Source organism: Myxine glutinosa, chromosome 10, assembly GCF_964187855.1.
Source record: "Myxine glutinosa chromosome 10, kmMyxGlut1.1, whole genome shotgun sequence".
Classification (NCBI taxonomy): Eukaryota; Metazoa; Chordata; class Myxini; order Myxiniformes; family Myxinidae; genus Myxine; species Myxine glutinosa.
This window is the reverse complement of record NC_136270.1, coordinates 82742446-82886624: the sequence shown is the minus strand read 5'-3', so window position 1 is coordinate 82886624 and position 144179 is coordinate 82742446. Positions and strand designations below refer to the sequence as shown.

General features: G+C 44.8%; 1 protein-coding gene and 1 long non-coding RNA gene across 2 annotated transcripts; both read left to right on the top strand.

The window, feature by feature from the left end:
• Window positions 1-39756: 39756 nt before the first annotated feature.
• LOC137434043 (vesicle-associated membrane protein-associated protein A) lies at window positions 39757-110601 on the top strand. Its single transcript, XM_068126654.2, has 6 exons — window positions 39757-39884; window positions 51184-51336; window positions 51569-51672; window positions 54177-54257; window positions 90570-90755; window positions 109484-110601. Exons 1-6 carry the CDS (start codon window positions 39827-39829, stop codon window positions 109652-109654), a joined length of 753 nt encoding a protein of 250 aa, XP_067982755.1. The 5' UTR covers window positions 39757-39826; the 3' UTR covers window positions 109655-110601.
• Window positions 110602-122481: 11880 nt separating this feature from the next.
• LOC144894062 (uncharacterized) lies at window positions 122482-128896 on the top strand. Its single transcript, XR_013624757.1, has 2 exons — window positions 122482-122570; window positions 127135-128896. It is a non-coding gene; the product is annotated as an uncharacterized LOC144894062 (long non-coding RNA).
• The last annotated feature ends 15283 nt before the right edge of the window (window positions 128897-144179 follow it).

The following is a 144179-nucleotide window of genomic DNA, read 5'->3' as shown; positions in this document are numbered from 1 at the left end:
AGGGTAATTCTAATCAGTTCTAAAGGGTAATTCTAATCGGTTATAAAGGGTAATTCTAATCAGTTCTGAAGGGTAATTCTAATCGGTTATAAAGGGTAATTCTAATCAGTTCTGAAGGGTAATTCTAATCAGTTCTAAAGGGTAATTCTAATCAGTTCTAAAGGGTAATTCTAATCGGTTATAAAGGGTAATTCTAATCAGTTCTGAAGGGTAATTCTAATCGGTTATAAAGGGTAATTCTAATCAGTTATAAAGGGTAATTCTAATCAGTTCTGAAGGGTAATTCTAATCAGTTCCAAAGGGTAATTCTAATCAGTTCTAAAGGGTAATTCTAATCAGTTCCAAAGGGTAATTCTAATCAGTTCTAAAGGGTAATTCTAATCAGTTCTAAAGGGTAATTCTAATCAGTTCTAAAGGGTAATTCTAATCGGTTATAAAGGGTAATTCTAATCAGTTCTAAAGGGTAATTCTAATCAGTTCTAAAGGGTAATTCTAATCAGTTCTAAAGGGTAATTCTAATCAGTTCCAAAGGGTAATTCTAATCAGTTCTAAAGGGTAATTCTAATCAGTTCTAAAGGGTAATTCTAATCAGTTCTAAAGGGTACTTCTCATAAGTTCAAAGGGGTAATTCTAAAGAGTAATTTTAAATGGTAATTGTAATGGGTACTAACTACTAAAGGGTAATTGTAATGGGTAATTATAAAGGGTAATTATAATAAGTTCGAAAGAGTAATTCTAAATGGTACATGTGATGGGTAATTGTAATGGGTCCTAAGGGGTAATTCTAATGGGTAATTCTAAAGGGTAATTCTAATCAGTTCCAAAGGGTAATTCTAATCAGTTCTAAAGGGTAATTCTAATCAGTTCTGAAGGGTAATTCTAATCAGTTCTAAAGGGTAATTCCAATCAGTTATAAAGGGTAATTCTAATCAGTTCTAAAGGGTAATTCTAATCAGTTCTAAAGGGTAATTCTAATCAGTTCTAAAGGGTACTTCTCATAAGTTCAAAGGGGTAATTCTAAAGAGTAATTTTAAATGGTAATTGTAATGGGTACTAACTACTAAAGGGTAATTCTAATGGGTAATTATAAAGGGTAATTATAATAAGTTCGAAAGAGTAATTCTAAATGGTAAATGTGATGGGTAATTGTAATGGGTCCTAAGGGGTAATTCTAATGGGTAATTCTAAAGGGTAATTATAATAAGTTCTAAAGAGTAATTCTAAATGGTAATTGTAATGGGTAATTGTAATGGGTCCTAAGGGGTAATTCTAATGGGTAATTCTAAAGGGTAATTATAATAAGTTCTAAAGAGTAATTCTAAATGGTAATTGTAATGGGTAATTGTAATGGGTCCCAAGGGGTAATTCTAATGGGTAATTCTAAAGGGTAATTATAATAAGTTCTAAAGAGTAATTCTAAATGGTAATTGTAATGGGTAATTGTAATGGGTCCCAAGGGGTAATTCTAATGGGTAATTCTAAAGGGTAATTATAATAAGTTCCAAAGAGTAATTCTAAATGGTAATTCTAAAGGGTAATTTTAACGGATAATTCTCATGGGTTCTATGGGGTAATTCTAATGGGTAATTATAAAGGGGAATTCTAATAAGTTCAAAAGAGTAATTCTAAATGGCAATTGTAATGGGTACGAACTACTAAATGGTAATTCTAATGGGTAATTCTAAAGGGTAATTCTAAAGGGTGGTGGGGGAGGGAAATTCTGCAGAAACCTAGGGGGACAAATCATGGAAAGAGCAGAGGGCACAAGACCAGAAAGGAGGTGATAAAAGACAGAGACCACCGACCTGTCGACAATAGCGAAGTGATAAGCCCATCATCTTAGCTTCATCACGGGGGTTTCCGATAATGTGAAAGGCCTTTTTCACCTTTCAAAGTCAAAAAAAGATTAGAACACTTCCTGGATCTCCATCCACCTGGTGATGCCACCCACATATGTATCTAAGATGTAGTAATAATTAACATTTTCTCACATACTAAGTTGTTAAACTCCTTAATGAAGCCTATTTTTTGCCTATTGCCCCCTCTAAATTAAGCCAACACCAGGTTAGTCCTTTATAGATGTTGCAATTTGTTTTGCAAATCTTGTGGCAATATATAAGCAAGAAGGAGGTAGACATAGGAGTGGAAGAGCATACAGTAGCGTGGAAATTTGAAACGAGTATGTGGAAGATTGATTGAGCATGTACTGCACACGGAAATGAAACATCACAGAAAGACCGATTATGTTGGAAGCCTGAAGGTCGAAGGAGAGTTTAGGCGACCAAGAGAGACCTGGCAGTGTATGGTATAAAATGAGCTGAGGAAGCTAGAAAGCACCAAGATGGCGATCGGTCAGCACCAAGTTTTTAAAATGCAGACACATACGTAGTATGCACGCACTCGATCGCTTAACCCCGCTTTTTGCTTCGCGAGCGCAGGGTAAATATCCACTCAAATCTAGTTACTCACCAATTCATGGCACCACATATATGTGAACATTGCCATTGATATGCAGCACACAAACACCCGAGAACCAAATCACTGCTTTCATTTATCAGAATTCGCTCAGCTACATCAGTTAGTTCAATCATCATTTTCTCAATCCAAACATTCATTGGTCCGCGGTACCGTTTACCTTTGGCATCAATGGCTCAAGCCACACGTCCGTACAGCGATCTACCAGTTGCACACATCTGCACGTCTACGTACGCCTACTCACCGTTTGTGATCTCTCTTATAAACCACAGGAATGGTTCATCAAAAAAATCCCATCTCATAAAACGAGGAGCGCAGCAATCGGCACAGAGTCCTCACTCGGTCGACATCAAGGTCGAGGTCGAGGTCGGCCACGCCCATTTCGGGTCACCGAATGACGTCACATGCAAGTGGGAGCTCGCTCGCGATACTTATATCTATCTGCACCCCTTTTTGTAAGGTCTAGTTATAATACACCGGTTACACTCGAGTCTAGACAACAGAAGAGTATTACAACAGGGATGCATACATCAGCGAGAGGGATAAACGTGGTCAATGGGGATGGTGCAAAACATCTCTAACTGCCTGTAATTATGATGTCATGAAAAGATGAATCATTTTTTTTAAATCCCATTAATGTTGGGATAAAATTTAGTCAAATGTGTTGTAAATAAATAAATAAAAGAGAATGCACAGAACAATTAGCAGAGTATTATTGTTACAGGTCATTGAATTATTATTTTTTAACGTCAGGCCACAGACTTATTGATCAACCCCAGCAGGCTGCTCATACAAAATGGTGACCTTGATAAAACGCCTGTTTTGTCAGATTTAGTAGGTCATATTGTCTGAGAGCTCTTGTTGTGGCATCGACAGTGCCTTCAGAAAGTATTCACACCCCTTCACTTTTTTCACATTTTGTTGTTACGGCCTGAATTTAAAATGGATTGAATCGAGATTTTTTTTTATCACTGAACTACACAAGATACCCCATAATTAACAGTGGATTTTTTTTTAATTGTTACAGAACAATGACAAATTAAACACAGAAATAGCTAATTTACATAAGTGTCACCCCGCCCCCTCCCCCTCCCTGCCCTGAGTGAATACTTCGTAGAAGCGTCTTTGGCAGCGATTACAGCTTCGAATCTTCTTGCGTATGTTTGTATCAGCTTTACACATCTGAATTTGGGGAGATTCTCCCATTCTTCCTTACAGATTTGCTCAAGCTCTGTCAGGTTGGATGGGGAGCGTCAGTGAACAGCAATCTTGCAAAAGTCCCTGCCATTGAAAACCATCCCCATAGCATGATGTTGCCACCACCTTACTTCACGATAGGGATGGTGTTTGATGTGTGATGAGCTGTGCTCGGATTCCCCCAGACGTAGCACTTTGCATTCAGGCCAAAGAGTTCAATTTTCGTCTTATCAGACGATCTAATATTTTACCTCATGCTCTCAGTCTTTCACATGCCTTTTTGGAAACTCCAGGTGTGCCGTCATGTGTCTTTTTCTCAGAGTCACTCTCTCACTCTCAGTCACTTCCATCTGGTCACTCTCCCATAAAGCCTAGATTTGTGAAGTGCTGCAGAGATTGATGTCCTTCTGGCAGGTTCTCCCATCTCAACCAAGGAACTCTGTAGTTCTGTCAGAGGTGTTATTGGGTTCTTGGTCACCTCCCTGACCAAGGTCCTTTTTTCATAGTTGATCAGTTTTTTCGGATGGCCAGTTCAAAGCAGTGTCTGGGTAGTTCCATTTCCTTTCCATTTCCTCATGATGGAGCTCACTGTGCTCTTGGGAACTTTCAACACTATAAATTGTTTTATACCTTTTCCCAGATGTATGCCTCCTCATAATTATATCTCGGAGTTCTATGGACAGTTCCTCGGAGTCCTCGGAGTTCTCGGAGGTCTGCTCTGCCATGCACCGTCAACTGTGAGACCTTATATAGAAAGGTGAATTTCTTTCTAAATCATGGTCAGTCAATTGAATTGGGCACAGGTGGACTCCAATGAAGTTGCAGAGACATCTCAAGGATGACGAAAATAAATTGGATGCACCTGAGCTCAATTTGAAGTGTCATAGCAAAAGGGCTGAATACTTACTGACTCAAGCATTTTCAGATTTTCATTTTAAATTATTTCGTAAAAACTTCTAAAAACAAAATTTCACTTTAACATTATGGGGTATTATGTGTAGCTGAGTGACAAAAATATTAATTTCATCAAGTTTAAATTGAGGCCGTCACAAAACAAAATGTGAAAACCGTTAAGGGTGTGAAAACTTTCTGAAGGCACTGTCGGATATGTGAACCATGTGCAGTAGCAGACATTGGTACTGGGGGGGGACATCAAATAGAAATCAAACCTGCGTTGCAAGCACCACGAGCTACTATTACTACTACTACTACTACTACTACTACTACTTCTACTACTACTACTACTACTACATCAGCTTTTACTCGTGGCCGTAGAAGATTGATTACTATAATTTAGCTCAGCTTTAAATTGCGAAATGGGCCCAGCCAGGGCGAGGTGGGCCTCGACCGGCCTCGCCACCTAGCCTAAAACCTTCCCGGGGCCCGTGCCGACATTTTTTGTTTCAGACGTTTCCTCCTATCTTTCACCGTTCAGGAGATTAGCGCGTGCAGACAAACAAACAAACAAACAAACAAACAAAAACTTTCTTTTATATATACAGATTATATATTTAACCTACAGTAACATTGCAGTCACTACAAAGGGATTAGTGTTACGATTAGATTTACTATAATAATAACGTTACATTATTATTACTAAAATTATAGGCCTATTTTTTTTTTTTTACCGCTTCAATCCATCAACAATTCACGACATTGGGATTAAAGTGTTATGGTTATATTTACTATAATATTATTATTACTACGAAAACGATACTACTGATACACTACTGTATAAAGAAACCTGGGCTTAATTTGTCGGAAGCGGTCCGAAGATGAGGCATAACGCCTGAGGCCTATACGTACCGTATTGTTGGAAGAGACGTAACGCTGATGCTTTCGATATTTCATGGTCATTTAAACAATCGGTTTGTTTGTGTTTCACACTGAATGAAAAACGTAAAGGTAGAGCATGGTGATTGTGATATATGACAGGTTTGACGATATGTTCGGCATGAACGGCCTATAAATCAAAATGGCGGCGTGTGGAGAGTCAGCCGCAGCACAAGTGTAATGACATCAGACGTAATCACATCATCATGTCATGTGACCAGATTCTCAGCTCTGATTGGTATACGTTTGAGAGGACATACATACATACATACATACATACATACATACATACATCTATCTATCTATCTATAATTCCAGTAATCTGTGTGTGTGTGTGTGTCTGTGTGTGTGTGTGTGTGTGTGTGTTTGTCTGTGACCGCTGTTTCTCGACAACTACCGGTCCGATATACTTGAAACTTGCCAGGTATATTGCTGGGGACCCGAGGATGTGCCTTTTCAAGGTTTCATATTAATCGGAGAAGTAGTTACCGAGCTATGGCGATTTAGCCGTTCGCCGTTCGCTTTGGCTTTGCGAATGGACCAAACCATTTCATGTAAATAGAGGGGGGGGGGGGGGGGGTTCTGTGGTCGTTCGCTTTGGCTTTGCGAATGGACCAAACCATTTCATGTAAATAGAGGGGGGGGGGGGTTCTGTGGTCGTTCGCTTTGGCTTTGCGAATGGACCAAACCATTTCATGTAAATAGAGGGGGGGGTTCTGTGGTCGTTACTGCCACGCGGTTTGGAATGTTTTTCCTTTTCATTTTTTTTTTTTTTGGCAAGGAACGGGCACCCACGTACGGGCACGTCCTAGTACATACAAACACTGTTCTAGACGGCTCTGCCCGATGGGCTACACCGAAAAAAAATTATGGGAGAGAAAGTACAGTGCAGTATACGATTGTATATGATTTTGGTAACTATTATTTATTACATACACAGATACATTTTACCATCTCCACCATTAACACATAATGTTAAAATATTTATTGATTTACATACACTTTACTCCACTACCAACACAAAATGTTAAATTATTTATTGATTTACATACATTTTACTCCACTACCAACACAAAATGTTAAATTATTTATTGATTTACATACATTTTACTCCACTACCAACACAAAATGTTAAATTATTTATTGATTTACATACATTTTACTCCACTACCAACACAAAATGTTAAATTATTTATTGATTTACATACACTTTACTCCACTACCAACACAAAATGTTAAATTATTTATTGATTTACATACATTTTACTCCACTACCAACACAAAATGTTAAATTATTTATTGATTTACATACATTTTACTCCACTACCAACACAAAATGTTAAATTATTTATTGCTTGACATACACTTTACTCCACTACCAACACAAAATGTTAAATTATTTATTGATTTACATACATTTTACTCCACCACCAACACAAAATGTTAAATTATTTATTGATTTACATACACTTTACTCCACTACCAACACAAAATGTTGAATTATTTATTGATTTACATACATTTTACTCCACTACCAACACAAAATGTTAAATTATTTATTGCTTGACATACACTTTACTCCACTACCAACACAAAATGTTAAATTATTTATTGATTTACATACATTTTACTCCACCACCAACACAAAATGTTAAATTATTTATTGATTTACATACATTTTACTCCACTACCAACACAAAATGTTAAATTATTTATTGCTCGACATACACTTTACTCCACTACCAACACAAAATGTTAAATTATTTATTGATTTACATACATTTTACTCCACTACCAACACAAAATGTTAAATTATTTATTGCTTGACATACACTTTACTCCACTACCAACACAAAATGTTAAATTATTTATTGATTTACATACATTTTACTCCACCACCAACACAAAATGTTAAATTATTTATTGATTTACATACATTTTACTCCACTACCAACACAAAATGTTAAATTATTTATTGCTTGACATACACTTTACTCCACTACCAACACAAAATGTTGAATTATTTATTGATTTACATACATTTTACTCCACCACCAACACAAAATGTTAAATTATTTATTGATTTACATACATTTTACTCCACCACCAACACAAAATGTTAAATTATTTATTGCTTTACATACACTTTACTCCACTACCAACACAAAATGTTAAATTATTTATTGATTTACATACATTTTACTCCACTACCAACACAAAATGTTAAATTATTTATTGCTTTACATACACTTTACTCCACTACCAACACAAAATGTTAAATTATTTATTGATTTACATACATTTTACTCCACCACCAACACAAAATGTTAAATTATTTATTGACTTACATACATTTTACTCCACCACCAACACAAAATGTTAAATTATTTATTGCTTTACATACACTTTACTCCACTACCAACACAAAATGTTAAATTATTTATTGATTTACATACATTTTACTCCACTACCAACACAAAATGTTAAATTATTTATTGCTTTACATACACTTTACTCCACTACCAACACAAAATGTTAAATTATTTATTGATTTACATACACTTTACTCCACTACCAACACAAAATGTTAAATTATTTATTGCTTTACATACACTTGACTCGACTACCAACACAAAATGTTAAATTATTTATTGATTTACATACACTTTACTCCACTACCAACACAAAATGTTAAATTATTTATTGATTTACATACACTTTACTCCACTACCAACACAAATTGTTAAATTATTTATTGATTTACATACACTTTACTCCACTACCAACACAAATTGTTAAATTATTTATTGATTTACATACACTTTACTCCACTACCAACACAAAATGTTAAATTATTTATTGCTTTACATACACTTGACTCCACTACCAACACAAAATATTAAATTACTTATCTATATACTCCTACTACTACTACTACTACTACTACTACTACTACTACTACTACTACTACTACAATTAGGCACCCACAAAAAATATATAACTAGAACGGCACTCTTAGATGTCACGATGTCACGACGTCGACTGATATGCCTCCACCCACATGATTATCCTCGCCAGAGGAGAGGGTATTGCATTTGAGTCCGTTTGTTTGTCTGTTTGTCTGTCTGTTTGTCCACACAGAATAAATATTTTAGATACAAAACATAGACTGTTCAGCCTGGCGGAGGTATGCGCTCTACCAAGTGCTGTTCTAGTTACCCTCGCCAGAGGAGAGGGTATTGCATTTGAGTCCGTTTGTCTGTCTGTTTGTTTGTCTGTTTGTCCGCACAGAATAAATATGATTTTCTCTGCAACCGTTGGTCCGATTGACAGGAAATTTTCACCATAGGTGCAACTCCACCTGTGGAATTTTTTAATGATAACTATGACGTCATAGGTCATGTGGTTCGGCTGCCATTTGGAAAAACCGAAAAAACTTTGCACCTCTATATCTCCAAAAGCGCTGAATAGAAAAAGATTGAGACTGGCTCATTGGAAAGAACTCTCCATGGGGAATACAATATCTATCTATAATTCCAGTAATCTCTGTGTGTATGTGTGTGTGTATGTGTGTGTGTATGTGTGTGTGTCTGTGTGTTTGTCTGTGACCGCTGTTTCTCGACAACCACGGGTCCGATATACTTGAAACTTGCCAGGTATATTGCTGGGGACCCGAGGATGTGCCTTTTCAAGGTTTGAAATTAATCGGACAAGTGGTTCCCAAGGTATGGTCACCGTACTCGCAAGCCGTTCGCTTTGGCTTTGCGAATGGACCAAACCATTTCATGTAAATAGAGGGGGGGGTTCTACCGTACTCGCAAGCCGTTCGCTTTGGCTTTGCGAATGGACCAAACCATTTCATGTAAATAGAGGGGGGGGGGGGGTTCTGTGGTCGTTACTGCCACGTGGTTTCAAAGTTTTTTTTTGTTGTTGTTGTTTGCACGCATGTTTTTTTGCACCCACGTACGGGCACGCCCTAGTATTAATGATGATGTTATAGGTGCCTTCATTACGACGTCATAATTCGACAAGTACAAAACTTCATCCAATTAAGATTAAATTTCTAGAGCGCCATGTCGGCATAAACTGGTGCAGAAAAAAAGAATGATGACGTCATCGGTCACGTGGTTTGGCCGCCATCTTGGAAAAACCGAAAAACGTTGCACCTCTATATCTCCGAAAGGGCTGAATAGAAAAAATTGAGACATGGCTCATTATAAAGAACTCTCCATGGGGAATAAAATATGTTAATGATGATGTTATAGGTTCCTCCATTATGATGCCATAATTCGACAAGTATAAAACTTCATCCGATCAAGATTAAATTTCTTGAGCATAATCTGGGAATAAATTAGTTTAGAAAAAAAAAATGATGACGTCATCGGTCACATGGTTCGTCCGCCATATTTGTTTTAACACAAAAGCCTTAAAAAACCACTGAAAATACATCCTGGTGAGGGTTTGCAATCTCTGATTGCTCTTTTTCTTGTTACATCATTGTAATACATGTATCAAGTTTGACTTAAATCCATTCAGCTGTGCTCAGGTTAGCACATTTTTACCTGACATGACCTCTGACCTTTGGCCCTTGACCTCAGGACCCCAAATATCTAATCATTGAATCTTTACATCATTATACATACAGTCGTGGCCAAAAATATTGGCACCCTTGCACTTTTTTCAAATAATGCATCATTTCTTTCAGAGAATTGTTGAAATGAAAAAAATCTTTTGGTATCCACATATGTATTTCTTTGGTTTGCAGTGGAACAAAACAAAAAAAGCTGAAAAAATTACGAAATCTTAGCTTATTCCACACAGAAATCCTAAAATAGACCAGACAATATTATTGGCACGATTTAGAAGTTGGTAGAAATAAATATATTTCAAGCAGGTGATTCTCCTTTACTTTGGAATTGAACTCACCTGTCGTGAGTTGCAGGTGCCTGCAATATAAAAATCACTCATTCATCCAGTTTGAATAGTGAAAAGGAGTCATTCTGCTGATTTGTGTCACTGTGTGTTCCGCAATGAGCATGGAGAAAAGAAAGAAAACCAGAGAATTGTCTGAGGAGGTCAGACACAAGATTGTACTCAAGCATGGACAATCTCAAGGCTACAAGTCCATCTCCAGAGACCTTCATGTTCCTGTGTCCACCGTACGCAATGTTATCAGGAAGGTTAAGGCCCATGACACTGTAGCCAACCTCCCTGGACGTAGCCACTAGAGAAAACTTGCAGCGAAGATTAAAGATTGTAGCGAAGGATTGTTCCACTGGTGGAGAAAGCACCTCAATCAACTGCCAAACAGATTCATGCTGACCTTCAGACACAAGGTACGACAGTTTCAACTCGCACCATCCGTCGCCAACTCAATTAAAGGGGGTTCTACGGTTGGAGCCTGCTGCTGAGAGAGAGAGAGAGAGAGAGAGAGAGAGAGAGAGAGAGAGACAGAGAGAGAGAGAGAGAGAGACATAAGAAACCATGATTGGAGTTTTCCCAAAACACACCTGAACAAGCCAAAATCCTTCTGGGGGAATGTCCTGTGGACAGATGAGACCAAATTAGAACTTTTTAATAAAGCACATCATCTCTATGTTTACAGAAAACAAAATTAGGCCTTCAAAGAAAAGAACACCTTCCGTAGAGACAAACGTGGAGGAAGTTCATTGATGTTTTGGGGTTGCTGTGCTGTCTCTGGCACTGCGTGCCTTGAATGTGTGAATGGCATCATGAAATCAGGAGATTACCACAACATTTTGGAGTGCAATGTTGAACCCAGTGTCAGAAAGCTGGGTCTACGTCGAAGGTCATGGGTCTTGCTCTTGCAGCAGGACAATGACCCCAAACACCCTTGAAAAAGTACCCAGGAATGGTTCAAGACGAAACGCTGGATTGTTCTGAAGTGGCCAACAATGAGTCCCGATCTATATCCCATTGAAATCCTGTGGGGAGATCTGAAAACAGCAGTTGGGAGAAGGCACCCTAGAAGCAGGTCAGGTCTAAGAATCATGCTGTTTTAGGTTTTTGCCTATGAGAGGGTAAACTATGCAAGGTACGGATCTGCCTACTTTCTGTAAATGTGTGCAGTGGAAGCAACGCACCCAGATGTATGCTCTCAGGTCATGATGGATGGCTTGGCTGTTCAACTGTTAGACAAGTATGGTTTAGCCCAGTTGCCCTGTGATCAACCAATAGAGTAGACTTGTAACCACGATTCTAAGTCGAAGGGAGGCCTGATGGGCTTTACTAGAAAGAAATGAGCAGGTCAGCAATGGCACCTCTGGCAACAGCAGTGCTCTGGTAGCACAAACAAATGTTGAGAAATGGCTGGAAAATACCTGAACGAGGAAGACTGCGCAAAGATTTGTATACATCCTATACTCGACAGTGCCACACAGGGCTAAGGATACCATTGGTAACGTGATTAATCCTGTGGAAAATGAAGAAAAGGATGTGGAGAATCTCATTTGGTACCCTTGCATTGGACAAAGTTAGTGCTCTCTTAAGGTTTGGCAAATTGGAGATGTGGCTTACCTTGAATACACAAGGTGGAGGTTGCAGGCTGACCAGACAGAGTTCTTTGACCCATTGATAAAGAAGAATTTCCTTTCATTTACCAACCAGGGTAAAGGTGTATCCCCCACAGTAAGGGAATGAAGCAAGTGAGTTTGGGGAACATTTTTGACCTTTTGGCTCCACAAATCGTTCAGTAAAGTGAGGAATGCAGACATGATGGGCATTCTGTTTTACTGCCTTGGACCTCTACACCTTCCATTAGAAATGAATATATACAGACTTGGCATTTAATATGGAATATTTTTTTTGTGGGGGTGAACTTACTTTTCAGGATGTCTTAGAACCAAAAGTTCATTGGAATTATGTTGAAATTATTACCTTCGCAAAAGCGGAAGGTTATGTTTTGATCGCTGTGTATTTATTTGTATGTCTGTGTGTGTGTGTGTATGTTATTCGCATAACTCAAAAAGTATTCAACCGAATTGCATGAAATTTGGTGGGATGATTGGTTATTATACGGGACACATTTGATTAGATTTGGGAGCAATCGGGTCAAAGGTCAAGGTCAAGGTCACGAAAAGGTCAAAATCGTATTTTTACCATAGCTGCGGCGAAGGTATGCGCTCTACCGAGTGCCCGTTCTAGTTCTAGATTTTGTTAATGTGACCTTTAAAAGAAACAAAAACCACATTTGACATTTCAAAACAAATAAATTGATCCTTGAAAATGATGTGAACTGATATCGAACTCAATTAATGGACAGTACTGTGTTAAACTTCTGTACGTTTTCCAGAAGTATCTCTTTATTTTGCACATTAGCCCAATTTTTTTTTAACAAAAACAAAAGTGAAATTACGACTGGGATTACGGACAGTAAAATTACAGTTCAGTACTTCGTGTAACCCCCAGGATCATTCAGGAGAGCACGTACACATTGAGGCATGCTGTTCACGAGATTTGCCAAGGTTTGTACAGGAATCGCTTGCCATGCAGTGACAATAGCCTGCTGCAATTCACGCACAGAGGTCGGCTGCTGGTCCAAGTGGTCGATTTGACGCGTTAATTCTGCCCACAAGTTCTCTGTCGGATTCATATCCGGGGACATGGCAGGCCACTCCATATGCTCAACACCACGGTCAGCAAGAAAGTGTTGGATCATGCGAGCACGATGAGGCCGTGCATTGTCATCTTGGAAGACAAAGTTTCCTCAAAGGCTGCACGAGCAAATGGAAGCAATGGGGGAATGTCCTGTGGACAGATGAGACCAAATTAGAACTTTTTGGTAAAGCACATCATCTCTATGTTTACAGAAAACAAAATGAAGTCTTCAAAGAAAAGAACACCTCCCCTACAGTCAAACATGGAGGAGGTTCAGTGATGTTTTGGGGTTGCTGTGCTGCCTCTGGCAAAGTGTGCATGGCATCATGAAATCAGGAGTTTGCCGAGGCATTTTGGAGTGCAATATTGAACCCAGTGTCAGAAAGCTGGGTCTCCATCGAAGGTCATGGGTCTTGCTGCAGGACAATGACCCCAAACACACTTCAAAAAGCACCCAGGAATGGTTCAAGCCAAAATGCTGGACTGTTCTGAAGTGGCCAGCAATGAGTCCAGATCTAAATCCTATTGAACACCTGTGGGGAGATCTGAAAACAGCAGTTGGGAGAAGGCACCCTTTAAATCTGGGAGAACTGCAGCATTTTGCACAAGAAGAGTGGACCAAACTGCCAATAAAGAGGTGTAGGAAGCCCATTCAAGGCTATAGGAAGCGCTTGACTGAAGTTATTTTGTCCAAAGGATGTGCTACCAAATATTCAGTCGAGGGTGTCAATAATTTTGTCAATGGCATTTATTTTTATTTTCTGATTTAAAAGGATATATTAAGTTCTGAATAAAAAACAAAGGTTCTGTAATATTAACAGTGAAATAAAAAATTGTGGAGACCAAATACTTTTGCCAATTTCAACTTGTTTTTAGTGAAAATTGTGTTATTTGAAAAAAGTGCAAGGGTGCTAATATTTTTGGACACGACTGTATCTGTACCTTGGTACAGACTTGTTTGAATTAGATCCCTTTAGCCATTCTCAAGTTATAGACCGATTACAGACTTTGAACTTTAACCTTTGACCTATTGAACCCAAATTCAAATCATTTAATCTTTACGTCATTATACATACTCGTACCAAGTTTGAATTAGATCACTTCAGCCGTTCTCAAGTTATAGACCTATTACAGATTTGACCTTTGAACTATGACCCCAAAATTGAATCACTTAATCTTTGCAATATCAAACATACCTGCACCAAGTTTGAATTAGATCACTTCAGCCATTCTCAAGTTTTAGACCTACTACTGATTTGACCTCTGACCTTTGACCCCAAAATCTAATAAGTTAAACTTTACAACATTATACTTACCTGTACCAAGTTTGAATTAGATCACTTCAGCCGTTCTCAAGTTATAGACCTATTACAGATTTGATCTTTGACCTTTGACCCCAATATCTATTAAGTTAATATTTACATCATTATACATACCTGTACTAAGTTTGAATTGGATCACTTCAGCCGTTCTCAAGTTATATATCTATTACAGATTTGACCTTTGACCCCAAAATGTAAACACTTAATCTTTACATCATTCTACATAAGTGTACCACATTTGGTCAGAATTCCATCACTCATTCACAAGTTATTGCGGTAACAGTATTTTTACCGAACATGACCTCTGACCTTTGACCTTTGACTTTGTGACCCCAAAATCTAATCAGTTAATCTTTACCTCATTATACATACCTGTGCCATGTTTAACTAAGATCCCTTTAGCTATTCTCAAGTTATCGCGGTAACAAAAACCTATCATGGATGGATGGACGGACGGACGGACAGACGGACGGGCGGGCAGACAGCCGAACGGACAACGTGAAAACAATATGCCTCTGGCGACTTAGTCGGCTGAGGCATCAAAAACAAATTGATTTATTCAAAATGCCAACAGGGTTTGAACATCACAGGGCAATGCCGGATACTCATCCGTTGCCAACTCAATGAAAGGGGGTTATATGGTAGGAGACCCAGGAGGACCCCACTGCTAAGAAAGCCCGACTGGAGTTTGCCAAAACACAACTGAACAAGCTAAAATCCTTCTGGGAGAATGTCCTGTGGACAGATGAGACCAAATTAGAGCTTTTTGGTAAAGCACATCATCTCTATGTTTACAGAAAACAAAATGAAGTCTTCAAAGAAAAGAACACCTCCCCTACAGTCAAACATGGAGGAGGTTCAGTGATGTTTTGGGGTTGCTGTGCTGCCTCTGGCAAAGTGTGCATGGCATCATGAAATCAGGAGTTTGCCGAGGCATTTTGGAGTGCAATATTGAACCCAGTGTCAGAAAGCTGGGTCTCCATCGAAGGTCATGGGTCTTGCAGCAGGAAAATGACCCCAAACACACTTCAAAAAGCACCCAGGAATGGTTCAAGACAAAACGCTGGAATGTTCTGAAGTGGCCAGCAGTGACTCCAGATCTAAATCCCATTGAACATCTGTGGGGAGATCTGAAAACAGCAGTTGGGAGAAGGTACCCTTCAAATCTGGGAGAACTGGAGCAGTTTGCACAAGAAGAATGGGCCAAACTGCCAGTAGAGAGGTGTAGGAATCTCATTCATGGCTACAGGAAGCGCTTGACTGCAGTTATTTTGTCCAAAGGCTGTGCGACCAAATATTAAGTCAAGAGTGTCAATAATTTTGTCAATGCTATTTTTTTTCTTATTTAAAAGGATATATTAAGTTCTGAATCAAAAACAAAGGTTCTGTAATATTAACAATGAAATAAAGAATTGTGTAGACCAAATACTTTTGTCAATTTCAACTTATTTTTAGAGAAAATTGTGAGTTATTTGAAAAAAGCGCAAGGGTGCCAATATTTTTGGCCACGACTGTATGTATGTATGTATATATATATATATATATATATATATATATATATATATATATATATATATATATATATATATATATATATATATATATATATATTGTTACGGACACGACTTATTAAGATGTTATGCTGGGCCGAGCGGAATGGCCGCCGTGTTCGCACAAGTTACCCGATTATACTCGAACGTTGGCCGAATCGCGCTACGCTAGATCAATGAAGGAAAGGACACAACGGCTGGGTTAAATGACACGACACCAGGGGTACAGTTCTCAAGACCTCCGGAGGAGGTTATAATATGGGTTTGCAGAATGTTTAGATTACACGGCACAGAGGTACAGCACAGAAAGATAAGCACTTATACACGGTCTTATCTTATTCCCGACAGACCACAGACAAACGGGACAAGACTGACTCACACAGGGATTGATGGCTGGGAAGGACAGGCAGTCGGTAGCTCAAGGTGCACCTTGGCTCAGGGGCAGAATCGACCCGGTCCGGTCTAGAGATGCGGGGAGGTATCGTCGCGCTGGAGGTGGCGTCCTTTTCTCTCCAAGCTCAGGCGCATCTGACGTCACCTCCGGTAAGTGGCTGCGTATATCCAGCGGGGAGTGACACGCCCTCGGCCCGTTAGCTCCGCCCCAGATGGAATCGGTCCGCCGCTTCTTATTGGGTGCGGGGGGGTTACCGGGCTCCGCCCTTGACGAGGAGCTGACAGTCAGCCCCTGTGTGGTAACCCCGTCGGAGCACATGGTCAATGGCGGCTAACCAAGCCGGAGTGAGGACGCGCACTCCCCGCGCTGCTGTTGTTGTTGTTGGTGTTGTTGTTTCATGAGATGATGGGAGGATGCGGAGATGAGATTGTGGGGAGGTATTGGGAGGTCCTAAACTTACTACTGGTGCCATACAATCACATTCTGGTGCAACGAAGAGTCAGAATTAATGGAAACGAGTCCTTAACTGACATAGACTAAGAATAACTAGCAAGATGTCCTATAGTTGTCTACGTGAGATGCGGTGAACCTGGGCACGACATTTAATGGGAGAAAAAGGGGAAGGTCGGGGCTACAGAGTGTTGTTTACAGACAATGGGACTAAGGAATGGGGGATTGGGGATAGTTGGGGAGTATTGGGGAAATAGGGGAATATTTACAAGCGGATATGGATGGAGGCCAAATCCCATATCCGCAACAATATATATATATATATATACAGACTTGGCATTTAATATGGAATATTTTATTTGTGGGGGTGAACTTACTTTTCAAGATGACTTAGAACCAAAAGTTCATTAGAATTATGTTGAAATTATTCTAGATTTTGTTAATGTGACATTTAAAAGAAACAAAAACCACATTTGACATTTTGAAGTAAATAAATTGATCCTTGAAAGTGATGTAAAGTGATATCGAACTCAATTCACGGACAGTACTGTGTCAAACTTCTGTACGTTTTCCAGAAGTATCTCTTTATTTTGCACATTAGCCAAAAAAAATTTCAACAAAAACAAAAGTTAAATTATGACTGGGATTACGGACAGTAAAATTACTGTTCAGTACTTCGTGTAACCCCCACGAGCATTCAGGAGAGCACGTACACGTTGAGGCATGCTGTTCACGAGATTTGCCAAGGTTTGGACAGGAATCGCTTGCCATGCAGTGAAAATAGCGTGCTACAATTCACGCACAGAGGTCGGCTGCTGGTCCAAGTTGTCGATTTGACGCGTTAATTCTGCCCACAAGTTCTCTATCGGATTCATATCCGGGGACATGGCAGGCCACTCCATATGCTCGACACCACGGTCAGCAAGAAAATGCTGGATCATGCGAGCACGATGAGGCCATGCATTGTCATCTTGGAAACCAAAGTTTCCTTGAAAGGCTGCACGAGCAAATGGAAGCAATGTTTCTTCCAGAATGGCCCTGTACTTGAACTGGTTCAGGTTTCCATTCAGAACAACCAGGTCAGTTTTGCCCCTTGCATGAAAAGCAGCCCAAACGGTCACCCCACCACCTCCAGCTTGGACTCTTGGCACAATACAATCTTCGTTGTAGGCTTCATGCACTTGTCTGCACACTCGGTTGCGGCCATCTTGACGATAGACCAGAAATCTAGACTCATCACTGAAGGTCACATGATTCCAGTGTCCTGGCTGCCATTGACGGTGCTCTCTGGCCCACTGCAATCGACGCTGGTGGTGTTGTCTGGTCAGGCGTGGCTTTCTCAGGGGACGCCTGGCACGATAGCCTGCTTGAACCAGTCGTTGGTTGACTAGCCTTCTGGATACAGGCACATTTGTCAGTTGCTGCCACTCAGCCCGACGCCAATTAGCTGACTTGGTACGGCCATTGCAGACTAACCGGTGCAGCTGGCGATCATCTCTCCTTGTGGTTCTGCGGGGATGTCCTGGCCTCGGTATTGGAGTAGGGACACCCCTCTGAGCATTTCGTTTCAGGATCTTTTACACCTGACCTTGAGTGATGCCATACTGCCGAGAAATAGCACGCTGTTTCATGCCAGAATTTCGTAAAGCCACCACTCCATGACAAACAGCATTGTCGAGTTGACGGACCATCTCCAGAGGAAGCGGCAATAACTTTTGTAGATGTGCAGCAGTTGTTTTCCACTAATACGGAACGCAACAACCCTTATGCCTAAGTCACACATAGGCGGATATTTTGGCGACTACCGGCGACTGCCGGCGATCAAGATTTTTCGGCGACTACTGGCGATTTCGGGCGGTCAAATATGGTCAGGCGGCAGTATGGCGACTGCAGGCGGCCACATTGCGACTGCATTGCGACGACGCCCCGAGTGGGATGGTGACTGTTGAAGATCGACGACGACTGCATTGCGGATGCACGGCGGCAGCGTGGCGACAGTCTGGCGGCTAGATTACGACCGATGGCGGGTCGCGGCGACTGCATTGGGGCCGGGTGGCGGTTTACTCCGACGTCCGCAAGACTGCAATAAGACCGCCGGCGATTGGAGACGATTCACACAACTTTTTAAATCTTTATTTCTCTATTTTACATTTCACTTTATTCATTTCAATGATGTATGACATGAAGCATAAAGATGTTTGATGTACAATAAGAAAGTTAATAAAGATGTATCATTGTAATGTAATAATCAAACTTTTCTGCAGGGAGAGAGAATGGAAATAAAGTCCAACAAATTATTTCCACTGGTCCCAAGTCCCATAAATAAAGTTTCCAAAGGACCAAAGTCCCAAAAATAAAGTTCCCAAAAGTCCCAAGTCCAAACAATAAAGCCATATCCTTGTCGGCACCACAGGACCTCACTCCACGGAGACCCTCACACCATCCTGTCTTGCCATGCAATCGTGGTATGTCGTAATGCAGTCACCAGGCAGTCGTATCTCTGTCGCCAGTGGCCGTAACTCGGCCGCCACTAGTCCTACTGCTGTCGTCGTCAGTCTCCCATAGCCGCAGGGGAGACGTGGCAGTTCTTCTGTAGTCGATATGCAGCCGCAACAGTGTTGGCCCGTAGTCGGGAAGATGCCGCAGGAAGGCCGTATGGCATTCGCATCGCTGCCGTGCTAGCTGGTGGGGCGATGCTGGGGCGATTGCGGAAGACTATGAGCGACTGGGTTGCGGCCGCTTTACGCTCTTATTACGGATACCGACGACAGCATGGCGGTTCCATCACGACAGCATGGCGGATTTTTTTCGAGTGCGACTGAGCGCGCCGTTTTTAAACATTTAAAAAAATATTTGGCCCCTTTGCAGCTCTTGCCGACTGCAGCCGACCTGGGGAGGAAAACCACGACTACAGGCGACCGTCCATTACGGTTTCATTACGATTGTCGGCGGGTGGTGGCGATTTTTCCAGTCGCCAGTAGTCGCCGACAAATCCGCCTATGTGTGACTAATTAGTCACATTGAATTATATACACGATTAGGCATTAGGCATTAGGCATTATTAGGCATAATTTAATTAATACAATTAATTAGGCATAATTAGGCATTATATACACGATTGTGAAGCCAATCGTCAAATGTACCTGTCCTTACATTTTGTCACGCCACCTGTGATATTATCCTGTTATTGACTTCTTGCTGCGAAAGACAATCAGTGACATGGTTATTTTAACAAAGAAATCACCGAAGCGTAAAAGAAACTCACCAGATTGATATACTGAGTTCAGAAAGTAAACCCAAGTCAAGAAAAAAAAAATTCCGTATTAAATGCCATGTCTGTATATATATATATATATATATATATAGACCACCAACGGAAAGACCACCAACCTGCCTGCGGTGAGTGAGTGAGAGGCCCTTGGAGATAGCTTCATCGCGGGAGATTCCAATGATTCTGAATGCTTTAGTTTCAACAGCGTGAAGACGAGCTAGGTGTGAGGCAGGAGCACCAGCCCAGAGGGGAGAGCAGTATTCCATTGAGCTGAGGATGAAAGCCTTGTATGTGGTGAGGAGCTCAGGTGTGCCAAGGAAGGACTTCGCATGACGGAGGATGCCCAGTCGGCGACTGGCTTTGGAGGCCAGATTTGAAATGTGGTTTTCCCAGGAAAGATCATGGCAGATAGTGAGACCCAAAAGCTTGAGTGACAGAACTTATTGGAGAGGATTATTCAGAAAGTGGATGGGAGGGTTGTCCAGTCGGTCTTTTCGGAGAGACATCGTAAGAGTGTGAGATTTGTCAGGATTGAAAGACATGTTCCACTTGTTTGCCCAGTCTGTGATTTTGTCCAGGTCTGCAGAGAGTGAGGAGGCTACAGACTGCCGATCTGAGGGATGAAGAATGGAGCGACAGAGAGTAGAGTCATCAGCAAAGAGATAGAGAGGATTTTCAAGAGGGTCAGAGAGATCATTGATGAAGACCAGAAAAAGCACAGGGCCCAGAACACTGCCTTGGGGAACTAAAGCCTGAACAGGAAAAGGAGATGAGAGAAACCCATTCAGGGCCACACGTTGACTACGACTAGAAGGAAGTCCGCCAGCCATGTGTGGAGATTTCCATGGATACCAACAGAGGAGAGTTTGGTGAGCAGAGCGGGGTGCCAGACCGTATCGAAGGCACGTGATATGTCAAGGGAGACAGCTCTAATTTCCTGTTTGGCATTGAGGACCTCCATTCATTGTTGAGAAAGCAGAAGCAGCATGTCCAGAGTAGAGTGACCAGGTCTGAAACGAAATTGATGATCAGAGATCAAGCCATTGGAGAAGAGGAAAGATTTCATATCTGAAGCAATGATGGATTCCATGACTTTGCTGATAATTGGGAGAAGGCTGATTGGTCTGTAGTTGCTGGGATTTGTTTTTGCACCTTTTTTGTGCAAAGCGGTGATGTTGGCAGATTTCCAAGCAGATGGCAGATGACCTTGAGCAAAAGAGAGGGTGAAGAGAACAGAGAGAGGGAGTGAAAGAGCGGAAGAACAGGATTTTAGGACCTGTGGGCTGATGCCGTCAGGTCCAGTTGCAGAATCAGAGTCGAGGGTTGACAGAAACTTTTCCACCTTGTCAGGAGGAAAGGACACGGAGTCCAGGAGCAGCTGGGTACGACTGGGTACGGTGGGTACAGAGAGGGATGGGTTTGGGACACAAGATTTAGAGGCAAACACAGAGTTGAGGCATTCAACTTTTTCACGTGCGGAGTCAGCCATGTGGATTTACTGGTATGCTTAGGGTCATTGTCATGTTGCAAGGTCCACCGTCGGTTGAGCTTCAACTTTCCAACAGATGGCCTCACATTATCCTCAAGCACCCTCTGGTACAATGAAGAATTCATAGTGGATTCTATGATGGTGAGCTGCCCAGGTCCTGATGCAGCAAAGCTGCCCCAAACCATAATATTTCCAACCACCATGCTTTACAGTTGGTATCAGGTACTTGTGCTCAAATGCTTTCTTTGGTTTTCGCCAAACATGTCTTGTGGTACTGTGGCCAAATAGCTCTACCTTTGACTCATCTGTCCAGAGCACATTGTTCCAAAACTGCTGGTCTTTGCCTCGGTGTTCACTGGCAAACTTCAGTCTTGCCCTGATGTTCTTTCTGGACAGCAAAGGTTTCCTCCTGGCACACCTCCCATGTAGATCAAATTTGTGCAGCCTCTTTCTAATGGTAGACTCGTGCACTTTGACATCAACAGTGGCAAGAGGTACCTGTAGGTCCCGTGATGACATTCTGGGGTTCTTAGAGACTTCTTTCAGCATCTTCCGGTCTGCTCTCGGGCTGAACTTGCTGGGGCGGCCTGGCCTGAACAAGTTGGCAGTCGTTTGGAATCTTCTCCACTTGTAGATGATCTTCCAGACAGTCGAATGATTGATTTCAAATTGTTTGGAGGTCTTTTTAAATCCTTTCCCAGACTCATTGGCATCTCTAACCTTCTTTCTGAAGGCCTCAGAGAGCTCTTTTGATCTCGGCATGGTGACGCTGCACACTTCAACAACAAAGAGCAAACCAAACTAAATGTCTGAGGTTTAAATAAGACAGGTTCCTCCAAGATCCTCTCGAACGATGTTCTAATCATTTGCACCTGAGCTGGTGCACCTGATTCTAATTTTAGGTATTTGAAGTAGTGATAAATGTAGGGGTGTACTTACTTTTTCCACATGCGAAATTTGCATTTATGTTTATTTGAATTATACAATGGACTCCAAATGGAAATGTTTCATGATATTTGTTATATTATATCACCTTTATCTATCAATATTATTGAAATGAAGATCAAATAGCTGTACGTTGAAATATGTTGAAAAAGTCAAAACTTTACATGGGGTGTACTTACTTTTTCGCGTGACTATATATATATTTATATATACACACACATGTTATACCCTTTACCTTCTTCAGTCAACAACTTGGATGTGTTTATTTATTACCAACACACAACTTTGGATTCTTTATGTATATCCACTTTGCCATTCATGCTGGCTGTACTTCCGTCCTGATTTATTTATTTATACATAAAATCGACACGTCGCAATTTTTAAGATGCATGTCCTCGGTGGCCCGCACAATCGACATACAAGACAATGGCTCGGAATTTTTCAATTCGAGATCATGGGAGCTTCAAGCGGTGGGTCCCCCCCAAATCAGCCGAGGTCTGACCTGAACCTCAAGAGATGCCGTCAGCCCACTCGAGGCTATTTATTAACACACGAAATCGAACACTCGTCGAGCCAAATGGACAATAAAATAGATACACGGCCGAAAGATGTTGTTACCTAGTTTTAAAAGTCGATACGTTTGATCTCAGCAGCAATAACGCAACACAATGAGTATCGCATTGCAAGATACATACCGCGGTTGCTGGGAAGCACTGTGTATGTATTACGTGGTTGTCAAAGAGGTGACGTAAGCATGACGAAATGAGTCAGCGCAAAACGCATGATTCAGCCATTCCTTTACGAATGCTTTTCATCATCCACTCGGTAAACTCTTTCGAAGTACTTGCTGTACCGGTGATTATAACTGCGTTTTGAAACCCATGGACGAGTTTCCAGAAATGTACACCGATTGCAAAGGGAATTTGATGATGGCATCGGCAAAGCATTCACCATCGTCTCCATTTGCTCACCTAATCACATGTTCAACTAGATGGGCATTCGGTAGAGTGCAAACCTCCGCCAGGTGAACATTTTATGTTTTGCATCCCACTGATAGGCCGGGTTTGGATTCGGACCTGAAGCAAAATCTAATCGGCTTGTTCTCGTCACCAAACCAACTCGTCCACCAAGTTTAGTCATAACTCGTCCCTAACTTTTTCAAACATCATGTTAGTTATCGCTTTTTGCCCGATCTCTCAATGGTGAAGAATCACTGAAAAACTTCTAGTAGCCGGATCCGAATCTGGATCTTCACCAAAATCTAATCATTTGGTCCTTTCGTCCCATACGCGACATCTCTGCCAAATTTCTTGCGAATCCGTCCACAACTTTTTGAGATATCTTGTTCACAAGCAAACAGACAGATAGACAGACAGGGGTGAAAACATAACCTCCATCCACCTATCAGACTTGGTGAGGTAATGATCAGACTTGGTGACGTAATGCTGAGAGCGTATGGTCTGAGACTGGAACGTCACGTGCTTCGAACCCGGTAGAGTCATGCCAAAGACTTTTTTATATATCAATCTCCAGTATGTGTTGCATTCCTATATGCTTGATATATATATATATACAGTATATGTATGTGTGTATATATATATATATAAGTGTTTAAAAGGATGAAATATGGGAAAAACAACCATAGGTTGACAACCATTGCACAGGTTTGATGGACCTAATGGTAATGGCCTCCTCCTGCATTGAAGATCCCTGTAAGGGAGCAAGTATGTACTTGCTTACTTACTTATTTATTTATTGAACCATTCATTCATTTATTCATTCATTGCGGTTGCCTTCCTACCTGGCAATAAGGACAGGACTTTGTAATTTGTAAAGTTAAGCCTTAGTAGCCTCCCATTTGAGCGTGGTGTTGGCTTAACGGTTAAGTTGGCTGGCTTAAGACACTAGCTAAGGTCTTGAGTGGTCTGAAGTTTATGAACCACCTGTCGTGCTGCTAAATTAACACCAGGCAGGTGGACTTTGCCTGTCATCCTTCCGAGGTTGGCAAAATGAGTACCAGCTAGCTGGTAAAGGGTCACTGCATCAGCAACATAGCTGCGCTCCCCGAAAATGATGCAGCCAATCAGCCACAGGATGCATTACGAATAGATAAACACAAACCTCGCATTATAGGATAGGGGGAGGCTTATACCTGTTGTTATTTAAAAAAAAAACATTTCTGTACACCGCCCTTGAGGCTAGGTTTGCAGGCCACCGTCTACAATTCTAATCGAAGAGACATAATTACTCTTTTATGGAAAATGTTTTTCGAGTTTGTTTTATCCTCAAAAATAGACCGTAGTGAACACACATTTGTGTTAAAAAAAATTGCTTTTAAAACCTACACTTATGAAGGTGGACAGACATCTGTAAAAAACACACAAACTGACTGTGGTTTATATGGTCGATTCGGCCTATGTAGAGTCCCTGTATATAGAGAGTTGTGTCAACTCAAATTTGGACGCCATTTTGTGTCTAAGTGTGTCGGATTAGATATACATGTACATTCGCGATATGGGGTGATATATTCTAAACCTGCTAAAAAAAATTTTACTACACATATTTAGTCTTATTATTACATACAGGTGATATTTGTTTTGTCAAAAACTCAGCTATTGCCGTGAAAAAGAGCTGTGTGGTGATATTAAAAGTGGTATGGCAATGCATATTACAAGCCAACACTGCATATAAGAGCTAACATTATAAGTAAGACAAACCAATGCTGTCGTTCTCTGAATTTTAATAACTTTTAGAAAGGAGTGTGGGCATATCCAATATTTTTAAAGGGTGCCGAGAGCAATTCCGGTGTAGGACTTCCAGCCGACATATAGTCTAACACACTTAAAACAAATTCTGTACGTGGTATTGCCATATTTCTATAGTGTACAACCTTAGTTTTATCTAAGGGATAACAGCTTTTGAAAGTTGAGCCAGTTTTAAATGTGGGTGCACAAATACACCTGTTTTACTGCATTAATCACCTAGAAATATTGTATGTTTTGGGAACGATCGCTGTCACCAGGTTAAATATATAGGGATTGTCCAATGTGCAAAATCTTCCATCACTACAATTTGGCCATAAATCCCGGGGTGGGAAATATTTGAGCAAATATGCCACAAGACGCATGAGCACTGTACAAAGCAAACAATAACTCGTCAAATTTTGGACGTATGGATGGCTGCACAACCCGCAAAAAAATTGAGCAGGGTTCTTCCCACGGAAATGCATTTTTGGTCAGCTCCTTGAAGATTATAAACAAACACAAATCACTTCCCTTTAAAAGGGTTTTCAACGGACAGACAACCAAAAAAAAACTGAGCAGATAGAATTGCTTTTGAACATCGATCATCAAGCGGCGTGGGCCTACCTGGCAGAGTCTCGAGGAGTCGATCGCTTTCCAGCTCTTTCGTCTGACTTTCGCTTCCCAAATTTGTCTTCTGACTTTATCACTTGGAAATCTATACATCTTATATTTCCCAGATTGGTTTGAACAACCAAAAGCAGAACAACCAGTCATTTTGTTTGGCAATAAACAACATTCCCGTACCAAGCTGACGTTCACGCACGGTGAAGTTAGACACAAAATGGCGCCACGAAATCACGTGACCAGAAATCTCGGGTCAGCGCATGGCGCAACTCTCTTTATACAGGGACTCTAGGCCTATGTAGCAAGTAAAATGCTTAAGAAACAGATGACTCAACAAGTAGTGTGGCAGTACAACCATCCTGTAAATAATCATTAAATAATCTATATTATACTGATGTAACCTTCCCTTAATATCAAAACAATGTATAACTTTTTGATTAACACTTTAAATGACACTGAGAACGTGAGCACAGGCCATCGTGATTTATAACGATATTCGTGTTTGTGCGTAGAATTGTCAACGTTGTGTTCGTATGACGCTCTCTACTGGTAAAAACTGTAAGAGCAACAGTTAGGAAAGACTAGGTAAGGAGATGGATTCAGCAAAAGGGAGAAATTGGCTTATCCATGAACCTATGAAAAATGTTCCAGGTGTCATCCTTGAATTTTATGTATATTTGCTAACCTAATCTAAACACATGCAGCCACGTCTTTATATCAATCTCCAGTTGTCTATCGACCAGAGGATGATCACCAAACTCAAAAAGTTGTCTATGGACCAGAGGATGATCAGCAAACTGCAAAAGTTGTCTATCGACCGACCACAAGATGATCAGCAAACACCAAAAGTTGTCTATCCACCACAAGATGATCAACAAACTCCAGAAGTTGTCTATCGACCACAGCATGATCAGCAAACGCCAAAACTTGTCTATCCACCAGAGGATGATCAGCAAACTGCAAAAGTTGTCTATGGACCAGAGGATGATCAGCAAACTACAAAAGTTGTCTGTCGACCACAGGATGACCAGCAAACACCAAAAGTTGTCTATCCACCACAGGATGATCAGCAAACTCCAGAAGTTGTCTATCGACCACAGCATGATCAGCAAACGCCAAAACTTGTCTATCCACCAGAGGATGATCAGCAAACTGCAAAAGTTGTCTATGGACCAGAGGATGATCAGCAAATTACAAAAGTTGTCTGTCGACCACAGGATGACCAGCAAACACCAAAAGTTGTCTATCCACCACAGGATGATCAGCAAACTCCAGAAGTTGTCTATCGACCCAAAGATGCTCAGCAAACTCCAGAAGCTGTCTATCGACCACAGCATGATCAGCAAATGCCAAAAGTTGTCTATCCACCAGAGGATGATCAGCAAACTGCAAAAGTTGTCTATAGACCAGAGGATGATCAGCAAACTACAAAAGTTGTCTGTCGACCACAGGATGATCAGCAAACACCAAATGTTGTCTATCCACCACAGGATGATCAACAAACTCCCGAAGTTGTCTATCGACCCTATGATGATCAGCAAACTCCAGAAGCTGTCTATCAACCACAGCATGACCATGTTACGGATTCGTCACTTCCGTTGTTGTGGTTCTCATCCACTGTAAACATTGTTGGTTCCATGTACTATTATTGTTGTCGTTTAAGGGAAATAGAGATTACTATTTTCAAAAGGTAAAAAAAGTTAATGTTTTAAAAGAAACCGGAACCGGACGACGACGAAGAGGAAGAAGAAGAGAAGAGAGGGCGGAGAGAGTGAGTTCAACAAGAAAGCCGAGCTGCTTTGAGGTCTGGAGCGAACGTTGGCGAACGAGAGTCACGAGTGAACTTTGGGTTTCCCGGGAAAGGGATTCCTGCGACAGAGTTGTCGTCGCTGTGACGGGTGGGCCTGCGTGACAGGTTTTGCGGTTGATTCCGAAGAGAATCATTTGAGTGCCGTTACGTCTCGAGAACGGACCATTGGCCATTTTGACTCGCGCCCGATTTTCGCATCGCTCCAGGTTTTTCAACTCGCTTCAACCATTTTCACCGCATCCAGACGTTAATCTGGTGTGTGTGTGTGTGTGTGTGTAACGTGGCTTTTGAGTGGGAAATCTGCGGTTCGCCGATTGGGAGCCGTGGAACATCCATACCCGAGGGTGTGATTTCGCGGTCGCCTTGAGGGCGCCTTTGCGCAGCTTTGGCAGCGTGACTGTGACTGTCATCCAAACGGGATTCTGGTCTCGATTAGACATCATTCTGACGATCACTGGAGCGGATCGACTTTGGCTTGATGCCAGAATAGAGACATTGGGAATGTTCTTCTTTTCGCTCACTTGGAGCACAGTGAGTTATATTGTACGAACCTGATGGTACGATCATAGGAAATATATATTGGTTGTACAATTGATTACTATTGTTGTTGTACTGTTATTCTTGTGTGATCCTAATACAATACTTGTTTGTTGGTAACAATTGATGTGGTTTCACCATTGATCTTTGACATACAGAATAACACATCTTTCTGCCGTGACTCCTCTCGGGGCTCGGAGGTACACCGTGACCGGGGTTTGGGGAGGAGTACGTAACAATCAGCAAACGTCAAAAGTTGTCTATCGACCATAGGATGATCAGCAAACTCAAAAAGTTGTCGATGGAGCAGAGGATGATCAGCAAACTACAAAAGTTGTCTATGGTCCAGAGGATGATCAGCAAAACACCAAAAGTCCATTGTCAGCTGGTCAAAAGCCAGTATTCATGTTTGTTGAGCAGGAAGTCCTATGTAGAAGGGATGAGTAAGGTCTAGAAGGCACATGAGTACGCTTGCATCATAACTATGATCAGCCATTGATCTGTGCAGTCAGGTGTATGATCTAAATGAACAAACCAGGACGTGGTTTAATCCAAAGACAGCATGTACTTCACAAACACTGGAACAATTTGTAGGGTGATTGCGTAACCCCAATACATACACACATACACACACACACACACACACACACACACACACACACACACACACACACACACACACCCACACACACACACAAACACCCACACACATGCACATGCACACACACACACACATGCACACACACACATACACATACATACACACACACACATACACACACCCACACACACACACATACATGCACACACACACATATGCACATACCCACACACACACACACACATACACACACACCCACACACACATGCACACACACGCACATGCGCACACACGTGCTACACACACACCCACACACACATGCACACACACACACACACATGCACACACATGCGCATACACACACACCCACACCCACACACACCCACACACACACGCACATGCACACACACACACACACACACACACACACACACACACACACACACACACATGCGCGCGCACACACACACACGCACACACACACACACACACACACACACACACACACACACAAACACACGCACATTTTTACTGTGAGTAAACTCACATATGCAATTCTGACAACTCAACTAAGGCTGAGGCCTCCCTCTCCCAACCCTGTCTCATCTTTACTCTTACTCTTATAAAAGCAAATGGACATTCCCACGTTGAAAAGGCAGCTTTTAAAAACAGGCATCTTTAGTTTTAAATGTACACAAATTTTTGTTCCAAGTAAATTGATTATCAGATTTCCAACCAGGTAAATAGATTATTAGCTTTCCAACGGTAGCATTTTTATTATTCTACTTGCAAGGTACCCGTGGTACAGACGGGTGGGAGGCTATAAGCAAACAGAGAATGCGGAAATGGCGAATGGCAAACCATGAACCAATAAATTCCACATTCCTGTGCCACCTTAAATCAAACGTTAGGCATGGACAGCCGGTTTGTGAATAACTTGGGTAAAAAACAAACCAAAAAAAAAAAACTTACTGCAACTGAATGTTTCGATCATTCATCAATGATCATGAATGTTTCAAAAGGAATGCAATGACGAAACTGCAAATGCCGAATCTGCGAATGGCATAAGTGGAAACCCTTCATCATTCTCCTTTAAACTCAATCTCTTTATATTTTCATTCCAAACAGCATCATTCCAATCACAAATTAATACTAGTAGGACGTGCCCGTACGTGGGTGCCCGTACGTGCGTGCAAAAAAACATGCGTGCAAACAACAACAACAAAAAAAAACTTTGAAACCACGTGGCAGTAACGACCACAGAACCCCCCCCTCTATTTACATGAAATGGTTTGGTCCATTCGCAACGACCACAGAACCCCCCCCCCCCCTCTATTTACATGAAATGGTTTGGTCCATTCGCAAAGCCAAAGCGAACGGCGAACGGCTAAATCGCCATAGCTCGGTAACTACTTGTCCGATTAATATGAAACCTTGAAAAGGCACATCCTCGGGTCCCCAGCAATATACCTGGCAAGTTTCAAGTATATCGGACCCGTGGTTGTCGAGAAACAGCGGTCACAGACACACAGAGATTAGTGGAATTATAGATAGATACTGAAGGAGCTGTGCTCCCACGTAATCGGAAGAATGGACGCGACAAAAAGCTGGAATTCGTCCGAGTTTCTTTATTGTCACAAAACAACTCGGGTACTCTGAAAAGCCCGTTTATCGGGCAGCAATATATATACACACATTATCCCGGAGCGTTTGCCCGGGAAAGGCGAGAGGGGGCGTGGCCGGGCGTCCTGGCCGCGGCCTGGCAAGTCGAGGGCGGGCATGGCCGGGCGTCCCGGCCGAGGCCTGGCAAGTTGAGCGCGGGCCTGCCCGGGCGTCCTGGACGAGCCCGACATGGTGATCGCTCCGCGTCCTTGGTAGGTGCAAGGCGATTGTGTAAACCCAGCGGTAGCCGCTACACACGTCCCCCCAGAATCGACTTGCACCGGCAGGGTCAATTTGAGGGGGGTCCTGATGACCCGGCCGAAGCGACTCCTGGCGGGTCATGGGGGGGGGGGGGGTCCGGTGTGGTGGTGGGCAGTCGAGTGGGGGGTACCGTGGACGGGGGGCGGCCTCGCCGCGGCGGAAGGGCCAACCGTGGCGGTTGGTCGATGTCCACGTGCGCCGGCTTGAGGCGGTCCACCGCAATCCGGTCCGACCTGCCGCCGATGTCGATGACGAACGACTTGTTGTCCCGTCGCAGGACCCGGAAGGGACCGTCGTACGGCGGCCGGAGTGGCCCCCGATGTGCGTCATAACGCACAAAAACGTACTCCGCTGTGCAAAGCGCTGGGGGGACGTAGGACTGGGGGTCACCGTGGTGGGATGTTGGCACGGGGGCAAACCGTCGGGCGGCCTCCTGGAGGTCCGAGCGCTGGTGAGCTGCGGACCAGGGACTGGTAGCATCGGGCACAAATTCGCCCGGGACGCGTAGCGCCTGGCCGTAGACAAGCTCGGCGGTGGATGCCCGGAGGTCCTCCTTGGGGGCCGTGCGGAGGCCCAAAAGGACCCACGGCAGCCGGTCGGCCCAACCGCCGTCTTGAAGGCCGGCCATGAGCGCGGCCTTCATGGAGCGGTGGAATCGCTCGCACAACCCGTTGGCTTGGGGGTGGTAGGCCGTAGTACGGTGGAGCTTGACCCCCAGGTTGCGGGCGACCGCGCCCCACAGCTCGGAGGTGAACTGCGGTCCGCGGTCCGATGAGATGTCCGCCGGTGCGCCGAAGCGGGCGACCCAGGTGGCGATGAAAGCCTGCGCCACGTCGGCGGTGGTGGTGGAGACGAGGGGAACGGCCTCCGGCCACCTGGTGGTCCTGTCCACCATGGTGAGCAGGTGTGTGAACCCCCGTGATGGGGGTAGGGGGCCCACCAGATCCACGTTGACGTGGTCGAAACGTCGTTCGGGCACGGTGAAAGGTGCCAGCGGGGCCTGGGTGTGTCGGTGGACCTTGCCCTGTTGGCAGGCTGTGCAGGTGCTGGTTCAATCGCGGACGTCCCGCCGAAGGCCGTGCCAGACGAATCGCGCCGACACCAGCTTCTGGGAAGCTTTCCGGCCCGGGTGGGAAAGGCCGTGGAGGGAGGCGAAGATGCGGCGTTGCCAGGTAACGGGCACGATGGGGCGAGGCTGGCCTTTGGAGACGTCGCAGAGCAGGACAGTGTCCGCGAAGGGGATGTCGGCCAGGCGGAGGCCCGTGTCCGCCGCCCGGAGGGCTTGCACCGTGGTGTCAGTGGTTTGGTCCGCCGCCATAGGTGCGAAGTCCACGCCGAGGTGGACCGCGTTCGTGCTGGCCCGAGAAAGACAGTCGGCCATGGCGTTGTTTTTGCCGGCGACGTGCCGGATGTCCGTGGTAAACTCCGACACGGCGGAGAAGTGGCGCTGTTGGCGGGCCGACCACGGCTCCGTGACCTTGGCCATTGCGTAAACCAACGGCTTGTGGTCGACGAACGCCGTGAAGGGTCGGCCCTCCAGGAGGTGGCGGAAATGGCGAACGGCCAGGTGTAGACCGAGGAGCTCACGGTCAAACGTGCTATATTTGAGCTCGTTCGGCCGGAGCTGCCGGCTGAAAAAAGCGAGTGGCTGCCAAACCCCGTTCACCCATTGCTCATGTACGGCGCCCACTGCGTAGTCGGAGGCATCCGTGGTGAGGGCGATGGGAGCGTTGAGCACCGGGTGAGTGAGCAGTGTTGCGTCGGCGAGGGCCCGCTTTGAGCTTTGGAAGGCCGCGTCCATTGCTGCGGACCAGACGATGTCGTGCTTGGCCGGCTTGCCCCGGAGGGCTTCGTAGAGGGGCCGCATGAGTTGAGCAGCGCGGGGCACGAAGCGGTGATAGAAATTCACCATTCCCAGGAATTCCTGCAGGGCCTTTATGGAGTGGGGACGCGGAAACGTGGTGATGGCCTCGACCTTGGTTGGCAGCGGCACGGCCCCGTTCTTGGTGATGTGGTGGCCCAGAAAATCAATGGCCGTCGTGCCGAAGTGGCATTTGGCTGGGTTGACGATGAGGCCGTGCTCGCTGATGCGCCCGAACAGTGTTCGGAGGTGGAGGAGGTGCTCGGCCCGGGACGTGCTGGCGACGAGGATGTCGTCCAGGTAAACGAAGAGGAACGGCAGGTCACGCAGCACGCCGTCCATCAAGCGCTGGAACGCCTGAGCCGCGTTCTTGAGGCCAAACGGCATCCGTAGGAATTCGAATAAGCCGAACGGCGTGATGACGGCCGTTTTAGGGATGTCGGCCGCCCTGATAGGTACCTGGTGATATCCCCGTATGAGATCGATTTTTGAAAAAATGACCCGTCCTGCCAGACGGGCGGAGAAGTCTTGGATGTGCGGGATCGGATACCTGTTGGGGGTGGCAGCGTCGTTAAGGCGGCGGTAGTCGCCACATGGGCGCCAGCCGCCCCCTGGTTTTGGGACGATGTGTAGTGGCGAAGCCCACACGCTATCGGAGCGCCGCACGATGCCGAGGTGTTCCAAAGCGTCGAACTCGGCTTTGGCCATGGCGAGCTTGGCTGGGTCGAGGCGGCGGGCTCTGGCATAGACCGGCGGGCCCGTGGTTGGTATGTGGTGCTCGATCCCATGTCGTACTGCGACGGCCGAAAACGTCGGCCGCGTGAGGGCCGGGAACTCCGTGAGCAGGCGAGCAAACTCGTTCGCCGCCGGGAGGGCGCATGCCAGCTCGGTCAGAGCGGAGCTGCTCAATGTGCATACCAGGGAGCTGAAGGTCTCGCCGTTGATGAGGCGACGCCGTTGGATGTCCACCAGCAGTCCGTGTGCGCAGAGGAAGTCGGCGCCTAGCAGAGCCATGGGCACGCTGGCGGTTACAAAAGTCCAAGTAAAGCGTTGGCCGCCGAAGCAGAGGGTGACGTTGCGCGGGCCGAAGGTGCGGATGGCCGATCCGTTGGCCGCAACCAAGGAGGGACCGCAAACCGCGGACTGCCTGTCCTGATCGGAGGCGGGTATGACGCTCAGTTGGGCGCCGGTGTCGCACAGGAAGCACCGTCCGGACGCTTTGTCCGTAATGAAAAGTAAGTTGCCCGTGTGGCTGGCGCTCATGGCTGGTAATGAACGCCGGCCCGGCCGTTTCCCGGCCTGCCGAAGGTGCACGGGGTCGGCATGTCCGGGCCTTCTGTCCGAACCTGGCATGATGGTAACACCACGCTTGGTCAGGTGGAGGCCCCGGTCGTCGTGCTGGAGGTGGTCGGCTCGACGTTGCGGCCGCCAATTGCGTCGGCAGTTCGGTCGTCGACCGTGCCGGGTGCTCGGGCGCCATGGGCATTGCGTCGGACGGCAGTGGGCCCCAGGTCGCTGCTGCAATGCGTTGGCCTGCTGCGGAGATCTTGTCGGCTTCCCTGGCGAGGGCGCGGGGATCCGTGATCGTCGTGCTCGCCAGGGCGAGGCGTACCGGGCTAGGCAGCTGACGGAGGAACAGCTCCCGGAACAGGAATGCCGGAGAGTGCTCGCCGAGCAGCGAAAGCATGTAGTCCATTCGCTCGGACGGGCGTGTGTCGCCGAGCTCGGGCAGGTCGAGCAGGCGCCGTGCGCGTTCCGCCGATGGGAGGGCAAAAGCGTCGAGGAGGAGCTTTTTAATCGCGCCGTATTTGTCAGCGGCTGGCGGGCTGTTGAGGAGGCTCAGGGGGCGGGCCGCGGTGGCTGAACCGAGCGCTGCTACCACATGGTGGAAGCGGGTGTCGTCGGCCGTGATGCCTCGCAGGGCGAACAGGGAGTCCGCCTGGGCGAACCAAACCGCCGCGTGAGCCTCCCAGAAGGTAGGCAGTTTAAGGGCAACTGCCGTGTCCATGTCGGTAGGTCACCAATGAAGGAGCTGTGCTCCCACGTAATCAGAAGAATGGACGCGACAAAAAGCTGGAATTCGTCTGAGTTTCTTTATTGTCACAAAACAACTCGGGTACTCTGAAAAGCCCGTTTATCGGGCAGCAATATATATACACACATTATCCCGGAGCGTTTGCCCGGGAAAGGCGAGAGGGGGCGTGGCCGGGTGTCCTGGCCGCGGCCTGGCAAGTCGAGGGCGGGCATGCCCGGGCGTCCCGGACGCGGCCTGGCAAGTCGAGAGCGGGCGTGGCCGGGCGTGCCCGGGCATGCCCGGGCGTCCCGACCGAGGCCTGGCAAGTCGAGAGCGGGCCTGCCCGGGCGTCCTGGACGAGCCCGGCATGGTGATCGCTCCGCGTCCTTGGTAGGTGCAAGGCGATTGTGTAAACCCAGCGGTAGCCGCTACAATACCATTAATCTTACCTTAATTCACCAAATGTCCGTCAGTCTGTCTGTCAGTCAGTCTGTCTGTCTGTCCGTCCGTCCGTCCATTCAAAGGTACCGCAAAAACGGCTGAACTGATCGCAACGATATTTTGGGTGGGTAATCCTGGGATCCGCTGGAGTAAAATAGGCTATATTATTTGTCCAATTTCAGCTTTGGTCTCCAGCATTCTCAGGTTTGGACTCCCGCATAACGTTCGCTTCGCATCGCAGTGATGGCGAGCACCAACATGGCAGCTGTACCAGAGAAAACAAATCGTTTGGGAAATGGGCTCTCCAATATTCGATGTGATCACGGTTTGAATTACGTAACGTTTGTGACGAAGTTTTCATTGTGACGATGTTTGTGTTCACGGTGGTGTTTGACGTGACGGTGTGAACGTAATTTCGTAATGTTTTTCGTTTTTATTTTCGTAATCGTTTAATGAACGTTTAATGAACGTTTAATGAGCGTAAGAATAATGTTTAATGATCATTAAATGAATGAATGAATGAATGAATTGAATAATGCCATGGCATCGCGTTGGCAGCAGTGACAATATAAAAATGTTTACCATGATCTTCAAAGAGAGAAAAGGAACTTTTATCAGCAATGTCGTCTATCCTGAAGTTCTAAGCTGAAGAAGAGGTACAAAATCATTCCATTTTTTTTTCTTAAGAAAAGCGTACAGTTGATATCACGATTTGACACACAATGGAATAATATTTACCGATATGAACAGTGATGTGGTATTTTTAATTGAAATTCTAAAAATACTGTTTAGATTTTGATGATTTGCGTGTGATATGATTTAACGGATGTTTAATATACTAGGGCATGCCCGTACTATATATATATCTAAAATTATATCCCCCCCCTCTATTTACATGAAATGGTTTGGTCCATTCGCAAAGCCAAAGCGAACGGCTTGCGAGTACGGTGACAATCCCCCCCCCTCTATTTACATGAAATGGTTTGGTCCATTCGCAAAGCCAAAGCGAACGGCTTGCGGAGTTTGGTAAATAAATCGCCATAGCTCGGTAACTACTTCTCCGATTAATTTCAAACCTTGAAAAGGCACATCCTCGGGTCCCCAGCAATATACCTGGCAAGTTTCAAGTATATCGGACCCGTGGTTGTCGAGAAACAGCGGTCACAGACAAACACACACACACACAGACACACACACACACAGAGATTACTGGAATTATAGATAGACTAGGGCATGCCCGTACGTGGGTGCCCGTTCCTTGCCAAAAAAAAAAAAAAACGCTACCCGTACGCTCTACCCCGCCCGTACGCCCGTAAACAAAAAAAACAACGCTCTTCGCTTCCGCCCTTCGCTCTGGGAGAAATAATGCGCATAAGAAATCGAGAAATTATTATTTTCTCCGGAAGAAATCGAATTACGAACCGTAAACCGTAATGGCGCACGCGCTCGGCTCGGCTCGCAACAACGCGTTCTGTGATTGGCTGCCGGAAGTGAAGTCTTCACTGTCCGGAAGGTCGCAAATCGCAGTTACGATGAATCGCAAATTAGTTTTAATTAGTTTTAAAACATAGTTTAACGCCAACATAGTTTGCCAACGTGAAATAAATGAATACGCTCTCAAATGTGCCGTCCGAGGCAGAGTCTGTTCGCCACGTTCGGCACACGTGATAGCTCGCTGCTCTCTGATTGGTTGAATCGTTTTTTGGACATAGCTCGGTAACTACTTGTCCGATTAATTTCAAACCTTGAAAAGGCACATCCTCGGGTCCCCAGCAATATACCTGGCAAGTTGCAAGTATATCGGACCCGTGGTTGTCGAGAAACAGCGGTCACAGACAAACAAACACACACACAGACATACACACACACACACACACACAGAGATTAGTGGAATTATAGATAGATGACTCTTTTTCAAAAAAAAGTTTTAAAAACTGCCTGATCGAGCAAGGAAAAATTCTGGGGAAGCAATTAATTTCATTCAATTCACCCAACTTATTTGTCTAATTTATTTTAATGTAAGATGAAATTTTTAATGGGTGAATTTCATGTAATTTCAGTTGAATTGAATTGCACACCTGGCAAGTTTAAAGTATATCGGACCCGTGGTTGTCGAGAAACAGCGGTCACAGACACACAGACAAACACACACACACACAGAGATTACTGGAATTATAGATAGATGAATAGAAACAGTTTCCTTATTACTAGTCACCAGTTTTCGCTTCTTTTCAGTACGATGTGAGGACAATTTGCCATTGATTTATCTATCAGCTGATAAGGGAGACTTGAGGGTTACAGTACTGTATGTGCAATTGTGCATTGTATACTATTATGAATGACTTTCAAATAACAATTTTCAATAACTCGTGGGCCGTTGGTCCATTGGACCAAATTTTCACTGGTCTTCACAGCCTTGTATCATACTGGCCCTGCCGCAGTGCTTGAGCATTAATTAGCTTGCCTTTCACCAATCACAGATGTGCTTGGGCCAGAGCAGGGATAGAGAGAGAGGGGGATTATACATTCGTTATTATTGTTGCCAAATTATAGTATTATTGTTAATATTATTATTATTATAATTAATTAATATATGCTTTGTTACAATGTTATTATTGTTTTTGTTATTACCTTTGCCACCGAAAGTGGATGGAGGTTATGTTTTCACCCCTGTCTGTCTGTCAATGGACAGGTTGGGTGTGTGACCAGGATCAATTGAATCAATGGTTAAGATTCAAATCCAGATACGGAAAAGAGAATTTTTAAGTGATTCTCCACCATGGAGTGATCGGGCCAAAAACGATATATAGCACGATATCTCAAAAAGTTGTGGATGACTTATGACAAAACTAGGTGGATGAGTGAAAATACAAGAACAAGTAAATTAAATTTTGGTTCAGGTCTGAATCCAGATCCAAGCTATCAGTGGGATACAAAACGTAAACTGTTCAGCCTGGCAGAGGTATGCTCTCCACTGAGTGACATTCTAATTACCCTCACCAGAGGAGAGGGTATTGCATTTGAGTCCGTTTGTCTGTCTGTTTGTTTGTTTGTTTGTTTGTTTGTTTGTCCGCACAGAATAAATATGATTTTCTCTGCAACCGTTGGTCCGATTGACAGGAAATTTTCACCATAGGTGCAACCCCACCTGAAGAATTTTTTTATGATACGTGGTTCAGGTTCAGGTCACGTGGTTCAGCCGCCATCTTGGAAAAATCGAAAAACTTTGCGCCTCTATATCTCCGAAAGCACTGAATACAAAAAATTGAGACATGGCTCATTGTAAAGAACTCTCCATGGGGAATAAAATATGTTAATGATGTCATAGTTGCCTCCAATATGACATCATAATTCGACAAGTACAAAACGTCATCCGATCAAGATGAAATTTCTTGAGCATAATCTCGGAGTAAATTTGTTTAGGAAAAAAATGATGATGACGTCATCGGTCACGTGGTTTGGCCGCCATATTTGTTTTAACACAAAAGACTTAAAAACCAGTGCCCCTGTTTCCAGTAAGCTGGTACGTATTTTGTCGACCTCTGAAGGATGACAGGCTGAGTCAACCCACCTGGTGTTCGTTAACATCCGGCATGGGCTCAAACTCAAGACCCTAAGATCTTAAGACAGCCACTTTAACCGTCAAGCCAACACCAGGCCAGGCTTACGTTGGTGAGGATATAAGAGTAAGGAGGCACGTAAAATAACATACCGACGAGGTGTACTATATTTGCCAATGTAATAAATAGATGAGCCACCTGTTTTCAGAAAGAGAACGTATTGATTCAAAATTAAATGGCAAACACTCCATTGCAGTGAGTAGAATATGTGTTTGTCCATTGTCTACTAATGTCCTTGTAAGTTGTAAGTCATGTACACTGATGTCTACGACTGTCTTTGTCCGGCATGCAATTTATGTACAAGCTCCATGAGTCTTTGATCGCTGACATTAGATGTAGAAGTAGAAGTAGAAGAAGAAGAAGAGGGAGAAGAAGAAGTAGAGGTACAAGGTAAGATGGAGAAGAAATAAACATGAAGAAGAAGATAAGGAAGAGGAAGATAAGGAATACGAAGATTAAGAAGAAAAATAAGAAGAGGAAGAAGCGGAATAGGAGGAAGAAGAAGCAGGTATATCCACAGTATTTGCAAGGTAAAGGCCATTTGGTCCATCGTGCTTGCATCATATCCACATCCCAACTCAACACCACCCACCTGGTCTAGTCAGAACCTGGAAATTGATTTCAAGCACGTCATAGTAGCAGCACACAACGTCTTTTATGTTTTTGAAACACATCGTGGGATCTTTAACCCTAAATGTGTGCGGGACAACCAGAACCAGTTTGCGACCCCACCCGAAGGACGGCGTGCTCCGCGATGCAGCACCACTCCTCCAAAAACGACTGTTCACTCCGTTTTCCATTTCGAACCTACATTCCACGTGTGCGACTCATTTATATGATATTATGGGACAATTAATGTACTCTGAAGATCGTTAATTAAAAATTCATTGGAATTAATTGCGAGTGCGTCCATTATTAAAGAAACTGTGTTTGTGACGATACAGAGAGTGTGTGATTATTTAATTTCTCATTAAACTGACAAGTGCGCCCCTAATCGAGGGGGTAAAAGGCACTCGTGGAGCAGCCCGCGGCCCTCCCTTCTCCTAGTAGATGATCCATCCCATTGTGCCCCTCCCTCATCGCCCGCCGCCTCCCGCCCAGCTCCACCATGTCGAAGTGCGATCAGGTACTGCAGCTGGATCCTCCCCAAGAACTCAAGTTTCGAGGTGAGAGAATGGGGCTTCGTGGAAGGAGAGAGAGTCCGAGGGAACGGGAGGGACGGACCGACACCGAGAGGATAAAGGACGACGGGACGATGAGAGAGACGGGGGAGAAATAATATGGCAGGGGATACGGACGTGGTCGGGCCTTTCTCGCCATTTTCGAGTCGTGGCCTGTTTGCCTGGTTTCCTCGGCTTTCTGAGGGGATTTTTAACCTTCACCGGCGGAGTCGTAGCATGCTGGACTAGGAGGAATGGACGAGTCACAACGATGGGAGATAGGTAGGCCCTCGTGGGCCTCTTCTTCTTCAGGGGCCATTCAAGGTTTTCACCTCGGACTGGAATAGATAGACGGACTTTCCCGGGTACCAAGCGAGTCGTTGCAGCGTCATGAGAAGGACCTGACGTAATACGTGCCATTGCTAAAGATTTCGCCGAATCGCGACGGCATTGCGTGTGAGGAACAGCCAGAGGAGAGCGTTCGGATTGAATGGATGGATAATGGGAAAGGCCATTTCGGATGGTTTTTGGAGGAAAAGTTGGAAATTTGGCCTTTGGTGGTTGTCATTGGAAGGAACTGAGGGGTCGTGGGGTATTTTGGAGGGCGGGGGAAGGAGGCGGGGGAAGAGGAAGAAGAAGAAGAGGAGAAGAAGAAGAAGAATAGGAGGAGGGATTGGCATCCATTGATTGGGTTCCGCCCTTGCAGAAAACCCGCAGCGCCACGCGGAGTGGACGACTTGGACCCACTTGACTTAATAACTTTCCTACCTGCGATCCCTCCGCGGACCTGTCTGTCCATTTCGTTAACACCACCTCGCTTGCAATCCACACCTGTGCCTGTTACCTGAACTGCAGGTTTATTGTTCCCTGCTGTATGTAGGCTGACACGTGACCCCTTGACCTCACTCACCCCATACTGTATCAGCAGAAATAGTTTGATCAAGATTTACATATCCTTCAAACCATTAATTTATTTATTTATCTCCCCCCTCCCTCTATTCTTTACGTTGGTCGTCTTAAGTTGCTGTTTCAAGAAGATGATTTAATGTTGTAAATGAGCGATGGATCTGAAAATAAGGTCAAAATATTTGTGACAACCACAGCGAAGATTAAATTGTACGAAATTAAAGCCACGTGCTTGTTTTTCAATGGATGCACCATACTTACCTTTGGGGATAGAGGGGCGTGTAGACATTGGCAGGACTGCTCAGGTAGCTTGACTGATTGTGCACAGGTGTAGTGATTGTCATATCAGTAAGGGGCTTTCATCAATAGCTAAATATGCTGTGGATGTTTTTGTTCATTCCTTAACCGAAGACCCTCTTCATCCCCAAATAAATAAATAAATAAATCCCACTCTGGTGATGCCACTTTGCCTGCCCTACTGTTGTCCTCCTCTTCTGCCTTTCCCCAAAACCATGAGGTTGAGTAAATCTAGTGATAGATCAAATGAATGCGGTGTTGGTAAAGAACGGCCATGATGGGCCAAATTATCCTGTATTTGTTTCCTCGTAGTTGTGCGGCTTTATTAATTGGGCCTTGTAGTTGCTGTGCTGCAAACTACAAAATGATATTTTTCTCTGAGCAGCTCTTTTTCTAATATTGCATTTGGCAACGTGGACGCGTTGTGGACGCGACATAATGCATTCCAACTGGCAACGTGGACGAAGTGTTTGTGAACAGATAAAGGGCATGAAGATGGCTTTTCGAGGCCTGTGCGGTGGGTTCAAACCCGAGCTGCTCGCTTGCAGCTTCCTTGGTTTGCATACTGATAGTTAATTCCATGGCAGTCGTCTCTGCTCAGGGCTTTGGATGCTTTCCAGCACAACTCCATGGGTTGCTAAGCACATGGATGTGACTGACCCAGTGTCAATGTGACTGACCAGCTGATGTGACTGGTTGGCTGGACGAGATGCCGACAATATTCCGAGAACCCCCCTCGCATCGCAGCACACAAGTATAGGTGATTGGAATATTTCCAATTGTATGTACTTTGTATTGGAAAAATAAGTTTCTTCTCGGCCACGATTATTCCCACGTTCTTGTGGGATTTTTCGGGGGAAGGTTTTGGCCCAAGTCTTTCACGAACCGGTTGGCCAGCCATGATGCTTGATTAAGTGGTTTGGGCAGAAATTTGGAATTTCTTCCAGGCTACCGGCAATAGCTCGCCTTCTCTTTACGATGGACACCTTGGGATCTTTCATGTTTGCCAACTGATGGAGGCAGATGGGACGCCCAGTTTAACGTCCGTCCGAGGGACATCACTAACATTGATGAAAGGCCAGGATGGCAGGTTTATAGCTGGGTCGGGATTTGAACCCAGGCTTGACCGCTCGGAGGCGAGCGTGCATATCTTTGGGCCATCCTGCCAGCCCCAGAAAAATAAAAGGCTGATTGGCGTTTACTCACCTGGGAGAGTACGAGCATGTGCAGGATTGCGTATCGTTGCATCCCCACATTCCATTCCAACGGGTGATTTGCCAAACACCCCATGTGAGAGAAGGACTGTCGGATAGGCGATCATCGAGACCACCCTGGTCTGTTGGGTTTGGACCTCCTCGGACTATTGCCTCACGAGTGCTGAAACTGGGCCTGGGATCTTGCAACTAAAATTAGGCCTGCCCTTCCATTCCTACCATGACCCCTCCCTGCTCCTGAGGACCGCTGTATCTTTGGCACGGTGTTCCCGGCGAGGCAAATGTCCTAAGGATGATGGTTTGGTTAGTTTGGCAGACTGAGCTTTTACCCTGCAATCCAAAATGCTTGTGCCTTGGAAAGGCTTCTTGAATGGCGATTTGCAAACGCATTACCGATGCATTGTGGGTATTTGCCAAAACCTCTTCACCGCATTGCTGCCACGTCAAGTAAAGTGTGTCAACTAAGCTGTAATGATGTTGTCCCTCAAACCAATTTTGACATGTGCACATGATACATGTTTGCGAAGATGAAATAATGCATTTACATTTGTATGACCGTTAATATTGAGTTTTATTTGTTTAATTCACCCCAAATGTTACCGATACCTTTGCACCATTAAGTGCAGGTACTTGTTTGAATAAAAAATAGAAACAAAGATATGGACATTAAGGGTTGTGGGTTTATTTATTTTTCACCAAAACCTTCAGTCGCGAATTTACTCCTTTCTTGTGCTGGCCCGAGTCTTTCACGGACCGACTGGCCAGGCCCTGACGTTTGACCGAAGGTGACACAAATTTGTAATTTCTTCAGGGTGCCGGCTATAACTAATCTACTCTTCGTTAAAGACACTGTGGGATTATTAACATCTGTTGACTATTGCCCAGCATGCCGTTCACTGATGGATGGCAAACTAACTGATCCACCACCCTGACTTGCGAGTGCCAATCAGATTACAGTCTGGTTTGGAACTGAACCCAGACCAGACACCAAGTGTAAGTGCTCTCCACTTGCACCTTCCTGTCGGGACTAAAAGCTCGGAGCTCTTTGAGAAAGTATAATTAAAAAAAAAAATTCTTGCCCTTTACATGATTGTGATCAGTTTTAAAATAGTGAGCGTTTTAGTATTTTACTGATTTATTACTTTCCGGTTTTGAAGCGAAGTAACTCGTACTCTTGTACTCGTACTCTTGTACTCGTACTCTTGTACTCGTACTCTTGTACTCGTACTCTTGTACTCTCGTACTTGTACTCTCGTACTTGTACTCTCACTTGTACTCGTACTTGTACTCGTACTTGTACTCGTACTCGTACTTGTACTCGATGTAACTCGCATTTGCCATATAATTTCAACCAAAAAAGTCCGTGTTTATTTTTGCATCTTCCAACTAGAACGGCACTCGGTGGAGAGCAAACCACCACCTTGGTTGGCCATATCACTCAATGGTGAAGAATCGCTTTTTTAAAAATGATACTAGCTGGATCCGGATCCGGATCTTCACCAAAATTGAATTGATTCTTCCTTGTCACACACACAACCTATCCAACAAGTTCTGTTCAAATCCATCCATAACTTTTTGAGATATCCTGCTATATCTCGTTTTGGCCCTATCTCCCAATGGTGCAGAATCACTTTAAAAATTCTAGTAGCCGGATCCGAATCCTGATCTTCACCAAAATCTAATCATTTCGTCCTTTTCACATACGCTACATCTCTGCCAAATTTTGTCTGAATCCGTCTGCAACTTTTTGAGATATATTGTTCACAAATGGACAGACAGACAGACAAACAGACTGGGGTGAAAACATAACCTCCATCCACCTTTGGTAGCGGAGGGAATTACGCTAATGAGATTGGCTTAATGAAATTGGCCCGAGCCAAGTTATTTTTATTTTTTATTTTTTATTTTTCCTCATTTTTTGTGTTATTGAGATTCCGTCACGTGATGGGGCAGCTTGAGATAGGATCGGATGAGAATCGGCAAAGATGCAAATAATTACTGAATAATGATAGTTTTGAGTTTGATTGTTAATGTTCCCTTCTGAAAATTTGGCTTGTGTTCTATGGAACCCAGGTTGAAATCCCACATACCATATGTTTGTCCATTATCTACGAACATCTTTGTTATTCATGGAAAGGTACATGGAAGTCTATTAATTAATGTCTTTGTTCTGTTTGTGTTTTGGGCAAGCTCTACTTTGTGCCTTTGATTAATACTAGGGCATTGCCCGTACGTGGGTGCCCGTTCCGTGGCCAAAAAAAAAAAAAAACGCTACCCGTACGCTCTACCCCGCCCGTACGCCCGTAAACAAAAAAAGCAACGCTCTTCGCTTCCGCCCTTCGCTCTGACTGAATTGGGAGAAATAATGCGCATAAGAAATCGAATTACGTACCGTAATGGCGGTCAGCTCGTAACGCGCTCAGCTCCGCTCGTCTCACATCGGCCACGCCTACGCAACAGAGCGTTCTGTGATTGGCTGCCGGAAGATAAGTCGTCACTGTCCGGAAGTTCGCAAATCGCAGTTAGGATGAATCGTTTTAATTTAATCGCAGTTTGAAAAGAGGGGAAAAAAGAAAAGCCTTGCCTTGCTGCAAACAGCTGCTGCAAACAACAACAACATGGAAGGCTGCACTGTCCGGAAGTTGGCATATCGCAGTTACGATTATTTTAGTGTTAATGGCCAATTATTCAATTAGCGCCAACGTATTTTGGCTGTTTGCAATTTAATCGCAAGGAAAAGTAGAAAGAGAAGAGGGAAAAAAAGAAAAGCCTTGCATTAACGCATTAACGCTTGCATTGCATTAACGGTTCGGCACACGTGATAGCTCGCTGCTCTCTGATTGGTTGAAGCGTTTTTTGGACATATCTCGGTAGGTACTTGTCCGATTAATTACAAACCTTGAAAAGGCACATCCTCGGGTCCCCAGCAATATACCTGGCAAGTTTCAAGTATATCGGACCCGTGGTTGTCGAGAAACAGCGGTCACAGACACACAGACAGACACACAGAGATTGCTGGAATTATAGATAGATAAATAAATATAAGAAGCAAGAGAACAAAGATTGTAAAAGTAAACAAACAAGGCTAAACTAATTAAAGTGAGCTCACTTGAGTGAAAAGTTGTGGCCAAATGGACCAATAAAATAGCCATGTGACATATTCCATGCTTCTTGTTTTGTTTGAATGTTCCATGCAAGTACATTTGTGACTGATCGGTGTCGAGTTGTATAGTAATGCCATTTATAACGTGAAATCTAATGACTGCATGAGATGCAAGTTGAGGCGACTTGTCACAGACTCCATGTATGAGGATCTACAATTGTATGTACGAGCAAGTCGAAGGCATTTTGGGTTTTGCCAATTATGAAATATTTGTATCTATATAATAATAGCGTAAGGACTCGACTTTGTTATCCCTTTTACGCCGCACCCAGTGACCCGATGCCCACGGCACTAATGGATTTACGATCTACGAACCACGCTCTTTGTTTATCACGTACAGCCATACTCGAAAAATCTGAATTAGCCGACGTTGGGGCCCAAAAGCATCCGATTAACTGCCGATACGGCGCCATCTTACGACGCCATCGTATTGGCATCTGCTGGGCGAAGGCGAAAGCAAGCCGTCCGCTGATTGGACAATCCAGAGCATGCATTTGTGCCGGTGTCGGCGATCGTTGTTCATATACGCACTCTTCATTCTCATCTTTCTTTCTAACTCTTACTCGGACAAGCAAATCCCCTATGCCATCCATAATGGTACACTCTATCCATACACCACATCCTCCCTTCCGTGGATGTTCCACGGGTTTCGGCTAGTACTAGAATAAAGCCCGTCAAAAATGACGGTATTTTGGGTCTTCGGGGTCTTTATGGGTCTTTGGGGAATTTTCAGTCTTCAGGGTCTTTTGGATATTTGAGGTATTTTGGGTCTTTGTGGTCTTTTCAGTCTTTAACAGTCTTCAGGGTCTTTTGGGTTTTCGGTGTCTTTTGGGTCTTTGGGTGTTTTGGATCTATTGGGTCTTCAGGGTATTTTGGGTCTTCAGGGTATTTTCGGTCTTTGGGATCATTTGGGTCTTCAGGGTCTGTTAGGTCATCAGTCCTTGGGGTCTTCTCGGCCCTTGGGGTCTTTTGTGTGCTTGGGTAGTCGTGTTCAAAGATTGCCCATTAAAAACCCCCACTAAAATCCCTCCTGAAGCGCTACTCAAAGCCTTTAAAAGCTACCTTTATGAAGGAGGACAGGCGCACACAAATACATAAACACACATTGTGTTTTATATGGTAGATACAATGTACAATGCCTACATGGGAGACATTTATCAACAGCTAGCAGGGTACCCAGAGTTGTCCATTGCTGTTCTAATCCTGTGGCCATTTTGAAGGAATCAAAGTTTGCTTTTGGTCTATTTTATTGTTGTAGGGCCTAAAACACCTCCCTACACCCACTAATGAATGGAGTCAGGGATCATTTAATATTACATTTCACATAGCTAAAAAGGCTTAGGCACCACATTGATTTAAATAAAAAAAACACTTATTTTCAATTTTCTTTTTGCCTAAAACACTCACTAATGAAACAAAGTTTGAATATCTGCTCGGCCATATGAGAAAAATGCACACACACACACACACACACACACACACACACACACACACACACACACACACACACACACACACACGGCTGGATATAGTACTTTGGTTAAAAAAATTTTTTTTTTTAAAACAAGCATTGCTAATCGGGGTGTTTTAAAAAAAAAAAAAATTTTTTTTGTATACAAGATCGAGGCAGTTCCTAGCGATTTTGGCCTAAACAACGCAGATCTCAAGAAAGTCACCAAATACCATGACCTAAAAATTAAGTGAAAAGATCTGAAATCTGAAGAGCGCCAAAATTGTACAAATGATTATATTGGAGCAACGGGAATGATAAAGAACCCCACAAAGATCTTTTTTAAAAATACCATCCCTGGAAAAAATTATGCTGTACAAACAAACTGCAGTGTGAAGCTGTCCAGGGTCCGTGATGATCCTGAAAAGAGCCCTTGGAACAAAACTTTGAGAACAGAAAAACCTCCCAGCCTGACCCATGAATCATGCCCCCCCCCCCCCCTCTTACCGAAACAGAGGTGGATACTTCGAAACCTAGGAGGACGCGGTTCCACCTTTTTTTTTTTTTTTTTTTTTAAATTTTGTACACAAGGTCGAGGCTCGTTGTACAAGAGCTAACATTAATCACAAAAAAAAAACCGACACAAAATATACAATAAAGGGAGCAGGAGACAAGATGGGGAGAGAGGGAAGCACACAAGTACAACAGCAGAGAACAGGGATATCGGCGATCTGTGGGAGGGAGAGAGCTTGGGGGGGGGGGGGGGGGGGAGGGGGGGAGGCACGGGGAAGGGGGGAGGGGGGGGAGGTATAAAACACATGGACACTGCTAGGACTTCCAGGAAAGAAGTCGGTAAAGTGGATCTGGGGTGAATTAACGGGGTAGAAAAGATCAAGGTTTTGGATGTGGGAAGATAAGAGATGGTGGTGAACAGCTGTTTTAAAGACCTGGAGGGAGAAGTGGGATTGAAGAGAGTGGGAGAGTTTGTTCCAGAGGTGGGAGAAAAGAGGAATGAAGGTGAGCAGAGAGTCTTGATTTTGGCAAATTCACCAGAAGAGGGTTGCTGGCAGATCTTGTGCGATCTGTAGGAATATTTGGTGGATAGAGCTGGGGGAGCTAGGCCGGATAGGAGTCAGTAGAAGACAGAAAGACCACCTACCTACCTGCCTGCGGTGAGTGAGTGAAAGGCCCTCACAATCGGCTTCATCGCGGGAGATTCCAATGATTCTGAAAGCTTTGGTTTCAACAGCGTGAAGCCGAGCTAGGTGTGAGGCAGGAGCACCAGCCGAGAGGGGAGAACAGTATTCCATTGAGCTGCGGATGAAAGCCTTGCATGTGGCGGAGGAGCTCAGGTGTGCCAAGGAAGGACTTCGCACGACGGACGATGCCCAGTCGGGGACTGGCTTTGGAGGCCAGCTTGGAAATGTGGTTTTCCCAGGAAAGATCATGGCAAATAATGAGACCCAAAAGCTTGAGTGACAGAACTTCTTGGAGAGGATTGTTGAGAAAGTAGATGGGAGGGTTGTCCAGTTGGTCTTTTTGGAGAGACATAGTGAGAGTGTGAGATTTGTCAGGATTGAAAGACATGTTCCACTTGTGACCAGTCTGTGATTTTGTCCAGGTCTGCAGAGAGTGAGGAGGCAAAAAAAACCTGCTTACGGAGATGACAACAAACACATACAGACAGACAAACATCTCTTGTCTAGAGATCATCATCTTGTCATCTTGTTATCTCTTGTGATATAGATTGTGAGTTGGAACTTATTTGTACATTTATTAACTCAACTAGACTATGTCCAGCTGAGTTTTTGTCGACACCCAGTGTCCGTCGTCCGTCCTCCGTCTGTCTGTCTGTCTGTCTGTCTGTCTGTCTGTCTGTCCGTCCGTCTGTCTGTCGTCTGTAAACAATTCAACGTCTACGCTCTAAAAGTCACGAATATTGATTAAATTTTTGTCAATCTTGTACTTCCTAATGTAGCTAGAAGGCTGAAACTTGGGGTGTAGACAGTATGTAACAAACCTCAACACATATTACGGGTTTTGACGATGTCCGAAAAATGACCTCGGCATGACCTATGACATGACTTGACACATAGACATCAGTTTGGACGACGTCCAAGCTCTAAAAGTCACACATACTGATCAAATTTGATGAAACTTGTGACTTTTGCCACTTAAAGGTATTTGAGAATTTTCATTTTTCTGGTTTCCATGGAAACAAGTTGGACACAGTGCATTTTGTTATACATTTCGTTTCCTGAGCAGAACTCAAAAACCGATCAATATATCTTAACCTGTTTAAACATGAGATACCTTCAACGTTACTGTACCTCTTTAGCACATATAAACTATATAGTTTGTGGTTCTATTATGCATATTCTAACCATATTGATATAGACCAGTTGAATTCAGGTTCCCTGGAACCTCTAGTTTTGTTTTTCATTCAAGTGAGCTCACTTAATTAATTTGGTCTTGTTTGTTTACCTTTGCAGGCTTGTTTTCTTGTACCATTGCCCGAGGAATTTTTTGCCCTTGTATACTTCTGTTAAACATGTCGACAGACATAATCTAAGCGGGCTTACTTGTATGTACAACTAAACACCAGTGATTTTCTTTATTTTTATTTTTATTTTTACCCAAAAACTATAAATAATATATATTTATATATTTTGAAAATATCTGCATTATCAATCTGCAATTTATATGAATATTAATTTAAACTCTGTTTAACACATGGCCATGTAAAGTAGTATCCCTTTAATTACAAGGTATTGCATGATCCTTTCAAGAATAAACACCAGTGCTGAGTGACATCATGTACAGCGCTAATAATAATAAAAAATTGTCATCTTCAGTTTGAGTGACATTGCTAAAGGGAACATTTGTATCTATTTTGCATCTTTTATGAGGAAACCACTTAGGAGGGACCATTTTGCATGACAACAGGGGCTCCGTCTTAAATGAAGGAGAGACGGACTGAGGAGAGGGGAGGAGAGGAGAGACCGATGGGAGAGATAGTGGAGACACAGACCGACGGGGGAGATACAGGAGCGACAGACCGACAGGGGGGGGGGGGGGGGGATAGAGGAGACACAGACCGACGGGAGGGACAGAGGAGATCCAACCTGCAAGTAAGACGGTTAGTTTAGGAAGGGCCAATGGAAGGGGGGGGGAGTGGGGAAGGAGGGGTTTGTACGAGATGGTGGTGCACTGGCTGCTTTTGAAGCCCCGGAAAGAACTGTCATAGACCAACCTCTTGAAGGTGGTTCCACAGATGGGAGATGGGAGATGGGCGAAGTGAGGTGTGCAGTCAATCTGAATTTTGGAAGATTAACCAGGGGGTGGTTATGAGAACAACACATATACCATGGATTTTCTGGGTAGGGCTGGAGGGCTAAAGCAGTGGAGAGATAGCGATAGAGATAGCAGAGGGCTAGACCTGAGGCTACACAGTAACAAAACATCGAGGCCTGCGATGAGAGATCAACAGAACTTGTGCTTCAACTTCATTGTCGGAGATTCCAATAATGTTGAGAGCTTTAGATTCTACAGAATCTAGGAGAGACGGATTCGATACTCTGGTGCCAGCCTCCCCAGAGCGGAGAACAGTACTCCATTGAGCTACGGACACATACTTCCAGAAACAAAGTTTTATACGTGGCAGAACTAACATGCCATTATCAATAAAACCCCAGCTGGCTCACTAATGCCCCTAACTAACAGCTTGGTATTTCGCAATGGGTAGGTGGGTTATCTCTGGCATCCTGAACGACGACAAAATCCCTCATTGATTAGAAAGGCAATGGCAAACCACACCGCATAACCTCAGCCCAGGAACTTTTGACACCACTGACGCTTTGTCAAAAGTATGGTATATTTGATTGATTGTCATTTAGGACATTCAATAGGTTCTACAAACAAGATGCTCACAATATTCAGCCACACCGTCATTTATTTTTATTTTTATATTTCCATACACAAGGAAATATACAGTAATTGGTAAGAAAATATATCAATATTCTATTCTTATTTGTATGTACGCTTAGCCATACTTTATGGCGTTTGTATCTCCTTTATATTCTTTTTTGGAACCCCCCCCCCCCCCCCCAAGTAATTTTGTGGCAAATGAAAAATACTAATTTCACAACGAAATGATATTTGAAACAAATGTTTATAATCGAGAGGTTTGAAATTTTTATTTTTTTCCTTTGCTTCTTTGGTGCAGTTTGGTTTACTGTGCTGATGAAAACCGTTTGTAACACCCTGGTTTGACAGGTCCTTTCACAGATGTGGTCACCACCAATCTGAAGTTGTCGAATCCATCTGATAAACGAGTATGTTTCAAGGTAAAGACGACAGCGCCACGCCGATACTGCGTGCGTCCCAACAGTGGCACACTGGATGCTGCTTCTTCTATCAACGTTTCTGGTAAGAGTTGGGACTGTATCGATAAGTGCAGGGTGGTAGAAAACATGCATCGTATTGGAATGAGAAATTGGGAGAGGGGTGGGTGGTAGGAATAGTCAGAAAATGGAGAATGGAGTGTTTTGGAGAGGAAACATTGGGATGGTTTTGATTTGGGTGGTTATGGAAGAGCTGTTGAAAACCATGGTGGTTATAAATGACTCGTGCGTTTTGCATACTACCTCCGATTATACAGTCATGCTCCAGCCATTTGATTATGACCCCAATGAAAAAAGTCGGCACAAGTTTATGGTGCAGACGATGTTCGCTCCACAGGACATCTCGGACATGGATGCTGTGGTAAGTGCAACATATGCACTTATTTGTACATATTAGACACGGCCTAACCGCACAAGAGAAATACAAGATGACTCGCTTTGGCACTTGCTTGGAAATACCGCAAGTTATTGTCCAGACTAGCAGCAGAATTCCAGCTTTTCAATCAACCCCAAACTCCTATCATGTTGGCCACTAAAATGCAGTCAAAAATCATTGCTGCCTACAATCCAATTGGTGAAGAAAGGTGTGAATACTTTACATATATTTAACAGGATCATTTTAAGTACAATACTTAGGACATTCGGCCATGTAACTATCCAATGAATCTTCCAGTAGCCAATGACAAAGAAAACCTCTTGCATACTTCTTGTTTCTTCTCTTAGGCCTTTACATCCCACATTTCTCCCTCCTTTGCCCCGTTGGTGTCTCAATGGCGACCATGCCACGTCTTGGAGCCAACCTTTTTGTTCCTCTTGCACTCCTGGTGAATGCACTCTTCCCCCGTTCCCAACGCCCCTCCTCCCCTCTTCCCCCTCTACTGCTCACCTTTAGTTTAACTCCTTCACCTTTATCCTTTTCTGTCCTTGTCACAGCCTTACCACACCCCTAGCACTTTTCATTGCTCAACCCTCAATCTTTTCCCCAAATTTCCCATGTACCAGTCTTTTATTCTCCCCCTCCTTTGGTGCATGCCCCTACTTTTACTCCCCACGCCCTCCTCCAAAATAGTCACTTCTTCAGTGAGACATTCTAAAATGTAAAAACTATAGCCATTGTGCTCAGAGTCAACATGCCCCAAATATAATCCTTTAATACCCTAGCTTAAATTCGTACCACCTGAGTGGTTCCACCTTTAAATATAGTCGTTTTGCCTGAAGATAGTCGTTCCGCTTTTGAATAGTCGTTCCGCTTTTAAATAGTCGTTCCGCTTTTAAATAGTCGTTCCGCTTTTAAATAGTCGTTCCGCTTTTAAATAGTCGTTCCGCTTTTAAATGGTCGTTCCGCTTTTAAATGGTCGTTCCGCTTTTAAATGGTCGTTCCGCTTTTAAATGGTCGTTCCGCTTTTAAATGGTCGTTCCGCTTTTAAATGGTCGTTCCGCTTTTAAATGGTCGTTCCGCTTTTAAATGGTCGTTCCGCTTTTAAATGGTCGTTCCGCTTTTAAATGGTCGTTCCGCTTTTAAATAGTCGGTCCGCTTTAAATAGTCGTTCCGCTTTAAATGTAGGTTTTATAAACTACATGCCATTTAGACTTGTCGATTGTATCTGTTATTTGTTTTGTAATTCTTACTTATTTTCTCCCCTAATTTTTGTGGAATAAATGCAAAACCCTTTCCTAAGGGTCTAAACAGAAATAGGTCTAAATTATTTAATCACTTTTTCCTAAAAAAAAAGCCATTTTGCAAGGTCGTTCAAAGGGCAGTCAGGAGAAGGTTACAGGCGGTGAGTAAGGAATACTTATTGGTGTAAATATTTTTTCTCACCTGGTTGGTTACTTTTAATTTATTACTGCAATTTATTTTACTTTTAATTTTTTTTTTTTTCAAATCCCATTAATATGTTATTAAAGCCAGTAGATAAGGTATCTCGACACCAGCCATGGGTTTTATTGTCTTTTCTTTATTAAATCAAAACTTGTCTTGCTGCATCTACTCTATCTTTGTCGTTCTATATAACTGTCGAGTTTACTTTCCATTCCCTGTATGTTCGTCTTCATCATCAAGTACTATTTCCTATGCAGAGTGTTAGTGCAGCTAAAGCAGCTACTAGGCTACAATCTTGGTCGGGTTGCCATTCCAACTCGGTAAGTTGGGGCAGGAATTTGGAATTTGTTCATGGTGCCGACGATAGCTCGCCTACTTTTCTCGAAGGACACTGGGATCTTTAATGTCCACCAACGAATGCTGGCATACGGAATGCCGAGTGTAATATCCATCCGAGGGATGGCGCAATGATGAATCATCCTGCCTGTGAAACACCTGGATGACAGTTTATATGTGGGTCAGGTTTCAAACCCAGGGTAGACAGCTTAGAGGCGAGTGTGCGTACCTCTAGGTGATCCTGCCAGCCCATATTCACCCTACTAATTTTATTGGTCACCAATCTGTCTCAGTGCAGACACAGTTTGATTTTAGATACCTTGTATTAATTACTAAAGTGGTTACAAAGTAGTTTTCATTTTCTGTATATTTTTCCTGCTCAGGAAAGTTGACACACACCTTCTCCAACCTTTTAATGCAGCATCCTGACTAACTTGAAAATTCAAGCAATCCAATGGTATTGATTCATATAATGAGCCAATATTGCCATCATCATTGTGCTTCAACCTGAGCACATTTAAAGTTGTGGATGCTCAAATTTAAGAGTCGTTCTCAAATTTACAATGCACAAGTTATAATATGTTCGTAAGTAAAACACTGAACCAGATGATTCATTCACACCCCTTTCGGTATCTTCATCTTCATGCCATTATGATCCTCCTTTTAGCCTGCATGTCCTCATCTTTGTTCTATATTGTCCTTGGCAGTGGAAAGATGCAAAACCAGATGACCTTATGGATTCGAAGCTACGCTGCGTCTTCGAGTTGCCAGCAGAGCTGGAAAAGCCGGTGAGTTTAACGTCCATTAAAGGTTAAATATAATATCTATGATCACCCTGTTATGGTGACATCATGAATGGCCTTGTTTCACCAGGCAATAACAGGCATCCAACCTAGAAGGGAATGTTTACTTTATCCTGGCCTCTAATAACCAGGTTTTTACTTGGAGAAGGAGGAGTGGGTGTGAGCTTGGGGTTGGAGGGTGCATTTAATATGTGAATTCACTGCAGTTTGATGTTCCTACTCGACTTTTATGTTTGTACTTTGCTTATTATTTGTTTGCTTGTAATTAAGGGATGGTTCGTATTTCATTCCGTTCGAAATGTTGTACCTTATGTTTGTGGTTATCATTGTTTTGCTTGAAAATAATGTTTTGAGATTTGAAAGTGCCATGTACAGTAGCGTGTTTTATTCCAAGGGAATAAAGACACGTCTTTTAAGTGGTGCAAGGCTTCCGATGAATCGTATACGTGAGGATGCTGGTGTGACACCAACTTTTTAATATTTCCATTATTACTGTTTTGTCTTTCTTTTATATAATCAGATCAGTTTTGTTATTAAATTAAATTTAAATGTACTACGCACATGCAGTAATCTCTTTGGTATGTTCTCTTACCCTGATTCTCAATCCAATGAATGATTTGTAATGTTCAAAAACAAAACCTAGCTGTATTTAATTGGATTTTGACTTTCGCTGTGTTGTAATCCCCACGCTAAAAAAACAACAAAAAAACAATGGGGGGAAGGTGAGGGGGTGGGGGGAGGCGTGGATGTTGTAATCTGTTCCGTTTGCCGGTGTCCGTCGTCTTTCCTGTCCATCTGTCATGCTATGTAATCTCTTCAAACGCTTGTGCAGAAATTCACCAAACTTGGTAGTTATGATCACCACATGGCAAGAAGGTGCAAGAGCAGCATCATATTTGGCCCCACCTCCTGTGGTGGGGTCAAAAGCTCAAATACGAAAAAATGCAATTGCGAGCACATTTTAAAACATTTCTAACGAACCTTTGTATATGCAATCAACATTGGGGGATGTGTTGGGCTAGCGGCTAGGGTGCCGGCTTAGGATCCCAGGATCCTGGGTTCGAATCCCGGTCGATCGCTGAATTAACGCCAGGGGGGTTGACTCAGCCTGTCATCCTTCCGCGGTCGGCTAATTGAGTACCAGTTCACTGGTAATTCCCTGTTTGTCGTTAAAGGCGGCAAAAAGGGTTGGCGTCAGGAAGGGCATCCGGCCGTAAAACATTGCTTCAAAAAGGGGACCAAAAAACAACAACAACCACGGTTCCCGAAAAAGGCCAACCCCCGCTTTGCGGGGAAAAATGGCCTCTAAAGGTGGTTATTTATTATTTTTTATTGGGGGATGTATGAAATATTGTAACAATTTTTTGGGATTTGACCCACAGTTCACGCCCCCAGGGGGTGGAGACTTTTCGGGGTCATGGGTCAAAAGTTTTGTTTTGTTTTTAACTCAAAATTTGATTTTAGATCATTCCTGGTGGAACTTCTTTGCCATCTTTAAATCTTGCTTTAGGTGGGAGGCGTGGAGATTTGCAATGTGCCACCGACTTCGCTCTAGTTCTTTTTGTGCATTGTTTAAACAATCTGGTGAACTAATGTCTCCTAAAGTTGTCCTTCTACTCATTGCCTTTGTTATTGTTGGTTATTTGACTAAATGCATCAAGGTCTTGTGTCCCAAACCCATCCCTCTCTGTACCCACCGTACCCAGTCGTACCCAGCTGCTCCTGGACTCTGTGTCCTTTCCTCCTGACAAGGTGGAAAAGTTTCTGTCAACCCTCGACTCTGAGTCTGCAACTGGACCTGACGGCATCAGCCCACGGGTCCTAAAATCCTGTTCTTCTGCTCTTTCACTCACTCTCTCTGTTCTCTTCACCCTCTCTTTTGCTCAAGGTCATCTGCCATCTGCTTGGAAATCAGCCAACATCACCGCTTTACACAAAAAAGGTGCAAAAACAGATCCTAGCAACTACAGACCAATCAGCCTTCTCCCAATTATCAGCAAAGTCATGGAATCCATCATTGCTTCGGATATGAAATCTTTCCTCTTCTCAAATGGCTTGATCTCTGATCATCAATTTGGTTTCAGACCAGGTCACTCCACTCTGGACATGCTGCTTCTGCTGGCTCAATAATGGATGGAGGTCCTCAATGCCAAACAGGAAATTAGAGCCGTCTCCCTTGACATATCACGTGCCTTCGATACGGTCTGGCACCCCGCTCTGCTCACCAAACTCTCCTCCTTTGGTATCCATGGAAATCTCAACGCGTGGCTGGCGGACTTCCTCTCTAGTCGTAGTCAACGTGTGGCCCTGAATGGGTTTCTCTCATCTCCTTTTCCTGTTCAGGCTGGAGTTCCCCAAGGCAGTGTTCTGGGCCCTGTGCTTTTTCTGGTCTTCATCAATGATCTCTCCGACTCTCTTGAAAATCCTCTCTATCTCTTTGCTGATGACTCCACTCTCTGCCGCTCCATTCCTCATCCCTCAGATCGGCAGTCTGCAGCCTCCTCACTCTCTGCAGACCTGGCCAAAATCACAGACTGGGCAAACAAGTGGAACATGTCTTTCAATCCTGACAAATGTCACACTCTTACGATGTCTCTCCGAAACAACCGACTGGACAACCCTCCCATCCACTTTCTGAATAATCCTCTACAAGAAGTTCTGTCATTCAAGCTTTTGCGTCTCACTATCTGCCATGATCTTTCCTGGGAAAACCACATTTCAAATCTGGCCTCCAAAGCCAGTCGCCGATTGGGCATCCTCCGTCGTGCGAAGTCCTTCCTTGGCACACCTGAGCTCCTCACCACATACAAGGCTTTCATCCGCAGCTCAATGGAATACTGCTCTCCCCTCTGGGCTGGTGCTCCTGCCTCACACGTAGCTCGTCTTCACGCTGTTGAAACCAAAGCGTTCAGAATCATTGGAATCTCCCGCGATGAAGCTACCTCCGAGGGCCTTTCACTTACTCACCGCTGGCAGGCTGGTGGTCTTTCTGTCTTCTACCGACTCCTCTCCGGCCTTGCTCCTCCAGCTCTCTGGGCTCTGTCCCCCAAATATTCCTACAGGTCGCACAAGATCTGCCTGCAACCCTCTTATGGTTAAACTGCCAAAATCAAGACTCTCTGCTCACCTTCACTCCTTCATTCCTCTTCTCTCCCGCCTCTGGAACAAACTCCCTCACTCTCTTCAATCCCACTCCTCCCTCTAGGTCTTTAAAACAGCTGTTCACCACCATCTCTTATCTTCCCCCATCCAAAACCTTGATCTTTTCAACCCCCACTAATTTCACCCCAAATCCACTTTTTTGAAATACCAACTTCTTTCCTGGAAGTCCTTGGTGTCCTTGTGTTTATACTTCTCCCACCCCCACCCCCCCCTTCCCACACTGCCTCCCCCCAAGCCCTCTCCCTCCCACACATTCCCGATGTCCCTGCTCTCAAATGTTGTGTTTATGCGCTTCCCCTTCTCTCCCCATCTTGTCTACCGCTCCCCTTTTTATATACTTTGTTTGTTTGTCTGATTTGTTTGTGTGATAAATGTTAGCTCTTTCACGAGCCTCGATTCTGTATACAAAAAAAAAGAAAAAGCTGAATCATTGAAGGCACACACCAAGCACAATCGATGTGAATGACAAATATAGAAAAAAAAGAAATGCTGCAACACAAAATTCTGTCATTTTTGTTTGCATTATAAATAGATGGTCCTTTCATGGTTGTAATTTTGCAAGTATTTGGGCAGTTCATTGTTAACCTGCAATTGAGAAAATCTGAAAGTGAAGTTGGTAAATTAAACCTTATTTTGAAGCTATTCCTCAACTGTGTCCCATTACTCTGGCACCAATTTAAAGTTAGGAGAGACATCTTTGCCAGGCAGGTGTGCAGTCGTTGCAAGAAATTTGCTTCCCCATTCTCATCACTTTGGAACTTGATGCAACTTGAATGCTTCTTTAAGGGTCCACAGAAATGAAATAGCTGGACCGTTGGGGTAAGAGTTGTGGCGAGCGGTTAAACCCTTCCCATCGCAATCGATCAAATGAGAGTTTTTGAGAACGCGCCACCACACTTGCTTTAATTAATCTTGAATGATGGTTTCTAAATGCACTTGCATTGCTAAAATGTCACATGCATCAATGTGAAGATCGCCCAAAATCATCTATCTATAATTCCAGTAATCTCTGTGTGTATGTTTGTATGTATGTATGTATGTATGTATGTATGTTTGTCTGTGACCGCTGTTTCTCGACAACTACCGGTCCGATATACTTGAAACTTGCCAGGTATATTGCTGGGGACCCGAGGATGTGCCTTTTCAAGGTTTCATATTAATCGGAGAAGTAGTTACCGAGCTATGTCCAAAAAACGATTCAACCAATCAGAGAGCAGCGAGCTATCACGTGTGCCGAACGTGGCGAACAGACTCTGCCTCGGACGGCACATTTGAGAGCGTATTCATTTATTTCACGTTGGCAAACTATGTTGGCGTTCAACTATGTTTTAAAACTAATTAAAACTAATTTGCGATTCATCGTAACTGCGATATGCGACCTTCCGGACAGTGAAGACTGCACTTCCGGCAGCCAATCACAGAACGCGTTGTTGCGTAGGCGTGGCCGATGTGAGAGCGAGCCGAGCCGAGCGCGTGCGCCATTACGGTTCGTAATTCGATTTCTTCCGGAGAAAATAATAATTTCTCGATTTCTTATGCGCATTATTTCTCCCAATTCAGTCAGAGCGAAGGGCGGAAGCGAAGAGCGTTGTTTTTTTTGTTTACGGGCGTACGGGCGGGGTAGAGCGTACGGGTAGCGTTTTTTTTTTTTTTTGGCAAGGAACGGGCACCCACGTACGGGCATGCCCTAGTTTGTTCAATACTCGGAATGCTTACGCAAAACAACATTTAGTTGCACGTGAGCGTGTTTGTCGTCTATTACCGATTCGCATCCATTTTGAAACATTTTGCACCACTCAAACACACTCTTGGATGTGAGATGCATATTGCTGAACAGCATAGCTCATCTCAAAATTTGTTTGTTTGACATTTTCAGTCACCAAAAACTCCATTGCACAGTTCTGTCATGAGCACATGACACGCTGTTCACGACCCACTTGAAATTGCCCAGAATACTTTGCGGTTTTGAACATTTTCATAGCTGAGGCATTTAACCTGGGCAGGTCACTGACACCACTGCAGAATGCCTCAAATGTCTCAACTGGAAAGCTTGCAAAATGTTTTTGTAGTAGTGGCATGTTGTTGTTATTATTGATTATTTATTTTGATTCTTTAGCCTTGTCATCTTGCTCAACACTATCCTCTTCCTGACCATTGTATCAGTGTTTAAAATGTCCCTGCCACCCTCATCTCTTCCCCTATACCTCCCCCATTTTCCCATACATGCCTTTATTAGGCCAGTGGGATGCCTATTTTTTGTGCAGTTTCTTGATGCACCTCTTTGGTCAATTTTATGTTCACATTAGAGGAAGTGAAAATTTATGTCTAATGTACAGTCGTGGCCAAAAATATTGGCACCCTTGCACTTTTTTCAAATAATGTACCATTTCTTCCAGAAAATTGTTGAATATAAAAAATCTTTTGGTACCCACATATGTATTTTTTTGGTTTTCAGTGCAACAAAACCAAAAAATCTGGAAAAAACGACTAAATCTTAGCTTATTCCACACAGAAATCCTAAAATGGCACAGACAATATTATTGGCACCTTTTATAAGTTGTTAGAAATAATTACATTTCAAGCAGGTGATTCTCCTTTACTTTGGAATTGAACTCACCTGTGGTGAGTTGCAGGTGCCTGCAATATAAAAATCACTCATTCAACCAGTTTGAATAGAGAAAAGGAGTCATTTTGCTGTTTTGTGTCACTGTGTGTGTTTACAATGACCATGGAGAAAGGGAAGAAAACCAGAGAATTGTCTGAGGAGGTCAGACACAAGATTGTAGCCAAGTATGGACAATCTCAAGGTTACAGGTCCATCTTCAGACATTTATGTTCCTATGTCCACCGTACACAATGTTATCATGAGGTTTGAGTTCCATGGCACTGCAGCCAACCTCCCTAGATGTGGCTGCAAGAGAAAACTGATCGAATATTGCATAGAAGGATAGTTCGGAAGGTGGAGAAAGCACCTGTATCAACTGCCAAACAGATTCAAGCTGACATTCAGACACAAGGTACGACAGTTTCAACTCGCACCATCCGTCGCCAACTCTATGAAAGGGTGTTCCTTGGAGGGGACTCAGGAGGACCCCACTGCTGAGAGAGAGACATAAGAAAGCCCGACTGGAGTTTGCCAAAACACACCTGAACAAGCCAAAATCCTTCTGGGAGAATGTCCTGTGGACAGATGAGACCAAATTAACGCTTTTTGGTAAAACACTTCATCTCTATGTTTACAGAAAACAAAATGAAGCCATCAAAGAAAAGAACACCTTCCCTACAGTCAAACATGGAGGAGGATCAGTGATGTTTTGCGGTTGCTGTGCTGCCTCTGGCACGGGGTGCCTTGAATGTGTGAATGGCATCATGAAATCAGGAGATTACCAAGACATTTTGGAGCACAATGTTCAACGCAGTGTCAGAAGCTGGGTCTCTATCGAAGGTTATGGGTCTTGCTCTTGCAGCAGGACAATGACCCCAAACACCCTTGAAAAAGTACCCAGGAATGGTTCAAGACGAAACGCTGGATTGTTCTGAAGTGGCCAACAATGAGTCCCGATCTATATCCCATTGAAATCCTGTGGGGAGATCTGAAAACAGCAGTTGGGAGAAGGCACCCTAGAAGTAGGTCAGGTCTAAGAATCATGCTGTTTTAGGTTTTTGCCTATGAGAGGGTAAACTATGCAAGGTACGGATCTGCCTACTTTCTGTAAATGTGTGCAGTGGAAGCAACGCACCCAGATGTATGCTCTCAGGTCATGATGGATGGCTTGGCTGTTCAACTGTTAGACAAGTATGGTTTAGCCCAGTTGCCCTGTGATCAACCAATAGAGTAGACTTGTAACCACGATTCTAAGTCGAAGGGAGGCCTGATGGGCTTTACTAGAAAGAAATGAGCAGGTCAGCAATGGCACCTCTGGCAACAGCAGTGCTCTGGTAGCACAAACAAATGTTGAGAAATGGCTGGAAAATACCTGAACGAGGAAGACTGCGCAAAGATTTGTATACATCCTATACTCGACAGTGCCACACAGGGCTAAGGATACCATTGGTAACGTGATTAATCCTGTGGAAAATGAAGAAAAGGATGTGGAGAATCTCATTTGGTACCCTTGCATTGGACAAAGTTAGTGCTCTCTTAAGGTTTGGCAAATTGGAGATGTGGCTTACCTTGAATACACAAGGTGGAGGTTGCAGTCTGACCAGACAGAGTTCTTTGACCCATTGATAAAGAAGAATTTCCTTTCATTTACCAACCAGGGTAAAGGTGTATCCCCCACAGTAAGGGAATGAAGCAAGTGAGTTTGGGGAACATTTTTGACCTTTTGGCTCCACAAATCGTTCAGTAAAGTGAGGAATGCAGACATGATGGGCATTCTGTTTTACTGCCTTGGACCTCTACACCTTCCATTAGAAATGAATATATACAGACTTGGCATTTAATATGGAATATTTTTTTTGTGGGGGTGAACTTACTTTTCAGGATGTCTTAGAACCAAAAGTTCATTGGAATTATGTTGAAATTATTCTAGATTTTGTTAATGTGACCTTTAAAAGAAACAAAAACCACATTTGACATTTCAAAACAAATAAATTGATCCTTGAAAATGATGTGAACTGATATCGAACTCAATTAATGGACAGTACTGTGTTAAACTTCTGTACGTTTTCCAGAAGTATCTCTTTATTTTGCACATTAGCCCAATTTTTTTTTAACAAAAACAAAAGTGAAATTACGACTGGGATTACGGACAGTAAAATTACAGTTCAGTACTTCGTGTAACCCCCAGGATCATTCAGGAGAGCACGTACACATTGAGGCATGCTGTTCACGAGATTTGCCAAGGTTTGTACAGGAATCGCTTGCCATGCAGTGACAATAGCCTGCTGCAATTCACGCACAGAGGTCGGCTGCTGGTCCAAGTGGTCGATTTGACGCGTTAATTCTGCCCACAAGTTCTCTGTCGGATTCATATCCGGGGACATGGCAGGCCACTCCATATGCTCAACACCACGGTCAGCAAGAAAGTGTTGGATCATGCGAGCACGATGAGGCCGTGCATTGTCATCTTGGAAGACAAAGTTTCCTCAAAGGCTGCACGAGCAAATGGAAGCAATGTTTCTTCCAGAATGGCCCTGTACTTGAACTGGTTCAGGTTTCCATTCAGAATAACCAGGTCAGTTTTTCCCCCTGCATGAAAAGCAGCCCAAACGGTCACCCCACCACCTCCAGCTTGGACTCTTGGCACTATACAATCTTTGTTGTAGGCTTCATGCACTTGTCCGCGCACTCGGACGCGGCCATCTTGACGATAGACCAGAAATCTAGACTCGTCACTGAAGATCACGTGATTCCAGTGTTCTGGCTGCCATTGACGGTGCTCTCTGGCCCACTGCAATCGGCGCTGGCAGTGTTGTCTGGTCAGGCGTGGCTTTCTCAGTGGACACCTGGCACGATAGCCTGCTTGAACCAGTCGTTGGTTGACTAGCCTTCTGGATACAGGCACATTTGTCAGTTGCTGCCACTCAGCCCTAAGCCGATTAGCTGACTTGGTACGGCCATTGCGGACTAACCGGTGCAGCTGGCGATCATCCCTCCTTGTGGTTCTGCGGGGACGTCCTGGCCTCGGTATTGGAGTAGGGACACACCTCTGAGCATTTCGTTTCAGGATCATTGACACCTGACCTTGAGTGATGCCATACTGCCGAGCAATAACACGCCGTTTCATGCCGTAATTTCGTAAAGCCACCACTCCATGACAAACAGCATTGTCGAGTTGATGGATCATCTCCAGAGGAAGCGGCAATAACTTTTGGAGACGTGCAGCAGTTGTTTTCCACTAATACAGAACGCAACAACCCTTGTATACCCGACTGTGAAGCCAATCATCAAATGCACCTGTCCATACATTTTGCCACGCCACCTGTGATATAATCCTGTTGTTGACTTCTTGCTGCCACAGACAATCAGTGACATGGTTCTTTTAACAATAGTGGGGCGGCTTAGCCCAAATATTCAAAAGAATTGTGCATTTTGTGATACAAGCACCAAATTTGGCACACTAGTAGACTATCATATTATGAAAAGATCTGGATATTGGGCCATCTCAGATTCAGAGATTTGATTTTTGCAAGATTTGCAGATTTTGCAAGCTGAGATTGCAACGCCAGGGACGGCCGACTCCTTCCTACGAGCTGCCCACGTCACCCGCACAAGAAGAGCTCATCAAATCACTGCAGCGGCACTGCACATCCTGCAACACCGTGCGTATGAACGCCACTGTATGACATATGCTGATGATGCAGAAGACCTGCCTGAGTTCGAAGACTGGTGTCACCAGAGAGGAGAAGACATTCCCAACTTTCAGTACTGGGCAACTGTGCTGGAACTAGAGATGTTGGTACTGGTCTACGTGCGTTCTCTGCGGCAGGCTTCATTCACGACGTACCTTGATGCCCTGACGGAACTGGTCCCATGGTTCCATGCCTTAGACCACACACACTATGCCAGGTGGGTCCCTGTTCACCTGAGGGACACGGTTGCACTCCCAATGAAGCACCCAGATGTAGCCAGAGAATTCAGGGCTGGCAACTTCACTGTACAGAAGACGAAGAAGGTGTTCTCTTCGATCCCAATCGAATCGAAATCTTGCAAAAATCAAATCTCTGAATCTGAGATGGCCCAATATCCAGATCTTTTCATAATATGATAGTCTACTAGTGTACCAAATTTGGTGCTTGTATCACAAAATGCACAACAGGTTTGCTATGCTGCTACACTACAAATATATCACCAAAGTGTAAAAGAAACTCACCATATTGATATACTGAGTTAAGAAAGTAAACCCGTCAAGAAAAAAAAAAAAATTCCATATTAAATGCCAAGTCTGTATATATATCATATATATATATATATATATATATATATATATATATATATATATATATATATATATATATATATATATATATAGTTAACCAAAGAAGCATACACACTTAACCCAATGTATGACATAATGCTGACGTCATGTGCATAAATTATACAGACACATCACCTCCAAACTAGGAGACATCCGTGTGGTACTCAAGTCTTTGTAGACAGATTAAAGCTCTATGGTCACAAATAGACAAAGACAGCGATGTCGATCTAGGTTTCGCCCTTATGAGGCCTGCCTTTTTTATGGTAAAAAAAATCAAACATTTAAACAGCCTTGGACGTGCACCTTGACCCTACGGCCAAGGCACACGTCTATCAAGACTGTCCCATTGGCATACACATGCACCTCAGCCCAAAGGCTGAAGCACATGGTCAATCAAAACACATGCATCCTGACAAATCAAAACACATGCAGCCAGAATGCATGGTCATACAATTGGACCCCTCCTCTCTAGGAGTGAGTCCCCACGACTTCAACACCATGCCGGCCCAATGAGGGCTTATTTTCCTGTTTTGGGGCCACAGGAAAGGCCTGCCTTTTTTGCTTGTGAAAAAAGGTAAAAAGTCAAACATTTGAACAGCCTTGGACGTGCACCTTGACCCCATGGCCAAGGCACAACGTCAACAAGGCTGTCCCAATAACATTACACATGCGCCTCAACCCCAAGGGGGAAGCACATGGTCATTCAAACGCATGCATCATGCCCCCGAAGGGCCACAATGCATGGTCATACAATTGGGACCACTCCTCTTAATAGGAGTAAGACCCCTTAATCCACCAGCAGGGCATTACTCCTGCCAGGTCCGATTTGCATGCAGGTCTACCGCTGTTTTGGGGCCACAGCTAAGGCCTGCCTTTTTTGCTTGTGAAAAAGGTAAAAAGTCAAACATTTGAACAGCCTCGGACGTGCACCTTGACCCCATGGTCAAGGCACAACGTCAACAAGGCTGTCCCAATAACAATACACATGCGCCTCAACCCCAAGGGGGAAGCGCATGGTCATTCAAACGCATGCATCATGCCCCCGAGGGGCCACAATGCATGGTCATTCAATTGGGACCACTCCTCTCAATAGGAGTAAGACCCCTTAATCCACTGACAGGGCATTACTCCTGTCAGGTACGATTTGCGCCATCGTCAGGACGGCATACTGCAAATTGTTTATTTGTGACCAACCTAAGCCGCTAATAAACACAGATTGAACCCCCTAACTTGACTAGGAAGCAAGGCACATATTGAGTCTCACCCTAGCAATTGCTGCACAACCTGTTAGCAACAAGTGTCGCCTGCCATGCGGACACATTGTCTCTGCCCTGCTCAACAACAACTAGGAGGTTTGCATGTCATAGGGTTAGTGTGCTTCTTTAGTTAAATTTAATATTCCTGACTGCAAACCTCCTAGCTGTTGTTGAGCAGGGCAGAGACGATGTGTCCACGTGTCGGGCGACACTAGTTGCTAACAGGTTGTGCAGCAATTGCTGGGGTGAGACTCAATCTGTGCCTTACTTCCGAGTCAAGTTAGGGGGTTGTGTGTGTGTGTGTGTGTGTGTGTGTGTGTGTGTGTGTGTGTGTGTGTGTGTGTGTGTGTGTGTGTGTGTGTGTGTGTGTGTGTGTGTGTGTGTATGTACATATATATGTATGTATATATATGTATGTGTGTATATATATATAGTTACAGACGCGGTTTAGATGTTATTTACCGAGCGGTGGTATTGCCGCGACCTAACAGTTCCCCCGATTCTTCCGCCGATTCACCCAGACGTTGGCCAAATCGCGCTATGCCAAATCAATGATAGAAAGGACACGACGACTGGGAAAGAGGAAACGACGCAAGGGGTACAGTTCTCAAGACCTCCGGAGGAGGGTATAATTACAGTGGTGGAGAAAAGGGGTAGATTACAAGGCAGTGAGGTAAAGACACAGAAGAGATGGGCACTTAATTACCGTCTTATCTTATCCCAGACAGACCACAGACAAACGGAACAAGGTGGACTTACACAGGGATTGATGGCAGGAAGGGACAGGTAGGTCGATAGCACAAGGTGCACCTTGGCTCGGGGACAGGATAAAGCACGGTCCAGAAGATGCGGGGAGGTCTCACAGCGCTCGGAGGGGACGTCTTTCTTGCTTCAAGCTCAGCGCGCATCTGACGTCACCTCCCTCTCCCTGCTCATGCTCAGCGGGGAGTGACACGCCCTCGGCTGGTTGGCTCCGCCCCACTGGGGCCGGTCCGCCGCTTCCATTGGGTGCGGGGGTTACCGGGCTCTGCCCTTGACGAGGAGCTGACAGGGAGCCCCTATTTGGTAACCCCGTCGAGCACATGTTCGATGGCGGCTCGTTGGGAAGGCCTGGTGCCCTCCCAACACCCCCTACCAACCAAGCCGGAGTGAGGACGCGCACTCCCTGCGCTCGTTGTCGTTGTTGTTGTTGTTGTTGTTGAACTGTGAGGAAGAGCTGCGGGGAGGTATTGGGAGGTCCTAAACTTCCTAACGGTGCCATACAATCACATTCTGGTGCAACGAAGGGTCAGAATTAATGGAAACGAGTCCTTAACTGACATAGACTAAGAATAACTAGCAAGATGTCCTATAGTTGTCTTACATGAGATGCGGTGAACCTGGGCACGACATTTAATGGGGGAAATAGGGGGAGGTCGGGTCTACAGAGTGTTGTTTACAGAAAATGGGACTAGGGAATGGGGGATTGGGGATAGTTTGGAAGTATTGAGGAAATAGGGGAATATTTACAAGCGGATATGGATGGATGCAAATCCCATATCCGGCTGCACCCTTCTCTACCTCGGGGCTTCCCGACCCGATAAATTTTTACCTACTTTAGTGTGGCACTCAGATGTAGTTCCCTCTACTATTAACTCAACCCTGAGTGCGACGGTTTTACAGATGTTCACAAATGAGTAAATATGTCCCCCTGCGACGTTGCACCCTTCTCCTAACAGAAACACACCCACAGGATAACCGAATCGCGGAAAGCATCCTCAAACTAAACATACAGCCGGTAGGGAGCATCATTTATACAACACTGATATTTACACTACGATCCAGGACCTGTTCTTTGAGGAACACATGCAGATGTTATGCATAGGGAGAGCATGCATGCCAGCATCGATACACCAACCCACGAGTGCCCTGTGGCCCTACGGCCTTTAATAATGTGCAGAGCACCCCGTCCAAGCACCATCCCATTACGCACAGTCAGCACCATCCGGTGCACCAATAAAGTGTTCATAAAAATGCACAATTAAGTGTCCATGGTCACCGGTGGTGTCGCAGCCGGCCGATGTTCTGCCGCTGGTCTTGCCTTCATGGAGTGCACTTGGCCTTCTGGCTTCTTTAGAAATAAAGAAAGGCGCCAACCGCGTCCATTTCTGAATTGTGGCCGTCAGGGGGGCCAACTAAAAGTGGTTCACCTGTATGGCATAGGTGCCACGTTGACCCAGAGGTCCATCCACGGGTGGTGCTTGACCGCAAAAGAACTGCGGTCCATTGTGGGCGGCCACAAAAATTGCGGTCCATATGGTGTATCGATCCAGGCAGCAAGCAGCGGAAGTACAGGCCCACAACTGCGGAGCCAGCACCTCTCTCTCCTCTCTCTCTGCCCCAAAGCCAGATCCTCGGAGGTGGGAGACAAAAGAAGCCAAGTGAGTAAGGTGGTAAGGGCGCAAAAGTGCACGCAGTACTAGGTAATGCGCACTGGGGGCACATGGGAACCAGGTGAGACAGGTACGTTCCTACCGTACGCCCCCCCCCCCCCACCAGGTAACCTACATTGCCCCTCCCTTACCCCTTACTGTATCCACAAAACACAACACTACCCATAAACATCTACTTTACACATCAACAAACGTCCCTACTGTCTTCCCCGTTCCTCCCATAAACCAAATTCGTCTTCTCTCCCTCCTAACCAATCAAATTTGCCATTTCCAACTCTCATCAAAATCTGCCATCTCCAACTCAACATCAAAATCTGCCATCACCAATTCATCATCAGTCCCTCCTAAGGAGGGAGAGATGGAATCACCCCAATGTCTCATCCACGTCATGATGCGTCTCACAAATCCAAACAGCAATTCTCCTTTCCTGCAACACAAAACAAAGAAAACACAGGTGTGGAGTCATCATCATCACCTCAGGTAAGTGGCTGCGTATGGTGCGACAGGTTCATCAATCCTAACTATTTCCTAAATGACTTTAACAACTTTACATTACCCGGGGTCTTTCTCCTGCCAAACCATTGGCCCTCATTACTCTATGTGGTTCGAAGAACCAAAATCCCATTGACCATCTGTGGTGCACACCATCAATTTGGGTCTCACTCCCCGATTCAACACTCGGTGCCCCCGCACAATTTCGGTGGCTGGGTCGTGTGACGCTCCCAGCTGGTCCGCCCACCTGCACACCTCCGCCACTGTTGTTGCCTACCGAGCTCACCTGCTCCTCACCCTAACCTAACTAACTGGGGAAGGCCCTCTCGCACTCTCACCCCCTCAGTGCCCTCTCTGGCACGGGCTGCCCGATCCACACCCGGGATCCTCAGGCACCCACTGACACTAACGTCTCCCAGAGCCCACCTGCGGCCTCACCTGGCCGACATCTAACAGTGGCGGAGTGCCCAAACCATTCACACTCATACTAACAGGCCACACGACCAGCCAATTTCACCACACCAATGCACCCATCCACAATACCATTCTGCAACCGCACCACAAATGCCAATATCCAACCACAATTTACCTATACCTTCTAACTATTCTTTAAACTACCCTCCCCGGGTACTCGTGAAAAGGGGTCCACTCTTCCCCCATCCACACCTTCGCACCATGCACACCACTCCGTACCACTTACTCCAACTCTCTCCACACCACTCATTCTCTGCTCCATATATTCCACACACCTGTACTTGCACACCTGTGCTCTCATACTTGGTGCCGCCTGCACCCTTCTCTCCCCCAAGCGCATTCGCGCTGATCCACAACACTCACTACTCACCATGACACTCATCCGCAATGCTCTCTCATTCATCACTTGTACACTCACACACACCTCGGAGCATTGCCTCACCGATGCCTCATTTGAAGCTGCTCACCAGCACTTCCATTCACACTGCATCATCTGCTCTGTCTACTCCCTTCTAAAACTCGCGCTCCTCCGTCTTCCCTTACACTCAGCGCTCCCACGTCATTATCAAACACTAAGCTACTACGTCCCCACTACAGGTACCAAGTCTCTTACTTAAATCTTGTCACCTATAGTCACCTCTAGTCCCTATCAATATAACCTAACCCACCCAGGCTAGTTTTCACTGCCATACACCCCATAATCTATAGCGCATTTGCCCCCAGTTTGTGAGGGATGACAGAGTTGCCATCCCACCACATCGGGCATCTCCCACTACCAATTTTGCACATCAAATTTCAACAAATCAAAAATTTGCCAATCACTACCCATCATCTGCCAATCATTACTGCCAATCCTTTGCCAATCATCAAATTTTGCCCTTTTTCTAATTTTGGGTCCAAAACACTAACCTCATCACCTGTCTACTTATTAGATCCTCTCGGTGCGCCAATTCCCTTCTAAAGCTCGGCTTCGTACAGCCAAGCAATGAATGCGGGTTGTTTTGTGCCAGTGGCTGGATACGTCCGGCACTCGGTGCAGGGACGGGGGCTTACCCGTGCCGAGATCCCACGCACCACCTCGGCGCGGAGCCATCCCATGGCCCGATCTCGACCTGCCGGAATGCCTCAACAAAAAGGGGTCGCCATGACGACCCTTCCTGTCGGGCTGCCCGCCCCGCCTAGTGGAGCACGGACGTGGCCGTTCCAAGCGAGGCCCAGCGTGGATCGCGTATGGCGGTCCTTTCGAACCCGCCGTGGCTCGGATCCCCGCTGGTTCTCGCGGCACGCGAAGCTGCCCGACGCGCACCGAGGGCCCGATTCGGCTAGCTGTTGTTCTAACCGCTAACCCGGTTACCGTCGATGCCTCACCTGCATGCTTACACGCATACGCTACCCCTTTCTTGCTCATACATCCAGCCGTTTCCATGCTCCTCGTCGTACCTTCTCTTACACACCTCGGTACACTCATTCCACTCACAGACTTGGTCACACACCTGACCACCGAACACCTTGGCACACATTCGTTGCTCGCACACCTCACCAACACACCTCTTCGCGCCCCCTCCTCGGTCACCTCACAGTGGGCTGAGAGGGTGAAATATTGGAAATATCTCAATATCTTGGGTTAAAATAATCCCCTGATAGTGGTTGAGGGCTCGTTAGAAGCGTATTACTAAGCTTATTACAACGAGAAAAAATTTGTTTTTAAATTTTGATTTTTGAGGGGTCTGGGCCCAAATTACCATATTTGGGCATTTCGGGCTCAAAACACATTTTCGGGTATATCTTGGCTTAAAAGAATCCCCTGATAGTGGTTGAGGGCTCGTTTCCCAGTGTGAAATTTTAGCCCTAGAACTTGATTCAAACTCAAATTATTCAAGAAAATGTTAAAATGGAAATAGACGCCCCGGAAACGGCTTGCAATAGATTTTCGAAAATTGACTTTTGTGTGAAATTCATTTTTTCTAATTGCCACAAGTCAGATTTCACAATATATGCATTTTCTAAGGCACTGAGACCTATACTTTCAGAAAATATACACTGGAGTAAATCTGGCTTGTGGCATTTTGAAATATTTACAGATATGCGGCAAATTTTGGGTGGAAAAAACATCGATTTTATGGGTAAATAATCAAAAATCGGCAAAATATTTGACCGAAAACCTCAAATTTTTGGCACTTGAAGGCTGTACAGCCTAATATTTGATTAGATTCAGTGAACTTGGTACATTTATGGTTTAGTATGAAAGAATTAGGTTTAATGGGCATAGTTTTGTCATTTTCTTAGCCTTTGACAGATTTATTGGCAAAATACAGTTTCCGCGAAACCATTGAGCTAAGGTTATCGCGAAATTGAAATATTGCCGATCTTCTAACGTTCACCATTTTTCTTGGAGTTGAGCTTTTGACTTACTTTTTTTTTTGTTAAACTAGATTTTTTTTCTAGTTTCTGAAGCACTCAGAGCCATTGATGCCTGATAAGAGTCCATTTTTGGTAATTTCCAGGCTCCAGCCCACTGTGCACCTCCTCTGTGACAATCACAGGTGTGCTCTCACTCGCACACCCAACCACGTGCCTCACGACCAACTCAAGTGTGCATTCCCACACACGCTCTACCATTCCAGGTGTGCATCCTTCCATTCCAGGTGTACATCCTCGCTCACCTGTCACAACCAACTCACGCTCCGTGTCACTCTTACTACTCTCACCTCCACTCTGGACAGCGCACTCACCCTTACTCTCGACAGCGCACTCTTTCCTCATGCACCTGTCCGTTACACACCTTTCTCGCGCACACTCTTGCGCACACTCTCCCGTCACACCCTCTGTAACACTCACCACAGGCGTGCATTCTTCCTTACTTTTGACAGCGCACTCTTTCCCCATGTACCTGTCCGTTACACACCTTTCTCGCGCACACTCTCCCGTTACACCCTCTGTAACACTCACCACAGGTGTGCATTCTTCCTTACTTTTGACAGCGCACTCTTTCCTCATGCACCCCAGAGTCGGACTTTCTCGCACACCTCCTTTTTCGCACACCAGACCTGTCGCACACTTCACCAACGGCCTCTCACGAACACCCGGGTCCATCTCGACCCCCAAGCTTATTAAATCACCTGGCGCATCAGACGCACGACCATATTGGTCACCACTTACACCGGGTCCTCTTTCTCTTCGCTTCTCCTCCATCACCTGCGAAGCCCTCATCCGGTTAATGAGCACATCATCACGATCCGAACACAGACTTTGGACCAATTCTTTTACTTCCTCTTTTATCTTTCTTATCCCCTCTCCGTCGCTTCTTAATTTCGCTCACCCCTTCTTCCACTTCTTCTAATTTCTGCTTCACCTCTTTTATTTCCCGGTGCGTCTCCTCAAGTTCGTCCTCTAAGGCTACCTTGACCGTTTCTATGTGCGTCCTCACCTGCCGGTCCTTCGTCTCCATTACCTGTGTCACCTCGTCCAACCTCGTTGTCAGTCCCTCACGTACCATCTGACATTGCCTCTGTGTCGCTATCAAGTCATTTTTTATGTCGTTTTGTGTCGCTTTTAACCCTCCTAGTACCGCAGTGTTCCTTTGAACCTGCTCCGTTAGTTCTTTTTGTCCCTCCGTCAGCTGTTCCACTCCCAGCGTCAACTCCTCTATACCACCTTGCAATTTTACAGTCCCCTTTCTCACCTCCTTCTCCATGCGCTCCTTACAGTGCCTCACCTCCTCGCGCACTCCTCCGACCTCCTCACTCACACCTCTTCTGATCTCCTGCCCAGATGCCACCCTCATCTGCTCCATCTCCTCCCTGTGAGCATCCAATTTAGTTTCTACCCACATTCTGACCCCCTCTATCTGCTGCCCCATTTGTTTAACTTCCCTTTCCGCTTGGTCCCTCATGTCCCTCAATTTGCCTTCCATACTGTTTTCTAACCCCTCTAACCCCTTTTTCATCCCTTCCATTTGATTCTCTTGAGCGGCCATTCTGTTTTCTACCCCCGTTAACCCATGTTTCACCCCTTTTATCCCATTGTCTAACCCCTCAAATTTAGCTTCTAGCCGTTCCCCCATTTCTCCCATTTTGCCCCCCATTTCGCCCCCCATTACCCCCAATTGCTCACTCTGAGCCCTTATTTGCTCACTCTGAGCATCCATCCGGTTCCCCATTTCGCTCCCCAATCGCTCACTATCAGCCCTCATTACCCCCATTTGCTCACTCTGAGCCTCTATACTGTTTTTCAAACCTCCAATTTGGTCTCCCATTTGTCCCATAAGGGCCCTCATTTGCAGGAAAAAAAAGGTTCGAATCCACCAGCGGCGCTGCTACGGTCGCGGGCGCGGTCGCCGTAGCCATGTGCGAGGCGCCATTTTGCGCGCCCGTAACCTCGTGCGCGAGGACGCCATTTTGCGAACCTGCCGCCCTCACTGCTTCGTTCTCCTCATGTCCCTCAATTTGGTCCTGGATCGACCCTGCCTCACTCTCCTCTACCGGAACCCAGCCGTCTTGATCTCCCATAGCGCGACTTTCAAAATTCGGGTTTTTTGTAAAACAAAATCAAATTTCGGTGACTTGTAATTTTGAGCGCGTTAAGCGCGCTTCGGGTCCGTATCTCACCCCCAGACACCAATTGTTACGGTAATAACACAATTGATGTCCAAAATTTGGGCTAAATAAATTTAGTCCCAGGTTCGAATCCCAACTCCTGACAACCAATTGTTACGGACGCGGTTTAGATGTTATTTACCGAGCGGTGGTATTGCCGCGACCTAACAGTTCCCCCGATTCTTCCCCCAATTCACCCGATTCACCCAGACGTTGGCCAAATCGCGCTATGCCAAATCAATGATAGAAAGGACACGACGACTGGGAAAGAGGAAACGACGCAAGGGGTACAGTTCTCAAGACCTCCGGAGGAGGGTATAATTACAGTGGTGGAGAAAAGGGGTAGATTACAAGGCAGTGAGGTAAAGACACAGAAGAGATGGGCACTTAATTACCGTCTTATCCTTATCCCAGACAGACCACAGACAAACGGAACAAGGCGGACTTACACAGGGATTGATGGCAGGAAGGGACAGGTAGGTCGATAGCACAAGGTGCACCTTGGCTCGGGGACAGGATAAAGCACGGTCCAGAAGATGCGGGGAGGTCTCACAGCGCTCGGAGGGGACGTCTTTCTTGCTTCAAGCTCAGCGCGCATCTGACGTCACCTCCCTCTCCCTGCGCATGCTCAGCGGGGAGTGACACGCCCTCGGCTGGTTGGCTCCGCCCCACGGGGGCCGGTCCGCCGCTTCCATTGGGTGCGGGGGTTACCGGGCTCCGCCCTTGACGAGGAGCTGACAGGGAGCCCCTATTTGGTAACCGCGTCGAGCACATGTTCGATGGCGGCTCGTTGGGAAGGCCTGGTGCCCTCCCAACACCCCCTACCAACCAAGCCGGAGTGAGGACGTGCACTCCCTGCGCTCGTTGTCGTCGTTGTTGTTGTTGTTGTTGTTGAACTGTGAGGAAGAGCTGCGGGGAGGTATTGGGAGGTCCTAAACTTCCTAACGGTGCCATACAATCACATTCTGGTGCAACGAAGGGTCAGAATTAATGGAAACGAGTCCTTAACTGACATAGACTAAGAATAACTAGCAAGATGTCCTATAGTTGTCTTACATGAGATGCGGTGAACCTGGGCACGACATTTAATGGGGGAAATAGGGGGAGGTCGGGTCTACAGAGTGTTGTTTACAGAAAATGGGACATGGGAATGGGGGATTGGGGATAGTTGGGAAGTATTGAGGAAATAGGGGAATATTTACAAGCGGATATGGATGGATGCAAATCCCATATCCGCAACAATATATATATATATGGCTGCAAAAGTAGGTAAACAGTAAGGAAACAGGTGGATTGGACGTCGGGGAGCCGTTGACTGGCCACCACGTTCGCCGGATCTCACCCCTATGGACTTCTTTTTCTGGGGATGTGTAAAAGACAGGGTTTTCGCACGCAAGCCACGTTCTGTTGATGCCATGATTCAGTTCATACGGGAGGCTTGCCAGGAAATTGATGCTGATGAAGACCTTTGTGCCAGAGTGTGCATGGGTGTCCACATTCGACTAGTGGAGTGTGTGAATGCCGGGGGCAAACAGTTTGAACATTTGAGGGATTAATATTGTTACAGACACGACTTTGATGTTAAAGTGGGCCGAGCGGAATGGCCGTCGTGTCCGCACAAATTACCCGACTATACTCGACGTTGACGAAGTCGCGCGATGCTGGCTCAATAAGGAAAAGAAGACACCCGGCTGGATTACAATAACACAATACGACACCAATGTTTCAATTCTCAAGTATATTCGTACGGAAAAGGTTAGATTACAGGGGCTAGAGGTATATTACAGGAAGACAGGCACTTAGACACACTCTTATATTAACCCCGGACAGACGACAGACACACGGGACACCGGTGACTCACACGGGGGTTTGATGGCTAGGAAAGGCAGGATCGATGGCTCCAGGTCCTCCTGGGCTCAAAGGTCAGAATCGACTCGGTCCGGTCCAGAGATGCGGGGAGGTCGCAGCGCTCGGATGGCGTCTTGTCTGCTCAAGCTGGGGGCGCATCTGACTCAGCGCTCGCAGGTGGCTTTTCTTCTCCAAGCTCGGGGCGCATCTCACGTCACATCCGGCGCGTGGCCGCGTATATCCGGCGGGGAGTGACACGCCCTCGGCTCGTTAGCTCCGCCTCGTGGAATCGGCACGTTGCTTCTCATTGGGTGCGTGCGGGGGGTTTACCAGGCTCCGCCCTTGACGAGGAGCTGACAAGGAGCCCCTTCGTGGTAACCCCGTGGAGCGCATGGTCTGGAGCTAATCGAGCCGGTGGGAGGACGCATCCTCCCCCGCTCCGCCGCCATCTCCTCTGTTGTTGTTGTAATTGTTGGGGAAGAAGATGGAAGGAGGTATGGGAAAGGTCCTAAACTCACTACTGATGCCATATAATCACATTCTGGTGCAACGAAGAGTCATAATTAATGGAAACGAGGCCTTAACTGACATAGATTAAGAATAACTAGGAAGATGTCCGAAAGTTGTCTACGTGTGGTGCGGTGGACCTGGGCACGACATTTAATGGGGGAATAAGGGGAAGGTCGGCTCTACTGATTGTTATTTACATGCAATGGGACTAGGGAATGGGGGATTGGGGAAAGTTGGGGAGTATTGGAGAAAATAGGGGAATATTTACAAGCGGATATGGAGGCCAAATTCCATATTCGCAACATTGCACCCTTCTCTACCCTCGGGGCGTCCCGACCCGATAAATTTTTACCTACTTTAGTGTGGCACGCAATGTAGTTCCCTCTACTATTAACTCTACCCTGAGTGCGACAGTTTTACAGATATTCACAAATGAGTAAATATGTCCCCCTGCGACGTTGCACCCTTCTCCTCACAGAAACACACCCACAGGATAACCGAATCCGGAAAGAATCCTCAAACTAAACATACAGCCGGTAGGGAGCATTATTTACAAGATTACGCTGATATCTACACTACGATCCAGGACCTGTTTTTGGAGGAACACATGCAGATGTTATGCATAGAGAGAGCGCGCTTGCCAACATCGATACACCAACCCACGAGTGCTCTGTGGCCGACGGCCTTTAATAACGTGCAGAGCACCCTTCCCGAGCATCAAAAGCACCACCCCACCACCAATCGGTGCAGTCACCATTGTTCATTGGAATAAAAATAAATTCGACAACCCCTAACCCTGCAGGTGTCTCTTGCTCTTCTTGTGGTGCACTTGGTGGTGTTAACTATTAGTGGTTCACCTGTATGGCATAGGTGCCACGTTGATCCATAGGTCCATCCCCGGGTGGTGCTTGGCCGCAAACGAACTGCGGTCCATTGTGGGTGGCCACAAACATTGCGGTCCATATGGTGTATCGATCCCGGCAGCAAACAGCGAAAGTGCAGGCCCACAACTGCGCAGCCAGCACCTCTCTCTCCTCTCTCTCTACCCCAAAGCCAGATCCTCGGAGGTGGGAGACAAAAGAAGAAACAAGTGAGTAAGGTGGTAAGGGCGCAAAAGTGCACGCAATGTAAGGTGATGCACACTGGGGGCACATGGGAACCAGGTGAGACAGGTACGTTCCTATCGTACGCCCCCCCCCCACCAGGTAACCTACATGGCCCCTCCCTTACCCCTTACTGTATCCACAAAACACAACACTACCCATAAACATCTACTTTACAAATCAACAAACATCCCTACTGTCTTCCCCGTTCCTCCCATAAACCAAATTCGTCTTCTCTCCCTCCTAACCAATCAAATTTGCCATTTTCAACTCTCATCAAAATTTGCCATTTTCAACTCAACATCAAAATTTGCCATTACCAATTCATCATCAGTCCCTCCTAGGGAGGGAGAGATGGAATCACCCCAATGTCTCATCCACGTCGTGATGCGTCTCACAAATCCTCACAGCAATCTCATTTCCTGCACAAAACAAAGAAAACACAGGTGTGGAGTCATCATCATCACCACAGGTAAGTGGCTGCGTATGGTGCGACAGGTTCATCAATCCTAACTATCTCCTAAATGACTTTAACAACTTTACACTACCCGGGGTCTTTCTCCGGCCAAACCATTGGCCCTCTTACACTATGGGTTCTAAAAACCAATTCCCATTGGCCAACCTGTGGTGCTCTTCAATTTGGGGTCTCACTCCCCCGATTCATCTCCCGGTGCCCTCGTACAATTTCTGGGCTGCGACGTGTACCTCTCCCAGTGGGTCTACCCACCTGCACACCTCCACCACTGCAGTTGCCTCCGAGCTTACCTGCTCCTTACCCTAACCTAACTACCAGGGGAAGGCCCTCTGGCTCTCTCCCCACTCCGTGCCCTCTCTGGCACTGGGCTGCCCGATCCACACCCGGGATCCTCAGGCACCCACTCACAACTACCGGCTCCCAGAGCCCACCTGCGGCCTCACCTGGCCGACATCCTCACAGTGGTGGAGTGCCCAACCAACTACACACACTAACAGGCTACACGCCCAGCCATTTCCACAACACTAATGCACCCATTCACAACACCATTCTGCAACCGCACCACAGATGCCAATATCCAACCACAATTTACCTGCACCCTCTACCTAACACTTACACTACCCGCCCCGGGTATCCGTGATGGGGGTCCACTCTTCCCCCATCCACACCTTCGCACCATGCACACCACTCCGTACCACTTACTCCAACTTTCTCCACACACCTGTACTTGCACACCTGTGCTCTCACACCTGGTGCCACCGGCACCCTTCTCTCCCCAAGCGCATTCGCGCTGATCCACAACACTCACTACTCATACACTGCTCCACACACCTGTCCAGTTGCACACCTGTGCAATCACACCTGTTCAATTCTCACAAACACGGCATCATCTCAGCTAACTACTCCCTTCTGAAACTTGCGCTTCCCAGTCGTCCCTTTAAACTATTGCGCTCCCTCGTCATTATCATCCACACTAATCTACCTGCGTCCCCACTACAGGTATCAGTCACTAACTAATCTTAACGTTACCTAATGTCAATCTCTTCTAGATCCCTACTAATAACCTAACCCACCCGGGCTAGTTTTCACTGCCATACACCCCATAATCTAGTGCGCATTTGCCCCCCCACCTGTGAGGGATGGTGGATTTGCCATCCCACCACATCGGGGGTCTCTCACTACCAATTTTGCACATCAAATTTCCACAAATCAAAAATTTGCCAATCATCTGCCAATCACTGTACCATTACCAATCATCACTCTGCCAATCCTTTGCCAATCATCAAATTTTGTTTTTCTCTAATTTTGGGGCCAAAACACTAACCTCATCACCCAGTCGACTCACTAATACCTCTCGGTGCGCCAATTCCTGTCCAAAGCCCGGCTTCGTAAAGCCAAACAATGGATGCTGGTTGTTTTGTGCCAGCGGCTGGATGCGTCCGGCACTCGGTGCAGGGACGGGGGCTTACCCGGGCCGAGATCCCACGCATCACCTCGGCGTGGAGCCATCCAATGTCCCGATCTCGACCTGCCGGCACGTCTCAACACAACGCGGTCGCCATAACGACCCTTCCTATCGGGCTGCCAGCTCCGCCTAGTGGAGCACGGACGCGGCCGTTCAAAGCGAGGCCCAGCACGCACCGAGGGCCTGACTCGGCTATAAGTCGTTCTAAACTCTACCCCGTCTAACGTCGATGCTTCACCTGCATGCTTACATCCCGCAGCCCGTTCCTTGCTCACACATCCAGCCGTGCTCATGCTCCTCGTACCTTTCCTTACACACCCAGGTACCCTCATTCCGCTCACAGCCTTGGTCACACACCTGACCACCGAACACTTTGGCACACATTCGTTGGTCGCACACCTCACCAAAACACCTCTTCGCGCCCCCTCCTCGGTCACCTCCTCTGTGACAATCACAGGTGTGCCCTCATTCACACACCCAACCACGTGCCTCACCACCAACTCCAGCGTGCATTCCCACTCACGCTCTACCATTCCAGGTGTGCATCCTTCCATCCCAGGTGTACATCCTCTCTCACCTGTCACAACTAACTCACGCTCCATGTCACTCTCACTACTCTCACCTCCATTCTTGGCAGCGCACTCACCCTTACTCTTGACAGCGCACTCTTTCCTCGTGCACCTGTCCGTCACACACCTTTCTCGCGCACACTCTCCCGTTACACCCTCTGTAACACTCACCACAGGTGGACACTCTTCCTTACTTCTGACAGCGCACTCTTTCCTCATGCACCTGTCCGTCACACACCTTTCTCGCGCACACTCTTGCGCACACTCTCCCGTCACACCCTCTGTAACGCTTACCACACCGCGCTTCCATGTGCTCCCTCGCACACTCGCTACGACCGACTCACTCTCGCCAGCACCCTCACTCCTTGGCGTGCACTTTTTCCTCACACACCCCAGAGTCGGACTTTCTCGCACACCTCCTTTTTCGCACACCAGACCTGTCGCACACTTCACCAATGGCCTCTCACGAACACCCGGATCCAAACCAATCCCCAAGCTTCTTAAATCCCCTGGCGCATCATACGCACGACCATATTGGTCACCACTTACACCGGGTCCTCTTCCTCTTCGCTTCTCCTCCATCACCTGCGAATCCCTCATCCGGTTAATGAGCACATCATCACGATCCGAACACAGACTTTGGACCAATTCTTTTACTTCCTCCTTTATCTCTTTCTTATCCTCTCTCCGTCGCTTCTTAATTTCGCTCACCCCTTCTTCCACTTCTTCTAATTTTTGCTTCATCTCCTTCATCTCTTCGTGCGCCCCTTTAAGTTCTTCCTCTAACTCCACTTTATTTTTTTCTATGTGCTCCCGCACCTCCCGCTCTTTAACCTCCATTACCTCTACCACCTTGTCCATTTTCCTCGTCAGGTCCTCATGTACCGTCTGGCACTCTTTTTTAATTACCCCTACGTCCTTTTTCATCTCTTTCTGTGTCGATTTTAAACCCTCTATTACCGCTGTGTTCTTCTTTACCTGGTCCCCCAACTCCTTTTGTCCCACTGTCAGTTGTTCTACTCCCAGCGTCAACTCCTCTATACCACCTTGCAATTTTACAGTCCCCTTTCTCACCTCTTTCTCCATGCGCTCCTTACAGTGCCTCACCTCCTCGCGCACTCCTCCGACCTCCTCACTCACTCCTCTTCTGATCTCCTCTCCCATCACTTGCATCTCCTGCCCAGATGCCACCCTCATCTGCTCCATTTCCTCCCTGTGAGCATCCAGTTTGGTTTCTACCCCCATTCTGACCCCCTCTATCTGCTGCTCCATTTGTTTAACTTCCCTTTCCGCTTGGTCCCTCATGTCCCTCAATTTGCCTTCCATACTGTTTTCTAACCCCTCTAACCCATTTTTCACTCCCTCTATTTGATTCTCTTGAGCGGCCATTCTGTTTTCTACCCCCGTTAACCCATTTTTCACTTCTTTTATCCCGTTGTCTAACCCCTCAAAATTATTGTCTAACTTCCCAATTTTCTTGTCTAACTCCTCAAAATTATTGTCTAACTTCCCAATTTTCTTGTCTAACTCCTCAAAATTATTGTCTAACTTCTCACCGGTACCCCTCGCTTCGTCCCTCATTACCCCCATTTGGTTTCCCATTACCCCCATTTGGCCCTCCAATCGCTCACCCTGAGCATCCATCCGGTTCCCCAACCGCTCACCCAATCGCTCAATTTGGCTCCCCATACTCATCTGTACAGCTGCCTGTAACTGCGCAATGAGGGCCTGCATGTCAATCGGCTGCATGTTAAAGCCCGCTGATACAGCCGGCTCGGCTACCGCACGCTCGTGCGAGGCGCCTTTTTGCGCGCCCGCTACTTCGTGCGTGACGGCGCTATTTTGCGAACCTGCCGCCCTCACTGCTTCGCTCTCCTCTTGTCCCTCAATTTGGTCCTGGATCGACCCTACCTCACTCTCCTTTACCGGACCCCAGCCGTCTTGATCCGCCATAGCGCGACTTGCAAAATTCGAGTTTCGTAAAACAAAACAAATTTCGGCCGCTCCAAATTTTGACCAAATTTTTTTTTTCCTCTATTCGTTTTTTTTTCTTCAAAATTTGGTCGGGCCTCGAATCTCACTCCCGACACCAATTGTTACAGACACGACTTTGATGTTAAAGTGGGCCGAGCGGAATGGCCGTCGTGTCCGCACAAATTACCCGACTATACTCGACGTTGACGAAGTCGCGCGATGCTGGCTCAATAAGGAAAAGAAGACACCCGGCTGGATTACAATAACACAATACGACACCAATGTTTCAATTCTCAAGTATATTCGTACGGAAAAGGTTAGATTACAGGGGCTAGAGGTATATTACAGGAAGACAGGCACTTAGACACACTCTTATATTAACCCCGGACAGACGACAGACACACGGGACACCGGTGACTCACACGGGGGTTTGATGGCTAGGAAAGGCAGGATCGATGGCTCCAGGTCCTCCTGGGCTCAAAGGTCAGAATCGACTCGGTCCGGTCCAGAGATGCGGGGAGGTCGCAGCGCTCGGATGGCGTCTTGTCTGCTCAAGCTGGGGGCGCATCTGACTCAGCGCTCGCAGGTGGCTTTTCTTCTCCAAGCTCGGGGCGCATCTCACGTCACATCCGGCGCGTGGCCGCGTATATCCGGCGGGGAGTGACACGCCCTCGGCTCGTTAGCTCCGCCTCGTGGAATCGGCACGTTGCTTCTCATTGGGTGCGTGCGGGGGGTTTACCAGGCTCCGCCCTTGACGAGGAGCTGACAAGGAGCCCCTTCGTGGTAACCCCGTGGAGCGCATGGTCTGGAGCTAATCGAGCCGGTGGGAGGACGCATCCTCCCCCGCTCCGCCGCCATCTCCTCTGTTGTTGTTGTAATTGTTGGGGAAGAAGATGGAAGGAGGTATGGGAAAGGTCCTAAACTCACTACTGATGCCATATAATCACATTCTGGTGCAACGAAGAGTCATAATTAATGGAAACGAGGCCTTAACTGACATAGATTAAGAATAACTAGGAAGATGTCCGAAAGTTGTCTACGTGTGGTGCGGTGGACCTGGGCACGACATTTAATGGGGGAATAAGGGGAAGGTCGGCTCTACTGATTGTTATTTACATGCAATGGGACTAGGGAATGGGGGATTGGGGAAAGTTGGGGAGTATTGGAGAAAATAGGGGAATATTTACAAGCGGATATGGAGGCCAAATTCCATATTCGCAACAATATGTTTATTATTGATATGTTTATTATTGATATGTTGTTATTGATATGCTTGTAAAATCAATAAAATACGTTTTGTGCGCACGTTTTGTTTTTCATTACTGTATACCTACTTTTGCAGCCCCCTGTATATATATATATATATATATTCACATACATATATATATATATATATATATATATATATATATATATATATATATATATATATATATATATATATATATATATATATATATAAAGTCACGTGAAAAAGTAAGTACACCCCATGTAAAGTTTTGACTTTTTCTACATATTTCAACATACAGCTATTTGATCTTCATTTCAACAATATTGATAGATGAAGGTGATATAATATAACAAATATCATGAAACATTTACATTTTGTAGTCCATTGTATAATTTAAATAAACATAAATGCAAATTTCGCATGTGGAAAAAGTAAGTACACCCATACATTTATCACTACTTCAAATACCTAAAATTAGAATCAGGTGCACCAGCTCAGGTGCAAATGATTAGAACATGTTGGAGGAATGAGAGGATCTTGGAGGAACCTGTCTTATTTAAACCTCAGACATTTAGTTTGTTTTGCTCTTTGTTGTTGAAGTGTGCGGCATCGCCATGCCTAGATCAAAAGAGCTCTCTGAGGCCTTCAGAAAAAGGTTATAGATGCCTACGAGTCTGGGAAGGAATTTAAAAAGATCTCCAAACAATTTGAAATCAATTGTTCAACTGTCCGGAAGATAATCTACAAGTGGAGAAGAATCTAAACAACTGCCAACTTGTTCAGGCCAGGCCGCCCCAGCAAGTTCAGCCCGAGAGCAGACCACAGGATGCTGAAAGAAGTCTCTAAGAACCCCAGAATGTCATCACGGGACCTACAGGTAGCTCTTGCCACTGTTGATGTCAAAGTGCACGAGTCTACCAATAGAAAGAGGCTGCACAAATTTGATCTACATGGGAGGTGTGCCAGGAGGAAACCTTTGCTGTCCAGAAAGAGCATCAGGGCAAGACTAAAGTTTTCCAATGAACACCTCGGCAAAGACCAGCACTTCTGGAACAATGTGCTCTGGACAGATGAGTCAAAGGTAGAGCTATTTGGCCACAGTACCAGAAGACATGTTTGGTGAAAACCAAAGACAGCATTTGACCACAGGAACCCGATACCAACTGTAAAGCATGGTGGTGGAAATCTTATGGTTTTAGTCAGGTTCACGATGTCAATAAATTATATTTCGTTCAAAATCATGGTAGATTAGCAAACCTATACAATTTTGGAAAGGTTATAGCATAAGGAAACTAAAAATCAATGTTTACATTTGGAGAGATACCTGTATGGCGGCCATTTTGGATTTTCAAAATGGCCACTGTAAAATACATATTTTGTTCTATTTCTGCCTCTAATTACCCTAAAAACTTTTAAAAATATACTAAACCTATATTTTCAGGGACAAGGAATCCAATGAAAGTATCAAATTAGTGCTATGGGGAATGGTAAGACGAATCAAAGGTTTTGAATTGCAAAATACTGTCTTTATATTCGCGATAAGTTGCATAATCAAATACATGTTATCATTTTGTACAGGCAGTTGATAACATCAAAATGTGTCACAATAATTCATATCACCAAACATACACAGGCAGTCAGCAAAATCATATATACACATGCAGTCAGTATAACTTCACATCTACACAGGCAGTCAATGACAAAATATACACAGGCAGTCAATGGCATCAAACATACACGATTACAGAATATGCCATTTAGAGTTAGTCATCACTGTCCTGTGTGTCGTATCCGACAATATAGTCCGCAACGTTTTCACAGTCCGTTCCACACAAGCAAAGGTCGGTCAAATTGATTGGCAAATCGAATTGGTCGAATGGTCGATCGAATCGAATTCTATGAATCGAATCGATCGAAATGGTCAAATGGTCGATCGAAACGATTGGTTGAATTGGTCGAATTGGTCGAATCGAATTGGTTGGAATTGGCAAATGTAAACATTGATTTTCAGATTTTCCATGTAATAACGTTTCCAAAAATGTATAGGTTTGCTAATCTACCATGATTTTGAACGAAAAAACATCGTGAACCTGACTATTTGGGGCAGTTTTGCTGCATCAGGGCATGGGCAGCTCACCATCATAGAATCCACTATGAATTCTTCATTGTACCAGAGGGTGCTTGAGGATAATGTGAGGCCATCTGTCAGAAAGTTGAAGTTCAACCGAAGGTGGACCTTGCAACATGACAATGACCCTAAACATACCAGTAAATCCACCAAGGAATGACTGAAAAGAAAGAAATGGAGGGTTCTGGAATGGCCAAGTCAAAGCCCGGATCTAAATCCCATCGAGATGTTGGGGGGGGATTTGAAACGAGCTGTGCATGCAAGAAACCCCTCAAGCATCGCACAGCTGAAAGAATTCTGCATGGAGGAGTGGGCAAAAATTTCTCCCAGTCGATGTCAGAGACTGGTAGACAGTTATAAGAAACGCATACTTGAGGTTGTTTCTGCCAAAGGGGGCAATACCACCTCTTGGAGCCAAGGGTGTACTTACTTTTTCCACATGTGAAATTTGCATTTATGTTTATTTAAATTATACAATGGACTATAAAATGTAAATGTTTCATGATATTTCTTATATTATATCACCTTTATCTATCAATATTGTTGAAATGAAGATCAAATAGCTGTATGTTGAAATATGTTGAAAAAGTCAAAACTTTACATGGGGTGTACTTACCTTTTCACGTGTGTGTGTGTGTGTGTGTGTGTGTGTGTGTGTGTGTGTGTGTGTGTGTGTGTGTGTGTGTGTGTGTGTGTGTGTGTGTGTGTGTATGTATATATATATATATTTATATATATATTTATTTATTTATTTATTTATTTATATATTTTTATATATATATATATATATATATATATATATTTATTTATTCATTATTTATTTATATATTTATTTATATATTTATTTATTTATATATATATATATATATATATATATTTATGTATATGGGAGCGTACGCTGGATCAGCACGTCGCTGTGTCCTTGGACAACTCCTCAGCCAAATCCCGACAGACCACTGTGTGTGCTACGGAATGAGGTGTTTTTGCGGTGGCCGGAATGCAAATTCTGCCACCAACCTCCTTGAGAGAGGACCCAGTACCCTGGTACTCATTTGGCCAACTTTGGAAGGATGACAGGCTGAGTCAACCCCACCTGATATTAATTCAACAGCTGAACGGGATTCCAACTCGGGACCTTAGGATCCCAAGCCCGCCGCCATAACCATTAGGCATAACAGGTGAATGTGACTACCTATACAACAATTCCAAGTCGACACCAAGTACTGCATTATTTGGTGTCTATCTCCGGGGTGTAACCAATGGAAGATGTCGCAGTTCATTCGATCTGGATAGTTGATGGCATAGAAATGTTGCAGAAGCATTAACCCTCTGATCGACCAAGAACATGCAGCTTTTGTGTAGAATTACTTGAGAAATTGATAAACCATTCATCAATGAGAGGTATCCAGCTGTAAGCGTGAATAACACAGAAAAGAGCTGCAAGTGTGGCACAAGTGGTCAAGATGTGGTACAAGTTAGCCACTACCAGTGTCGTGTAAGACGTTTTTGGTGGGAAGCATCAATAAAGTAAATTTGGTGGAGTTCATGTACAATACGTAGAAACAAGTGTCACCGAATAAGTTGAAGTATATCAAGGAATATATCCCAAGAGAAGAGGAATGCTGTGCATTATTTCCTTTTGAGGGTGAGCTAAAGAGCCAACCTATACGAGAATTGAAGTGTGGTCACCAGGAACCTGATATATGCATGCTACTCCATTGTCATATTTCTTCCAAGCTTTCCTCAACTCCTCAGTGTAATCATCAAAAGTCCAGATAGAGACTTGTTCATTTTAGCACTTTATTTTGACTGGACTATCAGGACATGTATTCTTGTTTCACACTGGCAAGGGCAAGACTTTAAGAAATAGAACGGCACTCGGTAGAGCATACCTCTGCCAGGCTGAGTGGTTTATGTTTATGTCTGCCAGGTTTATGTCTGCCAGGTATCCCACAGATAGGCTGGATCTGGATATATTATATTTATTTATTGATAGGCTGGATCTGGATTCGGACCTGAATCAAAATCTAATCGGCTTGTTCTTGTCAACTAACCAACTCGTCCACCTGGTTTTGTCGTAACCTGTCTGCAACGTTTTTTTAAATGTGATGCAATACAATATATCGTTTTTGGCCCCATCTCTCAATGTTGACGATTCACATATGGAATTAAAAATTTCTTGTATCGGGATCCGGATCTTCACCAAAATCTAATCAAGTCATCGTTGTCACACACCTAACATGTTCACCAAATGTCGTCCAAATCTGTCCACATCTTTTTGAGATATCTATCCTGCTCTCACAGACAAACAAACAAACAAGAAGACGTCATGCGCAGCACGATACTTGCAAAATCCGCACCCCCCGCCCCCCCCCAAAAGGTTTTCCATTGATACAGCAAATTGTCCATTTCATGAAGATTAAAATTTACAATCTTGATCAAAGCTCAGGTCAACAGGATGAAAAGTGACGTTTTTCAGATAAATAATGATGATTTTGGAAGGTTGACCTTGAGTTGACCTTTGACCTTTTGACCTCAAAAATAGTTAGTTTCCCTATTTAGAGACTCAATGTGCCAATGCTGTTCAATTTTCAAGTCAATCGGATGAAAATTAAGGATATTAAAAATTTGGCCTATGTTGAACTTTTGGCCTCTGTTGACCTCAAAAATAGATGGCGGTTGAATTCAGTGACCATATATATAAATCCTCTTTGAAGTTGAAGTCAATCAAATGAAAATTGGTGATTTTAGAAATTTGGCCTATGTTGACCTTTTGGCCTGTGTTAACCTCAAGTATACTTGGTGGTTGAATTCAGTGACCAGATATGCAAGTGGTCTTCAAATTTCAAGTCAATCGGATGAAAATTGAGGATTTTAGAAATTTAGCAAAGTTGGTGACCTTTGGTCTATGTTGACCTATTGACCCCCAAAAACAATAGGCTTCTTGCTTTTGACCAACTCCACCATTTGGTGAAGTTTCATGAAGATCAGTTGAAAATTGTGACATGTAGGCCGGTGACAAACAAAGACAAACAGACTAACAGACAGAACCACAAACACAACTGACCAATATACTTGAAAAATCTTCGATTTTGCAAGTAACAAACAGACAGGGGTGAAAACACAACCTCCGCTCACCTTAGTTGGCAGAGGTAACGATGGACATATCAGCCATGAGCCGTCCCTTTGGTGAGGAGAAAGCAAGAATGCTGATTGGTCTTCACTCACTGACTGGTTCTAGGTGTGCCTCGGTAAGTGGATTTAGAGGGAAGGAGAAGACTATCCAAGCCAAATTCCTCTTCAGCGATGTTGAAGAGTAACCACCTTTTAGGACAATTGGTGATGGCTTCCAAATGGATGCAGACGAATATTAAAAAAGCTATTGTCTGCAACCCCCTGCTCACGATCTGCTCATCGTCCGCAGGTTGTAAGATCTGCAACTTCGGACGAGAAGAATTTCCCATCAAATTGTATGCATTTCTCCGTGATTAGACAATGTACGTCACTATTTTCTTTTTCGATATAAAAATTTGGAAAATAACTTTTCAGCATTGTGGAGTTTTACATTAGCAATCAATATCTTTAACTATCAAATTGAGGAGTTTCAACGTGGATCCATGAGGTGTGCCACAAAAATCATTTTCTGAGTACCGTAAATTTCGGACCATTGAGCGCATCGTTATATAAGCCGCATCCCCTAATTTTTTTTTAAATCTGGAATTTAAACACACACAAGCCGCACTGGTTTATAAGCCGCAACCATTTATTAACCACAAAATGTGAGAAACTCGACAGCCACAGAAACTTGTCAGACGCGCGCAAAGCACAAATTCAATCACAAATTCAGTGACAAAGCAACACAAAAATAAAAATACAGCGACACCAAAGATACACAATAATACACACAATCAAAAAATACCGGTAGTCACATTTATTCGTCGTCGTCATCATTTCCACTGAAGCCACTGAAAGCTTCGTCTTCAGTGTCCGAGTTGAACAACAGAAGCACAGCTTCTTCTGCTATGGCTGCATCGCTGACCCCGGCCTCTTTTTCACTGTCGGATGAATCCGAGTCTTGCTGGCTGGAGCTGGTGGCTTCTCTGTCGTCTGCTACATACAAGAGTTCAGCTTTGCGAAAGCTGTTGACGATCGTAGATTGTTTTACTTTTCCCCACGCTGTCAAAATCCATTGACAGACCTCCGCGAAGCTTGCTCGTCGCATACGTCCAGTTTTGGTGAAAGATTTTTCGCCACTGGTCATCCATGTTTCCCATTCGACACGCAGTGCTACTTTGAAAGCACGATTAACACTGATATCAAGAGGTTGAAGATATTTGGTCGTGCCGCCTGGGATCACTGCTGGGATGGAGTTAGTCGATCTGATTGCTTATTTTACGGTATCAGTAATGTGGGCCCTCATGCTGTCCAAAACCAACATGGCCTTGTTTCGGTGGAAGAACCCTCCCGGTCGCTTGCCGTAGCACTCAGTGAGCCACGTCTTCATTAGCGTTTCATTCATCCACCCTTTCTTGTTCACTTTAATAATGATTCCTTTTGGAAACTTCTCCTTTGGCAACGTAACGCGTTTAAATATGACCATTGGTGGAAGTTTTTCTCCGGATGCCGTGCAGCTCAGTACGCAAGTAAAATTGGTTTTCTCGTGACCAGTTGTTTTTAAACAGATGGACGATTCGCCTTTTTTGTTTACAGTCCGATTGAGAGGTCGATCAAAGGTCAGAGGGACCTCATCCATATTAATTATGTCCTGTGGAGCAATGACGTTCTCTGCTATTTTCTCCTGCGTGTAGTTCCGAAAGTTTGCGATTTTTTCTTCGAAGTCAGGAGGGAGTTGTTGACAGAGAGTCGTTCGTGCTCTGACAGAAAGACCTTTGCGTTTCATAAATCTGAAACACCATGACTGCCCGCCCTGAAATTTTTCTATTTTCTTTTCTGCAGCGATCGATCTTGCTTTGAGTCTAATCTGAACAGTAGAAACACCCCGACCATCCACTCTCTGTGTGTTAACCCAGTCTTCAAGTTCGTCTTCCAGTTCGGGCCATCGGCATTTCCTACCTCTGAAAGCCTTTGTTGACTTTTTGCAGCGAGAAAGTTCGCCCCTCTGCTTTCTCCAACGTCTGATCATGGATTCATTCACTCCAAGTTCATAGGCAGCAGCTCGGTTTCCCTTTTCAATAGCCAGTTCGATCGCCTTCAATTTGAAAGCTGCATCGTAAGCATTGCGTCGTGTTTTCGGCATGATGGAAGTTGTCTGCGCAAGGGCGATTAACTGAATGTTTCGTGTGTGTAAAGGCCGTGTGTAAATTTGGAGGAAAAAACCATAAACAGTTATCACTAGCACACTTTTACAGTGAGTTTTGAATTCACGAAGAGTCAAAACCAGTTTTGAAACTTAATGTGAATCTAAACATAGACTGGAGACTGACGACAACAACTTGATTTGGCCTGAACGCGTCATCAGGAAAACCCGCAACATCGGAAAATTCCATAAACAAGCCGCATCGTTATTTTAGCCGCAGAGGTCAAAGTTGAGGGAAAAAGTTGCGGCTAATAGTCCGAATTTTACGGTATGTACTAAAGGTCCTTGATGAAAACTGAAAAATTTAATTTGGATTTTATTAACATGCACTCTTTGTCTCCAGGTTGAAGGTGAAGTGAAAGCAATTGTGGCAGGTGGGTTAACCACAGCCAAGGCAGACGGTGTGCTGAACATCGTGAAACCTCTTAGTGCTGCGCTTGATGATAACGAAGGACGCAAACTGCTTGAGGAGAACAAGAAACTGCATGTCGAAATGCAGAAACTCCGGGAGGAAAACCGACGGCTTGGGGTGAGCATGGGATCTGGGGTGATTTGAAAGCAAACCATACTGTTGGTGTAGCTGAGGTAACCTCACCAAAAGCTGATGCAAGAAAAGGTAAAAGGTGAAGGTCAACGGTACTGATGAGGGTTATGATGTTTGTTATTGTTATGAATTTGGTAATGCAACATCTAGAGCTAGGTAGATCTGAATAGGTAGGTATTCGGCTGTCGTGACAGGGACTCTACATGTAATAAGTTATTGATGTTCAGGCGGTTGTCGGGGTAAGATGTATGAGTGTGGATCTACCTGGAGATTCGAGTGTTAAATAGTGAGGGATTAAAGGTAACGCCCCTGTGAGTATCACCTAGTAATCAAACCTTTGTCCTTTATGGCACTGCAAACCACATAAACATTAGTTAGGTCCTTAGTGCAACATTAAATAATTCCCTTTCCCTGACATTGACTTCGTAATAAATGGGCACCAACCAGGTCAAAAACACCGCCATAATTGGCCGCCACCGTGTACACCTCAAAAGGCCTACAAACCTGGCCGGCACGTGTTATGCCAGGACCGCGGGGTCACGGACGGGAGATGTCAGGAGTCGCATGCCGCAGAGGGCGTGACCTGGGCGAGTTGGGAGGCTTTGATTGGCTGAGGAGCGCGCCAATGTGACGTCATCGGCCACCAATATAGGCGACGGTCGGACGCCATTTCGGCAGTTCGAGTGGGAGTTCGAGTGGAGTCCAGAGTTCGAGTGGGAGTTCGAGTGGGAGTTCGAGTGGAGTCCAGAGTTCGAGTGGAGTCCAGAGCTGAGAGAGTTGAGTCGCAGAGTTCGTTGTTACAGTTCCGTACCAGAGTTCGTGGCAGTTGGCACAGGACACGGTTCGTTGAACATTCGTGACCACAGCTCGTTGCAGTTGGCAGTTGGCACTTGGTTTTGGTTGCTTCGTGCAGCCCTGCGGTGGACCGTTGGAGCAAAGGAGCTCGTGGTGTGTGTGGGCCGTTGGACCGACGAGGCCTGGTGGCGCTTGGAGGCGGACGCAGAGGGCCGTGGAACTTGGAGCGAGGTGTGCGATCGGGCCGAAAGGAGCGGTGTTGGACGGCAGCCACAAAGACGACGAAAGACCAGATAAGCCCGAATCCGCGTACATTTTGAACGACGTGACGTGTTCTTTTCGTAATTAATCTCCCTCGTTTTGTGTTTGATATCAGTCGTGTGGGGACGTCCCGATTTAGTTATTAGTATTACCGGCGCGTGTTTTTTTCACTGTTATTACTTTTCAATAATAAATCCTTATATTATTTTCTGTACATATTTGAACGCAGTTTCCTGGGTGTTTCATTTTAATAGATAAGGCTGTGGAGCTCGTTGCGTCTGGCCTCCCGCGCGTTTAACTTTGTGTTGAGCTTGAATCCGCCATTGAGTTTTCGCCTCGGGAGTGTAAAGTCTCGCAATCGGTCATCCGTGTTACCCTACGGTGTTCACCAAGGGTAGTCACGCGACAAGTGGTGTCAGGAGTGGGATTTGAACCCGTCGGACAAATTTTTTTTGTCCGCGGCGAGACATCGACACGGTCGGACAAATTTTTTTGTCCGCGGCGAGACATCGACACGGTCGGACAAATTTTTTTGTCCGCGGGGCGACATCGACACGGTCGGGCGTACATTGCGCTCGACGTTCGAACGCAAAATTTTTATAGTCGAGGCGGAGAAATTTAATAATCAATCGGGCAAACGGAGCGCGATATCGCGTCTTCGTCAAATTTAAATTGTTTCAGGAATTATTAAAATAAATACGCGCGCGGGAAACAATCTTCCGGAAAGCGGATGTCGGAAATTGATGAGATGGAAGTACGCAGCGAGGCCTCCGTCAGCGTCGGGAGTGAGCCGGAAATAGGGGAATTAGATGCAGAGGTGAGCCTTGGAACCTCCCTCGTCCCGAGCACCAACTTATCCCCCTCCCCCACCGGGGAGTCGGGAGCAGTAGGAACGGCCCCGACAACCGACCAGATGTTGGGTCAATTGCTTCGAAAAATTGACGGGCTGGAAAATAAAATGAGTAAGGAATGTAGGGAAGGAATGAAGGGAATGAGTGAGCGATTGGAGGAACAAATGGGACAAATGAAAAGTGGGATGGAAAATAAAATGGAGTCCCAGGGGAAGGAATGGAGGGAAGGAATGAAGGGAATGAGTAAGGATATGGGAGAAATGAAAAGTGGGTTGGAAAATAAAATGGAATCGCAGGGGAAGGAATGGAGGAATGAAATAAAGGAAAGGAATGAACAATTGGAAGGAAAAATTGGGGAAATGGCACAGCAGCTGGGGGAACGAATTGATGGCATAGAAGGGAGAGTGCAAAACCAAATTACGGACAGACTGGGGAAATTTGAGGGTAAAGTAGAAACTCAAATGGGGGAGATGGAAAAAGCCATAGGGGTGGAAATTGAATTGAAACGGGAAGAATTAATGTCAAAAATAGAGGAGGGCGTGACGCAGGCTGTCCAAATGGGGGAAAAGTTGGAGGGTCAGATTGGTGCCACAAATGCTCGAATTGATAAAGCAAATGGGGACCTGGAAGGCTATCGGGGCCGGGTGGATGCCAGAATGCTACAGCAGAGTGAGGAATGGGGACTGCTCAACCGGCAGGGGGGCAAATTGGCCGAGGAGGTGAGGGGGTTGGAAACCCGCATAAAAGAGCAGGAGCAAGGGTTAATTGAGAAAGGCCTGTGGGGGCCACTAATGGATAATGAAAGGGTGAGTGATTTTATGCAGGAGCGACTGGAGATCTGGGACAATACCATCAAGAAGGAGGTTGGTCGGGTTCAAGAGAGCCTGAAGGAAGAGGTGAGTAGGTCGGTTAAACATTTTCAGGACCAGATTAAGGTGACCCAGGAGACCCTCACCACGAGCCACATTTGGACACCAGAGGCTCCGAAACGGAATACCCAGTTGGGGGGGTGTTTTGGCCCCGGACTGGATTTGGACAGAGAGGAATCGGGGAATAGAGTCTCTGGAAAAACAATCCCCCTCGTACATTTTGACGGATCAGGGAGCCTCGAGGCTTTCCTGACACAATTTGAGTGCGTGTCTCAGCTCAATGGTTGGGGAGAGCGGGAGCGCATGGGGAATCTGGTGGCGACACTGCGTGGGTCAGCCGCCGACGTGTTGAACGTAGTCCCAGAGGGAATATTGACCAGCAAGGCCATTTGTGAGGCCTTGAATAACAGGTACGGGACAGGCGCAAGGTGCGACCTGGTCAGGGCACAGCTGCTGCATCGCAGGCAAAAGCCTAATGAGACGTTGCAGGAGCTGGCCCAGGATATATACCAGTCTGTGAGGATAGCATACAGGGACCTACCAGCACAGGCGTGGGACAAGCTGGCGATAGAAAAATTTATGGCGGCTCTCCCTGATCCTGAGGTCCGGACGTTGGTGGAGTTACAGGACCCACCCACGGTGCACCGGGCAGCGGAATGCGCGGCGAGACTGACCTTTTTGAGAAGGTCGAACCGCGCATCGGAGAGGGCACCTGTGACGGTACGGCAGACCGAGGTGCGGGATCGGGAAAAGCCAGAGGATGACATCGGGCGAATGTTAAGGGGAATCAGCCGCCAGCTGACAAATTTGATGGGGGGACAAATTGCAGGGAGCGAGTCACGACAGGGTGGTCCAGGTTGGCCATCAGGACGGCCTGATTTTTATCGGGCTGGGCCGGGAGAAAGGGGGGCTCCACCTGGCTACCAGAGGGGTCCGTTCTTGGGGACTTGTTTTAGATGTGGGAGAAGAGGGCACAGTCAGAGGAATTGTCGGCAACCATATGGGCCCCCACCTCCTGAGAGGCTTCGCAGTCCAGAAAGGAGGGGGCCCCCAGTAGGTCCACAGGCGCCAGACAGAGGACCACCACCTCGGCCTGGGCCAATAGCAATAGAGTGTGCAGGAAACTAGAACGAGCCGAGCATATGGGCCATGCTCGGCTGGCATGTGTATGGCAAAGCATCTTTCTTTGGTGAGGTTAGTAAAATGTGACAAATGGTTGGCATGGGTAATCTGTGGGTTAGATGGAAATTTAAGGGTGGATTTTGAAATGCTATGGTGGACACTGTACAGTGACGCCATTATTGATCCAGGTGTGTAGACCAAAGTGTTGGAGGCTGTGATGAAATTAATAGGGTAGCAAGACACAGCTTTCAACTGGTTGCGGGGGCAACTGTGCTGATATTTGGGACGCGGGATGATGGGGATGTAGTTGTGTAGCCTGAGGGTCAACGTGGTGCTGTGCGTGTCCGAGGTGTGTGGACCATGTCTTCTGGGTGGGTCTCCTGGTGGAGCATGGCTGTTGACTGGACCTTGGTGTGGTCAAGTGTGGGTGAGCACTGGGGGGCTGCAGTTCTGTAGTCGGACTGGGGGATGATGGGGAGGTGCAGGGGACGTGGCTGTAGGGATGCCACGCACTGCGACCGTGCCCCCCAGGGCCGAGGTTGTGTGTGCGGTAGTGTGTGTTGTGGCAGCAAGTGCTCACCACATTGGCCAACTGGGGCTGCTGCAGCTGTGTTCCTCGCAGGGGGGCCGAAGGATGGATGGTGGGTCGCACCCTTATGGACACTCATGGGCCATGTTGGCGTTTTGACTGCTCACCTTGTCCCGGTGACCCTTGCACGGTAGAGGTGCAGAGCTGTCGTGGCCACAGGTAGTTGTGTAGTGATGATCACCGTTGGATGCGGATCCACATACCTGCCAGTGTAGTGGGGACAAAAGAGAAATCTGGAAGGATTTGGTAGGCCCAATGTGAAATTTTGGAAATTAGGTGTGGTGGATGACACTCTTGAACCTGACCAACCTGCAACTACCTGCACTTGAGGTGAGTGTTTTGAGGAGTACTGTCCCAGGCTTCAGGATTTGCTTTGGGAAATTGGGGACATGTAATTTGGAGTTGGGAGGCGGGTGTGAGTGATGACATGGCCGGTGAGGGGATGGAATGGGAGCCACACAGTGTCTTGTGGGTGGCGTATGTTTTTGTGTTGTGGTTAGGTGTTTTGATGTGGTCGTGAGAGTGGAACCTGGAGAGTGAGTGATGATTATTGGAGATAATGAGGGGTGATAATTGTGCTTTTGGAAATGTGCTTTTGGGAAGATGTGATGGTTTAAATGTGAACTGGGGGAATTTCACATGTAGCAGGCCATGGCAAGCCTTGTAACACCTTTTACACCATCTATGGAATTGTACTGAATTGTGCTGAGTTGTGTGGAGAATTGAATGGCAGCGGGGGAGGAAGTGTGTTTTGGGGACCATGGGTGGGGAAGGTGTGTGTGTCCGCAGGTACAGAGCAAGCTCTGAGGAGCGATGCCTGCGGGCCCCCCTCTGCGGCAATTACCCCTGGCAGCCGGTGGTAACTGGAAATTGGAGCTCGTCGGTGGAGGGTCTGGTTGGGCGCCGCGGGGTGAGGAAGTCCCCCGGTGACCCGTGTTGCTGCGCGAAAGCAGGAGGCAAAGGAGCCTGGTGTGTGTGGAGACCCTCACCGGCGAGGTAACGGCGGAAAGGGGCTGTTGGGCTGTCACGGGGCCAAGAGGTAAAGGGGGGGGGGGGCAATGAACTTGTAAGTCGGTTGACTTGTTTTTGGGACTGCGGGCACCACAGCCTGATGTGCCCCCCACCATCTTTTTGTGCGGTACCTCCCCGCTGCCTAGTTGAGGAATGCACACACACGTGAATGACATCAATGCCATGGTCCTGCAGGGGGTGTATTGAAATAAGTGCTTTGTTGATTTTTGAAATGCCTTGATGACCTATGGAATGAGAATGAGTGGTTAAGGGGTCTGTGTTGCATGAATGTGGGCGAAATCCACCGAGCCGTGTCACTCACCTGTAACATCTGGACAGGGCCCGTGGAAATTTAGTGGGATGCATTGGGGATGGCCCCGCAGGTAAGGTTGAGTCTTGTGGCATCCACCGGGGGACGCGGTCTGTAGACCGGGGTATGTACAAAGGTTAGAGTTTTGAGTTTTGGAAAGATGGTTAAGTTTTGTGGTTAAGTTAGTGTTGTGTGTTGTTGTTTCCTCCCTCCACAGGAACAACGAAGAAGATGTACATACTTGCATGATGGTTAAGGGGTTCAGCATGTTAAGGAAGTGTAGGTAGGTAGTCCGACTCACTTCCCACAGCCCTTCCTGATTTATTTCATAGGTTAATTAAGTGTGTGACAGTAAGTGTTAAGGCTGGAATGGTAGCCCTGCGGTGAACCTTGCAGGAGCTACGGTTCCAGGGGGGGGGCTGTGTTATGAATTTGGTAATGCAACATCTAGAGCTAGGTAGATCTGAATAGGTAGGTATTCGGCTGTCGTGACAGGGACTCTACATGTAATAAGTTATTGATGTTCAGGCGGTTGTCGGGGTAAGATGTATGAGTGTGGATCTACCTGGAGATTCGAGTGTTAAATAGTGAGGGATTAAAGGTAACGCCCCTGTGAGTATCACCTAGTAATCAAACCTTTGTCCTTTATGGCACTGCAAACCACATAAACATTAGTTAGGTCCTTAGTGCAACATTAAATAATTCCCTTTCCCTGACATTGACTTCGTAATAAATGGGCACCAACCAGGTCAAAAACACCGCCATAATTGGCCGCCACCGTGTACACCTCAAAAGGCCTACAAACCTGGCCGGCACGTGTTATGCCAGGACCGCGGGGTCACGGACGGGAGATGTCAGGAGTCGCATGCCGCAGAGGGCGTGACCTGGGCGAGTTGGGAGGCTTTGATTGGCTGAGGAGCGCGCCAATGTGACGTCATCGGCCACCAATATAGGCGACGGTCGGACGCCATTTCGGCAGTTCGAGTGGGAGTTCGAGTGGAGTCCAGAGTTCGAGTGGAGTCCAGAGTTCGAGTGGGAGTTCGAGTGGAGTCCAGAGTTCGAGTGGAGTCCAGAGCTGAGAGAGTTGAGTCGCAGAGTTCGTTGTTACAGTTCCGTACCAGAGTTCGTGGCAGTTGGCACAGGACACGGTTCGTTGCACAGTTCGTCGGAGTTGGCACAGGACACGGTTCGTTGAACATTCGTGACCACAGCTCGTTGCAGTTGGCAGTTGGCACTTGGTTTTGGTTGCTTCGTGCAGCCCTGCGGTGGACCGTTGGAGCAAAGGAGCTCGTGGTGTGTGTGGGCCGTTGGACCGACGAGGCCTGGTGGCGCTTGGAGGCGGACGCAGAGGGCCGTGGAACTTGGAGCGAGGTGTGCGATCGGGCCGAAAGGAGCGGTGTTGGACGGCAGCCACAAAGACGACGAAAGACCAGATAAGCCCGAATCCGCGTACATTTTGAACGACGTGACGTGTTCTTTTCGTAATTAATCTCCCTCGTTTTGTGTTTGATATCAGTCGTGTGGGGACGTCCCGATTTAGTTATTAGTATTACCGGCGCGTGTTTTTTTCACTGTTATTACTTTTCAATAATAAATCCTTATATTATTTTCTGTACATATTTGAACGCAGTTTCCTGGGTGTTTCATTTTAATAGATAAGGCTGTGGAGCTCGTTGCGTCTGGCCTCCCGCGCGTTTAACTTTGTGTTGAGCTTGAATCCGCCATTGAGTTTTCGCCTCGGGAGTGTAAAGTCTCGCAATCGGTCATCCGTGTTACCCTACGGTGTTCACCAAGGGTAGTCACGCGACATTATTTACCGTTATGTCCGATACTGTTATTATTGTTTCTTCCCTTCCACTGCCAAACTCTGGAACTCTTTACCTTCTCACATCTTTCCAAACACTTACAATCTTCCCCTTTTCAAAAAATAGATTTTTCTTACTTCCTCAATAACTCTTAGACTATTCTCTCTTTCTTCACTTTTCTATCAATGCGGTTCTTTTATTTAAGGGCTGGCCTCGATGAGGACTATGTAGTCCGTGACTGCAGCCTTCAACATAAAATACAGTATTAACTAATGTTATTGGCGCTGAGGAAGCGCCTCTAGCGAATGACTTCCAGCCAGTGTAACGCGAATTCCTGTCACAGGAATTCTGAGATCATATAAGTGGGCGTGGCAGTTCCTGATTGGTTCGTGTTGGGGAACCCCTTCTCGCTGCCGACGTGACGTAAATTCGCGCACGCGCACTGGTGAAGCGCGAGATTCGGCCCAAGGTTCTTATTATTATTAGCGCTGAGGAAGCGCCTCTAGCGAATGACTTCCAGCCAGTGTAACGCGAATTCCTGTCACAGGAATTCTGAGATCATATGTGTGACGTGGCAGTTCCTGATTGGTTCGTGTTGGGGAACGCCTTCTCGCTGCCGACGTGACGTAAATTCGCGCACGCGCACTGGTGAAGCTTACTCGATCTTACTCGATCCCATATTACATGTACTTTCATTGCATACAAATTATACTTCCTCCTAGAAATTCCATGCCCGAACCTCAGCGCAATCCAAGAGGATTCACTTGTTTGTAAAGGTGCCGATTTTTTTTTTTAATATTGAATTATATTTTTTATTTATTTTATTTTTGTGCATTGCCTAAAATTGACTTCAATCTAGACCATGGAGCTATTGACTCCACAAAGTTTGTTTCCTTGATTTTGACTTCTTTTTTTTCTTCAGTCAAGCCAACATGAAGGAATACCTTATTCACTTGTGTATAAGCAACACTTATTTCCCAGAAATATCCGATCAAAATTTGGGGTGCATACTATCCACGTAAAATAGAGTAAAAGTAGAGTAAAAGCTCTATTTCTCCAGATTTCTTGCACCGACACAAGATCAACATTCGTCACTGAGTGCCGAAATCTTTAAAATGCAGTGCATTGTGGGATATCTCAACATTGAACGTATTTTTAAGCGGTGAAGGCTCTTCAATATTTGACAATGTCCTTCCCCCCATCTGTCCATCCATCAAAATTGAAGTAGAAGAACCTTTCTAACCCAACGCCTTTAATTCTAAAGGGTTCTAAAGTGTAATTCTAAAGTGTAATTCTAAAGAGTTATAAAAGGTTCTAAAGTGCAATTCGAAACGGTAATTCAAAAGGGTAATTCTAGAGTTCAAAGGGCTTCAAAAGGGTAATTCTCATGGGTTTCGTTTGCTTCTAGGCTTTGCCTCTTTCATATAAAAAATGCTAAACATGGGTGCGATGTATTTGTTTACTTTATTATTATTTTTAAATTAATTATTTTTTGTTGTTCTGAATAACAATTGCTTCGATAGAAATTTTTTTAATATTCGGCCATAATACATTCGTTTGCTCTTAAAACCTTTCATCCAAACCTTTTAAAATGTACACTGCCAGAGTCGCAAAATAAGCTTGGGGATTAACATGTGCATTGCAGCACAATATATCGCTTGAGAATTACATAAGCTACAGACTTGAGCGTTACTAATGAGCTCTTACTGTGCTCATGTGATGTCACATTTCGCTCAGTAAGAGTTGTGTGCATTCAACCTGCCATGTTGTTAATCATATTGTGTTTCATACAAGTTAGAAGTCATCTGTTATGTTCAATTAAACACCGTATAAAACTGCTATCTCCGTAAATCGGCAAAACGTTGCTTTTGAGTTTAATACATTCCCATTCCTTAGGTGAAGTTCATTTTTGGTGGAGAAATTTTTTGGGGTGTGGGTTATACAAATATAGTGGTATTTTCCTGAGAATTTTATCTGAAAGGTGCCCTGCGGATTATGCACAATAGGGGGGATGTGCATGACAGCTGATTATGGTATATAAGAGTGCAGAAGGTATGACAGAAAAATACAAAATATCAAGAATATTTAAAGCAAAAGAGATTCAAATATAAACAAAAGATAGTGTGTGGAATAAATGAGTGTGGAAATAAATAAAACGCACGTCATGCTAAGGTGTATAAAGCAGTTTAACAGGTCCTTCCATGGCATGGCATTCTAATTCCAAAATAAACAAGAAAGAGCAATCGGAGATTGCAAACCCTCGCCAGGATGTATTTTCAGTGGTTTTTAAGTCTTTTGTGTTAAAACAAATCCCAGTTGATTTTGACCAAGGATAGCCCAAAAAAAAAATACCGATTACTGAGGCTTATTTCCTCTGGGGAAACATTTAAATATCACCCACAAATACAAGCTTACATAAATTGAGCAATTGCACAGTGTTCAATTATTATTAGGAAAAAAAAAAATTTGAAAAAATATATATATTTATGTGTGTGTCATGTTTTTTTATGGAGTTCTACCAGAGCTTTCCGATGTGGAATGTGCTACGCTAAATTGATCATCATGATCTCCTGAGTTGATAATTAACTACAAAGAATCCAGAAGAATTCCCATGTTTAAAACGCACATCATGTTAAGGTGTATAAAGCAGTTTAACAGGTCCTTCCATGGCATGGCATTCTAATTCCAAAATAAACAAGAGCAATCGGAGATTGCAAACCCTCGCCAGGATGTATTTTCAGTGGTTTTTAAGTCTTTTGTGTTAAAACAAATATGGCGGCCAAACCATGTGACCGATGACGTCATCATTATTTTTTTCCTAAACAAATTTACTCCGAGATTATGCTCAAGAAATTTCATCTTGATCGGATGACGTTTTGTACTTGTCGAATTATGATGTCATATTGGAGGCAACTATGACATCATTAACATATTTTATTCCCCATGGAGAGTTCTTTACAATGAGCCATGTCTCAATTTTTTGTATTCAGTGCTTTCGGAGATATAGAGGCGCAGAGTTTTTCGATTTTTCCAAGATGGCGGCTGAACCACGTGACCTGAACCTGAACCACGTATCATAAAAAAATTCTTCAGGTGGGGTTGCACCTATGGTGAAAATTTCCTGTCAATCGGACCAACGGTTGCAGAGAAAATCATATTTATTCTGTGCGGACAAACAAACAAACAAACAAACAGATAGACAAACGGACTCAAATGCAATACCCTCTCCTCTGGTGAGGGTAACTAGAATGTCACTCAGTGGAGAGCATACCTCCGCCAGGCTGAACAGTTTACGTTTTGTATCCCACTGATAGCTTGGATCTGGATTCAGACCTGAACCAAAATTTAATTTACTTGTTCTTGTATTTTCACTCATCCACCTAGTTTTGTCATAAGTCATCCACAACTTTTTGAGATATCGTGCTATATATCGTTTTTGGCCCGATCACTCCATGGTGGAGAATCACTTAAAAATTCTCTTTTCCGTATCTGGATTTGAATCTTAACCATTGATTCAATTGATCCTGGTCACACACCCAACCTGTCCATTGACAGACAGACAGACAGACAGGGGTGAAAACATAACCTCCATCCACTTTCGGTGGCAAAGGTAATAACAAAAACAATAATAACATTGTAACAAAGCATATATTAATTAATTATAATAATAATAATATTAACAATAATACTATAATTTGGCAACAATAATAACGAATGTATAATCCCCCTCTCTCTCTATCCCTGCTCTGGCCCAAGCACATCTGTGATTGGTGAAAGGCAAGCTAATTAATGCTCAAGCACTGCGGCAGGGCCAGTATGATACAAGGCTGTGAAGACCAGTGAAAATTTGGTCCAATGGACCAACGGCCCACGAGTTATTGAAAATTGTTATTTGAAAGTCATTCATAATAGTATACAATGCACAATTGCACATACAGTACTGTAACCCTCAAGTCTCCCTTATCAGCTGATAGATAAATCAATGGCAAATTGTCCTCACATCGTACTGAAAAGAAGCGAAAACTGGTGACTAGTAATAAGGAAACTGTTTCTATTCATTGAATTAATGTGCAATTCAATTCAACTGAAATTACATGAAATTCACCCATAAAAAATTTCATCTTACATTAAAATAAATTAGACAAATAAGTTGGGTGAATTGAATGAAATTAATTGCTTCCCCAGAATTTTTCCTTGCTCGATCAGGCAGTTTTTAAAACTTTTTTTTGAAAAAGAGTCATGTTATTAATTATCATGTTAGAAGGTTTTTAATGGCTGTAGCAAAGAAAATCCTATAAATACCCGGTGAAATTGGACCAATAAAGTTAAATTCACTATGATGTAAATGGCTTGTTTTCATGCTTGGAATGCACTTTTTTTTTTCTTTTTTTTTTTTTTTTTTTGGTATACAAGATCGAGGCTCGTGAAAGAGCGAACATTAATCACACAGAAAGACAAACCGACACATAAAACATATAACATCGGGAGCGGTAGACAAGATGGGGAGAGGGGGAAGGACACAAACACAACATTTGAGAGCAGGGACCGAGAGACATGGAGACATCGAGAGATCTGAGAGAGGGCGAGGGCTTTGGGGGGGGGGGGGGGGGCATGGGAAGGGGGCGGTGGGAGAGGTATAAAACATATGGACACTGCCAGGACTTCCAGGAAAGAAGTTGGAATTTCAAACAAGGTGGATCTGGGGTGAATTAGCGGGGGTAGAAAAGATCAAGGTTTTGGATGGGGGAAGATAAGAGATGGTGGTGAACAGCTGTTTTAAAGACCTGGAGGGAGGAGTGGGATTGAAGGGAGTGAGGGAGTTTGTTCCAGAGGCGGGAGAAAAGAGGAATGAAAGAGTGAAGGTGAGCAGAGAGCCGAGATTTCGGCAGTTTAACCATCAGAGGGTTGCTGGCAGATCTTGTGCGACCTGTAGGAATATTTGGGGGACAGAGCACAGAGAGAGCTGGGGGTGCAAGGCCGGAGAGGAGTCGGTGAATTGAAGTGAACTTGGCCATTTTCGTGCTACCATTGCACTCTTGGTCATTCTTTTTTTTCCTCACCTTATGATGATTATGTGAATCAAACACTTTTATCCCATACTACCCGAACTTCTTCACTCTTTCCTTCAAATTTTCTTTTTCTCGTATGCACCGTTATTGTCGATTTTGATTTATCTTGTGTGCATGGTGTTGCAGGTGCATGGTGTTGCTTTTTTCCCTCGCGGTCCCCCTGTACTGTGTTCCTGGATGTCTTTTTGTTGAATGTGTTTTAATGAATGTTTCCCCCTGTACTGTCTTTCCCTCGCGGTCCCCCTGTGCTGCGTTCCTGGATGTCTTTTTGTTGAATGTGTTTTAATGAATGTTTCCCCCTGTACTGTCTTTCCCTCGCGGTCCCCCTGTGCTGCGTTCCTGGATGTCTTTTTGTTGAATGTGTTTTAATGAATGTTTCCCCCTGTACTGTCTTTCCCTCGCGGTCCCCCTGTGCTGCGTTCCTGGATGTCTTTTTGTTGAATGTGTTTTAATGAATGTTTCCCCCTGTACTGTCTTTCCCTCGTGGTCCCCCTGTGCTGTCTTTCCCTCGTGGTTGTCAGCTCTTTCACGAGCCTCGATTCAGTATTAAAAAAAAAAGCAAAAAAAAAAAGCCAAATGATGTGTGCTGTTGGCTCTATGTCCATCTTTCTCTCTCTCACTCTCTCTCTCTCTCTCTCTCTCTCTCTCTCTCTGGAGCTTCCTGGTTTGATCATGTCTTATAACTGATAATTGAATACCTGACTTCAATAACAGCCCAAGTCAATCACTACTTTTTGTGCTGAAATAAAAAAAAACCTCACCGATTTAAGAGGAATGATTCCATGTCTGATACATTTTCCAGGAGTTACATGGCTATGTCCTCAATACTGTCCTTTTTGCTAATTACCTCATATCCATTAATAAAGTAACTAGGGCAGATCAAAGATATTGGAGTGGAGTTGCTATTGAAACTGGAACGGTACTTGGTAGTGATCATACCTCCGCCAGGCTGAACAGTTTACGTTTTGTATCCCACTGATTGGCCGGAAATGGATCCGACAGGAAGCAAAATCGAATCGGCTTGTTCTTGTCACCTAACAAACTCATGCACCAGGTTTTGTCTGGATCAGTCCACAACTTTTTGAGATATCGTGCTTTATACCGTTTTTGCCCCATCTCTCAATGGTGAAGAGTCACTTTAAAATTCTCAGATCCAGACCCGGATTCCAGAATTTCACCAAAATCTAATCAATCCTTCCTAGTCACATACCCAACCTCTCCACCAAATTTTATCTGAATCCGTCCACAACTTTTTGTGATATCCTGTTCACAGACAAACAAACAGACAGGCAAGTGAAAACATAACCTCCATCCACCTTCGGTGGTGGAGGTAATAAGACTCCACTGGATCTATTTTTCTTACCTTATTTTTGTCATTGTGGAAAAAATGCAGCCTCATTACCAACATGACACGAGACAAAGCAATAAATAGTGTTCATTAGCTCAGAGAATATGGTACAGTTTTCCTTATTGTTATGAATGCGTTACGTTTATTAATCACTGGAATACTGTAGAAGTGGAGATTTTCATGATGCATCAACTTTCGTGCATTTGAGCGACAACGAAGAAGCACATATTTAACAACACATGAATATTGTTGCGGATCTCGAGCCTGTCGACGTACTGAGGGGGGATTAAGCCCTTCTCCCCCTCGAGCTTCGAGTCCACGAGGCCGCTACCCACTCTACACTCGTGGGGGTGGATTGCTGAGCAATTCCAGCCGCCGAACCCGCAGCGAGCACGTGGAAGGGTTTCCGGTCACGACCCAGGTACCTTCGATACACACGCCGCTGCGAGGACGGGGGCTGGACCTCACACGAGTCACGCTGGTTTGATACGACTGAGCGGTTTGCGTGTCACGTAACTCGTGCCGTTAATTACTAGGAACCCGATCGAGCGGTTTTATCTCGTGCAATGCGAGGCCAATGGTGAAAGGACGTAAACGGCCAAGTTAGAAACAAGCACAGGTTTATTAACAAATGTACAATGGTGAGAGAAAAGAGACACAGGAGAGAAACTTAACCGTTCTTACTTACGTGTCCCAGACAAGGGCCCTCTAACTCACTCGGGGAAAGGGAGGAAGAAGAGGACGCGCTCAAAGCGCGGCCGCTTAGTGCAGTTCGCCCCGGACGGCTCGTTGGGCGTTTCCCCTTGAGGATGTTCGCGGCAGGGACGTCGGCTTCAGTCGTGCATGTACGGGAATCCACACAGCGTGTCCCGAAGTCAGCGAGGCGAAAGCGCACGTGCAGGGAGTCCAGGCAGGGAGATCCTCAGAGTACAGGGCCAACGAGAGAGATCGTTCTGCGAGAGCCTGAATCTCAAGAGAGCGAGGGCAAAAGAGAGACCAGAGCCAGGGAGAACGGGGCAGCAGAGAGCGGGGGAAGAGAGCTGGGCAGAGCGCTTGCTCGGTGGTCCGGGGTGGGTCTTATATCCCCCCGGAGCCCCACTAGAATGTTCCACGGGCCTCCACTGGCCGCCGGCGGGGGTCACGTGTCGTGATAACCCCCCACCAGTTACTTCCCTTAGTCCTCATTGGCCGCCGTTGCTGGCCACTCCCCTTTAGCTCCCATTGGCCGCCGTTGTTGGCCACTCCCCTTTAGCTCCCATTGGCTGTTTGCTGCTTACCAGCCACGCCCTCCGACTCCTCCCTCGGGCCTCCTCGACTTGTCCTAGGCCCAGCACATGGCATTCCAGGCCCAATGAGGCCTACCCTTACTTACCTGCCTCAACGCATACTAACACTGGGAAGGAGACTATACTTCACATTTAATAAGAAATAACTGGCTAAAGCGAGGCTACATGTTGTGGTGCAACTAACTAAAAGGGGGGGGGGGGGGGGGGGTTGCCTTTATTCTCAAAACCACAACAATATATTTGCCCTTTTAAAGAGTTTACAGTACCAGAGCATACAAATAATGTGTGTGCCGTACGCATACAGTTGTGAGTAGCAAGCAATGCACTTGACTATTACGTGTGGCGTAGGTCTTGTGTGGTTGCTGCACTACGCCCTTGCGTTGGAAAATGTCATTTTCTTTGATACTAGCATGGGAAAAAGCAAAGACTGGGGTCACTGAGCTCGCACAGAGCTACACACAGCAGCACTGCACAGCACTCACATGTCTCCACCCGTACACTGGATGTGACACAACCAAACGCCTTCAAGATCCTAGGAAAGATCAAGCTCAATGAAAACCATTCATAAAACTCCAAGGTTTACAACCTTATTGTCCAAGTTGGGAGAAACGTGGGATGTGGCAGAAGACCTAATTGATGAACTAGAGGTGTTCACTTATGCCGTCCATGGTCGTGCTCGAGTGCATAAGGTCAATGAACTGCAACACATCCGCATAGAGGAGCTTTCTGCCAAGGAGGACCAACTCAACCCTTCAAAGAATGTGGATCTGGGATCACTACCACCATGTAGAAGAAGTCTAGAGCAGCACATAAGGTGGGTGAACTATTAGATTGTAATCTGGAGAGGGCCCATATCACTAAACCGTATATTCCAGATGTAACGGTTAGACATGGATGGGAGTTGAGGGATGGCAAGCTGGAACCACTATGTTACTCAGGAAATGTTCTGCCACAACAGCTCGTCGATATCATCGATAAACCACTAGATTCTGAGGATGTGGACTCTGATGACTCAGATGCAGAACTGCCAGATATCCCATATAAGTTTGGTGGAGACGGCACTGCCAGTGATCAAGATTGACAATATTCACCAGTGAATGTATTCTGTGCCTGTTAATTATATTGAATACATTACTCAGGATAGCTTGCATGGTGGTAACTTGTTCATTATTTGTTAATGTAATACATTCTGTCCGGCTAGTTTCACCCCTCATCATATTCGTAATCTGTATGACCATATGTTGCATCAAAGAAGCATAGAATATAGAATTGGTACGTGAGTTGTTGATGTCTTGAATCCCATGAATGTATGTTCGCTGATTTGCTTTCTTCTATTAACGAGTGCCATTTTTGAACTTGCCATAACTTTGTCAGTTTATGTCATATAATCACAGTTTTGGTATCAATTGTTAGGTATGCAGACATATCAGTTTATTTTAATATATGACTTGTATGAATAATGTCTCACATGTGCACTTCAAACAAAAGTAAATGTAGAAATTTGAAAATATTTGTGACGTGCCTGATGTGTACGTGAGGTGTCGGCAAATGTCGTCTAATAACTCGCATGAAATATTTCTGAAAGAAGCTAAGCTTTCATTTGATACCTCATTTTTATGTATTATTGCTATAATGACAGCACAAATTACCAAAGTATGAACTAGAAACGGCACTAAGCAGAGAGCATACCTCCGCCTGGTGAACGGTTTACGTTTTGTATCTCAGAGTAGACTAGAAAATCACAATACAGAATTTATATAATGTAGAAACATTCTTCGATTCTTCTTTGTCTCACACACAACCTGTCCAACAAGTTTCGTCCAAATCCGTCCATAATTTTTGAAATATCCTGCTATGTATCGTTTTTGGCCCGATCTCCCAATAGTGAAAAATCACTTAAATTAAATAATTCTCATATCCGAATCCATATTCAGATCTTCACCAAAATCGAATAGTCCTCGTCAGATACACCCAACCGGTCCACCAAGTTTCGTCCAAATCCGTCCACAACTTTTTGAGATATCCTGCTATGTATAGTTTTTAGCCCTATCTCCCAATGATGAAGAAGCACTTTAAAAAATTCCAGTAGCCAGATCCGGATCTTCACCAAAATCTTATCATTTCGTCCTTGTGACATTCGTTACATCTCTGCCAAATTTCGTCCAAATCCGTCCACAACTTTTTGAGATATCTTGTTCACAAACAGACAGACAGACAGGGGTGAAAACATAACCTCTTTCCACCTTTGGTGGCGGAGGTAAACATGGAAATTGAGGGTGAGGCGAATCGACCACGGACACGTTTTGAGGGTAGCTCTAAATGTTGATCCAAAATGACAAATTTGTCCCAATTTAGGTAATGTGAACATTTGATTTCATGTTCAGGACACTACGGCATCAGAAAAATATAGTGCAAGAGGTTTGTGTGGGTGGGGGTACACCAGCAGCAATAGTAGCCCATGGCATATGGTATCTATCGTCTCTTGCCAGTCAATGCACATCTCAGCTTTTTCGTTCTTGCGTTTGATCCTTGAAATTGCTCCAAACTCGGTCACACGGCAAAAATGAATTCTTGTGAACGGGTGAGTATAAATCGATGGTTTTCAAACACCCTTGGAATACCAGAGTAAACAGGACCCTGACCATTGTGTTGTGGTTCTTTCCACAATGCCCATCACAAAAAGGTTCATCATGTGAAATGTCCGTGTCAATGAAATGATACACAAGATAAGACCTCATCGCATCCCCTTTTAGCTGTGCATTCTGGCCAAGGGTACATTACAGGTTTACCTGTTTTACATGAGTGCACAGTGAAGCTGTAAAACCACAGCTGATGTTTGTAGAACACTTGGACAACTTGCTTGTGTGGGAACAGCATATTTTGCTGGAAATCAAAACACAGTAGTGTTTCCTGATCAGGCAACCATTTTGCTTGCTCTGGTGCATTGTTTAAGATGGCTATAAAAAAACATTTTATGGAGTTTCAACTCTGCTTCCAAAGATTTCCTGATGTCAATATTCTTCTTGTTGCTTATTTTAACTTTGACTTTTTGCATTTGCTGCAAATGTACATTTTTGGCAACGAAAACCACACCCGACATCTATTGGTGAATCTCGGTATTACTTCAACAACAGCCCAACAACTTCTGAGTTAGCCAATATTGAAGTCCACTCGATTCAGCAGGCGCCCGCAAAGCATGTATTGGTGTGGACTTGGACGGGTTTAGTTGTGAGACGGACGGATATTTCCATGTCGACTACATTTCACTGAATAACTCTTGGAAATTTTGGAGAGTTGGGTTGGTATTGGAATCGGGTATTCAAATGGAAATTGTACCTTCAATGTGCTGGTCTTCGGTTGCCTTAATCCTTCATTGTACATCGTGTTTGCTTTCCAGGAGGAGGACGGTCTTCGTCACCGCAAGCTTAGCCAGACCGGCAGCTCCTCGGCGATGGGCACAAAGACCCAGATCATTTCGAAGGAGAACCCAACGGCCTCCTTTCCTTCCCTCATCGTTGTCATCGCTGCTATTTTCCTTGGGTTTTTTTTGGGCAAGTTCATCTTGTAGGTGCCCATTGCACACTATTTCCCCACCTCGTTCACTCCTCACTTGCCCCCCTTGTCCACCTCTTCACCTCGGCTCGCTTTCCCTGCCTTTTCCCCTTCCTCCTAACCTTCAACTTCCATGAAACCCTTGCCTGGAAGATGCAGTCATCTTGCAATGCTTGATGCACCACACCCTTACCAAGAAGTCCTTCGAATCATTGTCCTGCAACTTGCACCTCGACTTCCTTTTTTGCTTTCCTTCTCTTTTCTTTACCATCAGTCACCTTTTTCAGTGCCATCTTTTGTCCTCCTCTTCTTCCTCCCCCTTCCCCAGCTACACTTTATAATTTCCTTGCTTCCCTTCTGCACCAATCTTGAAAGTGTACTCAACAATAATTTTCTCTGCTGTATTTGTCTCGTCTCCCTGTCTGTTTTTGTTTTCTCACCATACCTCATTTTAAATGCCTGTTTTGTTTTCATCTTCTGTTCCTGGCCTTTTCCTTTTTACCATCTTTCTTGCCTTTTAAATAGCACTCTGTCACCTTCCCTTGCTCCCTCCCCACCCTCATATTATCTGTACCGATGGTCTAGTGAAGGGTTCGGGCCGCAAGCAAAGTCGTTGCCGGCAACTTGTAAACGCTTGGGTTAAGTCGAGGAAAACAGGTGCTTATTCAAGTATGGAAAAGTATCCACGTGGGAGGTCGGAGCATGTTAATACTGTATTACAATAAACATTTTATTGCTCGTGTTAATTGGACCATGTGGAGAGCACTGTGCATTTGATTTGAGCTGTGTACCGATGGCCTAGTGAAGGGTTTGAGCCGTAGGCAGAGTCGTTGCCGGCAACTTGTAAACGCTTGGGTTAAGTCGAGAAATAAAGGGACTTATTCGATTATGGAAAAGTATCCACGTGGGAGGTCGGAGCATGTTGATACTGTATTACAATAAACATTTTATTGCTCGTGTTAATTGGACCATGTGGAGAGAGCTGCGCAGGCCACCCATTCATTCCACGTCATAAATCCCATCGGAACTGAAATTGTCCACCCTGAGTCGGAGGGTTAGATCCACTTTCACACTGTCCTAATGATGTGACAAGGGAAACGGTCGCTTTAATTTTGTAAATGATTGATTTCTTTGTTTGCGTGTTAAACACGCACTGGTCGTAACTAGTCAAAAGCCGGTTGGTGTATAGTTGACGACGAGTGCGGGGAAGAGGTAAGCAGTGAGTTCAGAGGGGACATTGGAAGAATGTCAATTTTGTGATTTTTTTTCTAAATTGATGCATAATCGCTGGGCCAGTGAAATCTGCATTTTTTTTTTTTTTTGTGGAAATTTAAGGAAGTTTTGTCATTCATCCCCCTCCTCCTCCCTTCCTCCCCCTTCCTCGTTTCTGAAAACGTGACGTTTTCTCGATACTACAACAACCCATTGTGTTTAAATCGATTAATATCAGGGAAGTTGTTTAGATTTCAACTGGTCAAGCCCTTCCACCCGTCCCTTTTCCTGCTAGGAGTGGAAAAGCTTGTAGGGCTGGTGGTTTCAGGAATTGTCATACAAATCCTGTGGTCCTGGTTACTTTTTGCTGGTTAGTCCTGACTCCCCTCAAGCTGTACCATACTTCATGTTGTGGATGTTGAATTGTTATTTGGAGCTTCATTAATTGCATCATGGAGCAGAGACAGGCCTAAAACTTCTGGTTTTGGTTTTAATTCATTTTCTCTTCCATTGTTGCAGCATGGTTGTAAAAACCTGGTCCATTGTGGGGGTTTTTTTTTTTTTTTTTTTCTTCTTCAAAACAATCTTGTTTAGATCGGTGGAATAAATTACTATGGATGTTATGAAACATTGTGATCTTGCTTTTTCTTTTTTTTACCCTCAGTTTCTGGTCACGTTACCTCTGCTTCCGTAGCAACTCGACCTGAACATACTCGACAAGAGAAAAGTGGGGTTAAGCAATTGGTTCACTTCCGGCAGGCTTTTTTTTTTTTCTTTTTTTTTTTCTGTCCTGTTTACAAATGTCAGTTTATGATTGAGGAACAATTTTATTCCAATTGAGTGTTATTTTTAACATAAATCGGAAAACAAACCTGCTGTTTATCAGTACTTTGGCTCTGAATTAGTCCCGATCAAACTTGCACAGAGAGGAGTGAGATATTTCTTTACTCTATGTCTGGAAGTCAAACGTAATTGAAAATCATTCCAATCGGGAAACGATTTTAAGGATGTCATAAAGGACACAAACAACAAGCATGAAGAACTTATGTAATGTGTTCAATTAGGTGATGTAAGACTACGACCTGAATAGACTACAAGTGAATAAAACAATTTATGCTAAATTAAAAAGGCAATGTAGGGATGACAAACTACAGCCTAAAAAGGGTCCTAAACAAGATAGGGATGATGTTGGTTTAGAGACACGCTAACTATTGCCATCACATAATAATCCCTACACCACTGCCTCCAGACTTGGGATAGGCCCAGCTAAAAGTAATAGAAACTCCTATATTTCATTTCTGCACAAGTATAAGAAGCTGCTATATCATTTCAGGGACTTCTTGCAGCTTCAGTTGTCTTTCCTACTTTTCTTTTTTTATCAACTTAGAGTAACCAATCACAAATGGAGACAATTATACAATGCTGTTATAAGAGATGTTCATGCAGTTTGTAAGAAGTTGATGATCATATACTGATATTAGTATATGGTACTCAGAGGATACCCAATCTTGGAGCAAAAGTGTCAAGATATCTGTATCAGCAATGTCAAACACTGCACATGTGTTCCTATATTGTCTTACGTAACCCTGACTGTATCTTGCAGCTCTGTCTTATTGCTCGTTTCTCAAAGAGTAATGTCTTCATCCAGCCTCATGCCACACAATGACCTGCGCTTAGAAATGCCCAAAATAACTGGCATGGTTTCCCTCTAACCAATAGGGCGGGGTTCAGAGAGGAGGGGCGGAGCCTCTCGAATTTCTGCACGGCCGGACATGTAAAAGACACTCGTGGGTTTTACTGTTTTGTTCACTTGAAGTGTCAATAAAACTTATTATACACTCGAAATGCAAATGTCCTCTAAACTACTATGAGAGGATGAAAAGATACTCCAACCTTTGTTTTGTATCAGTGGGTGGGGCCAATACCTTTTAAAATCTGCGTCATCCCGATGTTAGTACATAGAGTCGACAGTGCCAACGCACTCTCTGATAAATTGATTCATGAGTTATCAAACAAAGTGACCACTATATTCGTCATGGGTATGTGTCTGTCTGTCTGTCCGGAGCATAACTGCCCGATGATGTCATCCGATCTTGATGAAACTTGGGTGGGAGGTTGATATCATGATCTAGTTGTGTCCTGCCTGGAGTGGGCGTATTGCGCCCATTGTGGGCGGTACTACTTGAGTAGATTCTTGCCAGACAAAAATACATCACTATAAATCATCAGAAAGACGTCAGTCTAACACACTGTACATGTGACACGCTTTGATCAGTAAGTGTGGGAATGGGCGTGGCCTTGCCAAACTACGATGGCGTCGGTTGAGAACGAGAGAACACACTAAGAGTATCTGTAAATATTTAACTGTATAAATGAACTGGAGAAACAAATTATAACAAAGGATTCTGCACGAAGTAAAATTCCAGTCATTGCCATTGAGAGAGGTGCAGCTCAGAAATACACACCGTCTGAATAATTATTATAATATTTGAGTAGATGATGTTCTACTACTGATTTACAAATGTTGTGGTACAAACTTTATAGACGTGCTCACCAGTGGCGTACTGAGGGTGTCTGGCATAATTTTTTTATTTAAAAAAAATAACAATTGTTCCCCCTCCATCCCTTGCTTCCACCTCCCTCACCCAAATCCCCAACCCCAGTAGCCATAGGTAGTACTAATAGGGCATAGACAAAAGGAAACTAGGATATTTATATTTAAATATCAATTAATTGACCACTCCAAGCGATGCAGTATGCCAAAACAAAAAATGAAAGGAACACTTTGTCAGTTCATATATTTATCCATTGGACCAAATTTTAAGTGGGGACTTTTGGATCTTCGAGGACTTGGGTCTTTGGGGACTTTTGGGTGTTTGCGGACTTTGAGTCATCTGGGTCTTTTTGGTCCTCGGGGACTTTTGGGTCATCTGGGTTTTTTGGGTACTCGGGGACTTTTGGGTCATCTGGGTGTTTTGGTTCCTCAAGGGTCTTTTGGGTCCTTGGGGACTTTTGGGTGATTTTGGTCATCGGGGACTTTTGGGTGATTTGGGTCCTCGGGGCTCTTTTGGGTCAAGTGTTAAAGGGTCTTCCAAGGTCTAAGGGGTCTCAGCAGTGTATCGGGTTAAAAGGCACATTTGAATAGTACGTAATTAATTAATAGACGTGAAAAAGTATGACGCGCACACACACATACCTCCATTTTTAGTAGATTCTTCCTGTGGATTCCTTGTTCAGGCTGTTTATACGACGCCATCAGTGATGCGCCGAATTAACGAATCTGCCGCCGAGAAACCGTGATTCGAGAAGGTTTATTGATCACGTGGTTTGCTTTTTTACCTTGACCCGCAACTGCAGGGTTCGTGATCACGTGTCCCGTGTATAGCACTGGTACCTCGCTATTATTTTATTTACATAAATGTAACAATGAAAAACAAGGCATTGCCCGAGACATGATATTTCTGCTGAGATTATTTGAACCCACATTACATTATCACGCATAACGCCGACACAGGCAAATGTGTCTAGCGGCTCCGCCCCCATCAAGCTGATTGACAGTCAGAGCCACGCCTACCCCAGTCCCATTCTTTTACATAGGGATGTAGTTTTCCGTACTTTTCGTGGAATCCTTTCAAGCTACGAGAATTATAATACCAAAGGATGTTGCAGGAACTAAAACTCTATCGAATGGTAGCAGAATCATTGCCATTGATAAAGGCAGCTCGGAAATATGCCGTCTGAAGAAGATTATTGTCCCCCGTCGCACCGCGGAGTGAAAGGGGGACTATGGTTTTCCCCTCCGTCCGTGTGTCTGTCCGTCCGTGCGTGCGTGCGGGCGTGTGTGCGTAAGCGAAGGACCGCATTCGAATTTGGTGTGGGTGCAACCCACGTCAAAATCCAAGATGGCCGCCGCCATGTATGTCTAAACCTTGTGAGCAGAATATCTTGAAAAATAAGCGAAGTACCAACTTCTAATCTGGTGTGTGGGTGTATCTAGGCATAAGGAAGAAGCCTATTGAAAATTGGGTTGCCACGTCAAAATCCAAGATGGCCGCCGCCATGTATGTCCTTGGCACAACTGAGCTCCTCACCACTTACAAGGCTTTCATCCGCAGCTCTATGGAATACTGCTCTCCCCTCTGGTCTGGTGCTCCTGCCTCACACCTAGCTCGTCATCAGGCTGTTGAAACCAAAGCGTTCAGAATCATTGGAATCTCCCGCGATGAAGCTAACTCCAAGGGCCTTTCACTCACTCACCACAGGCAGGTTGGTGGTCTTTCCGTCTTCTACCGACTCCTCTCTGGCCTTGCTCTCTCTGGGCTCTGTCCCCCAAATATTCCTACAGGTCGCACAAGATCTGCCTGCAACCCTCTTATGGTTAAACTGCCAAAATCAAGACTTTCTGTTCACCTTCACTCCTTCATTCCTCTTTTCTCCTGCCTCTGGAACAAACTCCCTCACTCTCTTCAATCCCACTCCACCCTCCAGGTCTTTAAAACAGCTGTTCACCACCATCTCTTATCTTCCCCCATCCAAAACCTTGATCTCTTGATCTTTTCTACCCCTGCTAATTTCACCCCAAATCCTACACTTTTTTGAAATACCAACTTCTGTCCTGGAAGTCCTTGGTCTCCTTGTGTTTTATACCTCCCCTCCCCCACCCCCCTTCCCACGCCTCCTCCCCCCAAGCCCTCTCCCTCCCTCACTTCTCCCTGCTCTCAAATGTTGTGTTTGTGTGCTTCCCCTTCTCCCCCCATCTTGTCTTCCGCTCCCTCTTTTTATATAGTTTGTTTGTCTGGTTGATTTGTTTGTGAAATAAATGTTAGCTCTTTCACGAGCCTCGATTCGGTATACAAAAAAACAAACCCTGTGAGTGAAATATCTTGAAAAATAAACGAACTACTAACTTCTAATCTGGTGTGTGGGTGTATCTACGCATAAGGAAGAACGCTATTGAAAATTGGGTCGCCACGTCAAAATCCAAGATGGCCGCCGCCATGTATGTCTGAACCTTGTGAGTGGAATATCTTGAAAAATAAGCGAAGTACCAACTTCTAATCTGGTGTGTGGGTGTATCTACGCATAAGGAAGAACGCTATTGAAAATTGGGTCGCCACGTCAAAATCCAAGATGGCCGCCTCCATGTATGTCTGAACCTTGTGAGCGAAATATCATATCATAGCATGTTTTCTGCGTCTTCCATTTTGTCAACTCGCATCACTTCCCCGACGGGGGACCTAGGCGTAACGCTTATTATTATTATGAACAAGAAGATGAATTCCCGGGTTTGACCGATCTTGTTTTTTGGCTTTCTTGTGCTTTTGCTTTGGTCTGGAGAACTGAAAAGTGGTCCCGACCTGGACAATCAGCTGAACAGACCAGGGAAGCTCTCATATGTAGCCTAAGCGAGTTTTTAAAGAAGATAATCCACCTTTCGTTTTGCATGTAGCAGATGGGAGCGATGTTTTTTTCTGCACCATCCCTACATAGAGAGTACTAGCGTACTCTCTGATGACCTTTAAAATCTTTATTGGTTCACGAGTTATCAAGTGACCACTATATTCGTCATGGGTGTGCATCTGTGTGTCTGTCTGTCCGCAGCATAACTACCCCGATGATATCATCTGATCTTGATGAAACTTGGGTGGGAGGTTGATATCATGATCTAGTTGTGTCCTGCCTAGAGTGGGCGTATTGCGCCCATTGTGGGCGGAGCCACGCCCGAAAAAGATGTCTTTTTAGGGGGTAATCGAGTTCAAGCTACATCTTCTCCGAGGTGTTTGGTGGAATCTGACAGGGGTTTCGATATTTGGTTAGGCCAATGTCAGGTGTCTCGCCCCACGGAGCTCGATTTTTCATTTTTTTTTACATATACACAAAGAATTAAGTTAAGCACCCCCCCCCCCCCGTTTTTTTACAACCTTGCACATTACAAGTTTGTTGTCGTCAAAACAGTGTAATATACCCATGTTATTGCTATATTTTCTGGAGAAGTGATATTATGGTCACATAAAAACATAACAATCATGCCGTTTTCAATATTTTATTCTGAATAATTTAAGGTGAAATTTTTTGGGAATTTTAGGCATATTTTCACCTCAATTTAAGTATGGAGCTATAGGTCCATCACGGACAGTGTGGATGACGTTTATGTTTTCTAACGTACAGTCATTGTTCTGAGAAGACCTCTAGCGATCTTTGCGTCAATAACGTGTGTAGGACCCACGTGATCGGATCACTGACTCAACCCTACGTCTCATAGACCCTGTAAGCCGTCGTATGCGTTGCTGTGGCAGGTTGTTCCATTCCTGATGTAATGCACGTTCCAATTCATCCAGATTGGCTATTGGAGGGACCATCTTCGCAATTTGTCGTCCCAACATGTCCCGAAAGTGCATTACATCGGGAATGGAACAACCTGCCACAGCAACGCATACGACGGCTTACAGGGTCTATGAGACGTAGGGTTGAGTCAGTGATCCGATCACGTGGGTCCTACACACGTTATTGACGCAAAGATCGCTAGAGGTCTTCTCAGAACAATGACTGTACGTTAGAAAACATAAACGTCATCCACACTGTCCGTGATGGACCTATAGCTCCATACTTAAATTGAGGTGAAAATATGCCTAAAATTCCCAAAAAATTTCACCTTAAATTATTCAGAATAAAATATTGAAAACGGCATGATTGTTATGTTTTTATGTGACCATAATATCACTTCTCCAGAAAATATAGCAATAACATGGGTATATTACACTGCTTTGACGACAACAAACTTGTAATGTGCGAGGTTGTAAAAAAACGGGGGGGGGGGTGCTTAACTTAATTCTTTGTGTATATATACTCAGAGGCAAAAGTTATTGTGACATGGAATTTTTTCATTGGTAATCTTGTGAATGAATTTTTGGATTTGAACCAGAGAAAGAGTGTGTTAAAATGGTCGAAGAAACGCAACCAAGCAGTTGTTCGAATTGCACGAAATTTGCAAGAAGCATGACATATTCGAGAAAAATGGCCAGCAATGTTCACTTTAAAAGGCCAGACAACCAGACGCTTATCATTTCCACTCAATGCAGCCTTAAGAAGTGCAGAAGTCAGAAAAACACCTCTATTCATCGTTCTGGAACAAGTTCGACATGCCACGCCTCGGGGAAAATGACAGATGGAGAGCTATAGGTATGCTTCAGTCTGGTACCTCGCAGCGTGACGTTGCTCCTCCATAGAAACACCATTTGGCATTTATGGCGACATCAGGCCATGTGTTCTGGAAGGGGATCGTTTTGGAGTTGGGGGCGTTATGATCTGGGGTGGGATAACAGCTGCAGCAAGGACGCCAATGATTGTGATTGAGGGGAACTTGAATGCTGTGAGGTACTGTTGGGGAATAAATATTCATATTGACCATATTGTTAATATAACTACCGAATGTGATCTGGTGTAAAATGCTCTGTGGTGCAGTTTGATAAAACTGTGAATCCTCTTGAACTATTTAGCTTCTGTTAAAGAGCTAACAGGTGGTCCAGAGAGAGAGAGTTAATTTAAGGAAACAGAATGTGTAATGCTCTTGGACTGCCATCTGTGTCTATCAATATTTAGCCTGTGTTCCATAGATGGAACACAGGCTGCAAATTCCCCCTCAGCAGGTCAGAGCATTTGACCTCTTGAACAGAAATAAGTACTAGCTGGCCAAGAGGGAGCCAAATAAGGGTTTGGATAAGGGACACCCTGCATGCTCTGTAACATCAAAGGAGTTTGGGGCTTTAAAACCAGGAGAAAGTTGTGAGCAGAAGCAGAGTGGACGGGGAACAACTGAAGACTGGTCAGCAACTGAACGAGCTTCAAAAGACCTACAGACCGAGCTTCAACCAAGACCTACCAAATGAGCTTCAACCAAGACCTACCAAACGAGCTTCAACAAAGACTGGAACAAAGACTCATTAAAGATCTCGGCTTAGTATACAACAAATTCTCAAGTATACAACAAATTCTCAAAAGTGAATAAAACATTGATTTTGCTAAACCGAGTCTCTTGAAGTTTTAGTAACATAACACCAGTAATTGTTAATAATTCTCCAAGAAGTGGTGGCCCGTAGGGACTCAACTGCCCAGGTAAACAAGGTAAGCTTTTGTTTGTTATCTGTGTAGTCTGATGTTAATCTGCGCAAAATAGTTCAGTGTTTGAGTTTTGTGTACGTTTGTTGATGTGTGGAAGGAAAAAACACGAGGCCTTTAACAGGTTTCAGAAATCATGCCAATTTTTTTTCTCTTTTTCTTCCAAAATTTATGTATACGCATTTTTCAGGAATGGTGCCATGGACTGTCACAAATATCCACTAAAGCCTTTTGTCTTTAGAAAAGGTGCTGTGCTTTCATGAAGGACCACTGATATGGTATATACTGTATAATTATTGTACGATTTTTTTTTAAATTTCAGAAGTCATGACGAAAAAATTTTTTTTTAAATAATAACAAATTTTTTTTTTTTCTCTGTAATTTGAAAAAAAAATTTCCGTACATTCTACGAGTGCAAAGAGCCACTAACGTATCCCGGGACGTTAGCGAAAAGGGTGCTGCATTCGTCCAGTCATGAAAATATTTTGTGTATTCATTTGATTTCATACGTTATTTCAGTTCAATGGTCTGTGTTACATATCTCCCCATTCCTTTTGTATGATGATTCAAATTTGCTGGGTTCCTACGGTTGAGACTTATATACTATTTTTCCTGTGGTGAGCCTCCTCTTTGATGTGGTCACGAGGGACGTGTGGATATGCTCTCGCACAAGTTGAACAGCGATTTTTAAAAAGCGATTAAACAGCGATTTTTAAAGCGATTTTTTAAAAGCGATTTTAAAGCGATTAAAGCGATTTTTAAAAAGCGATTTTTGTAAAAAACTGCATTTTATACAGTGGTAAGGGAAAATCGGCTGGATTCGATTTTCAAACATAAATTCCCATTGTGCTACAAAAGTGAGTTTAGCATTGTCATAAAGGTTTTCTGTCTCATCTCCAAGTAAGATTTGCACACACTGATCCTGCCACTGGAATGCGTGCAGGCAGGTTGCCCATGGCAACCGGTTGGTGTTGTGTCCTGGGTCCCGTCCACTTCTACATATGGGATCAGAAGCGATTTTTTAAATGTAACCTCTTTCACCTTTTCTTGCCCTACACCCCCCAACCTTCCCTCGCCCTTTCCCCCTCCCTCCTTCCGTCCCCCCCCCCTATCCAAACCCCCCATTTTTTCTTCCCTTCTGTATCCCTTCCCCCTTCCTTTTTTCTCTCCAAACTTACTTTTTACCTGTATATTTACATCCTGATTAGAGAAATATATATATATTTTTAGGATTTTTTATGGCGGCGGCCATCTTGGACCACAGCTAAAAATCCTTCAATCAAGATGAAATTTAATGAGAGCCAATCCCATGCTACTGTGATCCGGAATCTCTAAAAAATAGAACCATCGAATGTACCTTTGATCATTTTATATTTCATCTGTCTTTTAAGATTTTAAAAAGGGAATTTATTGATATAAGATACTATGACATTTGACAAGGCAATTAAATGGAGGGAAACCAATGATGAAATATATTGTGATCTGTTTATACATGAATGAATTTACATGTACATGAATTTGTTGACCCCAACCCAATCCTAACCCTAACTTCATTCTACCATTATCCACCCCCTCCAAATCATGTTATATTACTGATTGTATGAGGCATGTATAGGATCGTTGATTGTATGGGATTGAATGGGATTGCATATCCCATATGGATCCCATATTGATTTAGCATATCACCTCATTATGTGGTCTTGCTGTGTTTTTGTGTGTATGGGTGTGGGTATGTATGTGTGGGTATGCATGTGTTTTTGCACCCCTCTCTCCCCCCCCCCCCCCCCCCCCTCCTCCAACCATGGCCCCAATACTGCTACAATAATTTGTGAAATGGTACGACACAGTTTACATCGTTAAAATAATACACAGATGAGTGTATGATTTGCACCGAAGGTCGAGAGGGACAATAGTATCCATCATATAACCTTTCACAGCCTTGTAAGGGAGAATAAGTGCAGCCAATCATACACAGTTATTTTTAGAAAAATACAATGAGTGTCGTATTTCGCATAGTATTAATACCCCTAAGGGAGCCCCGCCCCACCCCCCCCCCCCCCCCAGCCTCATTCCTCCCTTGGCATTCTGCCACTTCTCCTCCTCCCTTCCCCACCCTTTTCCTCCCCTCTTTCCTCCTCCTTTCCTCTTTTGTTTCACTTTTACCTGTTTCCCTTTTCATAGTTCTCATTGTTTTCTCTCATTGTTGATGAGATTCAGGTTTGTCATATTTTGATTATTGATGTTCATTCTCAAATTTTGTTAATGATAAACTGTTTCATTGCTGATTATACCACGTGGATGTAATGATACAGTAAATGTTTGTCTTCTGCAATGGATGATTATGGCATGACTCTGATTAGGGTAATGATTTACAATTTTTTATTTACAATTTATTTACAATTACATTTACGATTTATAATTACAATGATTTACAATGGTCATGATTTTACAATCATGAAAATTGCTATGATTGTCATCATGTCATCATGTCAGGCATGTCATCATTGGGTTTTGATGTAAATTGAGTGCATGGGCTGTTAAGGATAGTTTTACAGCCCTGCAGGATTAATGCTGTATTACAGGTCACAAAGTTTGTAGGAGGTGTGCAATTTAATGTGATTGAATTGCATTGGTCAATATTATGATGTTCCTTATGATGTAACCTTATGATGTAACCTTAGAAATTGTAACCTTAGGATGTAACCTTATGATGTAACCTTATGATGTTCTGATGGGGAATGATTTGATGAGGTGCACCATCAATTCATTTTTCCCATGTAAGACAGTAATGTATTTGAATTTGTGATATAATGACCAGACAAGATTGGGTAAAAATAAAAAATAAAATAAATATGTCAGATATGATCACGGGGCAGAACGGTGATTTGTCAACTGACGGCAGATATGGGTCAAACGGTGACGACCGATGCTCATATTCCCCGTCAGTGGATGGAACTGTTTTGGCAACATTGGGAAAAGGTTTAGGTATAGAGTAATGTTGATCCCATATCATAGTTCAGTATCAGACATTGGTTTCAATTCGGTATCAGACTGATAAATGTGAATTTGGATATTATCATTTATATTATTTTATTATATATTATTATTAGAATTTTATGGATGAATATTGATAAATTGATTGAAATTGCATAATTGAATTGATTCTGATTCTGATCCGATTGATCTGATTGATTTTGATCTGATTAATTTAATCTGATCTGATTTTATTTAAATTTAATTTAAACAAGTCAATTGATGGATGAATAAAAAGTGCGGTCTCAAGAAAGAAGCTTTGAGACATTTGCAAAACATCAATGTGCAGACAACCTGGGACGATGAGCGAGGTGGTGAGTCTAGTGGTTATTTGTTATATTATGTGGTTATTTTTGTTTGACCCCCCCTTAACAGGACTTACTGATCCAGACTCATCTGCAACACTGATCAGTGAGATTGGGGTGTGGGAAAAGCCACAGGGCAGGGGGACTCTCTGGAAATCACCTGAAGTCATCAAGTGGACAGGTGGAGAGATACTTCCTGGAAGACCACAGAGTAGAGCTTATCGGAATAAGCTAGACAACAACGCATTCAACGCTACTTTGTATAAGGTGGAACAAACTTCTGCGATTTTTGCAGTACACACAGTCGATAGTGGATACAGGTGTAGTCCGATGTGTAGTCCTTGTAGTTATTTGATATATTGAGTGAGTATAAAGAGGTACTCACACACAGGCAAAATGGGAAGTGGATTCTGCAAGATTAAACAAGGTCAATTGGATTTGAGTCAAAGAGGTGCTTGTATCAGCTCCATGTATCAGAAATATGGGGCAGAATCACTTAAAGATGTGGAATCCTGGTATGAATGGACGAAAGGTCGAAAACGTGGATTCCCACAGGAGGGCACTTTTGATAGAAACGTATTGGCAACACTCAGAAAAGAATTGGAAGCAAGAGGGCGACAGAAGTTCAAAGTGGATTGGCAACCATTCTATTACTGGGACGCTGAATCTAGGGAAAGGGAGACCAAAGCAAAGATGGGGGGGCTTGAAGAAAGAGGTGAAACAGATACAGCATAGGTTGTGTAAGGTAGCAAATCAGATGCCTCTTCGAGTCAGCAATGGAGAGCAATCCCAACCCAAATTGTATCCAGAAGCCAGATCATACGAGACAAATGAACTGGAAGACGAAACTCCTCCACCTTATCGGAGACATATTGTATATCAGCCACAGGTAGTGCCTGTACCTGTACCTGCCGAAAGACCAGAACAGAGTGCAGCGATTGGTTCTAGTCAACAGAGGACAGGTGAAAGACGTGACCCATTTGAGGTAACTACCCAAGAGGGTGCAATTGGGGCACAGGAACCGACTCAAAGTGGGCAAACGATGCAACCAGCTGCTATACCTTTATCATGCTCTCCATTTCACCATACAAGGAGTAAGGGTCGTGTGATAAATGCCAATCAATCTAATGATCAATGTGATTGGCTAATGAATGATCAAAAGTTGACTCTCACAAGGAGGGTTTGAGCAATGTGGTGTTATGAATTTTCCTCAGCGGCAATTTCCAGGGGCAAATCAGCAACAACCAGATCTGATGTATAGACCATGGCAGGTACATCAATTGAAGGCATTGCAGAGTAGTATGCCATCAATCAAAACAGATCCACTTCAATTTGCGGAGGAACTGCGGTTAATTGTGGAAACTCAGTTGCCCACTGCAAGAGACATGGAAATACTTTTAAAATGGTTAATTCCTAATACCACCACTTTGAGGAACTTAATGCGTGAGGCCAACTGGGTAAATACGGAAGATGGACAGGTAGACATGCCCACGGAGGCTAGAAGGGCACAGATCAATAAATTGATAGAGGCCATAAAAAAATTGCCACCAGTGACGGATTGGAACAAAGTGGTTACATGCAAGCAGAAAACAGGCGAAGATGCTAGCGATTATTTGGACAGATTGCGAGATGTTTTCCGACTATATTCAGGCATAGACCGGGCACAAATTGACAATGCCTTAAAACCCCTTTTTATTAATGGTCTATTGCCCAAATTGAAGAGTGAAGTGGAAAGACAATGTATTGCTTGGGAAGGCAAGCCAATGCAAGAAATATTGAATTACGCCTTGCATCATCAGCGGATTCAAGCCAGGAATAGTGCTGTAAATGCCGAGAAATTGATGCAATTACAGACTCAAGCCCTGATGACTACGAATCAACGTAATCGGTTTTCTGGGCAACAACGCAACAATGCAGTAGGAGATAACCAGGGAGTGGGGTGGCAACTCAGGGATCTGGAGAGGCAGCCCAGCGATACAAGTGAACAGGTGGACAAACCAGCCAATGACAGACATCGATGTTTTAATTGTGGAAATATTGGACACTGGAAACGATGTTGTCCATATTCAAATAGGAAGACGAGTTCATAGGACGAACCAAGATCAAGGGTACCAGTGCTTACCGGTACCTCAGATAACGATTAGGCCTTCATTGCTGCAGATCCCAAATGCCAACAGACCAACATGAATAATTGTTCCTGCTTCTTGTCTCAAAAAATTTTTTCGGAGCAAGAATGAATTTTACTTTTGCTTATTAGCGAATTAATAATTAGTTGATTAAATGCCAGAATTGGATTTTTTTTTGGAACATGAATTAAAAGATCCAGAATTAGAGTTCATTCTGGAAGCCTCATATTTGCCAATTATGAATGTCGTTTTAGGGAGTATTTTGGGCGAAACAATTTTTTACAACAAAACAATTACCAAAGTGTGGAACATTGCTTTGCAAAATTTTTTGGAAACCAAGTGACGAGCATCACATGATCAACAGGTGGGCATTTTGGACTATTTTTTGCATGCTCATAGGTCAGTGGTCGACTGACATGTAAATAGAGGTGTTGTAAAATTTGTACAATTTGTAAATTTGTACAATTTGGATAAATTATTGTAGGACAAAAAAAGGGTAATTTCAATGTGACATTATAGGGGTTTTTCTAAAAAAAAAAAAAAAAAACTTTTTGTCTATTTGTGTATTAGCGTTTCTAACATTAAAGGATAAATTTTACGAAATTGAAATGAAAATTGACACCCATCTTGATCTGTTAATGATGGTTCAAATGCAAACAAATATACATAATGCTTGGGTTTGTGTATGTTTGTGTGTCAATGTTTTTGTTTTGTGTGTCAATCTTACAAGAATATCCAGAAAATTCGTAAAATAAAATAGGAATATAATTTGATTATGTACATTATCTCTTTTGTCAAGGGCGATGGAATATACGGATTTGATGTGCTACGTTATGAGCAGCCATTAATTAATAGTAAAATTGTGAGTAATTTTGGGATTCCATTTTTGATAGAATTTATATGACAATAACAGCTAGTTATGGATAGGAGCTTCATAAACAAAATGAGTACAAAATTAGCCACATTTGGAAGTGGTCTTACACTGACTTTCCAGAGTACTCTGCTCATGAATTTTTACATATATAAACTTGACCTTTATCAGCATATAAATTGTGCTGTATGTATGGATGTGTCTTAGGCATAGACGATATGGGCAGATAGTAAAGACAATTTTGTTGAATTGAACTATTGTGAGTTTTACAACGAAATGCATTGTGAATCTTAAAACCAAGGGGCAGACGTGAACGCGTTGTTATGTTTTTACACTTAGAACACGATGTTACGTGTACCTGCAACATATTTTGTTAATCTGCCACACCTATATTGGCATACTGGTGTCAGTAGTATTCACTAAGTTGCATAGAAAATGGAGGAACAACTTTTAAGGGAGTATACAACCACTTATTTGGATATTTTCTACAAAAGTAGGGGTTTCAATGAGTGGTAGCTGTACACATGGGATTTATCAAATTAAGTTATGCAGTTTAAACAAAGTTACTGGTAAACAGAAGAGAAATGGATAGTAAATAAATTCTTCAATGCTGGGTAAATTTAATGAGATATTACAAAGACTTATAAGAGCTATTGTTCTTCCTTATAGCAGTGGGAAAAGAGTGAATTAGAACCAAATGAATCTATAAATGAATGTGATAGGGATAATATCCTCAATTTGTGTTACTTATTTGATTGTGGGTAAATAAATTATTTTATCGTAATGGATTGATAACAGCAGCCTGCAATGTCCTGAGAGTGTGCATCCATGTAATTAGAAATCCCAGATTTGTTTTTACAAACAACATTTGGTAGAGGTCTTATGTCGACGAGCACTTACTTGGTAGATAAAAAAGGTACTGCATGTTGGCAGCCACTTTTGCGGCCATTTAGGCCAAACACGTTGAGAGCAAATTGTCGTTCAATACGTAATTTACACATGGCTATTTGTAAAAGGGACGTTGTTGCGATGGGAAACATTTCTGAAGGTTTATTAAAATGTTATAATATGACATGTGTCAAGGCACACTATTGGATGGGAAAATTAGATCTGGTTATAGAATGAATTTGCTGACCCTTTGAAGTTAATTCTTTGAATTGATTGTTTTACTAGTATTTTGAGTTCAACTTGGAAATAGTATGGTAGAGCTTTGTTAAAACCTATGGTTGTGGTATTTTGGAACGAATTCACAGATCATAGGAAGTTGATAACAATAGAAATAAATATGGACCCCGGGAGATAGGGGCATCAGGATAAGGCAAATAATCAGATTTATGTTATAGATTAAGGGATTTTTCTTTAGTCACATTTTAAGAAGTTTGTTAGTTTGGTATATAATGTTGAATGTCATTGACATAAATGAGGGCATAACAACTTGTTGTGCACTATGTCTGTTTTACACGATCGATGAACTCATATCACCACAAGTAACACTGTTAAAGAAAAACAAAAAGCGGGGAGGACTATGCTAATAACACATTAGGCATAGTTTGCTTGTTTGCAAGAATTGTTGGGAATTAGATATTCCTGTTTGTGATTTCAATCATATATAATCATTATTAATGCATTTATTTTCTTTGAGTTGAGTTACAACACCTGCATGTGTTTAATTTTTTGAATTATATGAACCTGGAAGCAATTGTGGATGCTATTCTTAGTTTTAGTAGTGTAAAACACATGTCTGATTTGAATATTATTCGTGTGAAGTTGTTATAAAAGATAGTGATTTCATGTTACAATGTACCCCATCTGATTCAATCTGTGTGGAGAGCAGATATAAATGTGGCTAAGTAAAGGAAAGACAAGACCACATCCCAAATGGAGTGATAACGACATCTGGGAAGAAGTTTGAAAAAGGAAAATTTGTGAAAATGAAGTTAATCTTGGCATACACCCTCTTTCTCAAAGAATGATGAAGAAATGCTCCTTTGGAAGATGGATGTTTACCTTCACCAAGGGAAAATTATGTGACCATTTGTCTGGGTCACACTGCAACATATGGAAAAGGGCGATCACTTACTTGTGTTCAAATACCTCGAACATTCATCACATCAGCAATTGCAGGACGACGATATTTTACCTGCAACGTTTACGGGATACGGTGACGTGTGTCATTACTTCACCAACTTCCGGGGAGCCAGCCTGGAGCTGCAAGCGAACGACTGCGTTTTTCCTTCACAACAGCTGTGCATGATTCTGCTGTGTGCTCCTGGTATGGACCATGGACAACTGAGTACCATGGTCCCAACATCATCATTGCGGATGCATCCGGCATCCATGCTCCACATCTTGTTGACAAATCAACATCACATCAACACTTGCTCCATGCTCACGATGAGTGAGGAGGCAAGTCGACTACAACTGGATGGAGGCCTTGTTCAAATCTACTATGGCTCACAGCAAGAGTGGCAAGGATGCTGCATGGAGAGCAGGGTCAGTCTATGACTCTGCCCAGCTATCAGAACAGCAGAAATCAGAAACAGCTACGCAAATAGTGAAAGTGTGATGAAGACAACAGGAGGGAAAATGTTTTATGCTGAAATTTCAAACACAAGTGATCCGCCCCTTTTTTTCAAACAAAGAAAGTCAATATTTGATTAAAGGCAAATATTTTGCCAAATGTTGCAGATGCTTTATTATTTTAATGATGAACTGAAATTATTGCATTTTGGTGAAGGTGAAATGTTTTGTGATCTTTATGCAAATGAGTTGAATTGAATTATCAACATAGAAAGAGTCAATGAACAAGGAAATGTATTGTGACCAAAATTCTTCCAGAATGACGGTGTATGCCTTAGGAAATTGAATTACCAGATTAGTGGTTTGAATATTTAATGTGGTAATGTTTAGATTAATGGTTAATATAAACATAAAAGAAAAAAACCGGGGACTGTTGGGGAATAAATATTCATATTGACCATATTGTTAATATAACTACCGAATGTGATCTGGTGTAAAATGCTCTGTGGTGCAGTTTGATAAAACTGTGAATCCTCTTGAACTATTTAGCTTCTGTTAAAGAGCTAACAGGTGGTCCAGAGAGAGAGAGTTAATTTAAGGAAACAGAATGTGTAATGCTCTTGGACTGCCATCTGTGTCTATCAATATTTAGCCTGTGTTCCATAGATGGAACACAGGCTGCAAATTCCCCCTCAGCAGGTCAGAGCATTTGACCTCTTGAACAGAAATAAGTACTAGCTGGCCAAGAGGGAGCCAAATAAGGGTTTGGATAAGGGACACCCTGCATGCTCTGTAACATCAAAGGAGTTTGGGGCTTTAAAACCAGGAGAAAGTTGTGAGCAGAAGCAGAGTGGACGGGGAACAACTGAAGACTGGTCAGCAACTGAACGAGCTTCAAAAGACCTACAGACCGAGCTTCAACCAAGACCTACCAAATGAGCTTCAACCAAGACCTACCAAACGAGCTTCAACAAAGACTGGAACAAAGACTCATTAAAGATCTCGGCTTAGTATACAACAAATTCTCAAGTATACAACAAATTCTCAAAAGTGAATAAAACATTGATTTTGCTAAACCGAGTCTCTTGAAGTTTTAGTAACATAACACCAGTAATTGTTAATAATTCTCCAAGAGTACCGAGACGAGATTTTGCAAATGGCCGCTTTACCGTTTTTGCAACAGAACGGCCCTGGAGTGACGTTTCAACACGATAACGCCAGCCCACACATTGCTCGAGTTGTACAGCAGTATCTTAATCAGAACAATGTTAATGTGTTACCCTGGCCCACAAGATCCCCTGATTTGTCACCCTTTGAACATGTCTGGGATGAAATGGAGCGACGTTTACGACGTCATCCGAATCCAACAACGCTGCAGGAACTCCACCAAATCCTTCCTCGGATATGGAATGATCTTCCCCAGGACTTTCATCGACGTGTAGTGGCCTCAATGAGGCGAAGGTGCCAGGCCTGCATCAATGCATAAGGTGGACACACTCGCTACTGACCGTGTGAACTTGCTTGTGAACCCCCTCTTGTGTTGTGGCTCATTTGCACATGCCAGGTGCGCTGTTCTTATGGACTGTTGATCGTTACCATACCTTGAAACATTTGTCTTTCCATGTAATAACATTTCATTCGCGGCAGTAAAAGTTTAACACTGATTCTGTTTGTTGTTTGTGTGTCACAATAACTTTTGCCTTTGAGTAAATATACATATATATTGTTACAGATCCAGGGGACGGCACTCCCGTTAGCAAGGGGGGGTTAATCCCCTTGTCCTGTTAAGCTGGCCGTCCGACCGGTCCTGGGGGTATGACGTCACTTCCGGTCGGTGGCGAGTAGGGTTGTAAGCCCAACCCGTCTTACAACCTAATTACCACCACCGGCCGTAAGCGAGGAAACACTCCCACCTGGGCCGCAGCGTGATTGGATTGCGCCGAGCGAAGCGAGCTGCGACTCGGGCCATTAACAAGAGACTAAACCCGACTCCAAGCATTGGCCGAATCGTGCCACAGGTACTCAATGGGAAGAAGGGACTAAAGCGATCGGGGAAAGAAGAAACCAAAGTAAAGGAAGAACAGATATTTATTCACTATCTACAAAACCAAAACCAAGGAAGAAACGAAAGGTAGGGCTGTACAGGAAGAGGAAGAAGCAGATACACAGGGCAACCTTAAAACAGTCTTATATTATAACCCCGGACAAACAGACTCACACGAACAGGGAATGGCAGGAAGGAATGGCTGGAAGGAGGAGAAGGTCCAGGCAGACGGGCAGGGCAGGAACGTCCGGGCAAATGCACAGCGTCGAGGTTGGCTCCAATCCACGCTCCGGGCTCGAGGCGAAACCCGGCGGCAGCTGCACGTATATTTTCACGTGGGCTGACAATGTGAATATATCGCGTAATGTCAGCGGACCCACTCTTCTGCCTCACGATCCTTCGCACTCATCTCCCTCTCACTCATCTGTACCTTCTCACTCGTCTGATCTCCTTCTCACCTCATCTGCTCAAGCAGTCCCTCGTAGCCGCTTTTATTGTCCGTTCTTGTATCAAGCCGCCGGCTCCGATGACACGCCTACCGATCGGCTCACCTCGGCGCTGGTTGGCCGGCAAGGGCTCGCTGGCTCCACCTCTGATGGTGAGTTCACGTGCCACACCTTGTTCTTGTGGTTCCGCCCCCTTTTTCCTTGGCTTGAGACCACGTGCGTAATGGCGGCTTGGTGCCAGCAAACAGCCCAAGGCAAACGGCAGCGAACGCTACCCTACTGTTACTGCACTTTGACGAGCGGGAGAGATGATTGGGAAAATTGAAAGGGGCCTATCTTATTTGATTAATGCAACGCAGATTCAACTATTGGGAACAGATCCTTAACTAAAACACATAATAATGAGATAACTACAGAATATGGAAGAATATGGTTCACTACGTGTTGTACATGGACTAACGAGGGTGCGATCTTTAATAAAGCCAATTAATGGGGATATTTACAGGGGATCATTTATAAGGGAACATTTACTAAAATTTACAAAGTGAAGGTTCTAAAAACCGTAACAATATATATATATATATTTCCCCATTTCATCTTTCACCAAATTTTTGGTATTGTGTAGCTAACTAACCTCATAACTGATTATACATTATTTTCTATCTCATGTCAAGGTCAGTAACCTTCGTTTTTACATTTCTGGGCCTGGCCTGTCCGGGCCTGTTTCGGTTACAGTCCGTCCTTTGTCATTGAATACCTCTCACTCGTGAACCATCGTCGTCTCCCGACTTGTTTTATTTAAATTGAATTGTATACCTGAACACTACGGAACACAAATCGCCTTTTTGACACTTTCAAAACCCTTCCGTTTAGCAGGACTTTGACAAAATATTATGGGATTTTGTCATCTCAACCAATCAAATTTTCTGCTCACAAACCCTGCCCATGTCCTTGTTTCTCAAGACTAAATGGGGTGAAGTGTTCAATGAACTCTAGTTTTTTATTGAGATATACCTGATATTGTAACCGTAACCCACCCAGTCAGACATGACACTCTACAAAACAGGAGAGGAAACCAGTCCATGTAAAGGCTAGTGTCGGTCTGCGGTAGCGGACAGGTAGAATGTGGATGAAATCCACAGAACATTGATCGACCTATGCTAACCACCATGGGAAATAAGAGGAACCTGAAACTTTGGGCATTGATCTGTTGACCCTTGGTGTTTCGTGCTCTGATAAAGGGTTCTTCCCTGAAACGTTGACCTCTTTCTTCCCACACTTGTTAGCATATTTCAATGAATGTTTGACTTCTTTGCAAAGTATGGATGAAAGTTTTAGGAATTCATAATATAATATTGTGTGTTTTTCTTTACAAGATTAAAATGAGGTTGGAATCAAATTCGGAGGTGACACTTTTCTAAATGGTGTAAACACAAAGTACTGTGGTGTTGCCAATACTGTACTTTATACCACTGAATCTTAAATATGCAGATGGTTTTAGTGCTGAAGTCTTGCTTAACTCAACGTGGGTGAGTATAATACCGCTTTCATTATGTGGTATCAAACTTCCTTGACTGACTACTGGATAAAGGCCAAAGTACTCGGTCTCATCGGTGTAGTCATTACAGTTTTGCTTCCTCCCCTCGCAGCCCTAAAAATGCCATAATCCAATTAAAGTACAATTTGACATCTCAGGAGATTGGGCAAATATTTTCAGTTTCTAAGGAAAATGTGATTAAATCTCAAACCAAAGGAGCTATGAAGACAATCACAATTCATTCATCCTGGTTTGAATCCCAAAGCAATAGCTTTTCAACTTTAGTTGGGTTTATTATTATTATTATTATCATCGAGATGGAAGTGAGGAATTAAAACAAGACCGACAGTCTAACATTGGCATAGCCAGGCTTGCTTGATACTTTATTTGAAGAGTATGACCTGGGTGGGGATACCAGTTAATAAATAATGTAAGTATTTTTTTTGGAAGTCTTGTAAATCTCTAAGCTGTCTGTCACCATGGAAGTGAAGAGATTGCATTGACGCACTGGTTTATTCTATGTTTAGAGTCGACGATGAACCAACCATACACCACTTCAATCCAGTAACTTTGCAGTCACGACAAAGGGATTGCATTGTTACGATTATATTTACTTCATTATTTATTATTATTAACGTTATTATTATCATGAAAACTATACTACTGTATTAAGAATCCTGGGCGAATTTGTCCAAAGCAGCCTGAAGGTGACACATTAATCCTAAGGCCTATACATATTGTGTCATTGGAAGACCCGTAACGCCGATGCTTTCGATATTTGATGGTCATTTTAACAATCGGTTTGTTTGTGTTTCACACTGAATGAAAAACTTAAAGAGCATGGCGATTGTGATACATGACAGGTTCGACAACCTGAACGGCATTGGAATCAAAATGGCGGTGTGTGGAGTCAGCAGTCGTACGCCGTAATGACATCACATTACCCTTGCCATGTGACCAGATCCTCAGCTCCGATTGCTGTATGTTTGTGAGGGACATACATACATACGAACAGACAAACTGTTATAAGACAGCTTTGCCCTTTGGGCTACACCATTAAAAAATGAGGGAGTGGAGGGAGGGGCAATAATTATCCACTGCCATACATACGTATATGAATCTTTTGATTATCATTTAATTAAACAGTTCAATTGTTCATCTGTATATAAGGAGGTGAAGTATGTTTGTATGTATCATCGACTCCTAGAGGATTTGACCAAGGAAGTGAAATTTTCAGGGATTAATGAGCACCCTGAAGTTGTGCCTGTGGAGGTTTCGTTTGATTCCATCAAGTTTTGAAATAAACAAGACCGATAGTCCAACAACTGTGTAGCCCAGCTTGTTTGATACTCTGGTCGAAGAGGATAGCATGACCTGGGTGGGGATATCAGATACCAGTTAGCAAATAATGTATTTTTTTTGGTTTGTTTTGAGGCACAGACAGCCGGTTCGTGAATGACTTGACTAAAAAAACAAATACGGCGAATGGGAAACAATGAACTAAGAAATTCCACATTCCTGTGCCATCTTCAGTCAAACGTCAGACATAGACAGCAGGTTCGTGAAGGACTCGGCCAAAAACCGTACCCAATCTGAATGTTGTTATATCCAGTTAGTGGCAAAACTGCAAATGGGGAATCCGCGAATGTCACGGATGGAAACCCATACGTCATTTTCCCATTCTGCTTTAAACTCAATATCCCTGCATTTTCATTCCAAACAGCATCATTCATCATTCCAATCACAAATTAATACTATATTATTAATATATAAAAATATAATGTTAAATCACGATTGCATTGAGATGTTATCAAACTAGCGAACCGTCCTCATCTGTTCACCTTCGGAATCGCTGTGTCGATCGCATTTCAAAATCATAATTGTATTGAGGAATTTCTGAAACCTCCTACCGACCTTACACCTGCTTGGACCCCAAAACGTTCCACAGGTTATATTTCCTTTTAGTAAAATATGAAACTAACGTTACGAAACACGTCCCCCTGTCATGTGACCAGATCTTCAGCTCTAATTGGTGTACTTTTGTGGGGACATACGAATAGACAAACGCTGTTCCAGACGGCATTGCCGGACACGCTACACCATAAAAATAAATTTCGCTCATCTTGGAATTTTCTTCCTTTGGGGGAGGGTGGGTGCAATTGGAGTAAATCCAAGCTTTATAACCACAACGTAATGTGTATGCACATAATGACATAAGCGGTACACATGTTCTTTCTTTATGTATATATTGTTGCGAATATGGAATTTGGCCTCCATATCCGCTTGTAAATATTCCCCTATTTTCTCCAATACTCCCCAACTTTCCCCAATCCCCCATTCCCTAGTCCCATTGCATGTAAATAACAATCAGTAGAGCCGACCTTCCCCTTATTCCCCCATTAAATGTCGTGCCCAGGTCCACCGCACCACACGTAGACAACTTTCGGACATCTTCCTAGCTATTCTTATTCTATGTCAGTTAAGGCCTCGTCTCCATTAATTATGACTCTTCGTTGCACCAGAATGTGATTATATGGCATCAGTAGTGAGTTTAGGACCTTTCCCATACCTCCTCCCATCTTCTTCCCCAAACAACAACAATGACAACAACTACAACAACAATTACAACTACAACTACGACTACAACAACAGAGGGGCGGGGAGTGTGCGTCCTCACACCGGCTCGGTTACCCGCCATGACCATGCGCTCCACGGCGTTACCCCGAAGGGGCTGGCTGTCAGCTCCTCGTCAGGGGCGGAGCCAGTAACCCCCCCACGCACCCAATGAGAAGCAACGTGCCGATTCCATCTGGGGCGGAGCTAACGAGCCGAGGGCGTGTCACTCCCCGCCGGATATACGCGGCCCCGCGCCGGACGTGACGACAGATGCGCCTCAGCTTGGAGAGAGAAGCCACCGCCACCCCCAGCGCGACGATACCTCCCCGCATCTTTGGACCGGACCGGACCGGACCGTACTGTACCCTGCCCCGAGCCCAGGAGGACCTGGAGCCATCGATACCCGCTTTCCTGCCATCAACCCCCGTGTGAGTCAGCCGTTGTCCCGTTTGTCTGTCGTCTGTCCGGGGTTAATATAAGAGTGTGTCTAAGTGCCTGTCTTTCTGTGATTATACCTCTAGCCCCTGTAATCTGACCTTTCCGTACGAATATAATCTCCTCCGGAGGTCTTGAGAATTGAAACATTGGTGTCGTATTGTGTTATTGTAATCCAGCCGGGTGTCTTCTTTTTCTTATTGAGCCAGCATCGCGCGACTAGTCAACGTTCGGGCACAATCGGGTAACTTGTGCAGACGTGGTCATACCATAAAACCGCTCGGTAAATAACATCCAAGCCACGTCTGTAACAATTGGTGTCGGGAGTGAGATTCGAGGCCCGACCAAATTTTGAAAAAAAAAAAAACGAATAGAGGAAAAAAAAAAAAAAATTTGGTCAAAATTTGGAGCGGCCGAAATTTGTTTTGTTTTACAAAACCCGAATTTTGAAAGTCGCGCTATGGCGGATCAAGACGGCTGGGGTCCGGTAGGGGAGAGTGAAGCAGGGTCGGTCCAGGACCAAAGTGAGACACGTGAGGAGAGCGAAACAGCGGGGGTAGCAAACGCACAAAATGGCGCCTCGCTGGTCACCGCGCCCGCGACCGTAGCAGCGCCGCCGATGGATTGGGGCCTATTTATGGAACAAATAAAGGCGCTCATGGTCCAGACAAGTGAAGACCTGAGGAATGACTTGGGAAACCAAATGGGGGTAATGGGGAACCGGATGGATGCTCAGGGTGAGCGATTGGAGGGCCAAATGGGGGTAATGAGGGACGAAGCGAGGGGTACCGGTGAGGGGTTAGACAATAATTTTAAGGGATTAGACAAGAAATTTGGGAAGTTAGACGACAAATTTGAGGGGTTAGACAACGGGATAAAAGAGGTGAAAAATGGGTTAGAGGGGTTAGAAAACAGTATGGAAGGCAAATTGAGGGACATGAGGGACCAAGCGGAAAGGGAAGTTAAACAAATGGAGCAGCAGATAGAGGGGGTCAGAATGGGGGTAGAAACCAAACTGGATGCTCACAGGGAGGAAATGGAGCAGATGAGGGTGGCATCTGGGCAGGAGATGCAAGTGATGGGAGAGGAGATCAGAAGAGGAGTGAGTGAGGAGGTCGGAGGAGTGCGCGAGGAGGTGAGGCACTGTAAGGAGCGCATGGAGAAAGAGGTGAGAAAGGGGACTGTAAAATTGCAAGGTGGTATAGAGGAGTTGACGCTGGGAGTAGAACAACTGACAGTGGGACAAAAGGAGTTGGGGGACCAGGTAAAGAAGAACACAGCGGTAATAGAGGGTTTAAAATCGACACAGAAGGAGATGAAAAAGGACGTAGGGGTAATTAAAAAAGAGTGTCAGACGGTACATGAGGACCTGACGAGGAAAATGGACAAGGTGGTAGAGGTAATGGAGGTTAAAGAGCGGGAGGTGCGGGAGCACATAGAAAAAAATAAAGTGGAGTTAGAGGAAGAACTTAAAGGGGCGCACGAAGAGATGAAGGAGATGAAGCAAAAATTAGAAGAAGTGGAAGAAGGGGTGAGCGAAATTAAAAAGCGACGGAGAGAGGATAAGAAAGAGATAAAAGAGGAGGTAAAAGAATTGGTCCAAAGTCTGTGTTTGGATCGTGATGTGCTCGTTAACCGGATGAGGGATTCGCAGGTGATGGAGGAGAAGCGAAGAGGAAGAGGACCCGGTGTAAGTGGTGACCAATATGGTCGTGCGTATGATGCGCCAGGTGATTTAAGAGGCTTGGGGGTCGAGATAGACCCGGGTGTTCGTGAGAGGCCGTTGGTGAAGTGTGCGACAGGTCTGGTGTGCGAAAATGGAGGTGTGCAAGAAAGTCCGACTCTGGGGTGTGTGAGGAAAAAGTGCGTGCCAAGGAGTGAGTGTGCTGGCGAGAGTGAGTCGGTCGTAGCGCGTGTGCGAGGGGGCACATGGAAGCGCGGTGTGGTGAGTGTTGCAGAGGGTGTGACGGGAGAGTGTGCGCGAGAAAGGTGTGTGACGGACAGGTGCATGGGGAAAGAGTGCGCTGTCAAAGGCAAGGAAGAATGCACACCTGTGGTGAGTGTTACAGAGGGTGTGACGGGAGAGTGTGCGCAAGGGTGTGCGCGAGAGAGGTGTGTAACGGACAGGTGCATGAGGAAAGAGTGCGCTGTCGGGAGTAAGGGCGAGTGCGTTGTCAGGAATGGAGGTGAAAGTAGTGAGAGTGACATGGAGCGTGAGTTAGTTGTGACAGGTGAGCGAGGATGTACACCTGGGATGGAAGGATGCACACCTGGAATGGTAGAGCGTGAGTGGGAATGCACGCTGGAGTTGGTGGTGAGGCACGTGGTTGGGTGTGCGAATGAGAGCACACCTGTGATTGTCACAGAGGAGGGGGCGCGAAGAGGTGTATTGGTGAGGTGTGCGAGCGACGAATGTGTGCCAAAGTGTTCGGTGGTCAGGTGTGTGACCAAGGCTGTGAGTGGAATGAGTGTACCTGGGTGTGTAAGGAAAGGTACGAGGAGCATGGGCACGGCTGGATGTGTGAGCAAGGAACGGGCTGCGGGGTGTAAGCGTCCAGGTGAAGCATCGACGTTACACGGGTTAGAGGTTAGAGCGACTTTTAGCCGAAGCAGGCCCTCGGTGCGTGCCGGGCCTCGCTTTGAACGGCCGCGTCCAGGCTCCACTAGGCGGAGCTGGCAGCCCGATAGAAAGGGTCGTCATGGCGACCACTTTTTGGTGAGACGTGCCGGCAGGTCGAGATCGGGGCATTGGATGGCTCCGTGCCGAGATGGTGCGTGGGATCTCGGCCCGGGTAAACCTCCTTCCCTGCACCGAATGCGGGACGCACCCAGCCGCTGGCACAGAACAACCAGCATTCATGGCTTGGCTTTACGAAGCCGGGCTTTGGACAGGAATTGGCGCACCGAGAGGTATTAGTGAGTCGACTGGGTGATGAGGTTAGTGTTTTGGACCCAAAATTAGAGAAAAACAAAATTTGATGATTGGCAAAGGATTGGCAGAGTGATGATTGGTAATGGTACAGTGATTGGCAGATGATTGGCAAATTTTTAATTTGTTGAAATTTGATGTGCAAAATTGGTAGTGAGAGACCCCCGATGGGGTGGGATGGCAAATCTGCCACCCTTCCCATGCGGGGGGCAAAGGAGCAATAGATTATGGGGTGTATGGCAGTGAAAACTAGCCCGGGTGGGTTAGGATATTGTGTGTAGGGATCTAGAAGATGACATTAGGTAACGTTAAGATTAGTTAGTGACTGATACCTGTAGTGGGGACGCAGGTAGATTAGTATGGATGATAATGACGAGGGAGCGCAATAGTTTAAAGGGACGACTGGGAAGCGCAAGTTTCAGAAGGGAGTAGTTAGCTGAGATGATGCCGTGTTTGTGAGAATTGAACAGGTGTGATTGCACAGGTGTGCAACTGGACAGGTGTGTGGAGCAGTGTATGAGTAGTGAGTGTGTGGATCAGCGCGAATGCGCTTGGGGAGAGAAGGGTGCAGGTGGCACCAGGTGTGAGAGCACAGGTGTGCAGGTACAGGTGTGTGGAGAGAGTTGGAGTGAGTGGTACGGAGTGGTGTGCATGGTGCGAAGGTGTGGATGGGGGAAGAGTGGACCCCTTTCACGAGTACCCGGGGCGGGTAGTGTAAGTGTTAGGTAGAGGGTGCAGGTAAATTGTGGTTGGATATTGGCATTTGTGGTGCGGTTGCAGAATGGTGTTGTGAATGGGTGCATTAGTGTTGTGGAAATGGCTGGGCGTGTAGCCTGTTAGTGTGTGTAGTTGGTTGGGCACTCCACCACTGTGAGGATGTCGGCCAGGTGAGGCCGCAGGTGGGCTCTGGGAGCCGGTAGTTGTGAGTGGGTGCCTGAGGATCCCGGGTGTGGATCGGGCAGCCCAGTGCCAGAGAGGGCACGGAGTGGGGAGAGAGCCAGAGGGCCTTCCCCTGGTAGTTAGGTTAGGGTAAGGAGCAGGTAAGCTCGGAGGCAACTGCAGTGGTGGAGGTGTGCAGGTGGGTAGACCCACTGGGAGAGGTACACGTCGCAGCCCAGAAATTGTACGAGGGCACCGGGAGATGAATCGGGGGAGTGAGACCCCAAATTGAAGAGCACCACAGTTTGGCCAATGGGAATTGGTTTTTTAGAACCCATAGTGTAAGAGGGCCAATGGTTTGGCCGGAGAAAGACCCCGGGTAGTGTAAAGTTGTTAAAGTCATTTAGGAGATAGTTAGGATTGATGAACCTGTCGCACCATACGCAGCCACTTGCCTGTGGTGATGATGATGACTCCACACCTGTGTTTTCTTTGTTTTGTGCAGGAAATGAGATTGCTGTGAGGATTTGTGAGACGCATCACGACGTGGATGAGACATTGGGGTGATTCCATCTCTCCCTCCCTAGGAGGGACTGATGATGAATTGGTAATGGCAAATTTTGATGTTGAGTTGAAAATGGCAAATTTTGATGAGAGTTGAAAATGGCAAATTTGATTGGTTAGGAGGGAGAGAAGACGAATTTGGTTTATGGGAGGAACGGGGAAGACAGTAGGGATGTTTGTTGATTTGTAAAGTAGATGTTTATGGGTAGTGTTGTGTTGTGTGGATACAGTAAGGGGTAAGGGAGGGGCCATGTAGGTTACCTGGTGGGGGGGGGGGGGGCGTACGATAGGAACGTACCTGTCTCACCTGGTTCCCATGTGCCCCCAGTGTGCATCACCTTACATTGCGTGCACTTTTGCGCCCTTACCACCTTACTCACTTGTTTCTTCTTTTGTCTCCCACCTCCGAGGATCTGGCTTTGGGGTAGAGAGAGAGGAGAGAGAGGTGCTGGCTGCGCAGTTGTGGGCCTGCACTTTCGCTGTTTGCTGCCGGGATCGATACACCATATGGACCGCAATGTTTGTGGCCACCCACAATGGACCGCAGTTCGTTTGCGGCCAAGCACCACCCGGGGATGGACCTATGGGTCAACGTGGCACCTATGCCATAAAGGTGAACCACTGTTAATTAACACCACTGAAGGCCACACGAAGAGCAAGAGACACCTGCAGGGTTAGGGGTTGTCGAATTTATTTTTATTCCAATGAACAATGGTGACTGCACCGATTGGCGGTGGGGTGGTGCTTTTGATGCTGGGACGGGGTGCTCTGCACGTTATTAAAGGCCGTTGGCCACAGAGCACTCGTGGGTTGGTGTATCGATGCTGGCAAGCGCGCTCTCTCTATGCATAACATCTGCATGTGTTCCTCCAAAAAAACAGGTCCTGGATCGTAGTGTAAATAGCAGCGTAGTCGTGTAAATAATGCTCCCTACCGGCTGTATGTGTAGTTTGCGAATTCTTTCCGGATTCGGTTATCCTGTGGGTGTGTTTCTGTGAGGAGAAGGGTGCAACGTCGCAGGGGGACATATTTACTCATTTGTGAATATCTGTAAAACTGTCGCACTCAGGGTAGAGTTAATAGTAGAGGGAACTACATTGCGTGCCACACTAAAGTAGGTAAAAATTTATCGGGTCGGGACGCCCCGAGGGTAGAGAAGGGTGCAATGTTGCGAATATGGAATTTGGCCTCCATATCCGCTTGTAAATATTCCCCTATTTTCTCCAATACTCCCCAACTTTCCCCAATCCCCCATTCCCTAGTCCCATTGCATGTAAATAACAATCAGTAGAGCCGACCTTCCCCTTATTCCCCCATTAAATGTCGTGCCCAGGTCCACCGCACCACACGTAGACAACTTTCGGACATCTTCCTAGCTATTCTTATTCTATGTCAGTTAAGGCCTCGTCTCCATTAATTATGACTCTTCGTTGCACCAGAATGTGATTATATGGCATCAGTAGTGAGTTTAGGACCTTTCCCATACCTCCTCCCATCTTCTTCCCCAAACAACAACAATAACAACAACTACAACAACAATTACAACTACAACTACGACTACAACAACAGAGGGGCGGGGAGTGTGCGTCCTCACACCGGCTCGGTTACCCGCCATGACCATGCGCTCCACGGCGTTACCCCGAAGGGGCTGGCTGTCAGCTCCTCGTCAGGGGCGGAGCCAGTAACCCCCCCACGCACCCAATGAGAAGCAACGTGCCGATTCCATCTGGGGCGGAGCTAACGAGCCGAGGGCGTGTCACTCCCCGCCGGATATACGCGGCCCCGCGCCGGACGTGACGACAGATGCGCCTCAGCTTGGAGAGAGAAGCCACCGCCACCCCCAGCGCGACGATACCTCCCCGCATCTTTGGACCGGACCGGACCGTACTGTACCCTGCCCCGAGCCCAGGAGGACCTGGAGCCATCGATACCCGCTTTCCTGCCATCAACCCCCGTGTGAGTCAGCCGTTGTCCCGTTTGTCTGTCGTCTGTCCGGGGTTAATATAAGAGTGTGTCTAAGTGCCTGTCTTTCTGTGATTATACCTCTAGCCCCTGTAATCTGACCTTTCCGTACGAATATAATCACCTCCGGAGGTCTTGAGAATTGAAACATTGGTGTCGTATTGTGTTATTGTAATCCAGCCGGGTGTCTTCTTTTTCTTATTGAGCCAGCATCGCGCGACTAGTCAACGTTCGGGCACAATCGGGTAACTTGTGCAGACGTGGTCATACCATAAAACCGCTCGGTAAATAACATCCAAGCCACGTCTGTAACAATATATATATAACCTGGGTTAATTTGATTTTCGGGAGCAATCGAGGCAGTGGTCTGTTGCCTATACACTGCCCAAATAAAGAGACGTCAGAAGAATGTGTTGCATGGTTGGAACAAGATCAGCTGTAGGAGGGGTTGGGGAATAATGGGGTAGAAAATGTCATGAATTTGGATGGGGGAGGGGGGTGATCCAAGATGGTGGGTTTTTTAAATTTCTTTTTTGCACTTGAAACAATGATGTGAGGTTGTTGCATCAACAAAGTCACTTTTTTAATGTTGAAGGCTCCATTCACGTACTATATAGTCCTCATCGAAGGCAGGCAGGTACTGGCAGGTACTCACGACCACAAACTCACGAAGAAGCCAGGCCTTCAATAAAAGAAATTGATTTATAGAAAAGGGAAGAAAGAGTGAATAGTCAGTTTTTTGAGTAAGTAAAAAATTTGCTTTTTGAAAAGGGGAAGGTTGTAAGTGTTTGGAAATACTAGCGTGACTCGGCGCACTCCGCACGCCTCACCACATGTCGTTTCAGAGGGATAGGCATCTTTGACCATTTCGGTGTCTTTTGGGTCTTCGGGGGTCTTTTGAGTCTTCATGGTGTTTCGGGTCTTCAGAGCCATTTGGATCTTCTGAAGCAACTGTTGAGAGGAGAAGAATCTTCGACATCTGAACAGGACTCCTAGTTTTTTCAAGGCAGACTTAGCTGTTTGTGTAATGTGTGGATTCCAGGATAAATTTGATGTTAGGGTTCCCCTCCCCCCCCCCTTACCTCTTGGCCCGGTGACAGCCAAACAGCTCCTTGCACTGTCACCCCACCGGTTGGGGTCTCCACACACCAGGCTCCGTTGCTTCCGGCTTCCTTGCAGCCTCATGGGTCGCCGGGACTCTCTCACCCGAGGGCGCCCGACAGACTCCACCACCGACGGGCTCCAATTTCCAGACACCACTGGCTGCCAGGGGTCTTCACTGCAGAGGGGAGCCGCAGTCATCGCTCCTCCAGAGCTTGATCTGTACCTGCGGACACGCACACCTTCCCCACCCACAAAATCCACAAAACACATTTCCTCCCCAGCTGCCATTCAATTCTCCAACACATATTTCCAGAGAAGATGTTACAAAAAGTTGCCATGGCCTGCCTTCATGTGAAATCCCCAATTCACAGTTCACCAACACATTTCCAAAAGCACATTTCAATAATCACCACTCACTCATATTTCAATTTCCAAACTCACGACCACATGTAAACACAACCTCTACACATAAACAAACACCACCCACAAGACTGTGTGGCACACATCCAAATCCCCCTCACCAGCCATGTCATCACTCTCACCCACCCCCTTTTCCAAATTACATGTCCCAATTTAAATAAGCAAGCCCTGAAGCCTGGGACCGTAACCATCAAGTCACTCACCTCTACCTTGATGTGCAGGTATTTGCCAGTTGGTCAGGTCCAAAGTGCCATCCACCTTACAGAATCCCAAATTTTATCCCATTGGACCAATCAAATTTCACCAAATTTCACTTTTCTCCCCACTGCACTGGCAGGTATGTGGATCCGCCTCCAACGGTGAACTGTACTAAACTACATGTAGCCACGACAGCTCCGCACCTCCACCGTGCAAGGGTCATCGGGACAAGCTGAGCAGTTGAAATGCCAACATGGCCCGTGAGTGTCCATAAGGGTGCAACCCACCATCCATCCTTCGGCCCCCCTGCAAGGAACATGGCCACACCAGCCCCAGCTGGCCAATGTGGTGAGCACCTGCTGCCAACACTACCACACTCAACCTCAGCCCTGGGGGAGACGGTCGCAGTGCGTGGCATCCACGCAGAGCCCTTACTGCTTCGACCCCTTGACCCTATTTACAGTCGTGGCCAAAAATATTGGCACACTTGCACTTTTTTCAAATAATTCACAATTTTCTCTAAAAATAAGTTGAAATTGACAAAAGCATTTGGCCTCCACAATTCTTTATTTCACTGAAAATATTACAGAACCTTTGTTTTTGATTCAAAACGTAATATATCTTTTTAAATTAGAAAATTAAAAGAAATGGCTCTTTTTTTTTTTTGTATACAGGATCGAGGCTCGTGAAAGAGCTAACCTTTATCACACAAAAAAATCAAACAGACACACAAAGTATATAACAAGGGGAGCGGTAGACAAGATTGGGAGAGAAGGGGGAGCACACAAACACAACATTTGAGAGCAGGGACATCGGGAGATTTGTGGGAGGGAAAGGACTTGGGGGGAGGAGGCGTGGGGAAGGGGGGGGGGGCAGGGTTGGGAGAAGTATAAGGCACAAGGACACTGCAAGGACTTCCAGGAAGGAAGTTGGTATTTCAAAAAAGTGAATCTGGGGTGAATTTAGCAGGGGTAGAATAGATCAAGGTTTTGGATGGGGGAAGATAATAGATGGTGGTGAACAGCTGTTTTAAAGACCTGGAGGGAGGAGTGCGATTGAAGAGAGTGAGGGAGTTTGTTCCAGAGGTGGGAGAAAAGAGGCATGAAGGAGTGAAGGTGAGCACAGAGTCTTGATTTTGGCAGTTTAACCATAAGAGGGTTGCAGGCAGATCTTGTGCGACCTGTAGGAATATTTGGGGGACAGAGCCCGGAGAGAGCTGGGGGAG

Bases quoted from the DNA above. Each gene is read 5' to 3' on its own strand.
- LOC137434043 (XM_068126654.2), top strand. From the start codon at position 39,827: ATGTCGAAGTGCGATCAGGTACTGCAGCTGGATCCTCCCCAAGAACTC. The intron at 39,885-51,183 runs GTGAGAGAATGG...CTGGTTTGACAG, and splicing joins CCAAGAACTCAAGTTTCGAG to GTCCTTTCACAGATGTGGTC. The intron at 51,337-51,568 runs GTAAGAGTTGGG...CCGATTATACAG, and splicing joins TTCTTCTATCAACGTTTCTG to TCATGCTCCAGCCATTTGAT.